Here is a 138,116-nt window from a genome sequence, read left to right as displayed (position 1 = left end):
CCGGGGAAGGGCCTGCCCCGAGCCTGGGTGCGAGCGAGGGACGGATCCTTCCTCCATCCGTTGACTCGCTGCTCAGCTCCCGCCTTAAATGCACCAGGTGATTTTGGGGTTCACTCCCTCCTTCCCGGGGCTCTGTGCCATTCCCCCCGCCCGACCCAAGGGGGCCACATCCCACCCCTGCTCCCCCAAAGCCTCTGCCCACGCCTCTGCTGTAGTTTTGGGCCTGGGGCAGCAGAGCTCCCCCCGGGGGGGCAGGGGGACCCGGGGCACCTGCCCACCCTCCAGTCCCGGACCCCCCCGACCCCGCACTGGCATCACGGCGCGGGGTCACCCCGTTGGCTGGGGGACGGAGGCGCCGGCAGGGCGACCTGTGCCCACCCCCTCTTGCCCGTGGGCTCCGACGACCAAGACACCCCCCAGCTCCCCGGCTCCCCCCGCCGCCATCGCCCAGGCCGCCGGAGAGGGGTGCAACCTGCAAAGCGTGGGGACCCCCCGCCCCAGTGCCCTGCCCCAAGCCCCGTCCCTGTCCCCTGGGGAGGAGAGCGGGAGGGGGACGGAGGGGGTGGCGCGGCGGGGGGCACGGGGAGGTGGTGCCACCCCCAGCAGGAAGCGGCGTCGGTTTGTTATGCAACGTAATTGCAGCCGCTGGGAGCGCCGGGGTGATGCATCGCCAGCGCGCCGCGCCCTCACGCCCGCGGCCGATACTCCCGGCCCCCTGCAATTACCGGCACCGCACGCCTGACGAAACAGCCGGGCCGAGCGTGGCCCTCGCGCCCGCCGGCACCCACCGAGCAGAGCCCGAGGGTGCCGCTCCGCCTGCCCCACGGGGCCCTGAAAGCCGTTTGCCGGCTCCCAGCGATGGCGACGGCTCCATGTGGCGCCAACGGCCAAATCCTCTCCCCACACCCGCAGGCCCAGGTGCGGGGGAACCCCCGAGAGATCCCCGCAGCCGGCGTGGGCAGAGCTAAGGGTTTGTGGGGATGATGCTGTCCTGGCTCCTCCGGAGCCGACCATCACCCCCGGACGCTGCGAAGGAGAAGCCCCGGCCGCTTGCCGTGTGCCCGAAGCCTCTCGGGGCTCTAATTAGCATCCTGCTAATTACACAGCCATGCCTGCTGCCAGCACCTGACCCGCTCCTAAGACGTTCGCCCCAAATAACTGACGTGGAGATACGGCCGTAACCCCGGCGTGACGGCAATTACAGCCCAGAACAGCGTTTAATTGCCACTCTGTTTGTAAGCCCCGGCTGAATCACCGTGCTGGCTCCCTCGGCGTCCCCTCGTGCCGTGGCCACGTCTCCCCTGGGACCCCCGGGGCAGCCAGACAGCCCCCTCGGGGCAGACCCAGCAGGATGAGGAGGGACGTGGGTGCTGGTGGGGTGGCCGCGGTGGCACCCCCCATTCCCCAAATCGCACTGCGATCAGGGGGAAACATCACAAGCGTCACAGCATGGCCCCCCCCGCCGTGCCTCAGTCTCCCCACCGGAGCGCTGGGCTCCTCCTCCTCCCGCCACAAGCCTGCGAGCGTCGGCCACGCTGTGCAAAAGGGGCGTTTATTTAGGTGGAGGTGAACCCCTTCCCCCTGCCCACGGCAGGAGCAGGCAGCAAAACTGCTCCTCGGGGCCAGCAGGCTAGAATAGGGGGCAGGGAAAAAAAAGAAAAAAATTAAAAAAAAAAAAAATAATCTCCAGCCGGCAATTAAAATGTCCCGGCCGTGGTATTTGCTCTCCTCCCACTGTAAATACTTCTTGCCCAACTCCCAGCCCGCTGCCACTGGCCAGCCCTTATGTAAGTGGCACCATGGCACCGGCTGGCCACGGGGCTCAGCCGTGCCAGCGGCGATCGGCCCCCCGTCCAGCGGCTGCGCGTGGCCCCGCGGCTGGAGCCATTCTGTCCCACTGACACACTTTCTGCCCGTGGCCCCACACGCTTGTGTAACGCCGCGGCCGTTAACCCTTCCCGCGGTTGTGGCAGCAGGGATGGAGCCGGGGCTGCACCCTGACCTCCTGCCACCGGGAATGGGGCCTTTGGTGCATTTTGGGGCGATACCTTGAGCTGGGGACACCCATTTGCCACCCTGAGCTGCAGCTCTCTGTGGGGGGCACGGCTCCATCCCTACACAGTCCCCAGAGCCCCAGTCCCCTGCCACCGCCAGACCCGGCTGTGTGCGTCCCCTCCAGCCCAGCACCGCTGGCCCCAAACCGGGCAGGCGGCACCGGTGGATTTGGCAGAGCCAGAGCCGCCCTCCCCGGATCAAGACTCGGCCTTCCTCCCGTGCCGGCACACCCTCCTTTCCATCGCCTCCGCCCCAAGGGCGGGCATCCCTCTTGCACCCCAAAAAAAAGGCAGACCCCATAGGATCCTGCCACGGGGGTCTGTACCCTCCCTCTGTGGCACAGGGGCCACAGGTGGCCCCATCCTCTTCCCCCTCACCCCCCCCTTCCCCTCAGACATATTTTCGCACTGCTGGGGGGGGAACCCCAAAACCCTCAGCACCCGACTGAGCCCCAGGACGTGCTGGGGGATCCCGCTGCTGCCACAGGCTTTTTGGAGCTGCCCGTCCCCAGCCGGCTCGATGGGGCTGGGTGCCCCTGGCCGAGGGGTGAGGACTCCTGGGTGGGAGGTGTTTTGGGGGGCACTGGCAGCTCCCTGCAAAGCCCTCGGCGCAGACACCCCAGAGCAAGCCCACACACCCTTCAACCCATGGGGCTGGGGTCAGGATACAGCCACCCTCTCCCCTGGGCAGGCCACAGGAGCAACGCCCCCCGCCCAGGGCTTGGGTCCCCTTGCTGGGGGTGAGCAGCCCAGCTCTGGGTGTTTCGGAGGTGGGTCCGTGCCCCCATGGCTGTCCCAGCCCCAAATACCCCCTCAGCTGCCGGGGCGAGCACCAGGGCAGGCGGCTTCCCCGGTGCCCTGGCTCATTACCCAGCAAACCCGCTGGGAAAGTAGGTCTGCGCCCCATCCCGCTGCCGCGATCGATGCTGCCGGACGGGCACCTCCGGTAATTAGCAGCAGCCCCGCAGCCCTCCCTCACCTCCCCAGCCCCGGCCAGGGCTCGGGGATGCTCTGATGCTCTGCCACCACCTCCTCTCCCCTCCGGCTCAGCATCGTCCCAGTGGACCCAGAGCAGGGGGAGGAGGATGGGTCCAGGCTGCACGGGGACGCGCAGGGACCCACAGGGACACGCAGGGACTTACGACGTCATCCCGCCTCCCCATCTCTGTCCCAAAACCCCGCTTCACTCCCCCGTTCCCTGTGGCAACCTCCGACCCCGGCGGCCAGTGCTGGTCCCAGAGGCACCCGCTTCCGTAAGCCACTGGGTTTCCCCCGCAGCAGTTAGCCACTGCTGTATTTTGGGGAGGTGGCCATGGGGCAGGGGTGGCGGAGGAGGAATAAATAAGTAAATAAAAGGAGTATCACACCCTTACACCTGCTGTTGGGTTGGCTTTTAAGGAGAAGGAGGAAGGGCAGGAGGTGCTGCAGCACCCCGGGGTCTCCTGGCACCCCGGCATTTCAGCCATCACCGCCGGCAAATCCCATCCCCATCCATGCACCCCGCTACGCTGCGGTTAACCCCGAACGGGCTGGGGCCATGCAAGGCCAGGGCAGTTTGCAGAACGCAGCCGGCACGGCCCCTGCGTGACGTGCAAAGCACCGGCTCCAGGCCACAGGGGCACCGGCAGTGCTGGGGCCGTGCAGGAAACCGATCAGCTCCGTAAGGAAAATTTAAATGACACAACTCTGGCTCTGCACCGGGCTGCGAGGCTGGAGGTGGGAACTGGTTTCTGAATTGATTAGCAGAGATTTCCTGAAAACTTTGGGTCAGAATGAGACTCAGCTGCTCTCCTCCTGGCCCGGGGGGACCCCTGGCCACCTCCACTGGTGGCCACGCGGCCGATGGCTTCGCAGCCACCCTAGCCCCTGGCAAGGGGCCGGTTTTTCCCAGTCCCATGCTGCTGCGTGTGTCCCCACCTTGGAAATCGTAGCGAGCAGGAGCATTCACCCAAAAGGAGCAGCGGGCGGGCGAGCGATGAGGCTCCCCCTTGGCCACCCGGCCTCGGCTGCTCTGGCTCACCGGCTCCCATGCCGCGTGGCACCGCTCCAAGGCCAGCCCCGCGGCGCGGGGACGTGGCCCTTTGCACTTTGGCTGGCGCAGGAGGGTGGCAAAGGTGCGGCGGTGGGGAGGGGGACCTGCCACTGGCCCGGGCTGCGGAAAAACCAGGCTGGGGTGGGACATCCCCCCCCGGCCCAATAGCTAAATCAGGGGGGGGATTATCTCCACGGGGCTAAACAAAGGCAGTGAGAGCGGCTCTGCTCACCACATCCAATAAACCGGGCGCGATTTAGACATTAGCAGCTCTTTAAATAGCCGCTGCCGAGTTCAAAGTTAAACGTGACAGGAGGAGGGACAAGCAGGACACGCAGGGGACGCTGCCAGCACGGCCCGGCCGGGCTGCGGGGTTAACCCGCTGCCACCCGCGGGGACAGGGACAGGTCTCCCCATCGCCGCGCTTTCCCCTCCAGGTTCTGCCACTTCCTGCAGTCATCGGGGTCAAAGATCCGAAATCCTGGCTGGATCCCTCGGGACCCCACGCTGCCAGTGGCCACCTTTCTCCTCCAACTACATTTCTGGGAGGCGGAGGACAACGGCCATCCCCGTCCTGTGATAGCGGGGACAGGCGCAGCCGTCGTGCGGCAAGGCCGATGGGTGCTGGCCATCCTTGCCCGCACCAGCGCGTGCACGCTGCCTAAATGGGCAGGGAAGCTCCTCCTCCGCCCTCTCTGATTTTTCCAATGACAGATCTAGGTCACTAGGACAAGTCGGAAAGGCTGCCGAGCCACTGCACGCTCCTCGCCATGCCGCTTGCAAAACAAGCGAGCAGGAGGGCTGGAAACCCTATAGGATTATACAAGGCAAAGCCTCTCGCCCGGCCCCGGCGCGGGGAAGGACAGGAGCGAGGAGCTGCTGTGGCCCCCGGGGAAAGGGGCAGAGCGGAGGTGGTTTTGGGGAAGAAAACAGAGATCGAATTGATTCGGCGTCACCATGCGGCACTTGGGCTCTGGCGAGAGACGGGGAATCTGCGCTGGGCAGGACTGCGGGAAAAATGCCCGACAGGGGAAAATGATGTGATATCAGGGGGTTTTGGCCCTTAACTAGGGACAATGCACAGTAACTGGGGGGGGGGAGGAAAAAAAATTCTAAAAAAAGGAAAAGTTCACCCAGCTGCTAATTAAGCCCAGCGCCGGCTGTGCAAGCGCTACGTAAGAGCCAGGCAGTGTTATTAATTAGGCAGGCGTTAATGTACTAGTAAAGGTGAAATCCCAGGATGTCACGGGGCGGGAAGGGGATGCGGGGGGCTTGCCTTGCCCGGCCCTGGCCCCGCCATTACACAAGAGTGCGGCGGATGGCAGAGCTGCAGCACCCGTGGCTGCGCCGGAGCGGGAGGAAAACCGATTCGAGGAGCTCGAAGATGTACGTCTCCTGTACATACACCCAAAAATACACCTCAAGACATTCAGCCCCAAAACAGACCCAAAGAGGTGCACAGCACAACTTCAAGCAAGTCCTGGCGGGGGTGAAGGGCTCAGGCACAGCAGGCGATGACGAAAAACTGCTTTAAAGGGGGATAAAAATCCCACGCCGGGGTGTCAGGTCCCAGCTGTGCTCCCAGCAGCTCCGTCAGGAACAGGCACAGGGAGAGCTGGGTCCGGCCGCCACTGCGTCACCATCGCCAGGCCCCAGTGGATTGTCCCAGCGGAGCCTTCCTCCCTCCGTCCTCCTCCTCCCAACCGCCTGCTTTGCGGAGCGGAGGGGTGAAAAGTAGGAATCGCCTTTAAATAACGGATAAAAGCAGGCAGGCGCTGGTGCGACTCACCCCTTCCCTGGATAAGAGGCACCCGAAATTGCGGCTGGTCCCTCGCCTGTCCCCTCAGGAGCCACCCCCCGGCTGTACCGCCTCGGCCCCACATTGCCCCCGAAGCCGCGGGGAGAGGGAAAAGGGGAAAAAAACCCCCACAATAAAATCCAGCCCTGGTGGGAGCAACATATTGAAGAGGAGATTAAGGGGTTTAGTGCGAGGAAAAGCTTAAGAGCGGGTCTAAGCCGGCGTCGGAAAGCGAAGCAAAATAAACAAGAATTTTATTCTTAATGAAAGGGGGAGCTGGAGGAGCCAGACCGACCCGGCAGGGCTGATGCGGGTACCCCCGTGTCCGTGTTCCCCCCGCGGGGCTGATGCGGGTCGTCCCGTGTCCCCCCGCGGGGCCGATGCCGGGTCCCCCCGTGTCCGCGTCCCCGGCTGGGCTGATGCCGCGTTCCCCCCCGTCCCCCACCGGGGACAACTTCTGCCGCTGACTCCCCGCAGCCGGTCGGTGCCCCCAGAACCCCCAGGACTCACCTCGCATCGTGGCCGGCGGCGCTCAGGACCGTGCCGGGGGGCGCATGGGGCGGCACGGGGGTCCCTGCGGCGGGGCGGGGAGCGGCGGCACCGGCGGCACCGGGAGGCACCGGGGGGCACCGGGCGGCACGGGGCGGCTCTGGCACCTGCCCCTCCGCGGCGCCGCTGACCCACTTCTGCCCGAGCATGCGGCCGTTCACATGACAAGCCCGCCCCGCCCCGCCCCCCCAAATCGGTTTCACTTCCAGCCCCACCTCCTGCCCTTCCTCCTTCTCCTCCTCCTCCATCCCCGCCGCCGCTCCCGCCGTGCCGGTGCTCGGCGCTGCACACGGGCGCTGCGCTGGGGGGTGCCCGGCGCCTCCTCGGTGCCGGGGGCTGCTCGACCCCGGGGCGGGAGACACACGGTCCTGGCAGCGGGGTGCTCGGCGCTGCACCCCCGGGTGCTGCCCGCCCATGGGAGGGCCGTGCCGGTGCCCGTCCTGTCCCGGCTCGCCCAGGCACGGGGCCCGCTGCGTGTCCCGCTGAATCACCGCTCCTTGCTTCACCCCGCTCCCCTGCGGCGCCGCTGTCCCCCCGGGGCGCCCCGCTGGGCACTGGGGTGCTTACCCCCAGGCAGGACAGGGTGGGGGGACCCCGAAGAAGAAGACCCCCGAGCAGCCCCAACATGTCCCCGCGCCAGGGTGCAGATGCTGAGGACCAAGGGGACATCTGGCTTTGGGAAGTGCGCGGTGGAGGCAGCAGGGAGCTTTGGAGGTGGCAGCGAGCCATTCCCACCCCGTCCTTCATGCTGCGATGCACACAGAGCGCTTTGGGGCCCCGGGGCTGGATCCCGGATAATGGGGCACTCCAACGTGCTGCCGTAAGAAACGCACAGAAATGCTGGCTCTGGACCACGCCATGAGACCTCGTGGTGCAGTGCCAGAGGTGTCGGCACGGGGCAAAGCCCCATGGATGGGGTTTGCCATGTGACTCTTGCACCAAGTCACCAGAGTCCCCATAGTGCCACATCTCAGGGGTGGAGGTGGGTGGTCCATGTCACGGCCCGGCCAGGGCTCAGGGTGCGAGGGACGCAGTGCTCAGGGGTGCCAAGGGATGTCTGGGTCCTGGTGGCACTGGCCTGGAGACCTGCTGTGTGCAGAGGCAGCATCCACCATGGGCATGGGTATGGCATCCTCCATGGACACGGCATCATCCATTGACACAGCATCCACCACAGCCATGGACATGACACCTGCCATGGGCGCAAGCAAGGCATCAGTCACGGCCACGGGCATGGCATGGGCACGGACACCACATCAGCCATGCGCATGGACGTGGCATCCACCACAGGCAGGGATGCAGCTGCCCCAGCCATCACACATGTGGCATGGCTGCCTCCTCCCCAGACTCCCCCCTGCGCAGGCAGTTGGGCTTTTCAGGGGGCACCATGGGCCCCAAAACCTCCAATTAAACCATTTAAGCATGGCTGAAGGGGGTGATTTCAACCCATGTCCATCCCAAAGCCCAGGCCTGAGCTGGGGGCGCAGGGACGCTGCTGGGCCAGTGGCAGAGGGGCTCTCCGTCCCGCTCCCGGCACTGTCCCCTGCCACGGCGCGGGCTGGTGGCAGCGGCAGATGGACGGCAGGGCTGAGCCACGGTGGCACTTCGTGTGCTCCCACCCGCGTGCAAAGTTACCACTTTGCTCTGCTCCGGCGCGGGAGCGGCTGCGGCCGGGGAGGGGGACGCCGGCGGTTGGGTGGGGGGTGGAGGGGTGTGGGGGCGGAGGCGGCCGAGCCGCCTGCTGCGCTCCAGTGCTGCTGTCTGACATGATTTCGCTGATGGCGATTGGGATTGGGTTTGCTGCTCTCACCGGTCGGATTCGCTCCTTCCTCCCGGCTTTCCTCCCTCCTCCCCGCCGCACTTGCATGGATGGGCACGCAGATGGGATGCGGGGCGATGTCTCGCCTCGATTTTTACAGGCTCTGCTTCCAGCGGGTTTTCTGCAAGTGCAGCTCCAGACAGCTCCTGAAATCCCACCCAGGACACATCCCGACTGGCCCTGCTTGGGGGCAGTCCCCGTGCCGGCCGTCTGCACGGCGCGAGGCTGCTGCCTGTCCCCTGGAGGTCATGGGTGCTGCCCGAAGGAGGTCAGCCTCATTAGCCCCATTTCACAGATGGGGAAACTGAGACTGGGAGCAATGCGGTGACTCTTTGAGGCACGCAGGGTCCGGCCCCAGCGAACTTGCCCCTCCTGAAAGGCGGTCACCGACTTGCCCGGCCCAGCACCGATTGCTGCTGTTGGGACAGTCACGGCTGAATCGCACCAGAGCAAGAGCGAAAATACTCCCTGAGTGCCCCGGCGCAACCCAAAAGTATGAGGTTACATAAGCGGCACCACACCTGCCATGAGCAACATGCCGGACCCACGCACCCGTTCCCCGCCACCGTCTCCTTAACGCTTTGTGCTTAACCTCCAACACCGATGGGCACCGGCGCAGCCCAGGGAAAGTCCCGGGGGAAAAGGAGATGCTGCGGGGCCACCTGAGCCAGAGCGGCCCATGGGGCAGTGGGTGCTGGGTGCTCAGCCCCATGCTTTGAGTGCCACAGGGGTGGAGGTGGAGAGGTTACCCCAGAGCAGGACCCCTTTTATCTTGACCGGGGCCTCCCCCTGCGGCCTTGGCCAGGGTTAGACTGGGGTCCTGGTCCCAGCAAAGCCAGAACCGAGGTGGAGCCAGTTCACCGGTGGTGACAGCGGAGCACCTGGCGTAACATTTGCTCCGGAGAGAGGAGCGGCCTCCCCTCCCCTTGCCCGAGGCTGTTTCGGATGTGGCGGCACTGGAGGTTGCTGAACCTCCCCTAAAAACTGTCTCCCCCTCCACGCACTGTGATGCGGAGCCCAGCGCTGCTCTCCTCGCAGCCGCTCGGTGCAGAGACGCTGACCCCGGCATCGACCGGCGCCGCTCCCAGCGATGGGGAAGCAGCGGGGCCGAAGGGTCCAGAGCTGCCATCCGCAGCCTGGGTGCTGCCAGAGCCAGGCTCGGTGCCGGCGAGCTGCGCCCGCCGGGGCGATGCCGGGGGATGTGCCCGGCGGGGCAGGATCCAGCCCGGCGCAGCTGGCACCAGCAGCCCCGGGCACCGGCGGCGCGGGGAGGAGACGGCCACCGGGAACAGATAAGAAGCAAAAACTCTGCCGCTGCCCGGCCGTTCTCCTTCCCCTCCTCCCCGGCGCAGCCTCGACGCCGACTCTTTGCCGTCAGGGCCAGGACAGACACTGGGGCGCTGCCAGCCCGTGGCCACGTCGAAGCGGCAACTGCAGGCCCAGCTCCGCCAGCAAGACCGTCCCAGTCGGCCCCCGGCTGGCCTGGAGGCGAGTGGGAGTTTGGGATGACACCAACGCCGTAATCGCTGTTTGCTCCCGCTCGTGCCCCACCCAGCCAGAGGGGAACCGCTCCGCCTGCCCAGCCGGCGTCACCCCCGGCACCCGCAGCCCTTAACCCGGCTCTGGAGGCCGCCGAGCCGCGCTGCTGGGGCTGTGCCGGGCTGCCCCACGCTCATCGCGCCCCGGCGCAGCCGGCCCCGGCGGTGGCTGTGCCCGGGGCTCCCCGCCGCGGGCGCTGCCAAGTCGCTTCGCCTCGTCGTGACTCAGTTTCCTGTCGGCAGCGGCTGACCTGCCTGGCAGGGAGCAGGGAGCGGGGTCAACCCGCTCACGGGGGCTGCAGCGAACCTCACCCTCGGGTGCCGGCGTGGGGACATGCCCCTGGCAGACCCCAGACCCAGGGCTGGGGGTGGGTGCCGGCAGCGGGAACGGGGTGGCTGCAGCGGAGCCGCGGCGCTTGCGGCCACCGAGCCTTAACGCGGCCCGCGGCTGCAGGGTTAACGCCACGCAGGACGCCCCACTAAGGGACAGGGACCCCCTGCTCTGTCCTCTCCATGGCGTCGGTGCCACCCTTCCTCCCAGCCCCGCTGCCGAAGCACTCCGGCGGCGCAGGACAAGGGTCCCGCCGCTGCGCCGGACGGGGCTGGTGCCCTCAGACCACGGGGGTGAGACACGGCTTTGCCACCCGCGCCAACCTCCAGCAGCCGGCCAGGCCTGGCACGGCGCTGGGCACGTGGCCCTGCCGAAGCGGTGTGAGTCATGGCCCCGCGGCGCTCGTTACGCAAAGGCTGGCGTGGGCTATGGCGTGGGGCCGCGGCGTGGGGCTGCGGCATGGGGGGCCATGGCGCAGGGTGGGTGCTTCTCGGGCACACCAGGGCAGGTGATGGGTGCAAAGCAGAGCGTGGAGAAGGGGGAAACCGAGGCAGCAGCGGGGTGCACCCCCGAGCCCCGCAGCCCGCGCGGGGCTGTCCCTGTCCCCACCTGGGGCCGGGGGCTGCGTGGGGGCCGGGGGGGGCAGCGGGGCCAGGTGTAACCGGAGCCCCCTGGGCTGGCCTGACCCGCTCACGTAACGCCCGGCCGCTGCTTATGCAATAGCTGCTGCCGCGCAGCTATAAGGGACATCCAACACCGCAGCAATTAGCCGGCCCTTAATCAGCGGCAATGCAGGATAACGAGGCTAATTGGAGCCGTGGCCGGCAGGGCTGCCGGTGGGCCGGGGAAGGGGCATTTGGTCTCACCCTGCACCCCGAGGGGGGCCCCAAGCAATTAGTGGCTGCTGAGCCTTCGTTAGGGGCGGGGGGGGGGGGCATGGCCGCGCTGGATCCCGCTGCGTGCCGGGCAGTGGCTGTGGGTGCCCGTGGGGTGGGACGGAGCATCGCCTCACTGCTTGGCTGGAGTGTGGCATCCCCGTCCCCATCCCCATCCCCGTCCCCATCCCCGTCCCCGCACGCCCGTGGCGCAGCGATGCTCGAAGTAGGTCAGTGGGCCGAGGTGCCGGGCAACCACGGGCGGCCGCAGCATCCGCCCCGGGGGGTTCGCTCCGCGGTTGCTTGGCCTCCATTCCCGGCTGCCCCCACCCTCCGCTGAGCCCATCGCCGCGCTCGCTTCACCGGGCTCCAGAGTCACCAGGGAAGGGGCAAAGGCAGTGTCTCCCGGAGCCGGGCTGCAGAGCCCTGCCACACCTCGTTGCACAAATGATGCCCGAATAACGACGTCTGAAGGAGGGTCCTGGCACCGCCCTGCGCCCGCTCCCTGCTGCCCCGGGGGGCTCAGCCTGCCAGTGTGGGGGTGCAGAGGGGCTCCCTGGGCAGCTCCCCCAGGCACTTGCCCCCGGCTCGGGCAGTGCTGCCTCCACTCGGCACCGGCCCGGGCACCGCACGGCGCTGCCGAATCTCCAGCGTGATAATTAGGAGATAAACAGGGACGAGGAAAGGGGCAGATTTCATATTCCGCCCTGATCCCCCCGAGACAGATAAAAGCGGAGCGGGGGGACGCGAGGGGGCTTTTTTCCCACTTGTTTTTGCTGAATCAAACGTTTTTCCTCCTGCTTAGAAGATTTCCCTGCTCCCCTCCCCCCAACTCCCGCCTTAATGAGGTTTTGCTGTAAAAGTCTCCGAGCCTCCACCGTGGCCTTGAGTTAATCTCCAGGCACCTTCAAAGCCGGGTTGTTCCTGCCCGCCTTGTCCCCCCGCTTCTCCTCCATCTTTTTGAACTTCCCAGACACGAAATTGCCGAGTCTCATGTAATGCCGCTTCTCCCGCAGCTGGTGGCGAGCAAGGGGGGACCCGGAGCAGATGGGGGCACATGGGGGGGGCACATGGTCCCCCGGGCTGGGGCAGGGATGTGGGATGGGGACTCCCTGGGGGTGTCCCTCCAGGCAGAAAAGCAGCCTGCCTTTGGGGGCACTTCCCGAACTGGGGGGAAAAGGGGGTATTTTGGGATTTTTTTTCACACACAAGCTAGAATATTTTGGAAAAATTGCAAAAAAATAGCCCTTGGCTCAGCTGAGATGGTGGCCAGAACCCCTCTTAGTCACTGACAGGGAGGGCTCTGGGGACACCGGGGCATCACCCCAGGGGACAAGCAGAGGACGGGGGGTGCGGGCAGCGCGGGGCTGCAGGGGCTGAGCTGGGAGCAGAGCAGCCGCACGGGTGCCAGGAGCATCCCCCCGCTGGGGCTCGACCGGGGAGGGCTGCGGGGTCCTGGGGCTGGTGGCAGGAGGACGGTGCTGGCCCAGGGCCCCGTCCTGGCCGCCCACGCAGGGCTCTGCCACGGGAACTGGCTGCTTCCCAGGGAAGGGGTTTGGGAGCCGTGTTTGCAGCCTCCAGCCCCGGCTGGCTCCAGCCCCTTGGTCATGTCCCTGCTGCCAGGACAGCACCTGACAGGCTGGGTGCAAGGTGGTCCTCAAAGCACCCATCCATCCCTGAGGGGCTTCTGGGCATCTTCACCCTCCTCATCGCCTGGGTGGGTGCTCAGCCCCGACCGCAGTGGGTCCAAAACCTCAGGGAGGGGAGAAGCAGGAGCTGAGGGCACCTGAGTTGCTCGAGCCTGGGCTGCTGCACCCACACGCCCATGCTCGAGCCATCAGCCACCACTTGGCTTCTTCTTCCTGCCGGCCAGTGGCCCCAGCTGCCCGCTGGACCCGTACCTGGGCATCCCACTCCAGAGCCGATCTGGAGGCTTTAGCGCAAGTTAATCCCAGCAATCCCTTAATTCCAGGGACCGAAATAGGAAAGATCAGTAGGTCAGTGGGAAAAGCTCTTGGCCAAAGTTAACACGTTAATGTGGAGAGAGGGCAAGGGAGAGCGAGCGGCAGGGAGCAGGGAAGAGGAAAGTGACGGGGGATCTGCTCCGGCTTCTCCCCCTGCCCGGGCTCAGGTCACCGGCATCCTGCTGGCGAGCCGTTCCAGGGGTGCCAAGCACGAATGGGAGGAGGAGTCTCAGCAGTTTGGGGTTTTGCTGCGGTTTGGGGAAGGGAGGTTTTTTCCCCTCTCGCCCAAACAACCCAACCCCAGTGCTCGCGTCCCCAAGACGATTTCGCTGTGATTTAAATCCCGGCCTCCAGAGGCGAAAGGTTGCGCATTAGCACGCTGCACCGCTGAGCGTCTCTAATTAGGGCTTGGCAGGCTCCTGCCTCAGCCCCGTAAGCACCTTTTTGGCTGCCGCTCTGGAAAAAGCCGTGCCGGAGGACTTAGCTTTTAATACAGCCAAAGCCCAGGTGAGCCACCCACTGCTGCCCGCACCACCCGCCCTGCACCAAACCGGCCGGTCCCGGCCCCAGCTGTGGGTCCCAGCCCCGCGGGGCTTCACTGGGTGGCCTCAGGCGAGACCACCCCAGCCCTGCGGTGCCGGTGCATCCCGGGGCCTTTCCCCACATCCCCGGCTGCCTTCCCCCAGGGCGGGTGCTTTTGGGCAATAATATCGCAATGGGAGCAGTTTCCTTAAATCCATCTCTGTTACTGCAAGCAGCTTAGGACCAGAAACGCTCTTCCTCTCTGTTCTTTTAATACGATCCTGGCTTAGCAAAGCCCTGGGCTTAGCTGCTGGCCCTGCAGTGCAAGTGAGGAGAGGAGAATTAAATAATATGAAAGCACAAAACAAAGGGCTTTGCTTGATTTAAGCCGCTGGGGGGTGGTCAGGACGGCCCAGCCCTGCCCCGGGGGAGCCGCTGGGGTTCCCTGCCGAGGAGGATGCTCGGCCAGACGATACAGGCTGTGGGCCCTCCAGGATGCCTCGTTTTTGTGGGTCAGTGGGTCAGGGTGTCCCTCCACCGGAGGGAGCCCAGCTTGGAGACACATTCACCCTAAAGGCGCCCCGAACACCTCGCTGTGCTTATTGGTGGCAAATATTCCCATTTTCCAGAGTTTTCCCATCTCGGGCTCTGCTGGAACCAGCAAGTGGCTTCGGGGAACTCAGCGTCCTTTGCAGAGGCAGCATCACACCAAGAAATGGGTCTTACCCACCTTTCCCAGCCCACTCACCGTGCTGGTGCCTGGGACAGCACTTCCCAGCCGCCGGGCAGACCCCGCTCCCCATGCCGTGCCCATGGGCTGGGGGTTATTGCTCATCCTCTGGGTCCTGCCTGGCCGGGCTGGCTCCCATCGCCGGCACCACGGCTCACCTTGGACTCCGCTCCCGGCATGGCCCGGCGGCCAGCTCGGTTGCTGAGGAGACGGGCTGGTTTATTTACCGTTGGGGCTGCGATAAGGAGTGTGAAAGGGGAGGTGAAGCACATGGTGTCCAATGTGCCTGACCGACTTTTCCACCGCCCAGGCATCGTTCAACCTCAGCTGTTAGATTGCAGCGGCGGAGGCGCAGGGAGCGCGGCTGCAAACGCCCCGCTGCTTGCCGGAGCCGCCATGCTGTGAGGGTTTGGGGTGTCCTTGGCTTCCGAACCCCATTTTCTCCGGGCTGGATGGGAACAGAAGAAAAGCATCCTCAGGGCACCACGGGTGCATCACGGCTGGATGCTTTTCCCCAATGGGGACAAAAACTCGCATGAAAGCTCGCTGCAGCGGACTCCTCGTGCCCGTCCTCAGCTGCGGTCCCCGCCGTGGTGCGTTCCCCGCCGGCGCTGGCACAGTGGCCCAGATCTGCCATTCCGCATGGTTTCCCCGGCTCTCCCTGGGGCCGGGCGCCGGCAGGCAGGGCGCTTGCTCGGCACCTCGCGCGGCCGCCTGCTAATCTGACATGACTCTTCCATTAGAGACGAGATGCCGGCAAAGAGCTTTTCGGTGTATGAATTAACTCCTTCTCCCACCCCGGAGCTCCCGGACCTGGAGCATTGGCTCTGTCTCCATCACCCACATGGCCTGGGGTCTGCGGGGTGGGGGGGGTCCCCCCCCGTCATCACCCCCAGCCTGGTGACGGGCTCCCCATGAGACCCGGCTCTGCCCTTGCATCGCCCATCCTCCTCCGCCGAGGGTGCGGGATGACAGCAGAGACCTGGTGCTGTGGTGCTGAAAGGTGCCGGAGCAGGGCTCCGCAGGGCACCCTGGGCTGCAGGAGGAGCCCCAGCCGGGTCACTTCCCTTGCTGATGTCCTCTCCTGCTGTTAATTAGCAGCTCCAATTTAGCCTGATCAGAGCCGCGGCTCCCTGCAAAGGGTCTGTCTTGGTGTTGGCCATCCTCCCCGTGGGGCACCGGGGCTGCTGGCTGGTGGATGGGACACAAAGGGGGAGCCTGAGGAGCTGTGGGCAGGCAGAGGTTTGGGGTGAGCATCCCGGCTGGGGGGTGCTCCCCGAGCGGGGGGACCTGGGAGGTGGCGGGGATCAATGGCTGGGGAACGAGCCCTGGCCAGGAGCCGGCACGTAGCCCCTGGCAAGGGCACGACTGTCCCAGCCCGGAGGTGTCAGCATCTCACATCCAATGTGATGCCGTGGCAGGCGGGCAGCAGCCAGCGGCTTCGTGCTGGCAGCCGGCTCCGGCAGCAGAGGAGCGTGGGGTCAAAACACAGTGCAGGGTCCACCCTCCAGGACCACTCCCTGCCCCAAGGACAGTCACCTTCCTGCTGTCCCTCCTGTCCCTGCTGCCCCGGAGCTGTTCAGGGAGGTGACAGCAGTCTTCGGTCCCCTGCTCCAAGGCCCCAGCATCCTTCCAGAGAGGGGAAGCAAAGCTGATCCTGCCCGGTGCTGGCTCCTGGGGTGCTTAGCCCAGGGGGGGCACCCATGCCTGGCCTCCTCCCACCTCTCCGTTTGTCAGAGAAAATGTCCCCCCCGGGTGAATGCATCCTCCCCGGCAGAGCGGCTGGGGTCTGCCCCTTGGTGGGGGTCAGGATCCCACCTGTATCCTGCTCAGCACTAATCCCACAGTGCCAGGGCCAGATCCTGCTCCTGGCTAGGCTCCAGCCAGGCGGGTTCCCCTGAACACAGCCACAGCTGGAACCATCGTCGGGGCTTGCCCGAAAGCCAGGAGGATGGAGTCAGCTCCTAGAGAAAGGTTTGGCCCTGGGGGTGGCCACGACTCCCTGCAAAAATTCCTGGAGGGGTGGCTCATCCCCAGGGTACAGCGGGGAAACTGAGGCACGGGGCGAGGCAGGGACGTGCACGATGCCGGGGTCTGCCCGGACAGAGACAGGGGCTCTGTCATCCGAGCCACGCGGGTGCTTGACCCCCGTCAGGCTGCAGAGCCCCTGTCCCTACCATGGGTCCTAGGGGCTCTGCTGCCCTCCAGGTCCCCGCCTAAGGGGGCTTCAGTGGCAGCCAGCCCCCCAGCAGCCCCCTCAGCTGCAGGAAAGGGGGCAGGGAGCTGCTTGGGGAGGGTCTCTGGTTAAGGGGGCTAGAGGAGAGGGGGCTGCGCTGGAGCAGCGTGTCCTTGCCATCACCTCCCCCATTGCTGCCATGTCTCGGGATGGCTGTGGGGTCTGGGCACCTCATGCCCACCCCGGGCTGATTCAGTTCAGGTCCGGATCCGGTGCAAAGCCGGCTGCGAGCACCCCGGCTCACGGCGGGGATGCACCGATGGAGAGCTGGATCCAGCCACCCCAGCGGCCGTCACCTCCTGTGCCACCACACGTCCCTGGGGGTCCACGGGGTGGCGGGGGTCCCTTCCAGGGATGTTCCCTCCGGGGATGTCCCCTCCATCGTCACCCCCAGCCTGGTGATGGGCTCCCCGTGGGACCTGGCTCTGCCCTTGCACGTGCGTTGCCCTTGCGTCACCCTTCTGTGGGCAACAGCCCTGCAGTGGCTGGGGAGGACAGGACAGGGGACAGCTGCTCTCCCCACCCCTCCTGGCAGCCCCAGGACAGCCCAGCCCAGGAGGGACAGTCCAGGCCACCCACATTGTGCTTTGTGGCCTGGGGTGGGCGGCATCCACCAAAGGCAGTTTGGGAGGTCATGCCGGAGACCCCCAGCTCCACACTCGGCATCTCCCATTCCCCGCTGGAGCAAACAGATGCCCAGAAGGACACGTCCACTCCTCCCACCCTGAGCCGGGGCTGAAAAGACCCCGAATTATTTTTGTGGGAATCTTTGGCTGCAAATCAGGGTGTCATCACCCTTCTTCCACACTGGACGGCTCAGACTTCTCAGCAGTGTGGGGATGCGGTGGCAGCGGAGGAAACCCTCCCCAAAATCCCGGCGCGGAGCCACCCATGAAATATTCAGGCTGTTCAGTGCGATTCCCGCCTCGCCGTCGAAAGCACCATGAATATTGCAGGTGGACATTAAAGTTTCACAGCTGCCACGCTTCAGTGCAGCCCCGCGGACACCGTTACTGCGGGAAGACCCTCTGCCAGGATGCGTCACGCCTTCGCCAGGCTCCAGCGACCCATTTCCCTTTGGTTTACCCCCAAACCAGGTGGTGGTGATGGGCTTGGTCCTTGAACCACTCCAAGAGCAAACCGACTCGAAGCTCCCTGCTGTGTCTCTGGGAAGGAGCGGCACAGCTCAAGGCAAAGCAGGAGGGTGTGAGGTCCTGCGGGACCAGGGACAAGTAGAGGACGCGGCCACCCCACCCCAAAGCTTGGCTGTGCACCCCACTGCCCCAACGGCAGCGTGGCCTCACTCCTCCGCAGCCGTGAGCAATGCCTGTCCCAGGTGCGGGAAGAGGTTTGCAGCTCCCTGAGCTTCTCAGAGGGTTTCATCCTCCATGTCATGAGCTTTCCAGGTCAGTCCCCCCCAGAAGGGACTGTTCGCTTCTCCTCTGCCCGCTCTCATAACTCTGCTCTTCCCATGTTTATATAACAACGACGTCTCCCATGGACCGGGGAGAGAATCGGCTGGGGAGAAATAATGAGGATAATTCAAGTCATTTGGGAAGATGAGGTTTGCGAGGTGCCCAGCATCTTCCACCTTTTACATGTTGTCTCTAATCATCTGCAATCTCGGATGGCCATTGATGGAGCTCGTTGCTGTGGTGACGGATGAATAGCACTGGGATTGTACCATGCCAAAAAAGTGCTGTCCTATCAAAACAACAACAACAACAAAAATATCATTTTGTTCAGGAAATTAAGCAGTTTGCAACCAAATAGCAGTGTCTGAAAGGGCTCCCGCATCCACTCTTTCCTCCTGGCTCCCGCGGCCGCATTGGGTTTGTCAGGAACATGCCCAGCGCCCTGGAGAGTCCTTTGTATGCGCCAGACAAGGAGAAGGTGGTAATTGCAAGGGGGTTTCTAACCAACTGAGCCTATTAAAAGGATTTTATGGCCCCCCTTTCTTCCCCAGACGTGTGACACGCAGGCAGGGAGCGCGGGGCGCTGGGCCCGGGGCTGGTGCAGCACTAGGTTAATGTGTTAGCTGCGCAGGGCTGGCCCGGAGCAGGGACTGGGCGCTGGGGGAGAGGGAGGTGGGGATGGCTGGTGGACGGGGCAGGGTGCCGGGGCTGCCGTCCTGCTCCTCACCCGAGGAAGGGGCGATGCTCAATGGTGAGAGCCGGCATGGGGCTCCCAAACTGCGGGAAGAGGGTGGCCGGCTGGGCGGGGAGCACAGAGCTCCTGCCATTGTCAGCCTCCCTGGTTTTCCATTTAAGCTCCCTCCCAGGCAACACAACCTGAGCCCAGACGCTCTCCTTCCTTTCCCGCTGCGCTGGGAGCATCTCCTGGGGCCGCTGCTGCTCCCGAGCTGCACCCGTGGGTAGCACAGCCCCTGGGGGACAAGGCTGGGATGGGGGTGATTTGGGGTCTGCTCACCCAGGGGTTGAGCCTGGCTTTCTGTTTGCCTCTGGGGGTGGAGGCATCTGACCCTCCTGATACTGGAAATCGCACACAAAGCTCCTGTAACGTCTCAAGTCCCACACAGCAGGTATTGCCCACGCATAATCCACGTTACCACACCTGGCCCCAGCACACATTTTGAGCCGGGGGTCTTGTACTTGCTGACATCTTTGGTGCTCCCAAATGCCCCGGCCAGCAACAGAATGTAAATAGTGTAATTCAGAGCTGTGTGACTCCGACACTCATTCTGCAAGAGCATAAAAACCCCAAATACCTGCAGGGTAAGGATCCAGCTGGCAGGCTGGGAGAGCCCTGGGGTGTAGCAGGGTTGGACATGGCCCCTGTTTCTTGGGACAGTGGGGAGGAGAAGGGAGAAGGAGGGATGGGTACAAGCAGAGAAAACATTTTACAGAGGACCCCAAGGATGAGAAACGGGCCAAGTTCCCGCAGCTCTGGCTCCTCTTGGGGCGAGAGCCCCTGGCAGAGCTCTGCCAGCTGTCCCCAGAGCCCCCCACCCTCCCGGGGCTCAGCGAGAGCCAGATGGAGGCACATCTTGGCTGCACAGAAAAACGAGGCAGCAAAGCAGGCTGGGGAGATTAACTCCACGGGGAAAACAAGCTCAGCAGATGCTGCCGAGCCGAGGACGCCTGCACGGCTGCGTGTGTGTGTTTGCATGCACATGCATGTACTACAAGCATACATGGGCACGCATGTGCAGACGTTAAATACTTGCGTGCATGCAGATGCGTGTGTTCAGACGAGTTGACAAACCAGTGTCTGGCCTCAGAGGAGCAGGCAGGGTATTGGAAATGTGTCCTCATCCTTTAATTGCGCTGCTTTGATAACAGTGATAATTGGCTAGAAATCGATACTGTTTTGTTCCTGTTTCTCCCATCCTGTCTCCCCGAGCCCTCCCCTCCCTGGATGCCTTGCTGCCTTTAGTGAAGTGACATTTAAATGCTCTGCCATCGTCATTAGATAACCCAGGCGGAAAAGATGCTCAGGAGAAGGCTCGTGCAGCCAGGCAGTGGGCAGAGATGAAGGCAGCTCCCTTCACCGCTGCCGTGGCTCAAGGGCAGATGGAGATGATGCTCCAGCAGTGCATCTCGGCGCTGTGACAGTGACGGGGTGGGTGACAGCAGCGGTTCTGGGGACGAGGGGAGAGCAGGGCAGGGAAGGGACAAATCCAGGCTGCCTCGGCCAGGAGCTCCCTCCGGCTTTGGCTCTGAAGATTGTGCCAGAGCATCACGGGAAAATGTGTATTAATAGCCCTGCTGCTCAGCCTGCCCTGCCCTCCATCCCCCCCTGCCCTCACCCCATGTCATCGTCCCCCCGGCAAGGTGCCCCCCGCTCCCGCTGCCCCAGTCACGGCTGGGATCTCGGAGCCTGCAAAGCCAGGTAGCTCTTGCTCTCCTTGCAACCACCCTCACAGAGCAGCCCCTGTGCTTCAGCCACCCAGCCCGGGCTGCTGAGAACTCTGGCCCCCAAAAAGCCACCCTGACCTCCCCCCCACCCCGCTGGTCTCTGCAAAGCCAAAGGGCCTGGGGAGCAGGATGGCAGCGCTGGGGGACGCACAGAGAGCCCTGGGCAGTCAGGGGCACTCCAGGCTGGTGCTGGTGGCCCCAGGGCCCCTGGTCTGCATTAGCCAAGTGACCCTTGTTAGCTAAGTGACCCTCATTAGCCAAGTGGCCCTCATTAGCCGAGTGGCCCTCATTAGCCGAGTGGCCCTCGTTAGCCAAGTGACCCTCATTAGCCAAGTGGGGCTCCAGTGCCAGAGAGGCACCCGCTCAGCTCTGCAGGACTGACTGGAGTGTGGCGCTGGCAGCGAGCGAGGGATGTCCTGGAGAGTGAAGGGTACGTTGAGGGGAGTGAACGGCTACGGGGGTGCGTGGGTAGCCGTGTGCCCAGCTTTCCGTGGGGGCCTGGTGCCACCTGGTGGCCACGCGGCCGCGGTCACAGTCCCGGGTGCGCGGGTCTCGCCGGCGCCTGCCCCACGGGAGCCCTGCGGCCGGGGTCGCTGCGGTAGCGACCTGCCCAGCCCCGCAGCCGAGTTTAATTCCCACGCCTGCCCACGCAAATAAATCGAAGTGCACCAACAGTTGCCTTTGTGCAGCTAGAGACGGCCCCAAAAGGCGCCCTGAGAGCAGAACCCTGCGTGCGCCTCCGCTGCAAACCAAAGAGAAGCAGAAACCCGCACCGACAGCCTGCCCGGGGCTTAGGGCTAAGGCACAAAGCTTTTTCATAGCCCGCCCTGGGCCAAGCAGACTGTGGGGAGACACCCGAGCAGAGCCTGGCAGTGGCTTCCCAGGGATTTTGCTCCTGGGTGCTTCCCAAGCCCACCGTGGCTGGGCAACAGGCACTTTCTCCTGCAGTGATCTGCCCGGGGCACCCTACGATCGCTAAGTCATGAGAGCAGCGGGGATGCCTGGACCCCGGGCATGGGCACATGGGCGAATCAGCCCCATGACAAGCTGGGTCACACTAACACCTGAGCAAAGCTTTGATTAAAAACAAAAAAAAAATCATCCAGGGCCTGGAGAAGAGCAGCCAGAATGGTTTGCAGCCAGCAAGCCCTTATAGGAGATGCCCCAGTGCATCCCGCCCTCCCTTTCTGTTTGGGATGGCAAGGTTGACCTGTGGGGTCTGCTGTAACACCCTGTAGGTCTTGGGGCTGCAGGGAAACGGTTTGGGGTAAGGCTGACAATGACAGCATGCTCTGGTCAACTAACTCTGTACGGCACCAGAAAAGCACGAGGGGCACCACCACCTGCGGGCTCCCCCCTGCTGGAATCACAGAATGGTTTGGGTTGGAAGGAACCCTTAAAGGCCATCCAGTTCAACCCCCTGCAGTGAGCAGGGACAGCTTCAACCAGATCAGGTTGGTCAGAGCCCCATCCAGCCTGACCTGGAATGTTTCCAGGGATGGGTCATCTACCACCTTTCTGGGCAACCTGGGCCAGTGCTTCACCACCCTCGTTGCAAAAATTTCTTCCTTCTATCTAGTTTAAATCTGCCCTCTTTTAATTGAAAACCATCACCCCTTGTCCTGTTGCTACAGGCCCTGCTAAAAAATCTGTCCCCATCTTTCTTATCAGCCCCTTTCAGGCCTGGCAGCTGCACTAAGGTCTCCCTGGAGCCTTCTCTGCTCCAGGCTGAGCCCCCTCAGCTCTCCCAGCCTGTCCTCCCAGCAGAGCTGTTCCAGCCCTCGGAGCGTTGCTGGGGCCTCCTCTGGCCCCGCTCCAGCAGGTCCATGTCTCTCCTGTGCCGAGGGCTCCAGAGCTGGACGCAGCCCTGCAGGGGGGTCTCCCCAGAGCGGGGCAGAGGGGCAGAATCCCCTCCCTTGCCCTGCTGGCCACGCGGCTTTGGGGGCAGCCCAGGACACATTTGGCCTTCTGGGCTGCGAGGGCACATTGCTGGCTCATGTCCAGCTTTTTGTCCTCCAGGACCCCCAAGTTGTTCTCAGCAGGGCTGCTCTCCATCTCTTCATCCCTCAGCCTGTGCTGATACCGGGGGTTGCCCTGACCCACGTGCAGGACCCTGCACTTGGCCTTGTTGAACCTGGTGAGGTTCACAGGGAGCTTCCTCAAGTTCACATTCCTCGAGCTTCTCTTCAGGTCCTCTGGATGGCATCCCATCCCTCAGGTGTGTCCACCACACCTCTCAGCTATAGGTGGGGTATGGCTAGAGGTGGGTACTCCCAGCCCCTCTCCTATAGCTGGGGTCCAGTCAAGGTGTCACCTCCTACAGCTGGAGAGGAGGATCCCAGCTCCCTCCCCTATAGTCAAGGAGTATCTATGTCCCAGCCCCTATAGCTTGAGGTACAGGCGTCTCACTCCCATTCCTATAGCCTGGGTCTGACTGTGTCCCAGCCCCTAAAGCAGGAGATCCCAGATCCCCTCTCTATAGTGGAGTCTGGCTGTGTCCCGCCCTTTGTACTCACAGTGGAGTCTCAGCCTCCTCAGCTATAGTTGGGGCACACCTATACTCCTGCCCCTATAGCCAGGGGGATCACAGATCCCTCCCCTATAGCCGGGGGGGGTCAGAGCCACTCCCCTATAGCCGGGGCACACCTCTACCCCAGCCCCTGCAGGCAGGCCACTTGGGCCCCGGCTGCAGGCGGCGGCTCCGTCCCGTCCCGCCCGGGCCTGGCCCTCCCCGGGGGAGGGCGCTCGGGGGCCGCGGTCCCGCCGGCAGCGCCCGCCATGTTTCCCGGCAGCCCGCCCTGCCCGTCGCCTGACTGAGTCTCCCGGCGGCCGGCCTGGCCCGGCCCGGCGGCCGCCCGCCTCCGCCGCCGGTGAGTGGGGCCCGGCGGGACCCAGCGCCCCGGCTCGGCCCGGGCCTGCCCGCCGCCGCGCAGGCCGCAAAGCCTCGGCCTCCATTTCCACCGCGGGCGGGGAGCGGGGCGCGGGGCCCGGCCGCGGGGGGCGGGAGGAAGCGCGGGGAGACAGCCCCCTCCGGGCATCGCCGGCTTTCGACCGGGCAGCGGCTGGGGCAGCTGGGCCGGAGGGTGATGGGGTGGGCGGGTGGCCTGTGGCTTTCCCCGGCCAGGCGGTGGGTTACCCGGCTCGCCCTGGCCTGCCCGGGCTCGGGGTGCAGGGGCCGAGCAGCGGGAGAGGGAGCGGTTCGATTTCCCCCGCGGTTCTTCGTTTTAGCCGGTTTTGCGGTGAAGCTGTGTGCCGCTCGGCTCCCGCTGCAGGTGGCCCCGAGGCTGCTGGCTGAGGCTGCTTCCTAAGGGAGAGCTGAACTCGTCCAAAGTCGCAGCAGTCGTCACCTTCTCTCTCCAGGGACGCTCAAAATCAGAAGCAACTCCTGAAAATCTGTCTGTTTGGGGCAGCAGTTACCATCTGGTTACCTCCACAGCCTGACAGGTCTGTTCCCGGAGGGTCTGGTGTGGACGAGGCTCCATTGGCTGCTGACGCCGAAGGAGAGGCCGGTTTGGGCTGGGAAGGACTCCTGGTCTGGTAATGGGAATGCTGGTCTGAGCTCTGCAGGGGAGCCCCAAGCGCAGAGTGGACATTCATATCACCCAGCTGCAAGGAAGAATAAACCAGAGCTGATCCACTCCCATCCCACGGGAGTGTTCCTGCGAGGGTAATTATTTCATGTTCCCATTGTTTTATTCCCTCAGCGGAGCAAGTTTGGTAGGAGCGTGAAAGAAAGTGGCAGAGTTAGCTGTGAAGTGGTGGATACGTTGTGCATTTGCCGTGCTGGGAGAAGGGGGATGCTGCTGGGGACTCCTGGTAGCCACACCACGTTCTTTGCGCCCAAGGTCGAGCCACCTGCGCTGCTGCAGTCCCGCAAACGTCCTCTCCCCTTGTCCTCTGCCAAAGCTGGACCGGCCACAGCCATGTTTGCACACATCCGAATTGGTATTTGTTATTGCTGGGAGTTCCTGGTTATGGTTCTGGTTTAGAGGGGTGCAGTGCAGTTTGGCCGTGTAAATGCTACACCATGTGTGGCTGGAAGGGGCCAGTTCCTGGATCTGGAGGCAATTGTGTGTGAACTAGAGAGAGATTATTAATATTCATTTTAAAAGTAGGTTTCACTGTGTCTGCTGTTTCCCCTGGGAAGGTGTTCCAGAATTGCATTTAGTGCTGGAAAGAAACCTTATTCTTATTTCTAGCCTAACTATGCTAATGTTCCCCTTATCCGCCAGCGTATGTCGGGAAACGCATGAGTATGTCAAAACTGAAAGTCAGTGGGTTCTTTTTGCATCACTTACATCATCTTCCTGAGAACTAAAAAAGTAAAACAAGCTTGAAATTGAAAACAAATGCCGCTCAGCACAAAATGTAACTAATTAGGCTGGATGCTGGCCGTTTGAGTGGCATTCTTTGTTTCGGTGTTTGCAGGAGTCATTAGTCACACTGTGATGGCACTTCTTGTTACTGTTGGAGAGTGGATCGTTCAGGTGGTATGTGTGTATCTTTCGCCAGGAGCTTAGGGAGCCGCATGGTGCGAGGAGGATGTCCCGGGAGCCAGTTCCTGTTGGTGTTTCAGACTCTCTGGGCAGCTCAAGGGCAGCCTCCGGGCATCTGAGCTCTGGATGGCTCAAGGTCCCAAACCTGGATCCTGTGGCTGCTTATGAGCTTTGGGTATCCCTTGCTCAAAGGACTTGGATCACGTTGTTGTGCATGTGCAGGAACTGGACTCTCTCAGGATCCTTTGTGCTCCTTCCTGATCAGCTGCAGTGTACAATGAATGGGCGCTCTGGCCCTAACAGCTGTCTCATTTTTATTCCTGTTTGTAGCTTGGCGCCTTGGAGGAGAGAGGATGGCTCAGGAGACAAACCAAACCCAGGTGCCTCTGTTGTGCACCACAGGCTGTGGATTTTATGGCAGCCCCCGGACCAACGGGATGTGCTCCGTTTGCTATAAGGAGTTTCTACAGAGACAGCAGAGCAGTGATCGGATAAGCCCCCCAGGTAGAGGATTTTTGCCTGACATCTATCTTAAACAGGTGCTTGGATGCAAACTGTGTTAAGCAACTAGGATAGAGCATGGTACTGGTACTGGATACCAGCAGATTTATTCCCTTCTGGAAAATTCATGTCTTTCCCTTTTGTTGTAGACCTGAGCCTCTAAATCAATGACCCAAGCCTTTGAGTGCTTCTGTTCCCTGTAAGGGGGTCAGTTGTTTTCTTCCCAGTCCCAGCTGTTTGTGAAGCCCTGTCCCGGTCAGCACCTTCCAGTAAACTGTAAAATTTCACTTGAGCTAACAGTGGCACAAATTTTTAGCTATTGCCTGCTTGCTGAGTTATGTGCTGACTGCTGGGAACCACGACAGATCCTTGAAATGAAATTTTATTTGTGAGGAATCTGGCCCTTTGGGTTTGCATAATTTTCTCATCTTAACGGTGTTGACAATCAGAAGCAATGAAATAAAAGGTTGGTTTCTTGCAGCTAAACACAGCTGACACATCACCGAGCTGGGAGGCAGCTAGGTGCACAGAAAGGATGCTCTTCCCATCATTAGCAGGATTTTCTTTTGCTGAGAGTTTGTGCAGATGCCCCATGTATCGGCTTTGCAATACCAGTGAGAAACGCCTTCTAGAGGTCTTCTGCAGTTTTGTTCCTGAGTGGCTTTCCTTGAAGCCTTTTCCTTGAATTACCCACCCCAAAATGTATATTTGGAACACAGCCCTTCTAGACAGAGGGTTTTTCTAACAACCCTGACTTAGATCTTTGGCTGACATAAACCAACATGTTTCTGTTGAAGCCAGTTCCTTTCAGCAGATGAGGATCTGGTTCTTAAACCATGGAGAAGTTGCAAAATAACATTGAGTTCAGAGTATATTGGTAATGCAGCATCTTCATTTATACCGATAGGAGAGTATTTATGCCGTTGTGGAGTTTGCTTTGCAATGCTGAGGAAAAGAAGGGGAATCAAAGCATGATGGAGGTGTCATGAGTGACTGAAGTCAGATTTTACCAGATGTTAAAAAAACACACAGTAATGGAAGGCATTCAGCACATAACTCCTGCAAATAAACCCTCATCCCGCTAAAGGGAACTTGCAGGTCCTGAGAAGCTGACCAGAACTCCATACGAGTCCTGCAGCTCTCAGGAAGACGAGCAGCTAATTTCAGAGGGATGTTATGATCCTGATACAAGGAGTCATTCCTGATCTAATGTAAGAATAGTTGCACTGGATCATGGTGACGTCTGTCTAGCTCTGAGGTGGTATCCTCACAGAAACCTATGCACAAATTTGGAGGGGAGAGTATAAGAATAAGGGATTTGGGAGTGATCCCAGCAGGGGTGCACCCTCCCAGCTCCTGGCAGGGAGCAGGAGGTTAAAGCCAGTTGAAAGTGCTCACCCTGCTTTCTCTTTGGTTGTCAAGCACCCAAGGAACTTGCTGACATTTTTAAGAGTTTACTGAGATTCTGATCTTGTTTTGTAGCGCCCAGTGGTCCCAACAGCAGCCCCACGGCTTTAGATTCAATTGCAGGGCAGTGTGCAGAAGGAGACCCCGCGCCTGAGGATGCAAAAGCCAGGTAGGGCTATAGTCTATGGGGTGAGTGGATCTACAGCCATGCTAAAAACCAGCCGTGGGACACAAGGGATAGGCTGTCATCTGGTTTATATGGAAGATTGAGAAGTCCCTGATGATGATGGCTGATGTGTAGAGTCAGGTACCGGGGGGTCGGTAGTAAATTAAAACCTAAGTGACATCCTGGTTCTCTTGGAGCTAGTGCACTTTGTTTGTTACTAGCTGTGTTAAACTGTTGGGTTTCAACTCGGTCCTAAGTGAAAGCACTGGTGATGATCCAGTCTGAAAGCTGCGACAGCAGAATTTAGGGACCTCGGTCATATTTGATGGGAAGGAAGACAGTACTGCACTGAGTTCTGTCATTGCGTTACCATCCTGACTCATAACTCTGTTGCCCTGTCCCTGGAGTTATTTGGATGAGCTGTTGCCTTGGCTTTGAGATATAATTGGGTGGGAAAGGAAACAGATCATCACAGATTCATTCCATTTGTGTCTATAAAGAACTTTGATCCCAAATCTCAAGGGAACTTGGCTTGCTTTACTCCTGAGCTACCTCTGAGTATAATGAAATTAAATTTATGGGCTGAAGATCTTTCCCACATAACTGTTCCTCAAAAGAAAATACTTGTGTTTGCTCTATGGTTGCTTTGTTTGTTTGTTGCAACTGCTCCCAGTGCTCAGACTCCTGTGACCCATCAGATGACGGCCATGAGCATATCCAGAGAAGAAAACAGCAGCGAGACAGAAGAATTCATCAAGACAGAAGAAGCCTCATCAGCATCTTCCTCATCAGGTATGCAGATTGGTTTGGCCTTTGCATGAGTCTGAATGACACTGATCTCGCAAGTCAGTTTGAGCAGCAAGTACAATAATGCCCAACTCCAGGGGACAGTTGTTGCCTCCCGGCAGGAAAAGTACACCTAGCAGGACAGCTAAGGAGAAAACAGTTTGTCTGACTCTGAAACAGGGAGGAGGGAAAATGCTGTGCCTGAGGGCAGGCCAATAGAGATTGCTTTGTGGGCTGAGGGCTGAGTAGCTGCCAGGCCTCGACTCACTGGCAGGAGGATAATCTTCCATGACGCCTATCCTAGTGAATGGCAGAAAGCCCGGAGCGTCCCACAGCCTGCTGCATGGCTGTTGTTGGCTGCAGTTCTCTGCCATCTCTCAAGGGAGGAACGGAGACGGATCAGGTGTAGTCTTGGGAGAGAGGAGGTGTGTTTGTGGCAGTGCCCAGAGGAAGCTGCTGGCCTGGTTGGTGTCATCCTGTGTGATGGGAGGCATACCTGCCCCTCCAGAGGGGAATGTTAACGCTGTCGCTTCGTTTGCAAAGTGGGTACCTTGAAGTGGTAGAAGAGCACGGGTGTCATTGCCCAGCAGGGTACGGCCTCCAGCTGATGAGTTACAGGGTGAGCCGTTGTGTTGCAGCCGAGCCGTAACCAAGTGACACTGCATTGGAGACACCCACCTTTAGTTCATCTGACAGTTTGCTTGCATTGAAAGCTAAAAAACCCCCAAGAGTTGTTGGTTTCTAAAAAAACAGGCTCTAGTCACTGCATATGACTGCATTTCAGATTAGGTAATCCCTTGCCTGCAAGCCCAGAAGACAATTTACAAGAGGCAGGTGAGAGACTATTTGGTGAAAGAGAGGCTTAGAAGAGCCTGCCCCTTTCTTCTGACTGTGCGATTTTTAGAAAGTTGTTCACGGTCAGAGCCACAAAGCTATCTCTGCCTCTGTCTCCTTAGCCTGATTTTCAGAGCGTCCTGCACTGCAGGTGTGTATCTGCTAGCAGTTGGAGCCTCTCTCTCCTGTTGACTTCTCTAACCTGCTTAGGTACGGTAGGAAATCCTGCTAAGCATCAGTGACCTTTAACAATCTGGCTTTCAGAGCTCAGTTTTCCTTTTTGTAGATTAGAGACAGTGATGAGTATCTGTGTAAAGCATTCTGAGACCTACATACGAGGAGCACTTACGTAAGAGTCAGCAAAAATAATTAGTAGTACTTACAAGGGGTTAATTTTTTTTTTCCTGCAAAGATTAACTCTAGGCTCAGCTGTGCAGTTGAGTTACTGTACATCAGCTAAGCCGTAATGACGCATCCAGACACATGCTTAACCTATGGGAAGCACCAAGTAATTCTACTTAGTATTGCCTTTTCTCAGCAGGAGCTAAATGGCATCACGTTACCTTACATATGCCTTAACAAAACTGTAATACCTGCGTGGTGTTTTTGAGCCTCGGACTTATGGATCTTGAATTGCAGAGAAAACATGAGGCTATTTGAGGTGTAGGTCTCTGTGGAACAAAGCAAATCTCACAGAGGTCTCTGGCACAGACCCAGAATCAGTAGGGCCTCAGGCAGCTCCTGTAATAAAACAAATGTGTTGCTTGGTTTATCAAGAAGGGTAGCAAAACTTGCCTCTATTTCAGGTACCCTGCTTGAAATATCCCAGAACACAGCTGAGGGCAAGACAGCTTCAGAAAAACCGAAACACAAGAAGAATCGCTGCTTCACTTGCCGGAAGAAGATAGGGCTAACTGGTAAGACCCTGGCTGTGGGGAAAACTTGCCTGTGGCCTAAGCAGTCTGGTTTCGTAGCCCTGCGAACAGACTTCCTTGCGCTGTGATGCTACCTGGGTTCAGAGGGTTGGCATGGGTCAGTGGTTGGAGGTACCCCCCCAAAAAGTACTTTACCTCTGCAAGATGTGGTGCTGCAGGGGAGGTGGGAGGGCAGCTCTGACCTGCAAACAGTGCTGTCTGAGGAAGTAGCCTGGGGAACCTGCTGCTCACTGTCAGGGTTCCTGCCAGCCCTTGGATGCAGGATTGTGGAACTGGATGGAGTGGTGCCTCTTGGGTTATTTCTGCCACTTGGCAAAAGCTGCTTGTAAAGGCAAGTAAAGTAAAGGCAGTTCTCACTATGGATCTAATTCTGCTCCTATTCAGGTCAGCGGCAAAGCTTTCATCTTTCATAAGAGTGACACGAACTGAGTTAGATCTAAACTGAAAATTCCACTCTTTCATCCCTTTTAATGTTGCTTGACTTGTGCCGTTAGCTTCCTGAGAGCAGGATGGCTCTCAGTGTTCAGCCAGTAAAGCTGAAGAGAGAGAGGTGCTGAGATAGTGTCAGGTGACTGGTATCAATGGGAAACTGCCCCTGGAAAGTGAAGCAATTAACTTGGCGGTGGTTTGTTAATAAAAACATAATTCTCCTAAATTGACTCTGGCATTTAGTGTTTCCCCTCGAAAAATTAACTCTAGAGCTGTGCAGGTCACCCTATTCTAGCGGAGCGCTCACCTCTTTAGTCTCCTCGGTGCATTCAGCAGCCAGGGACTGCACACACACTTCTGCTTTCATTGACATAAGCTGCTTTGGCATGGTCCGGCCCAGGAGGTTTGCCCAGCGCCTGGCACTGTGGAGCCCAAGCTTGCCTGGAGATTTGAGGGCACAGTCATAGAATAAATGTGGGTTTATAAGCGTGAGACTGGGCAGGGTACTCTATGCCTAGCCTTCAGATCTGCAGGGAGGATTGTTTTCCTGGATGAGTGTTTCCTTAAGAGCTTCAAACTGTGAGAAGTTTCCCCTCCTTTAGGAATCAACTTGCAGAGAACTCCTGTGAGTTCAGGGCATTTAGGATAAAATGAGTTTTCTCAAATAGAAGTAAACTGGCACCTTGTAGCAAGGTCTTTACAGCCTGTAGTTGGAAAGACGTGAAAGGATAGTCAACTGCCAGTGCAACAGGGAGCTGATCTGCTGTCCTGCAGCAAACCCCCTCCTTGCTCCATGCCTCAATTTCCCAGCGTGCTCTGATAATAGTAGCATTTCTGAACAACATTGTCTCCAACTGAAGTGACTAAATTATAAATTTTGAAGCCTAAATAGCTTGAAAGTGATCCTATCGAGGTAAAAATTTTGTCGCTTGCTGGCTTACTGCTGGTCGGTCCAGATGCTGCTGCATGACGCCTGGGCAGCCAGGCTGGCTTGGAGGGCTCGACTCCAGCTCAGGCTGCTTGGACAGCCTGGTCTGGATTAGCAATCTGGCACTCTGCAGTCCTCGGTATGTCCCTTGTCCCCAGGGAAGCGTGGACAGCAGCTGCTCTGGGAGCATTTCCCACTGCTGTGACAGCTGGGGCTGCCCTAAGTGCGCGTGCGCTCACGGAAGTGGCTCAGCCAGAGGAAATCAAAGAGGAACCCATGGTCTTCCCCCACACTGAGACTCCCTTTGCCTGTTGGGGACAGTGGCCCCCCTCCCTCGTCTGACCCTCTTTCTGCATTAGTGGAGCTTCCTGGCCTGGCAGGAAAGAGCAGGGGCCCTGCCGCCTTCCTGTCCGCCTGGACGGGGACTAACGTGGCTTTGTCTCTCTGCTCTTCCTCCCTTCAGGCTTCGACTGCCGCTGTGGGAACCTGTTCTGTGCCATTCACCGGTACTCCGACATGCACGCCTGCCCCTACGACTACAAAGCAGAAGCTGCTGAGAAGATCCGTAAGGAGAACCCCATCGTTATTGCTGAGAAGATCCAGAAGTTGTGAAGGGGGCTGAGCAGCTTGAACTGCAGACAGGTGGTCTGGTGCTCCTCCCCTTCCTCCCAGCCTTCCTCTTCCTCCCAGCCCCATTGGTGGTGCGATGTGGACTCCAGCAGAACACACAAACCAGCGCCCGGACACAGAGTCTCCTCGCACCTCTTTGGCAGACGGTGTTCCTTCTCTCCCTTCCTGCCTGTACAACAGCCACAGCTCAGCTGATCCATTCTCGACCAGCTTCCCAAAGGAAAAGGGGCCATCCTGCCCCACTACTCCAGTGCTGAGACCTTTGGACTTGTCTTGGGCCGGGGCGGTTTGCATGGTGCAGGCAGCAGGGCTCTGCCAGGCAGCCTTTCCCTTCAGCCAGCAGCTCCGAGTCCTGCGAACCACCTGGGACTCACGGCTGGAGCCCATGAGCTGCTGCTGGACTTCATTCCCTCTGTCCCTCCATCTCTGTGTGGCGGATGTAAAACCAGGAGCTGGGGAATCCTGGCAGCAAGGCTGCCTTCTCCTCCCCAAGAGGTGTTTGATCTCAGATGCAGAAAAGAGGATTCTGTAGTTTTAACACCCCAAATACCACCCCCTCCCTTTGAGACGCTGTTGTTGAAGCACTGAGGTGCTTAAGCAGCAGAGTACCAGCACAGTAAAGTTATTTTGTGGCTTGAAGCGACATAGACATGCTCCAGCCGCAGGTCAGGACGTTTAGGAAAGTAGCGCTTGCTGCCTTGTGCCTCACGCCACAGGGAGCCAGGCTTGCTGCATCCAGGGACATGGCTGGGCTGCGGGACACCCTTGCACCAGCCTCCTGTGCTTCAACACTCCCTGGGCTGCTTCCCAAGCAAGGTTTGTTGTAACACAGTGGCGCCTGCGCCTCTCTTCTCCCCTCTGCTCCCTGCCTTCTGCCTTACATGATTCTTTCTCATCAGGGTTGTACACAAAGCTCTGATTGCCAAACCTCCACTTCCCTTCCTATCCCTGCACGCAGGTGGACACCAGAGACCCTTCCTCCCCTGTGAGCCTTGCTGAGATTTGGTGAGAGCCTTTCCCCCCTGTTGAGCACATTGGCTTGGGAAGCCCACCCAACTGCCCTGCTTTCCTCCCTCACTGCTTGTCCCCATAGGATGAGAGACAGGGCCAGATCCCCAGGAGACATTCCGAAATCCATGCAGGGGGATCTGAGGCACGGGGAAGGGCGCATAGAGGGCTGCAGTCACGAGGAGGGTCCTGGGGTGCCCAGGGGTGCAGGTAGGGGCTTTCAGAAAAGCCCATGGAGAACTGCGAGGAGAGGCACTTGGAGGGCTCTGGGTCCACTGAAAGACTCATAGAGGTCTCAGGAGCACTGGAAGACTCAGGGAGGGCTCTGGGGTACAAGGGAAGGCAAAAGGAGAGCTTTGGGGTGCACTGAATATGCTCAGAGGACTTGAGCACCCCAAAAGGTACCTGGAAGGCTCTGAGGCGCACGCATGTGTGGAGGTCTCTGGGGTGCAGGGGAAGTCAAATGCTGGGCTCAGTAGCACTGCATAAAAAATGTGGAGGGCTCTGGGACTGTTAGGAAAATGTGGGGCTCAGGTACACGGTGCAAGGCAGGCAATGGCTCCTGGGGTGCACCAAAAGCCACCTCTGCACCACGCAGGGTCTGTGCCTGCTCTCTGGGAACACTAGGAGCGGGGCTGTGGCCGCAGGGCGCGCGGCAGTCTCACAAGCAGAGAAACCCAGATGAGTCCCAGGGGAAAAGCTGTAGCCTCTGCCCCACTTCTGTCCATCCTACGCTTTGGAAGCGTTTCCCTCTGCCTTGGCTCGTACAAGGGTGTCGGAGAGCGGAGCCGCAGGGGCTGAGCTGGCAGCCGGGGGGAATCACAGCATCTCCTTCCAAGTGCCAGTTTCCTCCCTGTTCATGGCACTCCCACCCCAGTGATGGTGGGCTGATCGTTCTGAAAGTTTAGTTTTTCCCATCTGATTTCAGGCAAAGTGGTGTGTGTCCTGTAGCATCATACGGGGTTGCTGGGAGGATTTGGACCTCCAGAATTGATGCAAATCCCCCACCAGCGCAGTGTGGAGGTGAGGCTGGCTCTTGCCAGCTCTTTCCTCAGGATTTTGCTTCTAGGCAATATTGGCGTCATATCCGGAGCACGCGAGTGACAGCACGTTTCAGTGCCGGGATGCACCTGGCTTGTAAGTGCGGCGCCAGCGGTGTGGCTGGGTTTTGCTGTTGAGGTTTTGGCTGAGAACGAGCCGTCACTCTCTGGGGGAAGCTGTGAGAAACTGCAGCCACCCTTTGCCTTGCGTTTGCACAAAGGTCGCAAGCCTCTGGGGAGGGGAAGCAGCGGGAAAGCCCACATGGCAAACGGGCAGCTGCCTGCTTCACCACCTACTGTTTTCCTTTTATTTCCTTCCTCTTCATAAGTGTAAATATTAATACAGTCTAGTTTGCTTGGATGCTGTGTATGTTATGGGCATGGATGCATCACATGCTGGCACCAGCTCAGCTCCGGGCTCTTCTGGGGTGGCTGTGGAGCTCTGTGCCTCCATTTCCCAACAGATAAGAACCAGCTGTGCCAGGTGCGGTTGGGGTTTAGGAGTGCCCCACTCCTGGCACCCGGACACCTCGGTACGCAGGCTGTGTCCTGGGGCTGTGCCCAGCACGCCTGGGCTCTGGGGACCACACTCCCCGGTGGTGGGGGAGCTGCTCTCTGCACCCACGTTTGCAGGCCTGGAGTGGGACCCCACGGTGCTCGTGACCTGGGGGGAGGTTGGGCCCTGGCCTAGGACGCGGGTGGGACCTGGGCCCAAACGCCCCTCCCTGCCCGTGCCCATTTTGGGGTATGCTGGGATGCGTCGGGATTTGAGGGGGAATACCGTGGCCTCGCCGCCCCCGCCCCGCTGCAGCCATGAGCCCCAGGGAAGGCCGCGCCGTTGCCGCGGCAACGAGGGCGGGGCGATGGCATCACTTCCGGGAAGGGGAGGGGAGGGCGGGGCGAGGCGGGCCGCGGTGCAGCGCCGCCCCCGCCTCGGAGGCCCGCAGCGGCTGCCCGTCCCTTCGGCAGCCCCGAGCGCGGGGGGCCCGGCCGGGCCGCGGCGGAGCATGTCCGGGTACGGGGGCATGGGCCTGCCTCGGTGGGGGGCGGGGGTGAGGCACGAGTGGGTACTGGGGGCGTCTGCGGGGATGGGTCCCGCGGCGCGGGGCGGGGGGGGCCGCACAGCGGTCGGTGTATGCGTTTGGGGGCCCGCGCGGGTCAGTGTGCGGGAGGCGGGCGGGCACGCGGTCAGTGAGGGGATTCCGCACCAGTCAGTGTGTGGATGTAGGGAGGCCCACGCAGGTCGGGGGGGGCATAGCGGTCAGTGGGGGAGAGTGTGGGGCCCACAGTGATCGTGGGGGGGTTGCACCGGTCAGTGTGTGTTTGTGGGGGGGTCCCACGGCCCCACAGCGGTCAGTGGGGGGAGTGAGGCCCACAGCAGTCAGTGCGGGGGGCCCACGCCGGTCAGCATGTGTGTGTGGGAGGCCCACAGCAGTCAGTGGGTGGGGGAACCATGCCAGCCAAGTGTGTGTGGAGTGGGGGGTCTCATTCCTGTCAGTGGGGTGGGAACCCACGCTGGTCAGTGGGGGGAGTCCCACACGGGTCACTGTGTGGGGGGGAGTCCAACAGCAGTTAGTGGTGGGGGGCCACGCTGGTCAGAGTGTGGGCCGCTCCCCCTCCCCGCAGCCAGTGGGAGGGGGGTGACCACACCGATCAGTGTGTGGGGTGGGGGGCCCTACGCCTGTCAGTGGAGGAGGAGTCCCACTCAGGTCAGTGTGTTGTGGGGGGGTGTCCCACAGCAGTCAGTCAGTGCGGGGGGTCCGTGCAGATCGGTGTGTGGGACCCCACACACAAGCCAGTGCGGTGTGAGAGGCCCACGCTGGACAGTGCCTGTGGGGCGGGGAAGCCCACGCTGGTGTGTGGGGGGGTACCACTTGGGTCAGTGAGTGGGTGCAGTGTGGATCCCCCACTCTGGCCGTGGGGTGAGTGTTTGAGTGTGTTGGGGGGGGTCAGTGTATGTGTGTGTGTAGCGTGGATCCGGCTCCCATGCCAGGCATGGGGTGAGTGGGTGTGGGGTCAGGGCGGGCGTGTGGTGTGGTCCCCGTGCTGGCAGCGGGGTGAGGGCAGCTGGGCAGACAGGGCTGCCTGCCCGCCGGGGAGCGTGTCCCAGCCGGTGCTGGGGTTTGGCCCAGCATGAGCATGACACACGGCGTGAGCGTGACACACGGCGTGTGCGCCGCTGGCAGCTCCCTACCTCTGCCTGCGTGGACCCACGCCCTGACGTGCCCGTGCAGGTGCGCGGCCGCCAGACACCCTCATCCGCCGCGGGTGCGCGTGGTCCCACCGGCATGCGGGGTGCCCAACCCAGGGAGGGCTGGTGCTGCCGGGTGCGACACCAGCCCCAGCGCCCCTGTGGATGGCCACCGGCCCGAGGGGGACCCATATTCAGCCCTGGCCCCCAAAGCGTGGGGCCTGCAGTGGGGCCGGGGCACGGGGCATCCCTTCACTCCAAATATTTCAGTGTGTTTCAGCGCCGCCTGCCTTCCCCTCCCGCCTGGGCAGGAGGCCTCCCCCCTCCACCCTTTCCTCCCCTTTCCCAGCCCTTCGGAAGCAGATGGAGTGAATTCCTTGGGGTGTGGGCTGGTTTGACATTCCTCAGTGAGAGCCTGTGCCCAAACTTGCAGAAAATAGTTGCTTTTTTTTTTTCTTTTCTTTTTTCCCCCCTCCTCTTTTTCTTCACGAGCTCAGCGCTCCCGCCGCACGCCTGTGCAGCCAGGCCTGTGCCGGTGTCTGGCAGGGGGTTCCTGGAGGGGCTGTGTTCTTTGTACCACCAACAGCACGGCTGTTGTGGAGTGTGTGTGTGTATGTGTGCGATCCTGTGCCCGCCGTGCTCACCTCCTCAGCGTGGGTCTGTGTGTGGGGGCTGCAGTTCGTGGTGTGGGGGTGTGTGGGCTGCGAAGCGTTGGAGGAGGCTTGGTTTTGGGGGCGTGTGTGGTTTTAGTGCGAGCATTGGGGGCTGTGAGCAGCGGGTGTGTGCTGTGTGTGTGTGTGTTAGAGGGGGGGACGGCATGCCCCTCAGCTCGAGGGCGTGCGGTGCATGTTCGCCAGTGTGTGGGTGTGCTGGGGAGGTGCGTGTTTGTCCCCGGCCATGGGTCACGCATGTCTGGGGGGTGTCCATTGCAGAGCCCTCACTGCTGCCTGACCTGCCTGCAGGCCACCGCCGCTGCCTGCAGACAGACGGATGGCGGCCGCCCCAGCCCCGACCAGCACCCCGGCCCGTGGTGGACTGCCAGCGGCAGCCGTGCCGAGGGCCGGCTGAGGACGGGGCCTCTCCGGGCCATCGTCATTCCCGGCCTCTCTCCGATTTGGATCCTCCCTCACTCTGGGAGCGGCTGCCTCTCGCCTCGCCGCCGTCATGAATGGGCTGTCGATCAGCCAACTCTGCTGCCTCTTCTGCTGCCCTCCCTGCCCCAGCCGCATTGCCGCCAAACTGGCCTTCCTGCCTCCGGAGCCCACCTACGCCGTCGTCCCCGAGCCGGAGCCCGTGGGCAGCACCAGCACCGGCTCCCTGCGCGGCGGCGCTGCGGGGCGATGGAAGCTGCACTTGAAGGACCGGGCGGATTTCCAGTACTCCCAGCGGGAGCTGGACAACATCGAGGTGTTCGTCACCAAAAGCAGCCGAGGGAACCGTGTCGGCTGCATGTACGTCCGCTGCGTGCCAGGCGCCAGGTGAGTCACCCATGGACATACCGGCTCGGTGCTGGTGCCGGCGGTTTGACCGTGCTTGATGTTGGGCTGGTGAAGTGCTGGCGGGCACGCTGCCATCCTGCAGCTGAGTGCCACCTCCTTGCCCCAGCCTGGCCCGGCACCTTGCTGAAGGAGCTGGCCCTGCCGCGGGGGTTTGGAGGCGTCCTGCGGGGCGGGTGAGCTCAGCTACCGGGACCGGTCTGGCTTCTGGCTGCAGCTGGGAATGGGGTTAAACAGGGAACGGAGGCAAAGGCGGAGGCTGTAGGGACATAGGGATTCCCCAGGCTGTCCCACAGATGCGCCCCTGACGTCACGCTAGTGACGTAATGCTCCAGTTGTGAACTGAGCGTCTGTGTGAGGCTCTGAGCATCGAGGACGTCTGTGCCAGCCACTTGCCCTGCGTCCCCAGCCCCATGGTGACGCTTGTGGATGGGCAAGTGGGACAGGAGATGCCTGCGGGTCTGCACGTTTAGTCTAATTGTCACGTGTGTTTGATTCCTCGAGGAGAAGAGCGATAGGAGTGGAAGCCAGGAAGGGTTTAGGCACAACCCACTACTGGTCACCCCGTGGGTCCCTAAACTGGGAAGCTGGAAAGGGGCATCCCAGGGTGTGGGATGGAGATCCCCTCCCGGCTGCCAGGCACGAGGGGTTGGCATGGGGATGGGAGGGGACTCAGCAGCTGCTCCCCAAGCTGGTGGCACAGCTTGGGGGTTCAGGTGCAGAGCGAGGCCAGGTCCCAAAGCCTGCAGCACCCAACTGAGCCCCCACTGGTATCCTCCCGGGAGCAGTGTGCCCTCCAAGGAGCGGCGTCCGCAGAGACCTCTGTGCGGGGAATGCAGCCAGGATCTGCCCTCAGCTTGCCAAGGGCTTCGAAGCTGCTGGGTAGGCTTGTGGCGAGGGGAGATGGCTCTTGGGGGCTGGAGAGCTGCGTTACAGGAGGCCACCGCCGGCTGCCCGGTAGGCGTCGCAGGTCCCTGGAGAGAGGAAACCGGCGGCGGAATCGCGCTGCCTGTACATCCACCTGCCCGCACCCTGCCGTGGTGAGGCTTGGCGCTCGCCCTGCTCACAGCCGGCCCACGGCAGTAGCCATTTATGCGCAAGCTATGGGAGTGGAGGGAAGGGCCTGGGCTGGGGGGATCCAGCTTTCCCAAACCCCCTGGGGCATCGGGTCTCACTTGCTGTCTGTCCTCCCAGCAGCTCATCCTGCCACCACTTTCCTGCTGGGGCTTTCTGGGCCATCCAGGCTAGGACATGGAGGCTCAACCTGGTCGCAGACCTCTTGGACCAACTGTGGGGGCTCAGCAGGGAGCAGGTCCTGCTCCCTCCCTCTGGCAGAAGAGAACCAGGCTTCCATCAATGCGCTATTAGTGTTAATTTTTATGATTAACATTGTTTTTCCCCTTATGGTGGAAATTTCTTCTGCCTTGTCACTCCCACAATTCACTTCTCTCCCAGCGTCTGGTGTCTTGCCAGACTTGGGGGAGAAAAAAATCCGCTGTCAGAATTCTTACTCGAGATCCCCATTGGGCGAACAGCCCCAAATCCTGAGCTTTTTACTAAAAATAGACTCAAAAACTTGAACAGAATCATCCTGCTTTGGGCTGCCCATTTCTGCTGGGAGCGAGCCCCTGGCCCTGGGTGGTGAGGAGGGTCTGGGTGTCTCTGGGGTTGGAGTGGGGGTGTGGCGAGGACCTTCCTTGCTGGCCAGAGGGGTGTTGGCCCTTCCTGTCTTGGGGTTTGGCTTTCGGCCTCCGAAGCGGACATCCCAGCTGGCGCTGCCCAGGCCCATCCGTCCCCGAGCTGCTGGTGGGGCTGGACAGCCCAGTGGCACTGTGGCCACATCCCCAGTTAACCCACTGTGCCCGTCTCTCCCCGGTGCTGCAGGTACACGGTGCTCTTCTCGCACGGCAACGCCGTGGACCTGGGGCAGATGAGCAGCTTCTACATCGGGCTGGGCACCCGCATCAACTGCAACATCTTCTCCTACGACTATTCGGGCTACGGCGTGAGCACCGGCAAGCCCTCAGAGAGGAACCTCTACTCTGACATCGACGCTGCATGGCAGGCGCTGCGGACGCGGTGAGCGGGGCACTAGGCAGGGGGAAGGGAGGACATCCAGGAAAACCCTGCAGCCCAGCAGTCTGGGAAACAGGAAATCTTCCAGAGAGGGAACCTGGGCCGCTTGCAACGGGAAGGGGTGGCCGGAAGGCAGCTGCAGGGGGAGCGGGCCAGGGGACCCAGAGGGGCAGGGATGCTGCGGGGTTATGACCTTGCTTGGGGGGGCTGGCGCAAGCTGTGCTCCCCATCTGGCTGCTCCCAGGCTCTCCCCTGGCTTTCCTCAGCCCCAGCGGGCTCAGGGTACAGCCCTGTGATGAGTTCTGCCTTTCCGGCTGCTCCAGGCCTGGCTCGCAGTGTGCCCCTATGCGGCTGCGATCTGGGGTCTGTGAACCCCTCTGTAACCCTGCTCCTGGCAAGGATGAGCCTTGACACCCCCCTACAACTCCGGGGTGCAGGGCAGCTGCTTTGGGCACAGCCACGAGGAGCTGGGGGAATGCTGGGGGGACAGAGCCCCCCAGTCCCACCCCAGGAAGCCTTGCAGGGTGCTGTGGCCAGAGCAGGGTGACCCCCTGGGCTGTATCACCTGGCGATGTGGCTCTGGTGCTTGGGCGTTGACTTGCCCTCTCCTCTCCCAGGTATGGAATCAGCCCGGAGAACATTATTTTATATGGACAAAGCATCGGCACAGTGCCCACGGTTGATCTGGCCTCCCGCTATGAGTGCGCTGCCATTGTGCTCCACTCCCCACTCACCTCTGGCATGAGAGTTGCCTTCCCCGAGACCAAGAAGACCTACTGGTTCGATGCCTTCCCCAAGTGAGTGGCCTGAGGAGAAGGGATGGAGACAGGGCTGAGCTCTGGAGGGGCTGTACCCAGAACCAGCCAGCCTTGGCTACGAAGCCGGGTTGTGGTGAAAACTGTGGACTTGTTTCCCACGATAGGCTTAAACATGCCCATCGCGATCCTCCTGCCTTGCTTTTGGTCCCCTGTGGGGGATTGTAACCTGCCCTGGGGTCACCATGCCCCCTCCTGAGGGCCATCCCACGTCCCCTGGTGGCATCACCTCCTGGCCCTCCTGTCCCAGTGCCTTTGCCTGCCAGCTTTGGGGCTGGGGCCCCTTGTCAGGTATCACAAGCCCCAGAGTCCCCAGGACTGCTCTCTCCCCCAAGGGTAATTTCTTGGGCTTTTTTCTTCTCTCTGCAGAGGGGCAGGGGCACAGAAAGGCAGCGCTCTTGCTTCGCCTCTCCCTTGCAGCCAGTCCAGCGGGGCCTGAGGGACAGTCCCTGAGCTGGAAGCCGTGGCTGGGAGCCACCAGCCCACGCTCTGCATCCCGATGGCCTCGCTTGGCCTTTGGGGCTGGGCTGAGAACAGCTGTGCCTTCCACTCCTCAAAGGCCGGCACGGCTGATCCCAGCGCAGGGAAGGCGGGGGTTCACGCTGTCCCACAGCGGTTTCTGTCAGCCCTGCCTGGGTCCCACGGGTCCATTACCCCTGTCTGGTCCTCATCTGTCACGCCGGGGCTGGATCTTCTGCTGGAGCTCATCCTTGGCAGACGCTCCATGTTCCTGTGCTCTGCTGCGATCAAAGAGCATTTCCTGGTCCCTCTCCCTGAGGGGGTGTGTTTTGGGGGGCAGGAGGAATGGGGGTGCCTTGATCCCTGTACTTACCTCCCTCTCTCTTCTCTTCCCCACCCACCTTGTTGGCAGCATCGAGAAGATATCCAAAATCACCTCTCCCGTCCTCATCATCCACGGCACAGAGGATGAAGTCATCGACTTCTCCCATGGCCTGGCGCTCTTCGAACGCTGCCCCAAGGCTGTGGAGCCGCTGTGGGTGGATGGGGCTGGGCACAATGACATTGAACTCTACAGCCAGTACCTCGAGCGCCTTCGGAAATTCATCTCCCAGGAGCTGGCCAGCCAACGCAACTAGCCGTGGGGTGGGGGGGCGGGCAGGGGGTTTCTGCCTGTTTCTCCAGTTCTGCCAGTGCCCCTCCCCAGTCCCTGCTGCTGGAGGTGCACTGAGTTTGTACAGCCTCAGCTCCGGGCTTAGGAGAGGGCAGGAGGCCCTGGAGCGGATGGTGCGTTTCGTCTTGGGCCCGAGCACAACTCTCCTCCCTCCCAGTGTCAGCCTGGGCGCTGCTGGCACCACCGGCTGGGCTGGCAAGAGATGGCAGCTCCCTCCTTCCCCCATCCCCCGAAAGATGAGAGCCCACCCTCTTGATGGCGAGTCCTCGGCTTCGGACATGTCCTTGTCCCCTCTCCTAAAACAGCGAACTCTTGAATTCCTCCTGGCTGCTCTGCTGCTCTGACTATAGCAATAAGGGGAGCTGATGAGGGGCTGGGGGCCCAGACCCCTCCCTGGTGTCCCTGTGGGGCAGAAAGAGGTGGCAGTTCCTGCTCTTGATGGAGCTTTTGGGGATTGGTGCTGGTGGTGGCGGGGTGCCTGGTCTTCGCCCCGCAGCCGGGGCAGAGTCGTGTCCCCAAGGGGAGTTTGGGGATGCTTGGAGGAGGTGCCCCCCTGCCCCACAGCCCCTCCAGTCTGGCCCCGCTCTGCCTGCTCAGAGCACCCCCTGTGTTCAGGTCACCCCTGGAAACGCTCCTCTGTCCCGCTCGCTCGTGGCGCACTTGGGAAGCGGGGTGAGGAAACCAGGCACCGAATAAAGAGCAGAGGTTTAACGTTTTATCTGTTGTGTGCCCTTTCCCTGGGTACGCCTGGGGCTGCTTCCCTGTGACCCAGCCCGGGGGACTGGCCATGGCCCTGGCGGGTCAGCCCCCTGGCTTTCCCCGCTGGCCGATGCCTCGGCTGAATTGCACTTGGCCAGCACTTGTCAACCTGCCCTGGTGACCGGGCAGCCCCGAGGTGCCGGCGGATGGGGAAAGAGCCATTGCCCCCCTGGGACTGGGCTGCAGTTGTCTGTCACTTCGAATTGGGCCATGGGGACAACAGGAGCTTGTTCCCCCACCAGCCCCTGTCCCGTTTCACCAGGGAATCCCATGGGGTCATGGCGCAGAGGTGGAGGATGGGCTCAGACTCCCAGGAGCTGTGGCATGGGGGGCTCGGGGGTGCCACAGGGATGGCCCCATGGCTGCCAGTGTACCAGGGCCAGCGTTGGGAGGGACACAGTGCGGTCCCCGGTGGGCAGGGTGGCCCTGAGGGGAGCAAAGCTGGTTTTTGACCCGCTCCGCTCCCAGCCATACCCCCGGCCGCACGGGGCCCTCTGCGACCCCCGGTGTGTGCTGGGCACAGAGGCAGGCGTGTGGCGTGGCCCACCCTGCCCTCCTGCCCGTAGATGGGGCACCTTGCCCCGCAGAAAGGCAAACACCTGGGCTTGTGCTTTCTGGGTCAGCGCCCGCACTGAAATCCCCCCGGGAAGAGCTGCTCAAAATGTCCGTGTGTTTTCCTGCCCCCAGGGCACCCCTTGCCCCAACCCAAACAGTAAAACGTGGCTCTGCCCCTTCCCGTGCCCACAGGGACCCTTGCGGGGCTCCCAGGCACCGGTTCCCCCATCCATGTCCCCGTCACCCTCGTGTCCCCTCCTCCCCGGTGCGAGGCTCATGTGAGGAGCGATAATCTCCTTAGGCAGCTCTCAGAGGGGCTCAGGGGCCTCGTGGTGGGGCCTCGCCATGGCCCCGTGCTCGGAGCACTCAAATGCACCTATTGTTTGGGGCTGGGAGCCATGGGGGGCAGAGGCGGGGGGCACGGGACCCCCCTGCTCCCCATGTATCCCTCATGTGCCCCCAGGACCAAACTCAGGGTGCTGCAATGGAGGAGGTGGGACCCTTCCTTGGCGCTGGGGCTCTGCGGGAGCTAGAAGAGGATTTGGGTGTTGGGGATTCTCCCTTTTTTCATGGGGGTTTTGGGGTCCAGGAGCCGGGATGTCCGGCTTCTCCCTGAGCATCCCCCCAGCCTTCCCTTGCCTTCCTGCGTGCAGCTGCCGGGGGATTTTGGAGCCTTTAGGCCACACGTGTGCTGGAAGCCAAAGCCACCGCAGTCGCCCAGCCCAGCTCCCCTCCGGCCCCGGCCCCGATTAGCGGGACTGGAGCAGCCCACGGCGCCCTAATCCCGGCACAGAGATGTTTTGTTTGCACCAAGGGTATTTTTATCCTCTTACTGCTGCCTGTTTCCTGTTGAACTGCGGATGCTTTCGAGCGGCTCTGCATTGCCAGCAGGACGTCTCAGAGCCGGTGGCTGGGTTCGGGAGGATGCCAGGGTGGCTTGCGTTTGTATTTACTGCATCTGAGTTAAAAAAAAAAGGCAAAAGGACAGAAAAGTTCAACTGGATCCCCAAAATTTAGACGCAGCTCGGGTATACGGCATCCCGGTGAGCCGGACATTGCTGGCTGCTGCCGCCATGATGGGGACCCATGGCTGTGAGCCGTCGTTGTAGAGTTCAGGGCTTTTTGGGTCTGGATCCTTCACTGCTCCCGGCCCGAGAGGGCTCAGGCTCTGTCCTGACCTGGGCAGGAGTGGCTGCAGTGAGGAGGGAGGGAGAAGCACTAACCCATAACGTGAGCTGCAGGGTCCCCAAAATGCAGGAGCCAGACCCACCCCTGGGCACAGCGTCCCCCACCAGTGGGGCCAAACTGGCCCATGAGCCACTGGGACGGCACTTCTGTCCCCACTGCTGGTGCCACGGTTTGGAGCACCAGGAGGAGACGGGGAAAGGAAGGGGCTGGGCTGGGGCTGGACCTGGACAGGGTTTGGTGCCTGGAGAGGGACTCTGCCAAAGCCACGGTCTCAGCAGGGCGTGGAGGATGGGAAAGGCAGAGTCAGGCCTCAGAATGTCCCCAGTGTTCCTCCCACAGCCACAGCTGAGAGGGGACAGGGCAGGTGTCCCCCCCGGGTCGTTTGAGGTCCCCAGCCAGAGGGGCTGGGGCAAGGCGGCTCCTGCAGGGAGGCAGGGACATGGCTGCGCTGGGGCGCGTCTGTGCGAGCAACGGCTCCGCAAGGTGACGACGTGCCGGGCATCTCGGGGATTCTGCGGTGACAAGCCCTCGGCAGAGGCACGATGCTGGTGCAGACGCGGCTGTGGCCGAGGCTGGGCATGGGGGACATTGGGCTCACCGGGTGACCGGCCAAGAGGGGTTTAAGTCTCTTTTGGGGCATAAATGAGGCTTTTGATGGCCAGGGCCTGCGTGCCACAGTCATGAGACCCCGTTCACAGGCCGAGTGCAGTCATGGGATCCAGGAAACTGAATTAAAGCATCTTAAGGAGCTTTTTTCTGAGCTCTGCTCTGGTTTTTCACGTGTTTGTCATATGAACAAAGATGGTATAAAAGGGCAGAGGGGAAGGATCCTATCCGTGGTCGGGCTGGGGAGTGGGGAGGGCACCAGCGGAGGGATGCCAGGGTGAGGGGCTCTGCACGGCGCTGGCTACGTAAGATGGAGGGAAGAGGATGGGAAAGGCCAAGGAGAGGAGAGGATGCACTGGCAGCAGCCGACAGCTCTACCCTGCCAGGTGAGTGAGGCAGTGACCTGGGGCCAGTGGGGGCCAGTGGGGACCAGGGACAGTGGTGGGTCTGGGGGAGCAGAGCCCATCTGCCGCCGCTCCTCGAGCGGCATAGATGCTGTGAGCACCCCGGTGTGCCCGCCGCTGCTCCCAGACGCTGGCCCGCACCTCCCTGGCGAGAGATGGCAAGTGTGGCATCATGTCACGGGGAGGAGGGAGCACGGGCTGCAGCAGGGGCACCCACCACCCTGCACTGCCAGCTGGGGGGAATGGGGGTGGTGGGTGCCCAGCGGTCCTCGAGGTCCCCCAGTGCGGGGGGGCAGTCCTGGGAAGGGGGCCTGGGCTCTGTGCGTGGGCAACCGCGGGATGGACCGCGGCTCTGCACTGTGCACATACATGTGTGCACACCTGCACACATATGCGTGCACACACAGGTGCGTGCACCTGCAGATACGCACACCCACATTCTCACTTGCACACAGACATCTGAGCACACGGCGACCTGCGCACGCACACGCGCACACCTGCGCGGGCTCACACACGCAGCCATGTCCCACACGTGTGCACACGCGCAGTCGTGCACACACACGCGCACACCTCAGCACAGGCGTGCACACACGCAGGTGTGGATGTGCGCACACACCTGTGCTGCCCTACGCTGCCCTTTTGGTGCCGCGCTCCTCACCCCCTCGGGTTTGCACACGCAAACCCACGCATTCAGCTACGACCCCCTGCAAAAGCCAGCGCTGTGTGAGTGCATGGCCCTGCTCGCACCCTGCACACCCGCTGCGTCCCAAACTTGGGGGAGAAGCAGCACCGCGGCCGGTGGGTCGCACCAGGGAGGTCCGTGGGCCAGTTGTCACCTCCCACAGACGTGGAGCAGGCTGGGGATCCCCCACCTCCCCCGGGCTCCTGCCCCTTCCCTCCCCTCCTGGCTCACGTCTCTCCTCCGTCCACAGGAGTGCCCAGCCGGAGGAGTGTGGGGCCGCGGCCCCCTGCCCCCTGTGAGCTTCCCTTTGTCATCCTATGCCTGAGCGATGTCTGGAGGCTGGGACGGTGAAGGGAGGTCCACGGGCTGCCACAGCCCTGCCACGACAACGCCTGGACAGCACGCACAGGACCTCAAACCTGGAGATGGGGCCTGTGTCCTGGGGGTCTGGGAGTACCTTTGGGGATCTGGAGCATCCCTCTGGGGGGCTGGAGCATCCCCCTGGGGGGCCAGGAGCACCCTGGGGTGCTGGGATCACTCCTGGGGAGCGGGAGCATCCTACCGGGGCTGGCCGATACCCAGTGGGCTGGGGCTGTGGGCAGCGTGGGATGCTGCGGCCTGGCCACTGCCCCAGGATGCGGATGGGGTTATGGGGTGTCATGGAGCACCCCTGGTCATGGGGAGCTGGGGGGCGAGTGGGATGCTGCAGTGGGGCTGGGGAGGAGCCTCCTATGGGGGACGTGGACCGTGTCAGGATACACGTGGGGCGGTACCAGGATGGAGTACCAGGAGTACTGGTATCACCCTGCACACCTAATAGCCCATCCCTGCCAAGAGACCACCGACGCTGCGTGAGGACGGTTCAGCAGCTCTGGGGAAGCCCCTGTTCTCTCACCGCCCCCCTTCTCTCTCCAACTTCGCAAACTCCTGGCTGGCGCCTCCGTAACTCCCACCGTGAGGAGCGGAAACTCGCCCTGGGAGGCTATTTTTTACAGTGACGCAAAATAACAAGCAGGGACCAGAGGTCTGCAAAGCGGGAGGGTCCTGCCACATCAGCATCTCTGATTTTTTGGGGGTTTTTTTTGGCTCTTTTCCCCCAAAAACTCAACCCAATTCAGCTGGCCGTGGGTTTATTGTGGAGTGGGGACTGGCTCTGGTGAGGCTGGGACCAGCTCCCTGTAGGAGCTGCTTCACCTGCGGCTGTGCCCTAGGCTGGTGGGTGGGGGTAAGGTTTTGGGGACACCCCCTCCATTTCCCCAGTCACCCCCAAGCCCCAGCTGCCCCAGGGCTGGATCTGGCCTCCTGCCGTGGGGAGCAAACCGTGAGCATCCCCCGTGGCAGGTCTGGAGCTGTATTTCTGGGTCACATCCTCCATTCAGTCCCTGCTGTGTCGGGGACACCCAGCACAGTGTGAGGTCTCCCCGGGACAGGGAGCGGGACCCCACTGTCACCCAGCAGCAGTAATGGGCTGCGGTGGGGATGAGTTTGGCCCATATGTGGTGGCACCCCTCTGCCTGGTTCTCTCCAGGGAGGAGAGAGGCAAAAATGCTGATCCTAAGGATGCCCTTGGGAGTGAGGGCTGCGCTGGCGCACGTCCCTCCGGGCTGCCCCTTGTCCCACGCAGGGTCCTGAGATGCTGTGACAACCCCGCCGTGTGCCCGAAACCTGTGCCGAGGTTGTTCCCCTCCGTAACTTAGACTGGGCCATTTGGCCGTTGGATGTGAGCTGTGCCAGGAGGCAGAGTGAGCGTCAGCCGGGTGTCCCAGGGACAAGAGGCTGGGGAAATCCCCTCGTTTCTCCGCAGAGGGGTCGAGAGCTTTTGCAGGGGCAGATGAGGTCGGTCTTGGGGATCCATTAGTTGACCTGGAGGCTGCAGCTGGAGGTTCAGGTCCTTGGCAGGGTTGGAGGGACTCGTTTGGGGTGCAGAGCTGGGGAGCAGAGGGCTAAGATCCACCAGGACAAGTGAATTTGGGGGTCCCTATTCTCAGAGGGGCTGCCTTGGTGAGACCAGGGACACTCAGGACCTTTTCCAGTGCTGCTTACTGGGAGCTGAGTGGGCAACCCAGTTAACCAAGCTGCCCCTTTCCATGTGGGGAAGCAGAAGCGTAGCCAGCTTGTGAGTTGTAAGCATGGAGTGAGAATTATAAGGAAGAGGAATAAAGTTATTCAGCATGACTGTGCGCATGGTATTTCTACATTTCTACCCCTCTCCATTACAGCTGAAGTTATATAAAATAGATTTATGTATATAATAAAAATAAAAGTGCCTTCTTTTCTTTGGGGAAAGAATAGCTTGCTTTTCTAGCACTCGTGGGAGGCAGGGAGCTGGCTGGCAGGAGCGTGGGTGGGGATGCTCAGCATGAGTCCTCCCTGGGTACCTTGTAAAGCACCTTGTGTTGGTGGCATGTCCCTGCTGGAGGAAAGGCTGTTGATTTCCTGGTGTTTCCTGTTTTTTAAAAGCTTTGTATCAATTATTCAGGTTTCCCAGGGCCAGCAGCTGCTCATTCCCAAACCTGGTGCTGGGGCATTGCTCCCCCCATGCGCATTCTCAGCTCCTGGACTCGCTCTCCTGTGATGCCGTGTGGGAGTGTTGGGTAGGGAGGAGGCAGGATCATCACGTTGTTGTGGTGCCATATGTGAAAATAAAGTGGTTTGGGTTTTTTTAAGACTACAATGAAACATGACTTTTGTGATCTTTCTCTTGTCATTCCTTGGGGCCAGGGACGACTCCTCCTTGTGTACCTTTCTCTACATCATCTAGCTGGTTCCTTGCACCGCCTCAGCGCTTTCCACCTTCTCTCCCATCTCTCCTTTCACAAATGATGAGGCTTTCCTGGATCACCCCTTCTCTCTGGGCTGAGTGTCCTTCTGGGGCTTCTGGCTACACTTACTGGGATTTCTCCTCAAAGGGCTTGGTCACTTGCTGTCATCCCAAAACGGCCTCATCTGCTGAAGGTAGAGACTCGCTCCTCTGAAAACTCAAGGTAGGGGCAGCGCCAGGTGATTCCCAGGAGCTGCGGACACCCCTGGCCTGCTTGAACACCCCCAGGGCCAGCCCTGAGTTCCTGCTCTGGCACCGACTTGGCACAGCCGAACGGCTGTTACCCCGTGCCTCAGTTTCCCCACTGTGTGGGGAATGTGGGTGTGACGATTGCTTGGGGAAAGGAGGGAGAGCTGGGCCTTCGTGGCGGGGGGTAGTGCAGAGTTTGCTCCTTCTGCATGGCCTCAGGCGGGTTATTTCTGCCTTAGGTCGCTCTACGGTCGCTCTACCAAAACCTGGCTGGTGTTCTGCTGCTTCCCGGAAGGCTGAGGCTGAGCTGAGGGCGGAGGGCCATGCTGGAGGTGGTGGGTCACAGCGCAAGGAGCCTGGGGCCGTTGCCCTGGCCACAGCAGGAGTGATCTGGCGGTGTCTGGGTGGAGCAGAGGTGGCCCAGCCTGGCAGGAGGCAGCAGGGCTGGGGCCTGCACCCTCCTTCCCCAGCCTGTCCCCCTCGCTCTGCAGCGGTCTGGGGGGCCCTGGCCCAGCAGTGTGCCCCAAACCAGCTGAACCTGGAGACGTTCTCGATGGCATCTCCTACAAACTGGTCATATGCCAGTTGTGGCTCTGGGAGGGCAATGGGTGGCTGACCTCCAGCCCCGGGGGTTTGTCCACCTGCAGCCCCCAGTAGCCGTGGGGGCCCGGGGCTACCCCAGGCCCCTTCCTGCGGGATGGACCCGTGCTCCCAGGCCTGCAGCCGCCAGACCGCAGCCGGGCAGGCCCCCGCAGCCCGAGGGTGGCGGCTGAGGCGAGCGGAGGAGCGCGGCGGCGGCCGGCGGGCCGGGCTCACCTCAGCGCGAGCGCCTCCTTCTGGCCGCCATTTTCCTCACACTCCCGCCGCTTCCCCTCCGCCCCGTCCTCTCCATGAGCCCGGCCCCGCCCCGTGCTCCGCTCAGGCGCGCCGCGGGCAGCCCTGTGCGGGCAGCGGCGTCGCGGGGGCCTCGCCTGCGGGCCTGGCGGTTCCAAGATGGCGGTGGGGCCGGTGCCGGCGGTGTGAGGCGGGAGCGCGTCGCCGCCACCCGCACCCTCCTCTCCCCTCCCCGCGCCCCGGCCCCGCTCCCGCTCCCCGCCCCGCAGCCGGCGGGATGCTGAGATCCACTGGCTACTTCCGCGGCATCGACTGCCCCTTCCTCAGCGCCGGGGGGCCGGGGCTGGGCGGGGGCCCGCCCTGCCGCCGGCCCTACTGCCACTTCCGGCACCCCCCGGTGGCGGCGGCGGCGGCGGCGCGGTGCGGAGTCTCCGGCGGGCCCGGTGCGGGGGTCGCGTTCGGCCACGGCGCAGGTACGGCCCCGGCCCGGCCCGCCGGGTCGCGGTACCTCCTTCCCTTCCCCCGTTTCTCTTCCCCCCCCACCCCGGGGTGTGGCTGTTCCCGGCCCCGCCGCCCCCGGCAGTAAGCGTGTCCTCCCCCGGCAAGGGCAGGCCCGTGCCTTTCCTCCTTCTCACGCCTGCCCACCCTTCGGGGCCTGGATCTGCCTCTGACTCCTCTAAACCCCGCCCTGCTCCCAGGGCTCAGGTATTTGCTCCTCAAGCCCCTCTCGAGTGGGAGGTCCCCACGGGGTCTGTCAGCCTCATCCAGGCGGCTCAGGTCCGTCCCTCTCGCCCCTGAACTGTTGTGTTTGCTTATGCTCAGCCCTGCCCTGGCTCTGGGCCCTTGGTTGTCACCTCCGAAGGGCCTTTTCTGCCCCACCGGGTGAGAGATGGATAGATGGGTGTCTCATCGTTATCAGTCGGATCCCACAGTTGCTGTCTGACACGGGGGTGGTGGGGAGCAGCTTTCCAAAACGTGCAATTGCCTGAGGACAGCCTGTGTCTTGTCACCAGGATGGAGGCTGCAGAAAGGCAGCTCTGTTCTGATCCCTTTCTTTGTCCCTCCAGGCACCCCAGCTCACGTCGCAGTGAGGTGTCAGGGCAGCCTTTCAAACCTCCGCGAAGAATTGCTGTGCCGTCACAACCCTTCAGGAGTTGCATGGGTTTTGGGAGCTGGAGGTGATGCGTTCTCTAGTCAAGTGCTGCGAGGCAGGTCCTGCTGGTGGCGTGTTGTGGGGGGCCTGTGGTGAGCTGGGCCCCCTCATGATGAGGGACTTGAGTAAGGCATGGAGTGCTGCCAGGTTTCTCAAGTGAAGCTTGGCTACAAAAAAGACAGTGAGCTGTTGTTCTCCATTCTTCCAGCAACTCTTGTCATTTTACTTACATTATTTGCTGATCTGCTTATTTTATTTGGAGAGAAAAGCCTTCATTCTTCTCCCTAGAAGAATGCTAATGCTGCTTGCTTTCTTTTTGTTAAAGCTGTTATTTCAGTTAGGTATACTTGCTAGTATGTATGTTCTCTAACAACCTGAAGCAGAAGTTGTCAAAATAAAGCACAACTTGCCATGTTTTTTCTGTGCTTGCCTAATTTTGGGTTATGTACAAGTTTGGGAGATGATTAATTCTTTGTGTCTCCTGGTTATCAGGTCAATTTACCACAACTGTGGTTTAATTTAAAATAAAGGAAGCACATTCAGGGCTGTCACAGGCAGACAGATGCCATATTAGAAAGACAAAGGCTTTTGCCTCTTTCAGTGTTCTTTTGAATTTGAAAAGCTCCCTAGAACCCTTTAGGATGGTCCTCTACATGCTTGATATTATAATTATTTTTCAGTGTACTATTCCAGTTTGTCTTTAAATATCTGTAGAGTGTCAGATTTGGAACTAGTGTTGCTCATTTTGGTCTGCCACCTGAAACAGATGCTGCTGTACTAAATAAAAGCTGGTGCTGGTTTTGATTTTCGAAATGGGGAAGTGAAGGTTTGTCTTTAGTAAAACCTCCTGGTGCACCTGGAAAGCATGTGCAGCTTCTCATACTGGCTGAAAAGTGTTAATGTAAGAACTGATTGTGAATGACAAGAAAGCAATTATCCCAAAATCTGGGGCTTGGGTGTGTTAGTGACCCAGGAGAAAAAGCTTGTGTGTTGGAGAGTGAGAGTAGTTCACTTCCTGTATTATGGCTGTTAGAGAAGCTCTGGCTTTTGAAAAACAAAAGCTATAGCATGGGTTTAGTTTTCCTTGGTGAAGTCTGCCACTTGCAACAGAAGCAGGATCGCAAGGCTTAACTTCCAGCCTGCTGCCTCCCACTTCCCCCAGCCGGCCCAGTGCATGTTCCTGCCCTCTTTCCCAAACTCTTGGCATCTAATGCATGGCATGGCTGTCATAACCAGGGATGTGTAAATTCTGCCTCAGCTTAGTGTTGGACTTCAGCCATTTTTTCTATGTTGATTTCAATTGAGAAATGGAAAATGAGCAATGAACCTGCTGCAAAATGCTGCCTTTTAGAAAGGACTTCAGCAGTGTTGTATAATGTGCCTCATTTCTATAGGAGCAGAAGATGCTTTTGCAGTTATTTTTTAAGCAGTGCTATGGCTTATCTTCATATGAAGGGTTCAGGTTGAAGTGCTCCTGTCTTTTCCTCTGTCTTGTCTGAAGCTTGTCTAGTCTGGAAGGATTTATTTAGGATTTACACTAGAGGGTGTAGTAGTTTAGCTAGCAAGCAGGCAACCATCTTCTTGAAAGCAAGTTCTTGATCCAACATAAGTTGCTCCCTGCCAGTAAGACTGCCTGTCTTGTTTTAAAGTAGCCTTATAACAGTGTGCTTGGGCATATTTGACCTACTTAATCACATCACTCTATAAATAAGCTTTACAAGCATTTTTTGCCAAAGCAGGTGAATATCTGTACCAAGAAGTACAGCACAGGTCTGTGTTTTCTGGGATAGTGCCTAGAAAAAAGCAAAACATCTAAAGAACTGGCCTGCTAAGCATATTGATTTGAGGCTGATATTGACTTTGATGTTTGAGAACTGGCAGTAACCCCAAAACTCTTAGTAGATGTTCTGTAGCCTTGAAAGTAGCTTTTGAAAACTGAGGAGTGGAGCTGGCCTTGCCAGGTCATGGTGGGAGGAGGCTGTGCGTGTGTGCCAGATGGAGAAGAGAGGAATTACTGGGATGTAGCACTGTTCCCCTTTTCTTTGCTGTCCTCACTGTTCCTAACTTCCTGAGGAGCATAGTGTTCAGATGTTTGTTATAGATGGTCCTTATTTTTCATATGGTGCTCTTACGGTCCCAACCACTGGGAGACAGTGGTGAAGAGGCATCCATGCCTGTTAGGAGATCAACAGCAGCAGGAGGACTGAGTTTTCCCCTGTCTGCTGTTTGTATGTGGCAGGCATTCCCTTTTCTTCCCCTCTGAAAGCAGCTCAGTAAATACAAACTTGTCGGATGAGGAGGGAACCAGTGTGATGCGTCTGATCTGTAGGGCACGTTTGAACTGGGTTCTGAAACGCATGATACTTCATGTGGGAAATGTGTTCCAGTGTCTTTACTGCAAGTATCTGCCTGCGTGGTAAAAGAGTGTGGCTACCTGGAGGCTTCTGGAAATTCAGGGCTGGCTGAAAGCTGAGGAAGGTGCTGGGGTGGTAGCATGCACCAATGTGGTATTTCCACGGCAGTGCTGATGGGCTGAGAAATGGGATGTGAGCCTGTGCAGGACTGGGAATCTGGAGATTGCAAATTCTAATCCTGACTTGGATGAAGTGCTTTTTCCATCTACAAAATGACTAACCCCCCCCTGCTTCAGAGCAGGATGAAAAGATTATTGAATGTGTGTGAAGTGCTTTGAAAGCGTGCTGTGTAAGTAGGAGGGAAGAACTGCCTTCAGTCCTAAAAGCGTCTCTTCAAGAGCTGTAGAGGAGAAAAAATAGGTTTGTCTTTAAAGTCTAGGTCCTGAGTATGCTGAAAGATATAAAAGAAGCATAATACATCTCTTCATAAATATCTTAAGGAAACCAGCTCTTTGGTTTGCTGGGTTTGATAGTAGCTGTCAGGAGATGCTTAAGAGGTGTATGTTTTTTGAACCCAGAGCAGAAAGCTGCGTCCAGGTCTGGAGGTCTGTGTTCCTCTTTGTCTGCTCTCATCCTCGTGTTAGTGTGAGATGGGAAGAGCAAGGCTTTCAGCACCCTGCCTGGAAATACTTCATTCTAGAGTGGTGCGTACTGACAGCTGCTCGGCAGTTTTCTGCTGTGGTCCAACGCTTGTGGAGCAGTTTTCTTGCTGTGTGGCTTCTATTTGGGCAAGGCTTTGCAGATTAGGTCTAGATTGCATGTTAAAGGTGACTTGGATGGGTTTGTGTGGTACCATCCAGTGACTAAGTTTTTCATCTCTGTGTGACTTACACTACCCAACCCACAAGTAAGCCGCTGTAACACTGTTTGGCTCCTGTTGGCCCAGGTCAGGTGCAGAGAAATCCTTGGGCTTATGCCCCCAGCTTTAACTTTTGATCCTGTCACTGATGCAGGAAGGCACTTCACCTCTCCCTTCTTCAAAGTCTTCAGCCAAAAAGCGACCACGTGGGATGGCTGTGACTTGTATATAAAAAAGCTGTGCAAAATGATACTTGGTAAAACTTAAAGTGACTCTTTAAATGTTAAAACGCAACTTTAATCGTCACCATAGGATGAAGGCTATCACCATAGGATGAAGGCTGTTGTCTTCTTCACCTGTCAGCACGTTGCTGAGGGGCTGTGCATTAAACTCAGCGGCGTTTGGTGGGAGCAGCCTCTCTGCACTGTCTGGGATTGCCTTTGTATTACATGTTGTAGTGCAGGTTCACGCCATGTGTAGAAAGAATGAAAAAACGTCTTTAACGGATGTGTTTTCCTTCCTGTAGTTGATGTTGTGCAAGATCAGCTTCTTGTAGAAAAGAGCTTTTATTATTGTATTTGCTACAGGGAAACTGAGCAGAAAGGGAACGTTATGAACCACCTTCGGTATTTCCTCACCAAGAGAGGAAATCAGGTAGTTCAGTGTTGGGGGCTCTAGTCCATGAACTGGGGGGGGGGGGCATTGCTAAGACTGCTCTTTTTTTTTTTCCCCCACATTTGTGTTTAGGACAGTAATTACCAAAATGTCATCGGTGGATGTGTTCTTTTTTTAACTGAGTTTTGAAATGAAGAATAGAAAGCCCACTTGACGATAAGGTCAGGTCTTTTCATGTAAATCAATGTCATGGCTTTCCAGTGGTTAGGGATTTCTTGTCATTTAACTAAATTGTCAGTTAGGGCAGTTTTCCTGTGGGTGGGCAGGTGCAGCTGCTTCATGTGTCAGGATTTCAGTGTGGGCTGACAGGGCACTTCCGATTTTTGGTCTTTCTGCAAGTGGTAGTGGGGCTGCGGGGAGACTCGGCCCTGAGCTTGCATGCAGCTCTTCCTCACTCCAGCAACAGACGCGTGAAAAGCAGGAGGTGGGAGCAAATCTCCTCTGTCAAGCCGGAAGGATTTTGAAGGCTAAAGGTGCAGCGACCTGCCTGGACGTTGAAGGAACTAGGGTTGTGCCAGTGTTTGTGAGCTCCCCGGGCTCCTCTCTGACCCCCGCAAAAGCCCTTTGTCTGCTCTTACAGGATTTCTCTCTCCGGTGGGAATATCTTACCTGATATTTAAATGTGCCCTCTGATTCCACACCCCCCCCCCCCACCCCCCCTGCCAGTCAAACACTGCAGTGCTGCCTTAGCACTGGAGAAGCGGAAAGCCCAATTCACTAGTCCAGGGTTTCCCAAATCGCTTTTCCCAGGCTGCCCTGTGCTGGGCGAGGTGGGTTGGAGGTGCCGGGGTGGCGTGTTGCCTCACGTAATATCGGTGGGGCAGCAGCACGGGGCTGCAGGCAGGCCTGCACCAGCAAGGCAGGGCCGGGTTGTCTCCCTGCCCTGCAGCCTCCTTCCCCGCCGGGACTGAGCGTGGGCTGTGGCGCTGGAGAAGCGGGATGGCGTTGGGCTCTGGCTGGGGTGTGTGCCGCTGCGGGGGGCCCGGCGGGATGAGGGGTCACCGTTTGGGAAGCAGCAGTGCTTGCCAACTTGAGTTGCTCACATCAAGTAAAAACCAACATGTACGGTGGGGGAGTGAGGAAAGTACGATGTCAAAAAAATTCCCCCAAGATGATAGTAGCAGCGCTAGGAAAGAAGAAAACTGTCAAAAAGCCCCTGCAGACACTCAAGTAAAACCCAGTCTGACTTGGGAGTAAATGAGGGTGAAGGCGGGACTTTGGGTTGGTAAGTCCTGCCCTAATTATCTCTGCAGCCCAGAAAGTGCCGTGTCAGCACATGGTCAGCGGTATTGTGCCATAAGCCTTTGCCGGAGTGTCTTAGCAGTACCAAGCAGATATTAAAAGCCTGAAGTACAGCATGAACAAATATCTGCAATATTTATTAACCGCGGGGAGCTCAGGTAATTCTTTGAAGCTTTTGACTTGCTGTGGAGTGAACTCATGTTTTTTTGTGTGGGTTGCAGTAGGTGAAGACGCAGCTGTGCGAGAAGTGCCTTCTCCAGAGAGGCTTTCACGTGTTAGCCATTCATTTAATGTGAGACTTTGGTCCTTAGAGTTGCATCTGCCTCTGAAATATATGGACTATGCGAAAAAACTCAGCTCTGCTTTGGAGGTTTATTTGCACAAGGATTTTAATTTCCCTGTGAGATCTAGCCTTTTTATTAAATTGAGGATCTGTGCTGAAAATTGGGGAGTGTGTTGGGTTAGCTGGTTAAAAGAATCTGTGGAGCTGCAGGTGTCTGAGTCGTAAAGGAGCTGCAAAGCATTAATTCCAGCTTTTGAGTTAACTAAAGCCAGACAGGTTTTAAAACCAGTTTAAGTTTTGGTTTTAGCCCTTCAGAAGTCACAGCTGAAGTTTTAAAATGTAATGTAGGTTGAAAGGTGCTTTTCTTTAGTTTTTAACTTTGTTTTTCAAAGTGTCCAGTTGTGACTGCATTAAAATACTGTTGTTTGGGTTTTTTTCTTAAATGGCAATTCTTCACCCGAAATAGTTAAAAAAATAAGACAGGTGTTGAAAAGATAACTTATCTTGAGCAAGCCAGAGAAAGGCTGGAAAATTAAGGGACTGGTGGGTGAGGAGTAGTGTTACTGCTTGTGACCATGCTGGTCAAAGTAAGTTTTCAAGGGGGAGTTGAATAGAGAGAAAAGATGACACCAGAATAACTTGAAGTATTTATTTTTTTCTTCTGCTTCTTTGAAAAGAAGACTTGCTCTACTAATTAAGTTTTGGAGTAGATCCTTAGTTTTACCTAGTACTTATACACGAGATGTGGAAATGTTTTCTGGTCTTTTTCTCGGAAACAGTAAAAATAAGTCTCCGTTAATTTTTTTTTTCCCCAAACAGAATTTCAACTTTTCTTGTATATTGAGGAATAACTTTAAAGCTAAAATGAGAGAGGGAATGGAAAGATCTCCAAAGAATCCAAACACTGAATATCCAGATTAATGTATCATCGATTTTAAAACGGTGAGATGCCTTCTAGCCTGTGTGGTGACAGGCTGTGGGGTCGGGGTAGCAACCTGGGGAGCAGTCATGATGTTTTGGGTGCTAGCCTTTGCTTTCTGCCCCTGTCCTGGCAAATACAGTGTTTCTCACGTTCTTTCCTAGGTTATGGGAGAAATGTGCCAATGGTGTGTTTTCCTCTTATGCAGGAATAAATGTAAGACATTACATTTATCACAGATCTTGACACGCCTCTCATGTTCTTTGCCTATTGCTGTTGTTTTAGCACTGGAGCGGATGGGACTGTAAATCACTGGGGCAATAGAGGAATGTAAATGATGGCTTTTGCATGGGCCACACCATCTTGTTCTGGCTTTTACATTCTCGGATTTAACTAGTGTTGCTGTGTGGAGCAGTGGCAGTTGCAGCTGTCCTCCCAGACTGTCCGTGAGGCTATCAAGAGGATGAAACTACCATAGTTAGTAGGCTTGAGGACCTTTTAGATGCCTCTTCTGCTGTGTCAGAGGCAAAATTGTGTTTCCTTGAATAAAATTAGGAGGTGTGTACTGTTTCCCTGGACGTTGCTGTCTGAGCTGCTTTGAGGGCTGTGCCCTAATGTCCTCCTGTCAAAGCGAGTTTCCTACCCAAGTGAGTCGTTCCCTGATAATGCTGCCTGCTTGGGAGTGACATGGCCACGTTGGAGCTGCTCCCTTGCTGGGCTGAACTCACTTGGGCAGGTCCGTGTCTTCTCTCTGGCCACAGCACCTCAGCAGTCTCAGGTGGCTGAGCTGAGAAAATGGCTTATGGCTTGTACAAGGATGATGTCTGGCTGTTCTTGTCCCTTGGTGTGATCCACTCCTCCTGATGCTGGTTGTGACACTCTCTGGTGAACCCCCTGGTCAACCAGTCAACCCACCAAGATGGTCCTTTTGTGGCACTGAGCACTTAGGTTGGCTGACAACATCTGGTGAAACCGTACCTCAGACTTAAACCACGTTTGTCACAGCAGGTTTAAAAATACCACAGTGTGGTGGATGACTGTTAACACTTTTTTTAGCCTTGCTAATATAGGACTTTCTTTTCTCGTGTTTGCGTCCTTTTTTCCACTCAAGAAATGGCCGTGTTGGTTCATGATGTGCTTTGCCATTGTGGCATCAAATACCCTTCATGGAGTAATAAATGCAAGGCGTTGGGTGCATAGGGAGAGGCCAGCTTGGACTAGACTGGCTGTAATACCTCTCAAATGTTACTTCCCTTATGTTCTTAGACCAGCACAAGGCTATCTATGCTTTTAATACTTAATTTTTAAATACTAAACTTAATTCTTAAAAGAGAAAGAAAGAGTAAAAAAAAAAAAAATCATTAGGACTAGGGTTATATTTAAAGTTGAAGAAACATTTCTCTTAGCTCCTCTTACCTGCCCTCCTAACCCATTTACTCTGGATAATTATTTGAAATGTACTATTTTAAATCTCAGTGTTAATTATTTCCAAATGGTTGGATATTACTGTTGAATTAATTATTGGAAATTTGCTTTGGGTACTCACAAACGAGGTCTGTGTCAAAAACTGCCATTTCTTTTGCGCTGTTTAATTCTGAAGAGTAGCAAAACTCAGCCTGCTGGTAAAGCCTTTTTGAAACATTTTATTCTTGAGAAACCACTCTATCTTCTGTGAAGCATTAAATGAAAAGTTTAAAGTAACTTTCCAATGGTGATAATTTTTCTGTAATCGCAAAGGTTGTCCATTTGCGAAGTACTGGCAGTGTAAACACAGGCAAGCTGTTAAGCTAACAAAGCTGTTCTGATGACGTTAAAATAAAAATGCCTTTTTTTTTTTCTTTTTTCCAAAGAGGTCTCCCGACAGCTTTCACCTTTTGTTGCCAGCTCCAGGTGACCCAAGAAAATGGGTGACTTCAGCAGCCGTGGGTCTTGAAAATGTTCACTGTCTGTTGGCCTGAGTCGGTCCCTTTGCAGCTTGGCCAGCAAACCCTTCTGTTTTGAGATCCTAATTGTCATAAATTCTAAAGTTTCTAATTTTTGCTTCCCTTTTGTTTAGCAGCAGTTGCTGCTGCTTAGCAGCTTTGTTGTATCTAGAGAGAAGGTAGTTGCCATTCATGTCCCACACGTCTGCAAGAACTTGACTCCCTTTCCAAAACCTGCAGGTTTACAACAACCAGTACCCGTCATATGTTCAGGCTTTTCTGTATTTAAAGCATCTGAAGTATGTGTTCTGGTAGGATGCTTGGGGGGAAAAAAAGACATCCTTTTCTCCAGAATGATTCATTGTAAAATAAGTTTTAACATCAAACAGGTGACCTTGTATTCACATTATTCATTTAATGTCAGCTTTTGTTTACTGCCTTCGCCTGTTGCACAAACTAGAAGGACCAGTGTACAGCAAGGAGTTGCTAGCTTATAGAAGCTCTGTAATAAAACAGCTCCACCTCAGACCCGAGGCCTTGTTTCCCAGAATCAGCATGACTGGTTTTTTTTTTTTTTTTCCTTTCTCCTGGTTACAATCAACCTTGTTTTGTTGGGAGAATCTTGTTTTACACTCCTGTATACTCTGTGCTGAAATGGCTGATCTAAGTGCAGTTCATTTTGGTGTATTCTAAAGTAGTTCTAGGTTAAATAAATTGTTCGCTGAGGTCCTTTGTAAATTAATGATGTGTTTTGTATAGCGTTGTTGTTAACCTCACCTTTTTGTGTCTCGGAAGGACAATTTCATATGTCTGAGGTGCAAACTATTTTGATAAATTAATGTATTTTAAAGAGTGTCCTGATAGCAGTTGGGTTCACGATTCTATAAGGAGATGTCATGTCGAGTCTCATCTCGTGGTTCTCAAAGGACAGCATAGACTCTTAATTTTACATCCATTCAGAAAGAGTTCTTTCACTACATGGTGCCTCTCACTCATTTTGCTTCAGCAGAAATGCTGCAGACATCTTCTATATCAGAATAGCAAAACCAGTGTAGTTTATCTTGTGGTAAACTTTCTTTACACCATGAATATTAGTGTTTGAAACAGAGAGGAATAAATGCGAAAGCTGAAGAAGACTCCTTTGAATCTTGTATCCAGGTGGTAAGAAGGGGAGTGTGGGTGTAGCTGGGTGCCTGCCTGCCTGTGTGGGACTAGGTTCAGTCATCCCAGAGATCCTTTCCTATCCTGTGTTCCTGGGAGTATAATTAGGCATCTGAAAAGGTGGTCTGATTTCAGATAGTGTATTTAATTTCTTTGACTTTGGGGACTTGTGTGTGTATGGCTTGCTCGCTCTCTCTATGTGTGTGTGTATAAATAAAATCCCCTTCTGCTTGTGCTTCCACTATATTATCTGCAAATGCATCGTGGCCAAAGGTGACAGTCCTGATTAGTATCACAGAGCCCACTTACACAAGTTTCTTTCATGGAAAAGGTAGCCTTTGATCAGTGGTGCTTGAGTAATCCATCAGGCCTCCTACACACCTACAAAAGAGCTCTTTCATGCTGGTATCTCAAAGCCTGCTGGCATTCTCAGAGATTGTAATGTATTTTTACATCTGGTCATTCCATTGAAAGAAAATGTGGAAATTAGTTTTATACTGTAGATGAACAGCAGAGAATCGGACACCAGGTCAGTGCTCAGGTTGTCTTCCACTTTCTCTGTATCCTGATATATTTAAAATAGCTTGCTTTTCTGCATGGACAAGATATCTTTTGTGTAGTTTGGGTGGGGTTTTTGGGGGTCATAATGTTTTTTGTGTTGTTTGGGGTTTTTTTGGCAAGTCTTTAGGTGCAGATTCTCTGTTCTTGTCTCTGTTTATAGGCCACTTAATACTTATCTCTGCACAAATTACCAGACTTTCATCTGTTCCCCTAACAATGTTTGTGCTAAATTTTAGGTCTCCATTTTGAGTTAGAGGGTAATAGCTCCAGAATTCACTGCACTGGTCTTCTCTACCGCTACGGAGTTGATGTTTTGCAAAGCGGTGAGAAAAGAAGTGGGGGGTATGGAGGAGACTCTGTTCTTTAGTTGTGTTAGCTAAGGCTAATACTTAGACCTTATTATTTTTATATAATATGTACTAGCCTTGATGCTGCTGCTATTTGCATCTAAGTTTGTTCCTGTTTTGGACTTGTTACCTGCATTTCTTCATGGCTTCTTTTTCTAACTAGGCTCTAGATGTCAGTCTGCCTGGTGTACACCATCTGCTGAGATGCTCTGGTTTGCCACCTTCTCCCTCCTGCTCTCCCCCAGGGTGTGAGCTCTGGTGGGCGTCATAACGGGGAAGCGCAAACACTAGTTTTGGAAATGCTCTTTATTGGTTGTAAAGCACTTTGCAATAGGTGGAGGGGGAGCTAGTTATGGAAATATATCGCCTTGTTCCTTTTTCCCCATGAAAAGGTCCTGAGCACAGCTGAAAATGTCCTTTGGAAGATGGTGACATCATACTGTGATTTCTCAGAGTCTCTGCTCAATCAGGAGCTAATTGGTTTGGAAAAAACCTTTGCAAACCCAAGGGAGTAAACAGTGTTTTATGAAAACACTGTCTTTATTTTAACCTAGTCTCTATTACGCTGCTTGCTTGGAGGCTAGTTCTGCCAACTGCTAGACAGGTTCTTTTCTTACTACCAAAAGGAGCTGTTCATTCATGGATCTGCTGAAAACAAAAAAATTCAAGAAAAAACTCAGTCTTGTGAGAATGGTAGAAATTCTTGTGAGAATGGTAGAAATAACTCCTGTAAACACTGTTTACAGCCATTTCTGGCTTTTGTAAGAAATTCTCTCATCCCTGTTGGACCCAAGAGGTTGTTTTTTCCCCCTATCTTTTATCTCTGCTTATTGTTTTGTTCTTCTACACATTAATGTTGGAAAGCCAGTTTTATCACTCTCCTTTTAACGAAGAGCAAAAGGTTCTTTTACTCTGGAATAGCAGCATCCAGAGACACTATGCTAAAATAAGGATTGAAAACTGTTCAAAGTATAAAAGCAGCCATTAACTTCCCTGTAGCTTCTGTTAGCTTTTTAAATGCAGTCATCTTTATTGCTGGGTTCCTCCATGCCATGGTTTAACCCTAGTCACCAACTAAGCGCTAGTCTAACTTTTCAAGGTGAAGTTATTTCCTGCCTGTTCTTTAGCAAGCAGGGTGCCTGTCACTCTGCACATCTGCGCGAATGGTGTCCTTTTCCCTTCCTTTTCACCGTGAGTTGGAAAGGTAGATGGGAGAGTTTGGAACACCATGGCAGAAACTAGGGAGCATTTATGCTTGTGACAGCTGTTTCCATGTTCTTTTCAAGATGAACCTTACAGCATGAGCTTTAACGGACTCTGCAGCTGTAGGTTGTTCCTTGAGCGCGTTGCTTTGGCATGTCTGTATAGTTCCATAGGGTGGACCATTGCTCACCAAAAGGTCACCTGTAGACCTGTGGTTGGAAGAGCCATGTAGCATGGTCAAAGCATGTCTTCTGTTCATAGTCCTAGAAATGCCTATGTAAGAGAGGCCACCTGAGCGACTTGTCAGAAAAATGTTCTGGGTGTTTAATGTTCCTATCTTGATGGTTGTTCTGTATGGTTGGGTTGTGTTGCCTTTGGACCTGTAGTTTTTTCTTGTTCGCAGCGCTCGGTTTGTCAGTCCAAATAAGACTGGCGTTCTTGCAGCTGCCATACTGAGCTTTGAGGAATATTGGAGGCTTTCAGTAGGCTTTGGACATTGGCATTGATAAATGAAAACCTAATCCACAGTTTTCATACTGGAATCCTCTTTCCTCCCTTGCTCACTTCATTGAATTAAGCAGATAATTCTGTGCATACTCAGCTCCTCTTGGTCCTAATACAGTGATTGTTCTTTAGTGCCCCAAAGAATATTTAATTTATAGAGCTTTTTCAAGCACTTTGTTAATAGATCTTTAGTCCTTAAGGCCCAGGAATAGTGTGTAAAATCTAGTCTAGCCACATACCTGCTGCTGGCCAGAGAATGTCACTGGTGGGTTTTGGTATCAAACATCTATTCTGTGGTGACGAGAGCATGGCTTTTGGTAGTGTCTTTCAGTATTGGGTTTTGATGAGAGCAGACCTTAAAAAGACCTTTTTAAAATTTTACTCCAAAGAAAATTTTAGCTAAATTGCTGGCAGTAAATTATTTTTTCCTTCTCTTTTACAGAGCGAGGCTATGATCCCTACAATCCAGAGCTTCCGAGGCCCTCGCTGGAGGCGGAGGATGGTGCTCTGGCTGACATTACAGATGTGACGCCTGGTATTCTGGAGCTGGAGCTGGTCAACAAGGCCATTGAGGCAGTCAAAAACGAAGTTGAGAGAGAGCAGAAAAAGTATGAGGAGCTGCTGGAAACAACAAAGGAGTTCAGTGCTTCAGAGGCCGCCTCTCTCATTTCGAACACACCCGTGTCAGCTGCTGGGACACAAAATGATTCATTTACCTCCTTGGAGTACAATCCAGGTAGCTACAACTTTAATAATAACTCGGACTACAACCCTACTCCTCTCGCTGCTGCTAGCCGGTCAAGTAAATATACTTTGGATACTTCCCGATCTAAAGGTAGCTCACTGGAATATGTTCCCAAGGCTGTAGTACAGAATAAAAAATACAGTAGCACTGTCACTAACAATAAATATGTGATTGATGACTCTAAGCCTTCTACAGACTTGGAATATGACCCACTTTCAAATTACTCAGCCAGGCTTTTGAGCAAAGCCACAACAAAGGAGCCAAAGGGGTCTAAAAGGGGCAGGGTGTCTAGTTATGAGGAATCTTACTCTCCTTCGCGAAAGAAGGTCTGTGAAGTACCTGATGACTATGAAGTGTACGCCAGGTTCTCTTCCTCTGAAGATGAGGCTGATGTGGAATATAAGCCAACTTCTGTTAGTTCACAATCAAAAGCTGGTTCTGAAAGCGAGTCAAACGACGGGTTATCCAACAAAGAGCAGGATGACTTTGCTTCCCAGGATAACAAAGAAACAGCAGTACAATATGGCTTGGAAGACCTTCCAAGTTCACAGAAAAATGTTGCCAAAACCTTATCAGACAAGAATGCAAAAGCAGTGAAATTGTGTTCTGGTAAGAATGACCATGAAATTGAAAATAAAAACAAAGACTCAAAAGACAAAACAAAAAGGAAGAAATCAGATTTTACTAAAACAGCTGGCCTCAATGAGGTTGGTAAGAAGGAGAAAAGTAAAAATACAGAAAAAGACAAAGTGCTCAAGAAAGAAGAAAAAGTAAAAACCAAGAATGAAGAGAAAAACTGCAAAGATAAAAATGTCAAAGTGAAAACTGATGGGAATCTGAAGAAACCTGAAAAACAAAAGTCAGAAAAAGTGGATGGACTTAAGAAAGAAAAATCCAAGTCTGCCAGCAGTAGTTCAGGGAAAAGCAGGAGTGAGGGTGTCATCAAAGGTGCTAGCACAGATAAGCTGGGGAGCAGCAAGAAAGACTCCAAACTGAAAACAGCTGATGTAAAAAATGGTAAGGAAACTTCTGGTCGTAAAAACAAAGAGAAAGGGACCAAGACTCCAGCAGTAGAACGAAAGAAAGAAAAGGTCAGCTCTACAGAAAAAGGAGATCCAAAGAAAGGTCGGAAGCAGCAGAGTTTGAGTCATGTTGACCTGTTTGGCGACGAGAGTGGAGATGATGACGACAAAGGCCGGCCTTTGCCATCCACGTTACTTGACATGAGCTCGGACTCGGATGGTGATGACTGTGGCTCAGATTCTGAGAGTGAAAATGAAGGGACAAAGAAAGTGAAGCGCTCTAAATTGTCAAAGTCATCGTCGTCTTCCTCAACATCTGATGACATTGATTATTCCATCCTTGAGAAAGACTTGGACTTTGAGTCAGATCCAATGGAAGAGTGTCTCAGGATTTTTAATGAATCTACAGATGTGAAAACTGAAGACAAGGGCAGGCTGGGGAAACAGGTAATGCTGGTTTGGGTTGGTTGGTGCTCTCACTTCTAAATGTGAAAGGACTCTGGTTTGGTTTAGTGGTGTTGCTTATTTCAAGTAGCTGAAGAGGGCTACAGAGGGAGACTCTGTATGTTGGAATAATCTCATCCTTGTCATGACTGAGTGCTTTGAAGAGTTTGCATCAGAATTTACCTGCTGGATTGAAAGCTGCTGTGAAATGTAAGGATTCAGTTACCTTTTGTGTGGAAGGCCTTTAGCTTTCAGGGTTATCAGTTACTTCTGTCTCCATCTGGCCTAAGAACCATGGTGGCTTGGATGGCTGGAGAAAAGGCTTCAGAGAATATTGTGGTTTTTTAAAACTAATCCAAGTTTGCTAATCTGGGCAACGCCTTCTTGTAGCAGCATAGTTTAAGGAACATAGTGGCAGGTAGAACCAGGACAATGTGTTGGTGCAAGTAAGTTGATGTAATTGGCACTGGACACTTCAGAGACTCCCCAGATTACTGTTTACTACTTTAAATGCATACTGCAGGTGTTTTATGAGGATCTCTGGATACCTTGTAGGTGGTGCAAATAAGAAACGGAGGGTAAAATTTCTTCAAAATGTACAAGGGGTTTCAGAATAAGGAGGTAAAAAGATAGCATTTCCATAAAAAGGCTTCTGCCAGTGACTGTGGGGTGGTCCCCAGAGGATGCAAGACCCTCGTTTACAGAGGTGAAAACAGAACGGGGCCAACAGATCAATACCTGGCTCTGAGCCTGGTGTCACTGGGAGAATTTTGGGGTTTTTGATCAGGGGTCAGTTTACATGACACCAGGCCTGCTGGCAACAGGTGAGGTATGCCTGTCTCAAAGGCGGAAAAGGATCTTTGCATGGGAGTTAGCAGGGCTCATTGAAAGAGCTTTAAACTAGATTCAAAGGGGCAAAGGGATAAAACCAGGCTCACTAGAGGCAAGCACGCCAATGTTTGAGGGATGGTATGCTGGCAAGGTCCTTTGCAGACCTGTCTTCAGTGGAGGTAGGGGATAGAGATCCATGAGGCAGCAAAGATGCAGGAGTTATTGATATGTTAGAAACCATGGAAGTGTCTGAGAATGGTCATGTAGGAATTAGGGCTTCTCCGCCCAGAAAGGTGGCGGGATCAATAGCCCAACTGAAGTGCATCTACACCAATGTGTGCAGCATGGGCAGCAAACAGGAGGAGCTGGAAGCCATTGTGCAGCAGGAAAACTATGATATAGTTGCAATCATGGAAACATGGTGGGGTGACTTGCACAACTGGAGTGCTGCAATGGATGTCTGTGAAATCTTCAGCAGGGTTAGGCAAAGAAGGAGAGGCAGTAGGGTAGCCCTATATGTTAGGGAGTGTTTTGATTGTCTGGACCTTAATGATGGTGACAATAGGGTTGAGTGTTTATGGGTAAGCATAAGGGGGAAGGCCAACAAGGCAGATACCATGGTAGGAGTCTGTTATGGGCCACCTAACCAGCATGAAGAGGCAGATGAAATATTCTATAGGCAGCTGGGAGAAGTCTCACAATCGCTAGCCCTTGTTCTCGTGGGGGACTTCAACTTAACCAAACATCTGGAAACACAGTACAGCAGAGAGGAAACAGTTTAGGAGGTTGCTGGAGTGTGTGGAAGATAACTTCCTGACACAGCTGGTGAGTGAGCCAGCTAGGGAAGGCACCCCACTGGACCTGTTGTTTGTGAACTGAGAAGGACTTGTGGATGATGTGATGGTTGGAGGCTGTCTTGGGCTTAGCGATCACAAAATGATAAGAGTTTTTGATTCTTAGAGAAGTAAAGAGTGGTGTTAGCAGAACTGCTCCCTTGACTTTGGCCTGTTTAGGGGCCTGGTTGACAGAGTCCCTTGGGAGGCAGTGCTGAAGGGCAGAGGAGTTCAGGAAGGCTGGACTTTCTTCAAGAAGGAAATCTTAAAGGCGCAGGAGCAGGCTGTCCCTATGTGCCGCAAGACAAGCCGGCAGGGAAGAAGACCAGCCTGGATGAGCAGAGAGCTTTGGCTGGAACTCGGGGAAAAAAAGGAGAGTTTATGACTTGTGGAAGAAGGGGAAGGCAACTCAGGAGGACTACAAGGATGTCCTGATGTTATACAGGGAGAAAATTAGAAGGGTCAAAGCCCAGCTAGAACTTAATCTGGCTACTGCTGTAACAGACAATTAAAAATGTTTCTATAAATATATTAGCAACAAAAGGATGGCTAAGGAGAACCTCTGTCCTTTACTGGCTGCAGGGGGAAACATAGTGACAAAGGATGAGGAAAAGGCTGAGGTACTTAATGCTTTCTTTGCCTTAGTCTTTAATAGTAAGACCAGTTGTTCTCTGGGTACCCAGCCCCCTCAGCTGGAAGACAGGGACAGGGAGCAGAATGAGGCCCCCATAATCCAAGGGGAAATGGCTAGTGACTTGCTATACCCTTAGACAGAGTATGTCTATTGGGCTGGATGGGATCCACCCAAGGGTATTGAGGGAGCTGGTAGAAGTGCTCACCAAGCCGCTTTCAATTATTTATCAGCAGTCCTGGCTAACCGGAGAGGTCCTCGTTGAGTGAAAGTTACCAAATGTGATGTCCATCTACCAAAAGGGCCAGAACGAGGATCCAGGGAACTACAGGCCCGTCAGTCAGACCTTGGTGCCAGGGAAGGTTATAGTACAGATCATCTTGAGTGCCATCACGCGGCATGTACAGGGCAACCAGGTGATCAGGCCCAGTCAGCATGGGTTTATGAAAGGCAGGTCCTGCTTGACTAACCTGATCTCCTTCTGTGACAAGGTGAACGGCTCCATGGATGATGGAAAGGCTGTATATGTTGTCTACCTGGACTTTAATAAAGCCTTTGACACCATTTCCCACAGCATTCTTCTGGAGAAACTGGCTGTTCATGGCTTGGACAGATGTACTCTTTGCTGGATAAAAAACTGGCTGGATGTCCAGGCCCAAAGAGTTGTGGTGAATGGAGTTAACTCCAGTTGGCAGCCCATCACAAGTGATATTCCCCAGGGCTCAGTTGTGGCCAGTTCTGTTCAATGTCTTCATCAACAACCTGAATGAGGGGATCAAGTGCATCTGCAAAATCAACTTTGCAAATGACACCAAGTTGGGTGGGAGTGTTGATCTGCTGGAGGGTAGGAAGGCTCTGCAGAGGCATCTGGACAGGCTGGATTGGTGGGCTGAGTCCAACTGTCTGAGGTTCAACAAGGCCAAGTGCTGAGTCCAGCACTTGGGTCACAACAACCCCACACAACACTACAGGCTTGGGGTAGGGTGGCTGGAAACCTGCCCAGTGGGAAAGGACCTGGGGGTGTTGGTCAACAGCCAGCTGAACATGAACCAGCAGTGTGCCCAGGTGGCCAAGGCGGCCAATAGCACCCTGGCTTGTATCGGCAATAGTGTGGCCAGCAGGAGCAAGGAAGTGATGGTGCCTCTGTACTCGGCACTGGTGAGGCCGCACCTCGAATCCTGTGTTCAGTTTTGGGCTCCTCACTACAAGAAGGACGTTGAGGTGCTGGAGCGTGTCCAGAGAAGGGCTACAAAGCTGGTGAGGGGTCTGGAGAACAAGTCTGATGAGGAGTGGCTGAGGGAACTGGGATTGTTCGGTCTGGAGAAAGAGGAGGCTGAGGGGAGACCTTATTGCTCTCTACAGCTACCTGAAAGGGGGTTGTGGCGAGGTGGGTGTTGGTCTCACAAGTGACAAGCGACAGGATGAGAGGAAACGGCCTCAAGTTGCGCCTGGGGAGGTTTAGATTGGATATTAGGAAAAATTTCTTCACCGAAATGGTTGTCAAGCACTGGAGCAGGCTGCCCGGGGAAGTGGTTGAGTCACCATCCCTGGAGGTATTTAAAAGAGGTGTGGGTGTGGTGCCTGGGGACATGGTTTAGTGGTGGACTTGGCAGTGCTAGGTTAACGGTTGAACTTGATGTTCTTGAAGGTCTTTTCCAACTTAAATGATTCTATGATTCTGTAAGTGTAAAAAGCGAGAAAGCAGCTGCTGGCAGTGATCCTCTAACAGCATCTCAGGCAACGAAGTAGGAGCAGGCAAAACTCATCCTTTATCTTCTGACATCTGAGTTTGTCTGGGCAGCAAGAGCAAACCCTCGATCCCGGGAGCAGCTGCCTTCTGCACGAGCGGGATTGTTTGACTTGCTGTCAAACCCAGCATGCCCAGGTTTTCTGGTTGGGATGACTTTGCTTGCGTACAGAGCGAGTGTTCAGGGAATTGGATTGGAAAGAGCTTTAAAAAAGAAAAAGGTGACAAGTTTGGTAACGTTGAGAAAATATTCCAAACTTGTACCTAGTGTTAACCATCTGGCATGTCTGACTGCAGTGCAGAGGTATCAGGTGCCTTCTGTGGGGGGACGGGCAGGGAGTACCAAAGCGCGAGTGTGTCTGTCCAAGGAATTACTGAGTGGCTTCAGCTGCATCTATCCTGCATCCAAAAGATAACAGAGGTACTGGGATGCCATCAGGGCTTTCGGTGTGTTCCAGTTTCAACTCCTTCAAGCAAAGCAAGACTCCCTTTGGGATTATTAATCTGAAGGAAGGGCAGGGCAAGTGCAGCAGGAGCCATGTCACTGCATGGTGGAAAGGCCATTTCTGCCGGTATGATTATTTGTTGACTTTTATTCTAAAAACAGCATCAGAAATTTTTTTATTTTGAGGCTTTTTTTAACTGGGTGGGAGAAGTGGCCATGAACGAAATTCTTCCATTCATGACCATCTGTATGTGGAGGACAAAGTGAGCCGGGATCTGCAGCGTGGGGAGGAGAGCTCATCTTTTGAAAAGAATAGTTAGACTATCAAAGCTTTTTGCTGAACTCTCTGTTGCAGTGATGTCCCCAACCTGTTCAGAGAGAAGTTTGTGTTGCTGACAAGTGAAGACCTTTTTTACACTCATATGAAGTGCCTTGGTAGAAGAAACTGTATAAAGCAGTTCAGTGTAATGATTTTCTTCTGAACTATTAAGCATAACTTGATTTTGCTTTTTTAAAATTCAGCTGTTCTTTCTTCAGTGTTTAGTATAATTCCCAGCCAGGAAAGAGCACTTTATTTTTGACTTTGTTGCTCCGGATTAACCAGTTTAAGTGCAAATAGTTTAAGGGCACACAAGCTGTAGTGGGAAATACTAATCCATTTAAAGCTTTCCAAATACAGGGTGATGCAAAATGAGCTGAATTCAGAAAATGCTGAACCAGGGGCTGCCACTCACTGCAAACAGTTAATTCTGGCATGGAGTGGCAATGTTCAGCTGTCAGCAGCCCCGTGTGTTTCCTTTGCACGTGCTTTACCTTATATCCCTGCACTGAAATTTAATTTCCCCCTGTTTTGGAAAGGGAGGAACAAGCATTGCAGCGGAGAGGTCCTTCTTTGAGAGATGGGTGCTTGTAAGTAGGTACCTGCTTCCCGCTGTGTTTCTGGCGGGTGGGATTGGTCACAGGGAATTTTTTTTGTTTATGGAATAATTTTGTAGATGGAGCCCATGTCTTATGGTCTCAGTAATGTACTAGTTCAGAGAGAAGGTCCATGTGGGCAGTGCGGTACTTTTCGCCCAGGATGGGTCGCTTTGTGAGAGAGTTTATTAGGGATGTGATTGAATTAACAGACTTACCGAGTTCCTAGAGAGCGACATGATTCAGTGTGAAGCGCTCATCCAGAATGCCCTTGTGGTGATGAATCTGAGCTCATCCCCAAACTCAGCCTTCAGCTCTGTCGCTGAATTTCTGGGAGATTGTCAGGCTCATTTCTGCTCAGAGCTTTGCCAGGGGTTGCACTGGAAAACTGAAAGCAAGATTGGCTGGAGAGCAGCTAGAGTTTTGAAAAATAAACTTCTGAAGTGTGTTTTGAATAAATGAACAGCCAAGGCAAATTCAAAGAAGATTTTAAAGTGGTTTCCCCCTCCCCAGGAGCAAGTCAGAGATGTTAGCTCAGAAGTAGCTTTAGCTGGAGAGGTGCTGTTACTTCCTCCTGGGTTTCTGGGTGTACAAGCGTGTGACCTGGGGATTTCACTGCAGCCGTTCTGCAGATCCGGCTGTGGATAAAACGGCAGAGAAACTTTTCCCTCCATGTGGAGTGGGGGTACCGTTGGCTTGGTGTTGGGCAGGTTTTGAGGACCTGCTCTGGCAGCAGGTTATATAAGGGCAGAAATGAGTCAGCTCCCAAGTTCTTACCCCCCCAACCCCCTGCATTTTAAGAATGCCATGAGAGGTGAGCATGTGAGCGGCCGGCAGCAGAAGGGTTCAAGGCTCTCGTGGCAGGTAGGGGCTGTCCTGAATCATGCCTAGTGCACAGCTCATGGAGCGAGCGCTTGGGTGGGAACTGTAATGCTGCTGTCCATTGGCTTCGTTGGTGGCTCTTCTGTTCAAAACAAGGTTTCTTTTAGTAGTTCAGCAGCTGACCACATGTTGTCCTCACCTGCCACCTGCAAGGACTTTCTGTTAACCCGAAAGGAGACTTTTCAGATGTCCTCACTGAGAGGAATCTTCAAGTCTATTCAATTTTGGAAGCTTGTTCTTTTGTTTTCCAGCTATCCAAAGAGGAAGGAAATGAAGACAAGACAGAAGATAATTTAACTACCTTGTTTCCTGGCCAAAAAAGAAGGATCTCTCATCTTGTCAAACAAGGAAATGTAAGTGCAGCTTTTAGAAGCAAAAGTTTAGATTCTTTAAAGTGAGGATTTTCTGTCCTGTTACGACACTGGGAAATTATTGCAGTTCAGGCAATTGCATGTGAGTTGTTTGTGCTGGAATCAGTCTATGTCAGATTTCTTTACTCCCCTTTGTGATTTCTGAAAAACATGGTTAGGCATCTGTTACAAATGGCAGCAAAACTCTCATAAACTTTCATAAAACCAAGGGTCAGCTGTGGAAGAGTAAGTGGATTCTGCACCTTGTAACTCATTGGGATAGACTGAGATGTTACTTTTTCTACAGTATAGCTTCCTTCAATCACTTAGACAAATATTAACTGGACACAAGGCCAGTCTGTGTCTGATGGTACTTTTCTTTGTCTTGTGGACCAAAAAGATAACTGTAGGAGTTTTGTAAGATGTCTAAAACCATAACCTGTTCTGAATCAGACAAGATATCAACGGTATCTTGTTTGATACTTTTCTTTCACAATTGTGAAAATACTTTATCGACAGAGGAGAAGAATAAATAAAAAAAGCCAAGGAAGACATTCTGATTTATTTATTTATTTATTTCTCCCTGGGATTTTAATTCATGTTTTCTCTGAGGTTTTAATATGTTTCCCTCCAGGTGCTGAGCACAGATTAGTCAGTTTTATGTTCCAGCAGGATAAGAGTGGAGACTTACGTGCTGATTTGAGCTGGGTAGTCCCAAATTAATTGTTTTTCCTTTTTTCTGCCTAGAAAAGGTTTCTTTGTTTTTAATAATTTGAAGCCCTGAGGTCAATACAATGCGTTTTATTTAACTACAAGTCTTCAACCAGTTCATGTGTTTTGATAAGGGCCCTTTCTTCCAAAGTGAAGAGATAAGAGACTGAAGCAAATGGGTTGGAAATTCATTAACTCAAATATTTATTGTAAATAGGTGCCTTTTAGACATGTACAAATCTTTAAATACATCTTCTTAATGTGACAGCTGATCCCAAAACGCTTTCCAAAGATGTGAGCCCCAGCACAGCCATTGCATGGGCAAACAGAGCCGATCTGGCGTGCTCAGTGGCAGCTGCCACGAGCACGCACCGGGACACGCGTTCCCTGAAGTTATCTCAGCTCGGTGCTGCTGCCAAGTCTGTTCAGGAGGTGCTGTAAGACCTGAACTGCTGCTTTTACATGCAGAGTTGAGACTCGTGCTTTGCCGTGTCCCTCCAAGTTGAATGTTTGCTCGGTCTTGCTTGTAATTTATAGCTCAAGGACTGAGCAAGCAGAAGGGGCGGGAGCTGAGTTCTAGTTTAGTTGCTGGGGGAAATGGTGGGCCAAAGGAATTGAAGGTGAGGCAGAAAATGAGTCTAATGTCCTGCTTGGAAGTCTGTAATTATAATTTAATGGCTGACTGCACTCAGTTTGGTATCCAGAAGCTGTTGTCGGCATCAGAGACCAGGAATGCAGGAGGTGCCAGCTTGCCCCCAATTTGCGGTGTGAGAAACGCCATGTTGCGCATGGGCTGTGTGAGCGCACCCTTCTCTGAAGAAATTTCAGGAGGGAAGGCCTGTTTCTCAAAGGTTATTAAGTAGTGTGGAGAAGTTTGTACTACTGCTGCTTCTCTTGTACTTCTGCTGCTAGAAATCTTCTCTCTTTGCTGACATCATTTCTGCAACCTAAATTTGGACATCAAAGAAAATGCATGTGTAACTTGTTTGTGCTAGTAACGGCTGAAGCAGTGAAATGCCTCCAGAAGTAGGCAGGGCCAGAGCCTGTTTAAAATTCAGAGCTCAGTTTGTATAATGCCCTAATCACATAAATACATATATATGATAGACTTTTAAGTAGTTACAGGAACTAGAGGCCTGAAAAAAGGCTCGTGAGAGAGATGGGGAGCGGCTGTAATGCAAGGGTAGGTGGCACTGGTTCTTCAGCATGGGAAAGACAGAGAGGGAGAGAGCTGTAATACTCAGCATCATGTAGGAAAGGGGAATGGAGAATAGTTGGTCTCTTTTTCGTTGCAATATAAACTAAAGAAGCATGCAGTAGACAGCACGGGGCTAGATTGATTTTCTAGTGCAAGCCTGTAGAGCTGAGAGTATTGACAGAGTCCAGAAGTGGGCTAGGGCACAGTGCCTATCATGCCATTAAACAAGGAGTTCAAATACCAGCTAGCAATTTAGGAACATGCCAGAGTGCTGAGAGGCCTTGCCAGAGGGCGAATCATTAGTATCATGGGTTTTGGTGGGTGACTGTAAATATTTTGTTCTGGAAGATGGTTGGGATCTTCTCCTTTCAAAAACCTGTGTTTGCTAACAGAGAGGGATTGAGGAAAAGAGACCTTTCTTGGGTGAATGGAAGCCAGAGGGTGGGGATTGAGCAGGCGAGTGTGCTGGCTCTACAACCTTTTTGTCTGTGCAGGCAGAGGTCCCGAGCAAACCTGTAATCCGGCCGTACCGTCCCCCCACTGCTCAGGAGGTCTGTTACCAGAGGATCCAGCTGGCTCAGCAGCAGGCGGCACAGCTGGCTGTGGCCGTTCAAAAGGCCTCTCTTTCTTTGCCAGGAGAAAAGAGGAGGATTGCCCACGTGCCAAATGTAGCTCTTTCCACGGCAGCCAAACAAAGTAAGCCAGCAGTGTTATTTGTGATTGCTGTCCTGTCCTCCCCCCTGTTAAAAGACTCTGCCTTCTGTTTAAATTTCTGCCGAGCAGATGTGAAACTATCAGGACATGTGTAGCATTGGCCATGACTTGAATCTTTGCCGATAGCGACCAGGGAATGTCTTTCCCCTGAAAAATTCCATCCTGTTCTGAAAAGCAACAGACTAGACGTAGAGCCCCATTCCCCCGTCTGTCCCACCCAGCCTCGCTCACTTCAGCCCGTTCTTTTTCTTACTTGGAACGTGTTTGCTCCTCGTTCGCTCTTTCATTCAAGCCTTCAGAGGCTGCACGAACAGGAGGGAAGTACTAATTAATGCTCATCGGTATCCCTTTGTAGTTGGAAGGACTCAGAGCTGACGTGATGGGCAGTTAGTGCATTGTAGCTGACAGGGTTACCTCTTTAAACTCTGCTGACTCAGTTACCCCAAAACAAATAGAACTGAGATGTGTTTCCTGGCAGAAGGTTCCTTCATCCTTGCCTGGAAGGTGGTAAAATTACCCAATTTGTATTGGGTACCTTTGGTGGCTTCCATTTGAAAAAATCACAGCTTGCAGCATGGGTCTTTTATAGTAAGTTCATTCTGGCAACTTGAAGCCCAGCAGTAGGATTTCTACCTGAACATCTTTTCTGTTTCTTGCAGGCCTTGTGGGTAGTAAGACGACTGTTGCTGGCAGGAGTGTCACACCTTCCAATGACTCTGAAGCACCCACCCTTTCTCTGAAGGCTTGCACCTTAGCTGGGATGGCTTCAAAGACTACCAGCACCATCGTGCCAAAAAGGATAGCACATGTTCCCTCCTTACAGGTAAGAGAAATCTGAAATTCTTCTGGTCATTCCCCATTGAGGAACCATGCTGTTCCAAACTTAGCACTCTCTGAAGAGCAGTGTTTTGATTAGGTTGATTAAATGGGTTTGTTTCTTCCTGTGGTTTTCCTCGATAGCGTTGTATAAAAAAATTAAACACTTGAAGGGTAGGAGCTTAAAAAGATAGAAATACTTAAGTGCTGCTTGAATATTGATTGGTCATCTTCAGTTTGAGTCTTCTGTTGTGCTGTCTGGCTAGGTGCATAGCTGTTTGTGTCAGGGACTTGGAGTCTCTCATGTTCAAAAGGCATGGCTGGATTAATGGCCTTCCCAGGCTTTGTGGGCCATACTGAGGAAGGTGGCTATGAATAACATCTCGCAGTGACCTATATAGTTAAAATGCGATCATTTAAACTTCATGCTGCTGTTAATATTTGGGGAAAAATTTTTTTTTTTTTTTCTCCTGGGATACCTGCCCAGCCTTTGGGTACTTCTGCTATGAGTTCCTTAGCAGAGGAGTCTCTCCTTTCCCCGTGAGCACTGGGGAATATGTTACTTGATAAGACAATTCAGAATAGAGCTCCTCACGTAGCAGCGTGTGGATGGCATAAGAAGCTGTTTGCTGGAGTGGATGGCAAGGAATGTGGTTAGTGCCAGGACTTGATTAAAGATACCTTTATTGATGATGCCTTGTGTCAAGATATATCATAACATACTCTGATTATTTCTGTAGAAGTGAAAAGTCATTTTCTTCCTTCCTCACCCCAAAACCCACCATAGTAACATATAACTTGAAGCTGATTAAAAATAAAAGAAACGACTAAAAGGGTAAAATACTGAACAGTGTTACAGGTGTGCTTGAGGGTATCATATTAGAAGTTGAGAAAATTATATATACGTAATGAAAAGGACCCAATCCCCTTGAACAGGGCATCAAAGTGGAAGTCTCATGAGGAAAACAAACACTCTTATTGAGACAGGACCAGTTGCTCCCCTTTGAACATGCTCATGTCTTCTGTAGAGCTGATTGTGTTACAGATTGCAGCAGATGGTTTAGTTTATGGATGTCCTTGGGTGGGATGGAGAAAGACTGCAAAACAATTGCGTGCTTTAGAGGTGAATGTACAGTTTCTTCTCAAAAAAAAAGAGGCAAATTGTGTGATTTGGAGGATAAACTGGTGTTAAATGGAAAACTGCAGTGGTAGGTTGTAACTTGGTCCAATGCCTGAAGAACATGTCATTCAATTTAAGGGGGAAATCCATCATGACTGGCATTAAAAAAAAAAAAAAAAAAAGGAAGAAAAAACCCAATGCAGTAAAGTCGCAGGAATCCCACAGAAAGCGTCATGATTTAGCTGGTGGCCAGCCTGGCAGGAGTGGGCCTCCCATTCTCTCTTCACAGCCAGAGTACCAACAAGAAAACTATGTCTGTCGTGCACTGCAACTGGTGTCACATTCATGTCTGCAGTTCAAAGCGTGGTGCTGGGTACCGTCCTAATCTTGAATCTCTTAATGTAAATGTCATCATTTTCATGGTCTGGAATGCTTGTATTTGTAAATGTAGTGTTGTGGCTAATGCCACCAGCAGTGCTTGGCTGCTGGATGAGTTGCATAATGAAATGTGGTTGGCTTTTGAAGTAGTTCAAATACTGAAGGTGGCACAAAAGCTTCAAGTGGCGTTTTTAGTACGAAAAATGATGCATGTTATGTTTAGCTTTGGACAGCTTTTCAGAAAGGAAGTCATGCCACTATTAATAACATAGCAGGAAATGTGAGAGTCTTAAAGCAGCATACTTCTTAAATCCTGAATAGCCTCTTTCTCTCTCTCTGTCTCATCTTTAGAGCGCCAGCTTACAGAGGCCTGTTATTCCCACAGAATTTGGTGCTAAAGTCCCAACAAACATTCGTCAAAGATATCTCAATCTCTTCATTGATGAGTGCCTGAAATTCTGCTCCTCCTCCCAGGAAGCATTTGACAAGGTCTGTGCTAGTGCTTGCTTCTTGTGAATAAAGTCTGCAGCAGAGAATAACGTGGTTGAGGCCTTCTAAAATTGCAGGAAGCTCAGAAAACTCTCATATCCGTATCTCCTCCTGTAGAGGAGACTGGCATTAAATCATTCCAGACTGGGCAACACAAAGTGTAGTTCCAGTGGGGGTTTCCAGAGGGAAGTCCCATCTTTTCCTGCATTTGGAAAGCATGTGCAATCTTTTTAATAATCCCCGAAGAGGCACTGAGGGGAGTGTGCATTATGGTGAAGCTGGACAAAAGGGCCTTTTGCTCTGGTACAGCAGAAAACACCTCCTGGAATCTAAGTGTTCAGCAGAGGTGAGTATTTGAGATAGATGTAATTGGTAAAACTTGCTGCTTACAAACTGTGAGGCTTGTAAGAAGCCTTCTAGCAGTAGGGAATAATATAGTAGGGTTTCCAAAAGCAGTTGAGAAAGTAATGTGTTTTATTGGAAAACTTAGGCCATTAATGTTCGTCGGGTAAATATGGGACGTTGTGTGGTGTGTTTTGTAACCAAAGCAGATGCCACGAGGATTTCTTTTGTGGGATTTCACCTTCACAGCTCTTTAGGGGGAATGTTCCTGTTGCATCCAAGGAGTGACCATTTGCCAAACTTCCTTTTCTTGCCAGTTAAGATCTTGCACTGCCATCGAAGTGGGGAAAACAGCCTTTCCCAGACAGTTTCAGAACTGCATTTTTAATCTGTCAGGGAAGGTTTCACATGAAAATGCTTCTTCCAGCACTTTGTTTAAAATACGACTTTTTTTTTCCCTCTTGCTCTCCTAAGCAGGCCCCAGAACCAGTATATATTTGTGCCATGTTCCACTATTACTCGATTCCTTGACAGGCAATTTTTTTTTTTTTTTGCTATCATACTTGGATTCGGTATTTTAAGAGCCAAACGTTTATTTTTCTCCAAAAGCAGTAGTCGAAAGAGAGTATGTAGTAATGAATTGCATTGTTTGCAGGCTCTGTCAGAAGAGAAGGTGGCTTATGAACGTAGCACCAGTCGCAACATCTACCTGAATGTGGCAGTGAACACCTTAAAGAAGCTCCGAAGCCTAGTGCCCAATTCCCCGTCCAGTATGAACAGTACGTACCACGTTTGTGGTTTAATAATCGGAGCCCTGCTTGGATTAGAAGTCATGGAGAGGACCTTGTTGAAAAGACAGACCCATTTCTCAGAAGCATTATGCTGAAAGGCAAACAACTCCAGTTAGCTTTTTATAGTCTGGCAAGCTTTAATGGGCCTTCAAGAGGCAAGTCCTGCAATGCTTTGTTGGCTGTCTGAACCTAAATGGAGAGAATGCCACATGGATTTTTTTTTTTTAGCACAAGTTCTTTAAAATGAAAAGCCCCACTAATGGAGTAACTTTCACATGATGCCTTCAAAGTGATAGACTCGTCCATCACCGCAGAAATCTGTTACACACATTAAGCTTCAAGAGAGAAACGAAGAGGGTTAAGACATTTCATTATTGGCTCTCGAGAGGGTACATTAAACAATCAATTTGTGCTGTTCTTGTGAATTTTTTTTTCTTGGTCTCTTCCCTTTTCTCCCCTCTGTCTTCATTACCTTCATGGCCATTAGTCAGAGCGGCTGAACTTGGGAGGCTGGCCTTTAGGAGAGGGCTGCCAGTTAATGATTAGTAAAAAGCACCTATCTGCCATTATCTGATGTGCTGAGCATATTCTAGAGCTCTGAAGCTCCTTTCTAAAGGAAGCTGAAAGATTCAGCGTGGGAGTCTGATCTGCAGGGACCTAACAACAAAGCTGCTCACTGTGGGTGGGTGATCCCACCCTGCAGCACATGACTGGGTCGAGTTGCTTCTGTGCTTAGTCCTCCCTTGCTTTTGGTCAGTAGGAAGGCTTGCTGTGCAGAGTAAGCAGGCAGAGCCACCAGAATTTCCAGAGGAACTGTAAAAATGTCCTTGCTGTCCTTAAAAAAGGTTGCTGTGGGCTGACAGTGCAAACAGAAAGCTCCCCATAGTGCTGGAATGAAAATGCTAGGCCACCACCTTACAGGTGCCAATTTCTGGAGCAGAGCAAGAATTCACGAGGATGCAGTCCTCCTTTTGCCAATGTGTAGTGGCCCAAACTCTAGGACTGAAGTCACTTACTCTTACTCAGCTGGGTACCTGATGTCTGTCCTGTTTCGCTTCTTCCCTCTTCTCGCTGCAGAGACAAGTAACAAGAAAGTGGTGTCCCATGAAGCTGTGCTGGGAGGGAAGCTTGCTGCTAAGACAAGCTTTACTCTAAACCGGTCAGGGAGCTTGAGAGCAGAGGATTTAACAGGTAAGACCCTGCTCCTGCGAGGCTGTAACCTGTAAATTATAGCTGGAGGTATAATGCTGTGACTGGGGAGAGCAGGATCTTGCTGATGCGTGAAGTGCTGTGATTTACCTGCGCGCCAGCGTTATGAGTTATTACCGAACTGCAGTACAGCGCTGCAGAGCCGCTAGGCGAATGGTACGGCACTCTGACCAGCACTGCCTTTGCTTCCCCGCTCTGGGCTGCCAGTTCACTGATGTAGTCCGTGAGGCTTTGATGTGGCATCAGTAACTGTTAAGAGCTGCCTCCTTGTGTTTTGGGTATTACTGACTTTCGGGCTTTTATTTCTGTCTGGAGTTTACTTTAACTTTCTTGCGCTGAAGCAGTACTTTATAATGTGCGTGTCAGATTAAAAGGCAAATTTACAAGTATCTCCATCTGTTCTGCAAGGCTCATTTTCACATTTACGAATGTCACAGTAAGGTCATATCGTAGCCAAAGGGTTGTGCCACAAGCACTATTCCTGTTGGCTCAAATCAGTTATGGGTATTTTGGTTGCCAAGAGATGTAGGCAAATTGTTGAGGAGATCAGAGAAGAGACAGGGAGGCCACGGAGCAGAAGGAATTGACATGGAGAAAGCTTAAAAGGATCTGTATAGCTCAGCTAAGCAACATCAAAGGGTATACAGCAATATTGGAAGGGTTTAACGTAGCAGCGAAAGAACAGATATTGAGCAGAGTGCAAGAAGTTATAATTATTCTGTGAAATGAAACGAGCAGCCTGAAATCAACAGCAGGAAGAAAGCTTCTGATAATGAATTTTTTAGCTAGCTGTGGGTGGCCTTTGAGGGGTATTCTTTGGGCTGAGTTACAAATTATCAGTTAAAGCATTTAAAGCATTAAAATGAGAAAAGTCTCACATTGATAGTGAAAAGGCCTGAAGATGGGCCCTTTGGAGGAATTCTGTTTCAGCTGTTTTCCAGACTTAATGCTGGTTGTTGAAGAGGTTAAAAATCAGCTTGTGCACCAGTGACCAGATTTCTAAAAGTACTGCCCCGACACCTATTTTCCTGTCAATCCTAAACAAAGGCAGTGGATGCAAGTTCAAAGTAGCAGGAGTCCTTGCCAGGAGGCTTGATAAAGCAAAAACCAGAAAGAGAAACAGCCCCTACTTCAGTGATCTGGCTTCAGCATTGTCTTTGTGTGCAGGAGCTGCCTTGTACCGGCGGCTAAAGGAGTATCTCATGACTGAGGAGCAGCTAAAGGAAAATGGTTACCCAATGCCTCACCCAGAGAAGCCCGGTCGCGCTGTCCTCTTCACTGCAGAGGAGAAGAAAACGATTGACTGTAAGCTCTCCTGGCTCTTTCGCTCTGCAAGGTTTGCTAGATACATTACAACTGCAGATGCCTGTCCTGCTTGCAACTGGTTTTTTTGCATAAAGATGTTCTTTGTCTCGGTGTGGAGCCATTTGCTCCTGTTGTGATGAGTCTCCTTGGCTGTGACCTCCGTCTCCACGGGCTAGCCGGTCACAGAGGAGAGGAGTGTGGCTGCAGAACTCTGCTGCCTTTCTAGAGGACGAGTTTCTTCAGCTTGTGTGTCACAAGATGGTTACTTTGGACACAAGGCTTCTAGTCTGTGGCGTGTGGGGCTGTGAGGCTGAGTGAGGCTTCTAATTGCTGCCAGAGGATATGAATTGGTCAGGTTGCCTCCCTGGACAAGCTGCCTTCGGCCACCCCCTGTGAGGGGACGTGTTTTGTACTTGCTCACTTAGTGCAGGTTTTGACTGCAAGTTCATTGCATTAACCTGGAGGCTGCCTGGTCCTGTTGCAAGGGAAGTGGCTGGAGAGAGGCTCCTGTTCAGCCTCTGGTGACACTCCCCTCTTCCAGGGAAAGGATTTTTTGTGTCTGTGTGTATGAACTGCTGTTACGGTGTGATATGGACCGAACCTGGGCCAGGCTGGTTTTGCAGTGGGTCATGCCTTGCTGGTTTGGATTGCACAGTTTTCTGCTTGATCTCCTGACAGCGCTGGGCCAAGTAGTTCCCAAAAGCCCTTTTTGCAGCTGGACAAAATGGTCCCCCGGGTTTTCTCGGGACAGGATGGGGTCATCCTCTGTCTGAATTTTCTGAATGCCTGTAGCAGGTTTTATGCTTTTCAAATGCTGATTAGAGCAGGCTGTGGTGCAGTGGGGATAAAACACATACTTAGGGTGTACTTTGAGGTGCCTTGCCACACTCCTCTGAGCATCTCTTTGGAAAGACCTTGCTAAAGTGTGTTAAGTGCTCATCCGTGTTAACACCTTGTGTCTACATTTGTCTTGTGGTTGCTGAAGCAACCTGTACGAAAGCTCTCTTGCATTAACAGCGTCAAGTATTTGTTAGAGCCCTTTTCTCCAGTTAACCAGCCAGCTCCTTTATATGATTCTGAGATCACGTTCCTGGTTCTGTTTCTGTAGTTTCCTGCAGATGTTGCAGGATCTTAGAATTTGCTCTTAGTTAACTAAAGCTATTGCTAGTCTGTTAATGCTGCGACCATGGTCAGTGGATAAAAATGGTCTAGACTGGTGTTATGCAGAGCTGGGAATGTGCTAGCGGCTTAAATGCTCACACTAGAACTCAGGGAATGGCATGGAGATTAGAAACATGACTGTCAACTCCTTTACTGTAGCTTTTTGCATCTCCCTTCTCTGAATTGTGGTAGTACAAGCAGAGATGAGAGGAGGAAGTCATCTGCAACTGCCCCTTTGATGGGCCAGACTGTGCTGTAAGCGTTGCTGGTTTTTGGTACTGGAGCATCCTTACAGAAAAGCTGTGCCCTGGAAAAACTTAAATGTCATTTGGAAGTGACAAGGCACAGATCCCCTGGAAACCAGGCTTCATTAGCTCTTGTATGCAAAGAATGACTTACTTATCCTGCTTCTGAAAATAACTGTGTTAGAGTACAATGTAATTTGCTGTGGATGAAGAAACAATGCAGCAAATACTGATAGGAACTGTGGTGAAGCTGACATTGTGCACCAAAACCCCTAGGGAGTCTTATGTCTGCCTCTGAGAAGTGTTTGAGGGGCAAATGCTACAGGACTACACTTTCAAAGGGATTGTTGTGTCTTTATGGGAGTTGGAAACAGCATTTGGAATCCTTCTTAACAGAAAAGAAACAGTTGTTTCACTGGTGTTTGGGGCTTGAGTGATTCTGATTTACTTGTGCTTTGGCCAAGTTTAACAGGTGAAGGATTTCTAGTGACTTGACTCTTGCTTCTCTCTTCTCTTAAAGCTTCCTGCAGGATCTGTTGTCGCTGTGGCACTGAGTACATGGTCTCAGCCTCTGGAAACTGCATTCGCAAAGAGGAGTGTGTCCATCACTGGGGGAGGCTACGCAAGCAAAGAGGTACCTCTTCAAAGAGGGCTCAGTCACATGCGAGCTGTGTTCTAGCTCCAAACCCAGAGTCCACCTCGAGTTTGAGTTGCTGTGGAAAATTTTGTGGCTTTTGGGACTTGGCATGCTCACAGGTTGTGACAATTCCTAGTTTTGTCACTGGGTGGCCCTGCTGCTGCTGAAATAGCCTGCAAAGATGAGTAGTGGTATGGTCCTGAAAATGTGGCACTGGGGCTGGAGTAGAGGTTGTTCATCTTCATTTTAAAAAAGTAAAAGAAGAAACAAACCTTCTGGTGCCTTTTGGAAGAATCAGTCTTTTTAGGAGCATCTTGGGAGCACTAGATGTCTGCCACTGCCCAGGAGTTTACTGGTCTTGGTTGAATTCATTTACAGCAAGACACTAACCTAGTTTGAGCTCTGCTGTGGTTTTCCACCAGGGCATCCAGGTGGCTTCTGGAGTTTGTCTGGCTGAGTATGAGAGACTTCAGCTTTTTAGATTGCTGTGTGCGAATCCACACTTATTTTTCTCCTTTGTTTGATGCGTTGTTGCTGTGTTCATCCAGGGTATGTCTGCATGTGAGAGCTAAAGTTTAGGTCTCTGTTAACAGGACTTTTCTTTGTCTCTTATCTCTGCCTTTTTCAGTGCCAGGTGGATGGGAAACTCATTACAGCTGCTGCTCAGGAGCTGTGGGTTCACCAGGCTGCCAGGTTGCTAAAGTAAGTTATTGAGCAACACCTTTTTATTCTCGATGACATTTGTCCTCTGCTTACAGTGGTTATGGCTGTGTAATCATTGCTTAAGTCTTCAGAGGAATGGTGGCTTCCCTTAACAGGGGAAAACAAGTACTTCTTAAATATCTTTTGGTATGCAAAGGTAGGAAAATTCAGTGTTTGGCAGGAAGGAGGAGACTTGGCTGTCTGGAGTGAGGTGGTTTCATTTGTTCTAAGCAAATGCCAGTGGATTAAGCTTCCCAGCAAAAGCTCACGTACAGACTTCTTTAGGGAAACACTGAAGAAGTAAGAAATAGGGGATTTCTTTACAAGGAGCGGTCTCGGGGCCTTGTCAAGAGTGTGCCAAAACCTTTTTCCCAATTTTCCTTTCCCAGGTGCCCATGCTAAGGTAACTTTCTGCTGTAGGCCAAATCTTTTCTTAGTTTTCTGTTTATGGCATGCCCTTTGTTGTATTAAGGGGAGGAACCTTCCCAAGGAGCCTGCTGTAACTCATAAATATTACTTCTCTTGAGGAGCAGGGAAGGTGTCCCAGCACTAGAAAGCAGAATGAAATCTGCTCAGGAATGGTGTTTTGGCCCTTTGATAGAGCTGAGCACTGTTTGGGATACCTTTGCACAGGTGCGCTTTTTTTTTTTTTTTTTTTGTTAGGCAACAGGAGAGTTGGTTTCCCAGCCTGGCATCACTGGTCTTCTCAAACCATTGACTGAAGGCAGTAATCTGTCTTTTTCCTCTCCCTCAGTTCTCTTGGGATTCTCCTTGGCACTTGTTTCAGTGACATTTTTATATCTGGCACCTGCCATGCAGGGAGCATGATGCAGAACCAAGTGAGAGGGAATCTAACCATCCTGGCCTGTATGAGCACTAGTGTGGCCAGCAGGAGCAGGGCAGGGATCGTGCCCCTGTACTCAGCACTGGTGAGGCCGCACCTCAAATCCTGTGTTCAGTGTTGGGCCCCTCACTACAAGAAGGACGTTGAGGTGCTGGAGTGTGTCCAGAGAAGGGCAATGAAGCTGGGGAGGGGTCTGGAGCACAAGTCTGATGAGGAGCGGCTGAGGGAACTGAGGGTGTTTAGCCTGGAGAAGAGGAGGCTGAGGGGACACCTCATTGCGCTCTGTAACTACGTGAAAGGGGGTTGTGGTGAGGTGGGTGTTGGTCTCTTCTCCTAAGTAATAGGATGAGAGGAAATGGCCTCAAGTGGCATGAGGGGATGTTTAGACTAGATATTAGGAAAAATTTCTTTCCTGAGAGAGTGGTCAAGCATTGGAACAGGCTGCCTAGGGAGGTGGTGGAGTCACCGTCACTGGAGGCGTTCAAAAAAACATGTAGACGTGGCACCTGGGGACATGGTTTGGTGGGCGTGGTGGTGTTGGATTGATGGCTGGACTTGATGATCTTAAAGGTCTTTTCCAACCTTAATGATTCTATGATTCTGTAAAAGGGTCATGTCCAGTGGAAGGGGCTCACAGAGCTTATCTGTTATAAGGCAGCATCTTGTCCCACTGTTTGAAAGACATCAAGCGATACAGGGCCAGCAAGGCTGGCTTTTATGTTCTAGAGAGGTGTGTGCCTTTCTTGTTCTGGCCAAAAGCTAGAGCTAGGAAGTCAGTTCTGGGGCAAAATTCAAGGCTTGTCAAAATAGGAAGAACTGTCTGGGCACCCTAAAAGCCTGCCCTGCACAGTCTGAAGCGTGGATGGGATCAAGCAGCTGCTACTTCTTCTATTTCTTTTTCATGTGAAATTAGGATCTCTTTTTAATCGCTGCTCCAAAAAACATCCAGCAGGGAAGCCGGGAGGAATTGATGGGGCTATAAAAACATGACTTCTCTGCATGTTTTTGTGTGGCTGTTGTAGACCATAAAACCTCATGGCCTTTTAAGAAACATGCAATCTCTAATAGCCTCTTACTCAATGAGGCATGCCACCAGTGCTCCAGGGCTCAGGCATCCTTTCGCATCTGCCTCCTAGTTGTTGTGCTGCTACAGATTGCTATGTTCTGGTTTTCTTGGGTTTTTCATCCAAATGAGTGGGTTTCGCAGCATCCTTTGGTAGATCTAAGGTTGGAGTCCAGAGCGGGCTCAGAGTGAGAGTATGCAATCAAGTATTGGAATGTTTGGGCTCCTGGGGAGCGCAGTATCTTTCAGCTTTGAAGGAGGGCATTGAAACCAGCAAGTATTTCTAATAAGAAACTGTTCTAAGTAACTAGATCTGTAGCTGGTTAGAAGATCATGTCTGTGTCTTTTCTCTCTGAATACTTTGAGATGTGCCTGTCTGGATTATGGTGCAGTTAGGCAGCGCGGCAGGAGATGGCAGGATGGAGCTGTGCTCATACCTACTGCTCCTCAGGAGCCGAGGCGTCAGGAGCTGCTGTTCTTTGTGATAACCTGAGTCTGCTTCTTTCTCTGGTCTGAAAAACAGAAGCAACTTTTCTGCCCTCCTGTCGGCAACGAAGAATTGGACAGCTGCAGAACATCAACTTGTGTAGAAAAACACCTTTTTCTTTTTTTTTTTTTTCCTTCACTGCCCAGTTATATCATGTTACAGAGGGAGGGAAGGGATCAAGCTGCAAGAGAGAGAAGTGTCTACTGTCTGTTGGCCTGGTAATCTGCTCTACCCATTTCTTTAGCAAAACAGTTAGATTTATGGGCATAGATGCAGAATGGACAATGTGGCCTCTTGCTCCTAGAAAGCAATGAACCATGCAGCCTTTGAGCAGTGCTGGCTTTGGATACAGCGGGTGATGGGACTCAGTGTTGGCCCAGCTGCCTCGTTAACTTCCAATGATGCAATTCTCTGTACTCTGGGCTGCACCTGCAGTAATAACCTGTGCAGGAAAATATTCAAATCCTTGCTTTGGTTATCCCTCTGCCTGCAGGTTTCAGCTTCAAGTGCCTCAGTTTCTCATCTCTCCAGCCTTTCTAAACCGAGACGAACAAGTACAGTTTGATCCCTTGTAGGGTGAGACCTGCAAGAAGCACGATGGAGGAGGCTGTACGCAGGCTGCTGTGATTGTGCGCACATACTTTAAGACTTAGGGACAGACAAAACTTAAACACAAAACCCCACTGAGGAATCGGGGAGAGACAGCGTCACCTCTGGGTGTGGTGCAGCAGTTTAATTTGACCTAAAACCATGTTAGTCAGCAAAAGGATGGTCACAAGCTCTGCCTTGCCCTCGATTTCATGTTCCTGCTTTCCCACTGGCTCAGTGGTGCAGGTAACCGGAGCAGTGCAGTCATCCAGTTTAAAACTCCCCCTCCAAAGAAGGCTTTCAGGCTGACCGAGTAGGGTGAGATCTGGGGCTGCAGAAGAGAGGAGGCTGGGAGCGCCTGTTGCAGCAGCGACTTAGCCTTGCATTGGCTTAAGCAGCTCGTGAAATCACTCCATGAGATTTCCTGCTAGCTTAGGGAGCTCTTCTGTGCTGGATCTTGTTGATCCTAGAGCTTTAGCTGGGGATAATTAAGAGTGGTTGGAAATTCTATTTGTTGTCTCAAGTACTGGTAGGCAGTAGCTCCTGTTTGTCTGTGAACTGTCTGGTTTTGTAATACAGTGGCTTTTATTTGTATGCACACATTGACATTTTTCTCATACTTCATTACACCTGATGCTAATGCTTGAACAGGGATGCCTGGGATTATAATCCTGCACTTGGGCATGTCTCGGCCATAAACCAAACCAGGAACCATCAGCTCTAGTTAGATCAGTGTGACCCTTTCTGAGTAATTCTACTCTGAATTGAAAGTTGAAATCTACTTGTCCCTGGATGTCTTGAGCTGTCAATATGATGCCACTAGCCCTGATCTGGCTTTGGAATTGGGGTTGCACATGGCTATGTTTGCTATTGCGGTGAACCTCTGAGACTGACTGGTAGGCAAAATTTATTCCTGATTAACTTTTAGAAATAATTAAAAATATATTTTTATTTAAATGGGAGATTCTGTTGAAGTGGACGCTTTGGATTCTTGTTCTCTCCATTAACAATTGTCCTTTTTTTTTTTTTTTTTTTTTCTCTTTAAGCAACATGTCCACGATGGGCGAAAGGAGAGCCTTGATGGCTTTGTGAAGACTTTTGAGAAGTTGCCTACAACTGACGGCTACCCTGGAATCTACGCGTTAGACTGTGAAATGGTGGGTCCCTAATGATAGGGGCAATGCACAAGCAGAATAAAGCTTTTTCAGAAAGGCCCAGGGTGCGATACAAGTGGCTGAAGGAAAGCTCTGTTTCCTTACCGTCATCTTTCCTTTCTGCTGTGGACTCTAAATCATATTAGTCTTGTACATTTATTTTAGCTCTTGTTAATTACTTTTGGCAATATGTGCTTCATTTGGGGACTACATGCACCCTTGAAAAGCTGTAGGTAGCTGGGCGATATTGAGCAGTGTTTGCTGACTGGCTGTGCCACACTAGATGTACCGCATTTGAGGAGCAGCAGCACTTTGGTCAATGGCTCCATTGATACTGTGCTGTGTTTGGCATGCGCTTGCCTTCACGTCTGCTCTGTTGCTTACAGTGCTACACTAAGCAAGGACTGGAGCTGACAAGAGTAACTGTGATCAACTCTGACCTGAAAGTGGTATACGACACCTTCGTCAAACCGGACACCAAGGTGGTGGACTATAACACCAGGTAAGGACAGTCTTCCTTGGGTCAGAGGTCTGTGCTTCAGAATCAGGAACCTGGGGGGGAATGGCTGGGAGCACGTTAACTCCATTGACCACCACTTCCTAATGGCTGAGATGCTTTGGGTCTTGAGGTGTTCCTTTAGTGAAGGAAGCCTTCCTTCCTGCTCTTGCTCTGCAGATTCTCAGGTGTGACAGAAGAAGACCTGGAGAACACTAGTATCACCCTGCGGGATGTCCAAGCCGTCCTACTGAACATGTTCAGTGCAGATACCATATTGATAGGGCACAGCTTGGAAAGCGACTTATTTGCACTAAAGGTAACTTGCATGTCTTGCATTTACATCTCCCTCTGGTTCTTTCCCACCCTAGTGTGTGTTACATGTCTCCTTTAAATTTAGGAGGTGTTTCTTTCCGAGAACCAGGAGGACACGGTAGATCTGTCTTGTCTCTGAGCCAGCAGGAAGCTGTCTGTGGTGGAAGAGCAAGGGTGTGGGTCATGTATGTCACTTGTGGCATCACCCCAGCTTTTAGTGACTGGTGCTGCCCAGGTTGACCTCTGCCACTGGAGATAATTCTCATGATTTCTCTTCTAATGTTAAGATGTCTGTTTTCTCTGAGTGAGGTTCTCTGCCTGGTTTGCTGTGATTTGTGGTGTTACTTTGATCAAGCTATTTTGACCTTTCATCTGTCTTGTTTCCTGGCTGACCTTCATCAGTCTAGCCTGCACATCTCAGCCATCTCTGTCCTGTGAGGGAGGGCTGTCCTCTCCCCTTGCACGCTGAACGTAGATCCCCGGGGACTTGTCCAGGCTCACCAAGGAAGTGTGTGGCAGGCAGGAGCTGAGTCTTTAGTCTACGCTCACAAGCCAGAACTTCCTCCAGCCATTCTTTATCATGCAGCTTCTTTGATGAAGCAGCTGTGGTTGCCAAATCACGGTGGTGGTTTGGAAGCAGGAGGTTTTAATGCCTGCAAAGCGCTTTACCTCTCCATGGCACCCTTTATCCCAGCCTCTCAGAGAGTTCATCATCATCATAAAAAAATTATTTACAGTTTTATCAGCACAAGATGACAGTGTTGGCCTCTTAGAGGCATGATTTTCTCTTAGCATCACAGACACTGCCAAGAGAACGAACCCGAGAGCAATATAGCAGAGCGTGACAGGCAGTGGCATGTCAAGTTGTAATGTCTGAAGGCTGTGGCAGTAAAGTCGACATCTCGCTAATGGCCATGGCAAGCTCCAAATGGTGATAGCATTTCAATTTTTATTTAAAGCTGTATTATCCTGTTTCCTCAGTCTTCCTGATCTACATAAGTAATTATCATTGTGCCTGGGTGGGTGCCAAACTTGACTGCAGTCTAGGAGAGATTATCTATAGTGTTGGCAGTTTTATACTCCAAAGAGTGTAGCAGGTTGTTTCTGTTAAACTGCAGCTGTTCTGAGCCATTTACGAAGCTGGACTATGAAACTATGAATGACAAAGTTACGGATTGTCACGCAGCATTAGCTGGTGCCTAGGAAGAGTCAAGGCAGATGAGGAGACTGGATTATCTGCGTCCTGTCTAAGTCATCCTGTGTCAAGACTTGCAGAGCTTTTGGTCAGACATACAGGTTTATCTCTTCGACTTTGCATTTTACTCCCGTACTCAAGATGTGGGACTGCCTTCATCCACATTGCTTTAGCTCTCACTGAACAGATGTTTTTGGCAACAGAGGATTAATCTTGTCTTAGCCTGAAAGTAAGAAATTAGTATTTTAAAAAAGCCAGCTTACACTATGTTTATGGACTCTGTCAGGTGTGGCCTTCTGGTCCTCCACAGGGCCCCTTGGTGCAGGGCAGGTAGCTTATGGACCTGTTCAGCATCCTCAGTTGCCCCCCAGTATGATGACACTTCATACCCAAAGGAGAGCAAACCTCTCGTCTCTCCTTTGTGCCCAGGTACTTTGACCCGTACCTGGGACTAGCCAGGGCCTCCCTCCCATGCTGTGTAGTTCCTTATGCCCAGAAGTACAAGATCTCTTTGTCCCATTTCATCCTTGCTAAGCTGGTGCTGGTTAATAACTTCCTGTTGACTCATTGCTGACAGACTGGAGGTTTTCAGGTTGGTTTGCACCTTGAAGGTTAGGGCTTTTCTGTAGAAACAGTGATGTACAATGGGTTAGGAACAGTTTTGACTTGCACATCCTTTCCACTACTGTCCGCATCTTGAGAAGCAGTTGAAAGGCTGCTACAAGCTTTGTGAGGTCAACTGGTTCCTCGGCTTAGTTTTTCATTGTGAAAGACACTCTCAGAGGTATACCGGCATCTCCAGGCCAGGATATTAAGGATTGACCTGTCCTGTTGTTTGAGTTATATGAACTGAATCAGCCCTGAATTTCTGCTGCTTTGAATGTGCAGTTAGGCAGGGCTTTCAGGGCAGGTATGTTGGCTGGCAGAGCATTGGGAAGCCTGTGTGCACGCACCCTTCAGAGGGAAGTAATTTTTAATTCAGCCAGAGCCTCTTGCAAGACTGGTTGGGTTGGAGCTTGGTGACAGCAAGGAAGAGAGGCTGACCGGAAGATTGCTTTAGCATGATTAATCCTAAGGAGTGTCCGTCCCTGTAGGAGAGGGAAAATAAGCATGTTTCTTTCCTGCTCCTTCCCCCCAGCTTATCCATGGCACAGTGGTGGATACTGCGATCGTCTTTCCCCACCGGCTGGGTTTGCCCTACAAACGGGCTCTCCGGACGCTGATGGCAGACTACCTCAAGCGCATCATCCAGGACAATGGTGAGACCAAGGAGGAGCTGAGAGTGAGGCTTTTGTGTCCCATCCCACCTGGATGTGGGCTCCTTGGACCTGTTTTCCTCTGCTCTCCCCAAGCCCCATCCTCTTGCTCCTAATCTTTTTTTTTCCTGCATAGTGTCTGGCAGTAGCTGTGAATGGGCCAGCATATGAAGTCTCTGCCGCAGACAGTTTCAGTTTGAACCTTGTTCTGAGGGCCAGCAGCACTTGCTTCTTCCCGCTCTGTGCTAAGTGGGGACCAGAGAAGTGGTGTGAGAGGCCAGAGGTAGCTCTGTCAAGGCAATGTCATGCCCTCCCTTCTCTCTCTGGCAAACTGAAGCATGTTGGAAGCATGGCATGTTCCTTTCTGCCTTCCTTGTAAACATACTGCAGGGGAAGTTGAGGCTCTGATCAGCTACTCCATAGCCTGAGGGCCTACAGACTAGCAGGACTTCAGCCCTTAATTTAAACAAGGGAACAGTGTCAGGCTGAAGTCCAGCAAAAAATGTGTTTAGCGGAAATTCTTCTACTTTGGTTATCTTTGGTTCACGGTGATCACAGATGCTGCTGTGGCAGAGGGCAGTGAGTGGCTGGGCCAGCAGTGTCAGGCAGAACCTAGTCTCAGGAAGCCTTCCTCAGTGCTTTGTGCTGCGAGCAGGCAGCCCCTGCGCAGCAGAGGGGCTGCCTGGGCCGAGGTGGTAACTGCCATCCTTGTCTTTCTGTCCCCAGTGGAAGGGCACGACTCCAGCGAGGATGCCAGAGCTTGCATGGAGCTGATGGTCTGGAAGATCAAAGAAGATGCTAAAGTGAAACGATGACACGTTGTCATCGATGAAACGCGCTTTCTCTCTCTCCTGTTCCTCCTCCACCTCTTTGAAGCAGTGCAATAAATGCTCAGAGTAACACTGTCCACCTGTACGCAGCAGCATGCTACCCCAGACTCCCCATGCACTTGCAGGTATCTATGGGACTTACGGACTGCTGCTGATGCAGCTGAACAGCACCAGCTCACTGCTTGCAGGTCCCTGTGTCCAGATAGTGGCTCTCAGATCCTCTTTACTCCACCTGAGGGATACTCTGTGGTACAATTGCCTTGTAGGCATGGCAAGGTGGTTTTGAGTAGCATAACCAGAGAGAACTTCTTGGTTCCTAGGAGAAGCTTTTAGAGATAGGTTGGATACGTGCAGAAGGATGTTTCTGGTTCAGTTAAAGGTAGATTTTTTTTTTTTCCAAATGTAATTTAAATTGCCTCTGTACTCCAAAGCTGGTAGATTCCCACGATGTTTGGAGATGGGGGGGGAAATGGAAGAAAGTTGGTCAGGAAGCTGTAAAGTGAGTGGATTGCATAGCTGGTGTGTGAATAGCAAGACAGGGGTGGTGAAAGCTGAGGACCAAGCCATCTAGGAGGAGATCCTAGTGCAGTCCCACTGTGCAGTAGAAAGCCAGAGCTTCAAGAGAGGGAGGCTGTCTCTGAGAGCATGTGGTGGGAGCAGCAGGTTGGAGAGGAATGAGATGGGGTCAGGGGAACTACGGCCTGCTGCGACCCAGGTGATCTCTCCAGTGAGGGCTGGCATCCTGGTTCTGCAATCATTGCAAAAGAGGGAAACCACAAGTGTCAGACCTTGCCCAGACCTCAGGGAGCTGTGTGAGTAGTCGTGAGGCAGGGGACGGCGGGGCTGGGACAAAATGGGCTCCCAGAGCCAAGCAGCAGCCTTCCAGGGGAGGAGCTGTGTTGGGTAGGACAGTGGTAAGGGCAGGCATCGTGTCTTTGTGGGTTAGGACATACTGTCCCTCCCCTGCTCCTGAGCTTCATGTCTCCAGTGAGCTTGTATGTAGGGATCAAGGTTTTTGGGGGGATCAAGGTTTTTGGGGGGACCTAGGTGCAGCTAAGTGCACCTAAGGGTGGCCCCTAGCAGTCTGCAGGACTCCCCACCAGTCTGTCCCTGATAGCAGGGACTTGATGCAGCCAAGAGCAAAAGCAATAGGAAAAAATTATTCTTTTAAACTAGTTTACATGTTGGGTGTTTTAAGAAGAGCAAAAGACCCAGTTATTGTCTGTCTGGCGCCCTGGACAAAAGCAACTGTTGGGTGTGTCTCTCTGTCGCACTTGCGGCGACTGGGGCCGGAGCCCAGGCAGACTGGACGGCTCTAGTGGTCCCTCTCTGCCCAGGCTCCCTTGTTGTCAGGGGACAACAGAGCTGATGGAAATGGTCCCTGAGAGATGAGGTCTTTTAGCTGAGGTCCAGGCAGCAGCTTAGCCCCGTTATTAGAGCAGCGACTGCCTCGCCCTTCCCAGGCTGGACTGGCGTCGATTCCCAGCGGTGGCTGGTGTGGCGCCGGCCCCCGCGGCCCTGGCGCAGACTGGCTGTGTCGCTCTGGCGGCAGTGGGGCAGGGGAGTTGCTGGTGGTGGTGGTTCCTGTCAGAGCTGGGTCTTGGCTCACCCCTTTGTACGCCCGCTGGCAGCGCTGGGCTCAGACTTTGGGGACACAGTGTGTGTCCCCCAGCAGGTCCTGCTGACCTGTCCCCACTCCATGCCTGTGGGCTGGAGGGTGCTGGTACGCGCACAAGTCCTGGGAGGCTCTCCCTGTCCCACTGCTGTCCTCAGAGGTGAGGATGTGGCTTCCAGCACCTGACCTCTGCCAGGTTCTCCTGAAGCCACAAGAAGTGGGGACTGGTAAAGGCTTCTGTCACTGCTGAGCGCCTTTGTGTTTCCTCTGGCAGGCAGTGGCATGGGCTCCCAGCCTGTTTGTTACCCCAAATTTTGGGCTGTGCAGCTCCCTGCCACTCCCCAGCGCTCCTTAGGGCACGTTGCATCCAGCTCTCCTTGCAGCCCACCTTGGCCAAGCGTTGCAGCCGTGAGACTTCCACGTGAAGCAGCCTTGGGACACCTTGTCTTGTCCCCCTCGCCCATCACCTGCAGGGAACGATGCTGTTCCTGCCCAGGCCGCGGGAGAGACGGAATAAAGTTTAGTGCTTCCTAAGCAGGGAGGGAATGTTTGTTCCTGCTTCTGCCTCTTTCCCTTGTTTATCCCCCCATTTATCTTCATCCCTGCTGCAGCGACAGACCATGCCTGGAGCACCCGCTGATCTACCGTGCAGCCACGTTAGATTTCGAAGCCAGCTCTTGCCTCAAGGCTTCGCCGTTACTCGACAGGCAGTCCCAGCTCCCTGGCCCTCTCCCGCAGCAGCTGCCTTCCCTGGAAAACCCAGCACATTTCTAATGTGGACCCGGTATGCTGGTGTCCTGCTGGGGAGCTGGTCGCTTGGCTCGATCCCACCGCCTGGGCTTGGGGGAAGGCAGAGCATGGCTGCAGGGTGCATTCCTCCAGGCATGAGTCCTGGCAGGCCAGGGGCCCTTGGTCATTTCCCCTTTTCCCCACAGTTCAGCAGGGACCCCTAAAATGAGGCCTTGGGGCGGGTGCACGAGGTTGCCCATCTTGTGGGATGTTAGTGGGAAAGCAGACCACCTCCACCCGCACTGTCGGTGCGGGTCAGAGCGAGCGTTGGACCCATGGGCTGCCGTTGCCTCCCCCCTGGGCACCGTAACACTGTAAAACCAGAGGTTTGTGGTTGGTAAGAGGTTTTTGGGTTGTACATAACTATTGTAACCTGTAATTTTTTGTAATTGTTTTTAATAAAAGGGTGTTGACTAGATGCACGCTCCTGAGTCTGGGTCTGCTCTGCCTGCGGCCAGATCGGGTAGGGTGGGTGCTGGAGCCATCCCGGAGGCGAGGAGGACCTAGGTGGACTTCCCTGGAGCATCCCTTGAACTTGCAGCCACTGTTCTTTCCTCCGTGTCCTCACAAAGTGGCTCTGCAGCAGAGCCCAGCCTTCCCCCAGCACTCGGCACCAGCTTCGCAGCTCTCAGCGGACCATGCCCCTCCACAGCACATCAGCCTGCCGGAGCGACGAGGGGCTGGAGGAAAGGGGCTGAAAGCCCCTGGGACCACGAGATGAGGTGATGCCCGCAGCGTTGGTGGTGTGGGACGTATCCTTGTGCTGTGCAAACCCTTCTTGCCCCCACGTGGTGCCCTGAGCCTCCGGGCAGCAGCGAGGCAGGTCCCGGCTCCTCTTGCCTCTGTCCCGGAGCTGGGGCAAGAGCCCAGGAGTGCCGGCGCCTGCCTCGGGGTCCTCCCACCGCCTGACCAGGCTCCCCAGGAGAGCCCGTATCAATCTCGCAAATGGGGCAGGAATTAAAGTGCCAAGTGAAGGAGCTGATTCAGCACGGAGGAAGAGGTGAAGGTAAAAAGTTCAAATAAAAAAATAATAGGCTATTAGATGACCTCACTGGCAATGTGTTTTATTTAACGTGCTGGTGATGGCTTGGCGATGGCAGCAGTTACTTAGGATGCTATAAAAGTCGTGGCTGACCTGTGTTCTCAGCCACCTTTATGGGCCTTTGAGGTGCTGGGTGCGCCGAACTCTGTCATCAGCCTCCCGGGCTGCCATCCCTTCCCCTGCGGGGTGGTTGGCCGCCCTCCTCCTGTGATGACCCCCTCTCGCCGGTCACCTGTGCCATGTGGGGGTGCCAGAAGGGGACTGACACCCCGAGGTGACACCAGCCCTCAGCGAATCCCTGCAGTGCCCGAAGCATTTTGCTTTGCTGCTTTTTTGGAGCCTGGAGGGTGGAAGGGACCCTCCAACCCTCCTCTGGGCAAAGGGCTGAAGCAAGGTGGGGCTTTTAGGGTTGCAAGAGCCCTGGTCCCAGGTGAGCACCGGTCACCCAGCCTCAGGTGTGCAGATGGACACGTGGCTGGACAGATGGACACTGGTGCTGCAGGAGCGTGTTCAATAGCTGTCTCAGAGGTTTGAGACCCTCGTTTTTCTCTGGAAGACCTTGTCTCCCAGGGGCGCTGCCGGCGCTGGGGCATCGCCAGCAGAAACGGCAGCGAGGGGCTTTCTTGCTCTCTGAAACCTTTGACCCTTTGGGATGGCTTTGCCTCTGACTCAAAGCGTAGCCCTGGGGTTAGGCACTACCTGTCCCCCCACCGCTGCCTCGGCTTTCGGATGCTGCAGCTGGGTCTGGGGGAGCAAACAAGCAGAGAGAACCCCACAACCCCGGACCCTTGCCTCCTGCAGCCCCCCCTGGGGAGGCTGGACTGGCACAGGCAGCTCCTTTGGGGCAAGCTGAAATTTGGGGAGGTGAAGCAAAGCAGGAAAAAGATCGGGGGAAAAAAAGGCTCCATTTCCACTCCGGTGGGATGAGAGGGATGAGCTCAGAGATGCTGGTGCATTGCAAATCCCCCTGCTTTGTCCCCCCTTGCTGGGGATCTGGCCCCTGGCCCTGCACATCGTGCCCGCATCGATCTGCGGAAACAGCCTCTGGCCCCTGTCCCACTCTAAGCTCTTTACCCGTGAATTGGTGGCACTGGGCTGGCTGTGTCCTTGGAGCTGGCACGGGTACAGTGACCCGCTGGGTCCCTGACAGCACTGTCGGAGCTTGTTTTGACCCATGCAGGGGCAGCAGGGAGAGGGGTCCCTGCCCTGCGCCGGCCTCTGCTGCGCCGGTTGCAGCTCGGCTTTGCACGGCTGCTCCCCCCTGCCACCACTTTGCTTTTCCAAGTAGGGAAGGAATTTCCAAACCCAACGCAAAGCAGCCTTGGCCCTGAACCTGCCTTCTTTGCAAAGGGGGAGAGGTTTTAGGCAGCCCAGGGGGCCAGTTGGGTGTATGGGGTCATTATGTGTCCCTCTTCTGCAGCTGAGACTGGGCAGCTCATCACATGCAACCCTGAGTTTGCAGGTGCTACCAGGGTTTGCACTGGGGCCTGTTTTGTCCTGCTGCATCATCCCCCAGCAAGGGGTATCCGTGGGGCGTCTGCGTGTCACCCCCTGCCACCGAGCCACCCGGGTCAGAGGTGACCGTGGTTGTTGATCCTCTATAAAGCTTTTTACCGCGGTTTGTCCAAACCCTCTGGGAGGGCGAGGGCCAGGGACGAGGCGGGGGGGTGAGTATCTGTCACATGCTACGGGTCCAGCAGCTTGTGTGTGCAGGCAGGAAAGCTCCTTACGTGGTGACAGCGGTGCGGTGAGGGCCTTTGCCACCGTGGATGGGGACAGGGACCTCGTGGCAGCCCCGATGCATCCGCTCCCTCCGCACTCCTCCTCGCTCCAGCCTTTTGCTTGGCTGCCCCGAGCCCAGGCACCTTGGCCGCTCTGGTCCACGTCTCGGTCCCTCCCGGGGCGGCAGCGGAGGATGCCTGTGCCCCTGCCATGGCCCTGGGACCCCCAAACTGCCCTGCAGTGCCGGGGGCCTCCGGGGTGCCTAAATATGGGGGTCCCTGTCCCCAGTCCTAAACCTGCGGCAGGGCGAGGTGGGTGACACCGGGGTCCTCCTGCACCCTCCAGCCACCAGTGAGAGAGGGGAACTGGCCAGACTGGGGCTCAGGGGCTGGCAGTGAGCAAGAAACAGGGTCACCAGCAGTGGCCAGCACTGTCCCCTTCCCATTGCTGTCCCCTGGCCCCGGGTAGCCGGGAGCAGAGGAGGAGGAAGAGGAGGGTGCAGGTGCCGGCAGGAGGCAGGGCGGCTGGTGACTGGTTGTGCAGGTTTTGGGGGTACGGGGGAGAGGTTTTGGGTGTTGGAGGCAGGTGCTGGGTGCCGAGGGCGTCGCGCGGTCCTGCCACCGCCTCCGCGCAGGACAGTGCTCGTCCAGGGGCTCGTGGGAGGCAGCAGCCATGGCCGGAGGCAGCGCTGCCCGTCCACCGTGCCACGACGGCTCCCGAGGTCGCGTCTGCCGGCAGCTGAGCCGGGACCAAAGTTTGGGGCATTAACTGGAGCCTGGGGAGGCGCCGGCTCGAGGCCGGGGGCTGCGCGTGGGGCTGCTCTCAGGCTGGGAAACAGCCCCTGTCCCGCCGGGAAAGGTTTCTAAATTATCATTATTATTTTCTCCGAACAAACGGGGCTTTGTAGCTGCTCGGCCGCTTGGAACGGGGCACCTGGAGCTGCTCGGTCCACGATCGAAGGTAAAAACAGGCTCGAAGGTTTAACTCTTCCGTGCAAGCGCGGGAGGCCGTGCACAGGATCCAGCCGCCGCGGGACAGCCCCCAGCGGGGTCTTCTTGTGCCCCCGGCGAGGGGGACGCGCTGGGACAGTCATCGTGGCGCCCAGCGGAGCGTCCTCCGCCCCGGCAGCGGGCTGCGCGCGGCCTCCCGGCGCTCGCTTAATTGCCCTGCCGGGGGGGGTCAGCTAATTGCAGGGGGCGATTGATTGGTAAAAATGTCATCTTCGCCGGCCGCGGTTGCCAGGGTGACCTCAGCCGTTCTCTGCCGGCGTTATTGGTTCCCGGGTGCCCAAAGCCACCCGCCACGTGTCCCTGCGGGGGGGACGCCGGGGTGGGATGTCGAAATCCCTTTCCTTCCTCCGGATCTGGCCCGCCGCCGCCGGAAGCGGCAAGCGGCTGCGAAAGCCGGGGGGACGCGGAAGTTTGGGGCTGGGGCGCGTCCCCCCCCCATGCCCAAGCGGCTGCTGGCCCTTCCCGGCAGTGCCGGTGCCGCCTTCACCCGAGGGTCTTCGTGGGGCTCTGGCGCTGCGCGTGCCGCCGGCGCAGAGGGAGTGGCCGGGACAGGGCAGCGGGTAGGAGATGGCAGGTGGGGGCCAAAACGCTGAATTTCCCCGCGGACGCTGCTCCAGGGCCAGGCGTCCGCCCCGCGGGAGCGGCCGGGGATCGCCGCAGCGCTGGAGCAGCTGCCGGGGGACCGGGGGAGCGCGAGCACGAGAGGCGGGTGATGGGCTCGGGGCGCGGGAAGAGACAAACTCCGCTCGTATTTGGAGAGAGCGGCTGGTTTAACGTTGACAGCCGTGACCTGGGGCTGAGAAAATGCAAAAGGTCTAACCCAAACGTCCCGGCCTGCCCGCTGTGACCCAGACCTCCCCCTTCCTGCTCAGCCCTCTCAGTGGCCACCAAGTTTTATTGCAAAATGGCACGTGCCGCCCTTCACCAGCTTCGGGTGAGAATTAACAATAACTCGTTAATCATCTGGCTTATCTGACAGCGCCAGCCCCTCGGGCAAGGGCTGGGTCAGGTTTTCCCCTCCCTTTTCAGGAGCTGAGGAGTGGCCCCAGGATGGGGATGCACCCAAATCAGGTCGGGTGCTGGCCGGCGTCACCCTGCGCCCCGTGGGGACACGGGGTACGGGCGCAGCTGCGTCGTTTACGGCCCTCGAACGAGTTATTCATGACTGCACAGTAAATGCTTTATGGACTGTTGGGCCAGCACTTGGCTAATTGCCTCCGGGTTTCTGTGGTTAATTGCAGTGAGCAATTAATCTAATGACGGCTAACACAGGACCACTACAGTGGGTCTCTCTGCGGGCGTGCAGGATGCGTGTGGGTCGGGATGGGAGAGCAGGGAGACACGGGGCTGGCTCTCATCTCGTTAGCTGCAGTCACTAACGAGGCAGCCTCTCTCCTCAGCTGGGTTCGCAGTCCCGGCGCTGTCACCTCGGGGCTGCTCGGAGGCGGCTCGGTTTGTTTGTGCCTTCAGCTTCCTCTTCCTCGGCTGGCCCCTGCTCCCACCTTCCTCGGTCTTCAAGGGTCCTCAGCCCCACCAAGCTGCTGCCAGACCCCAGGGGCTCGGGGCAGGGTACTGAGCGCTCCCCAGTTCAGTCCCGGTGCAGCCCAACACCTCCGCTGCCCAACACCTCTGCTGCCCAAATCTGCCTGCTCTCTGCCTAAACACAGCCCTGGAGATGCTCATGCCCACCCATTGCCCCCAGTTTGGGACCACCTGCCTCTCCCCTGGGACGGTGGCAGGGACACCCTGGCCGTGACGCTGTGTCCCCACCAGATCCCGCGGGAAGAGCTCCTGCAGCAGCGGCTCCGGGTTGTTTGAACCAAGATGATAAATCGGGGCAGGATTTGAGGGGTGCCCGGCTGCCAGCAAGGAGGGGGAGCCCGGGCATGCCCGTCGGTGGGCAGGGAGAGGGAGGCAGGCAGGAGGGGAGGCGGGCAGGGCAGGCGGGTCCCTGCGGAGGCCAGGGCTGGAGGTGTGGCGTGGGCTGTACCCACGGTCCCTGCGTGGGGCAGGACGGGTGGCAGCAGTCCCGCCCGGCGCTGAAGCGGCAGGAGCTCAACGGCCGCCCGGGGCTGTCGGCAGGGCGGCAGGCAGGGCTGCGGGCAGGGCTGCGGGCAGGACCGGAGCAGGTACGGGGACCCAGGGGGGAGCTTGGGATGGCGTCAGGGCAGCAGGTCCCAAGAGCTGCCGTCCTCCTCCTCCTGCTCGCTTTGGGGCACCCGTGGGTGCCCACCGGGAGCTGAGTGGGCAGTGGATGTGGTGGGGGGCTCATTGCCAGCGGGTGGTCCCCCGGGAGCTGCATCTCTCCCTGCGGACCTGGGGAGAAGGGGGGGGCCCCTCTAACAAGGCAGCAGTCGGCCGCGGGGCACCGAGGAGCGTTTCGGGGATGGGGACGGGGGAGCCGCCCTTTCACCTGGAGTCGCATCAAAGCAGGCGGAAAAACAGGGCGAGCGGAGGGAAACTCACAGCCCGGGCACGTCCTCGGAGCTGGGCAAAAAACCCTGAGAGGCTTTAATGAGCCGTGATCCACCCGGCCGGAGCGCGGGGGCGTTTCCGGCGTGACGAGGGCAGGAGGAGGCATGAGCTGGTGCTGCCGCACGCGCCCACCGCCTGCTCATCGCGCGTCCCCGCGCCGGTGTCACCGACGGCTGTCGCGATGGGGCCGAGCCTGGGGTGATGCAGGAGTCGCAGCAGCCGGGGCTTGGCGGCCGGGGGTCCCCGGGGTGGCGGGGCACTGGCTGGGGTCCCCAGGGACTCTGCAGGCAGGTAAACAACAGCAGCGAGCACAAGGCTGGTTACTGCGATGCCCACCAGCCCTGAGCGGGGATGGGGGGGTCAGGCTGGTCCTGTTACACCCTTTTTTTTTGGTCCGGGGGAGAGCAGGAGGGGCAGAAAGGCGACCAGAAGCCCCCGGCCACGGGCGCTGGCTGCGCTGGGTCTGCTGGGCGCTCCCAGGGAACGCAGCACGTCTCTCACTAATTCCTGTACTGAGCAACAGCTCAACGTTTATCCGGAGATTTCGGAAACAAAACCATCACAGAAGCCCCGTAGCAGTGGCTCAGATCAGCGAATGACACAAATCTCCACGTGTTTCACTAACCCAGGCCAAACCCCCGTGGCGCGGTGCCCGCTCCTGCTTAAAACTGGCTTATTTGTGTTCAGCCGTATAAACCACCACTAGCCGAAAACTACGTTTTTAGGGTGAGAAAGTCCCGTTTTGGGTCTTGTTCGCATCCAGCAGCACCGCGGGGCTGCTTTCCAGCCGGAGACCTCAGGGACCAGCGGGACGGGACGTTCCCTGCCGGGCGGGGCGGACCAGCCAGTTCATCCCAGGCGCTGAGTTGGAAGAACATCCTGCGGGTTAATAAATCACTGCTGGTCTAGAGGAGGTGTGGGGCAGCGGTCCGGGGATGTCTTGTGCCTTTGGCCACCGCTGGCCCTTTCTGGCCCCGGGAAGCTCCGGGCCGGGGCGGGCTGGGGTCTGGCCGCCTGCCCGCGCAGCTGGGGCTGGCAGGACGCCCCGGCACCCACGTCCAGCCTGTTCCCACCTACCCAAAGTGCAATTTTTACTTCTAATTATTAAGGCAAGGAGTGAAGTTTGTTGAGAGGCTTATTGGGACTGAAGTTTCTTGGCTACCTCCTTGGAAGTATTTCTCCAGTGCTTTGATTCACTCTTTCCCCCCCCCCTTTTTTTTCCCCTTTCCCCTGCTCCCGGGCTCTGGGAGAGGGCTGTTTTCCCGTCTGCCTTTGCACCACGCTCAGCTCCACGGAGGGCCCCACATCTGCCAACTGCAGGTGCTTAATGAGTTGTATTTCATCCGGCATCGCCCGGGAACACGGGTGCTCTGGAGCCAATGAGTGGCGCGTGGAGGGGGTCATGGTGATCATTACTGGGTGTAATGGGGCTCGGAGATGCCAAGTCCAGCAGGGACGTGGTGGATAAACTTCGGGCCTGATCCTGAGCGCAAAAGGGACGCTCTGAAAGGGTGACTGCAGGCAAAACCGAGGTCTTCCAGTGCACCTCGGGGAGACTCAGGGCAGGGCAGGTTGAGACCCCTTGGTGAAAGCAATCGCACCGTTCGCTGGTTGGGAGGCAGCGAGCTCGAGCGAACATCCTGGCACACATCGCTGTCGGCCTCAACTTTAATATTAATGCTCTGGAGTAAGCAGCGAGGTCAGAGGGTGCTTTCAGCAATGGGTTGGGGCCCCGAGCGGGCATTAATGGCCCCGAGCAGCCTCACCTGGGAACCCTCCCACACCCGCCCATGGCTACAGGGCTCTATTTAAGCTCAGCCCCGGGCCTCAGTCCTAGCCTAAGCTTTATTTTAGGTGGGTCTGTCTCCAGCTTGGCCATATGTCTGTGCCTGGCCATGGACCCAGCCCTCTACACGTGGACTGACTTCCTGGCTTGGTCTTGGACCTGTCTTGCCCCAGTGGACCTGCCCAGCAACCACTGGGCTATGTCTCACCTTGACCTTTGTCACCAGACCTGATCTTGACCTGCGTGTTGACTTCCTGTCTTGAATCTGGACCTATCTCACTGTCACAAGCTTGACTGGAGATCTGGGCTTGAAGTTGACCCTGGCTGCCATCCCTGGCTCTGCCCTGCTTGCCCACGGTTGGGGACTGCAGGATGGTCGGGCTGGTGAGGACCTTGCTGTGCCCAGGCCCAGTGTTGGGGATGGAGTCATGGCAAGGATGGTTACCCCCACCAGTATGAGGCGAGGGGCACTGGCTGGTTTAGAGGGGTGTGAGCAGGTGGCTCAGTTTTCCCCCTTATGGATACCCTGAGGTTCATCTTGTCTCCTGTTGGATGTTCCCTCCAGAAACATGTCCAGGTACCTCCATTTAGCCCGTACCCCTTGGCCCGTTTATGGTCCCTGAGCAGGAGGTACCCCTGCGTGGTCGGGGGAGCCCACCCCTCTGTTAGGAGGAGGCAGGGAAAGGTGCTGGCCAGCAGCAGGAGATGGAGGCCACTTTGGTGTGTGTCCCTTGCCTCTCTGCAACCAGATGCAGCCCAGAATTGGCTGTCTGCTGGGAAAGATGTCCCAAGGTGACAGCGTCACTGGGTCAGGGACACGAGTGGGGTCACAGCAGGGAGGAAGATGGGAGATTTGCATTTCTCTGTGTCAAATCCTTTGCCGCCTTATTTTGCCCCAACAAAGTGGGAACAGCCAGTCTGGGCACCAAGGGGCTTCTGTGCAGGTGGATATGGAAGGAATCTCGTCCCTCCAGGTATCCCTGCTCTTCTTGCTCCCTCTTATCTGTGGGACGAATGGCAGCTGGAGCTGCGGGACGTAGCGTGAGTGTCCCATCACACACAGCAGCTCCCTGCAACCCTTCCTTCCTTCTAAGCCATGCTGTGAAAATGCAGATGGGCCCCGAATGTGCTGGGTTCGTGGGTGTCATTTAGCATCCAAGTAGAGTGACAAATGTGGAGTCCTTAGCGGTAAAGAAGGATGAGCTTGTGGATCGAAGCTTCTTTTTTTTTTTTTGGACAAGCTCTTGGACACAGGGGCCAAGGTGCTGCCCATGTTCTGAGTCTCTTTGCCCTGGGATGAGGTGACAGCTCTGGCATAGCTGGTGGCACCTGAGAGCATCTCAGGGCAGCATTGTACCATGAGAAGCAACAGGGAGAGAAATAAACACTTCGGTGAAAGAATGGAAAAAAAAAAGTGATCAAAGGAGTGAGATAAAAAATAATGGCAGGGACAGACTTCTGTGTGGGATTATTTAATAATGAGGTAATTAATGCTTTATACCTCACTGACTCCTTTCATGTAGGATCACAAAGCGCTTCACAAACATTAATTAATCTTCCCTAACATCCCTGCAGGGAAGGTCACTGAGCTACTGAGCATAAGGGAAATCTTGTCATTGATGAAGGTGGCTGCTCTCTAGGCATGACGGATGCTCGGGTGTGATGACAGGATGGGGAGAGGTTCTCTTCCTTGCTGATGACTTAAAATGATTTCCCATAACTTCCTCAGAGAGAAAAAATGTCTTTGAATTGTCATGGGCAGCTGGGCATGGGTAGAGGTGGGTCTGAAAGATGACCCATGTCAAAGCCATTGAGCATCCCTGAGGACACTGGGAAGGCAGGGATAGACATCCAGGCAACCTCCGGCACCAATGTCCACACAAGGTTTGAGTAAGCGTAAGGCACCTGTGAAGGGCAAATCTGTGACTGTTGGAAAAAAATGCCAGGGTGAAGCGGATTTCAATTCAGATCTGAGCTGTGGCTGGTCCTGCAAAAGGCAGGGCAAAGAACATCAGGTGTCAGAGGGAGAAAGACATTTTCTGATGACAAATATTCAGCCTGATGTCACAGACCTGTGACATTCAGATGGCCACACTGGACTGCACATCAATGTGGGCTTTTACATCTCCGGGCTAGTAAAAGGTCTAAGTTAGTTTGTGGCTCCAGGAAAGACACTCACCCCAAGCTGTGCCCCGAAGAGTATCCCTTGTGCATGATGTCCTGCCCTGGAGAGGTGGAGGGCCCAGCTTTGGGATGTTGGAGCATCCTGGTGGGATCACGCTCTCATTGCTCCGATTGCAGATATCTTTGGTTGTCCTTGTTCCTAGATCCCAGTAGCAGTGCGAGCATGGCTGTGCAAGACCCAGCCTCAGGCTGCCTGCATGGAAAGAAGCAGCTGCCAGGTCAGTGTGTAATGAGTGTGCTTTGGGTTTTTTTCCTTTTTTTTAGACAGCTTATGAGGAAGTTGAACGTGGGGCGGGGTTGTGAGATGGGGAAGAATGGGGTGAAATGGTCTGGAAGGATTGACCATCAGCTGGGGTGCAGGAGTTGGGGAACATGGCTAGGATGTCCGTTGCTTGGTGATATCTTCACTGGGATAGCAAAAATGAAATTAGGAGAGGAACGACCAGCCTTCAGAATAGCAAAGACTGTGCTTGGAGGAGTCAGCCTTTACCTGGCCTGATTATAACCAAAACCTGAGCCCAAACGGTTAGAGCCGAGGCTCAGAGGGGAATGTTTGCAGCAGTCCTACATCTCTGGAAGCTTCTGGCCTCCTGCCCCCTCTGTCCACTCTGTGACCCAGCTGACCCCAAAGATCCAGCTCTGTCCTAGTTGTACCTCCAGCTGCTCTACGTGCACTACGGAATGCCCATCTTGTCAGCAGTGGGTCACCATGAGCCCAGTGGCACCATGACTGGTCCCTGCACCCTTGGAGGCCAGAAGTTGATGGCCAGGGCCTGGTTCTGATCAGAGCTGGTGGATATCCACTTGCTTTTCCAGCTTTCACCTGGGAGGTGAGGGCCAACGACCGAAACTACCACATGCAGTTCAAGAAGAAATTTGCCTTCTGTCTGACCAAGAAGAAATACGCGGTGAGTCAGCCTGGGCCAGTCCTGGGCCACTTCTTTAATCAGCCCCTGATTCCTGAGCTGGTGGTGGCTGGGGATGACATGACAGAGACGCTGCAGAGCGATCTCCAGTAGGGTGGAGTGTCACATACACAATCCCCAATGAAGAGGAAAGGGCTGCTCCCTGCCTGGTGCCCCAGATGCCCTCTGAAGCTGTTAGACAAGGAGCAGAACTGTATGAAGGATACTTTTTAGTGTGATGATTAAACAAAACGAGGTATTTTTTTCCAGCTGAATAATGACTATCTTATTGGTGTATGCTTTAGATGATCAGAAGCAAAATTTTTTTTTTCAATTTTAAGTCATATGGCTCTTTGCTCTAATAAATTTTCTTTTTGTAAATTTTTAAAGGTGTCTCTTATGCCATAAAAAGTTGAGCAGTCCTAAAAAGAGCAGAATGTTTTTGGCATTTTCAAAATACATCCTTGATTTCGCTGTGGCTTTGACCTGCCTTTCTTCGGCAGGGCAATGCCATTAAGACAGCCAAGTACAACATCTTTACCTTCCTGCCGCTGAACCTCTATGAGCAGTTCCACCGAATGGCCAACGTCTACTTCGTCTTTGTCATCCTCTTACAGGTGAGATGGACACCAAGGTAAAAGCAAGAGTGTGTGAAACTGTCTAGCAAAGGAGGGTTGTCTGGTGGTTAGGGTAGGGGACTCTGGTCTAAAATGGTGTCAAGGATGTTGCTTTTCAGTGGTGTTCATTGTCTTCCATGAACTATGAGGGGTTTAACCTATGTTAAGTTTGGTTACTTTAAACTGATCGGACTTGGATGTAAGCTAAGCTCATGTAGACCGCACCTAAACAGAAATCTACCCTCCAGATTCAGTGATCCTCATGCATTTCACACATCCAGTTTAAAAAGATGTGCAAATTAAAAAAAAAACGTTCTGTGTAGACAGAGATGTTGATTTGATTCGTCTTAGACAGGTTCCTGCGATCCTCAGGCGCCGGCTGTGGCAAGGAGCTGGGAGTGAGGGGGATTTAGTCACCTAAAGAGTCCCAAGGTGGGATGAAAGGTGGGTCAGTGGTGTAAAATTCTCCTTCTGTAGACCTTTCCTGACATCTCCACGCTGCCCTGGTACACTCTGCTGTTCCCCCTGAGCTGCCTTCTCACCATCCGGGGTCTACGAGACCTGATTGATGACGTTGTGAGTATGGGTTGGAGCCAAAGGCTGTGAGTGTTGGGCATAGGTCCTATGGGGGATGGTCAGCAGAAAGGGCCCCTTTGCTGTGGGTTGAACTGAAAAGCTTGGGAGTTGCTGTCATTCATCATTCCTGAGGTACCATAAACTCCCTCATGTCCAAAACGTTTTGTATTTTCCCTTGGGAAGGGTGTGACTGGCTGGTTGCTTGCCTTGGGGTCTAGACCCCCATCTCTGTCATCTTTAATATCTTAACCAGTGGCTGTATTCCCAGGTTGGTCCCCAGAAATACCCTGGGGCAATTTTGCCTCTTTATTCATCAGAAAACATCTTCTGATTGCTTCAGAAAGCAGATCTTGTCCTGGGGCTGAGGAGGCAGGTTGTGGCATTGAGAGGGTTGTTTTCACGGGATAAGGAAATCTGGCATGGCCCATCCCTTTCTTTCTGCCTCTTTTTTTCTCTCTGTGCAGGGCCGTCACCAAAGTGACAGAAACATCAACAGCAGACCATGTGAAATCCTGTCTGGAAAGAGGTGAGGGGCTCTGGGAAGCTCTACCCGCGTTTTCCAGGCCTGTGTGGAACGATGGATCATCGGAAGTGCTGAGCAACCCTAAGCATAGCAGCTGAGAAGGGTTTTGGTGGGAATGTCCCTGACTCTGCAAACTCCCATCACCTCCAAAATCCGCTGCAGGTCCAGCTGTTCCCCTGTAGGAATGATCGTATCCCAGTCACAGACAATGGGTCTAAAAAACCGCTAATTTGCTGTGAAATGCTGCGAGGAGGGCTTCCTGGCCACAGAAGTTCCTCCAAGTCTTCCTGTCTAACCCATGGAGTCATAGTCCTGCTAAACACTGGTCCAGGGAAGGACCAACATTTCCCACCTACAGCCTGGGGGCTGGAAGTCCCTGACACTTGTAGGTACGGGGGATATGGATGTGACAAATGGGCCCTGCACCACCCCTGGTGCTCAGCCGTCCTTCGCTCATGCAGATGGTAACATGGCGGGCAGAGGAACCAACAACCTGGAGACCCCCTTCATGCAAGAAGCTGGGACCGACACAGGCTGGTCCAGCGGACAGAAACAGCCGTGGTCTCCATTCTCACTGCTCCGCAAGGATAAAAATTTCCCTCCTAATTCTCCTGCAGCTTCCGCTGGCAGAAGTGGCGCGACATCTGCGTGGGGGACATCGTCCGCCTGCGCAAGGAGAGCTTCGTCCCGGTGAGCGGGGCCCGGAGCTGGCTGCGTGCCGGGGCGGCGGGGGGAGTTTCAGCCGGGAGGGGCTCAGCCAGCTGCTCTTGTCCCCTTTTTGCTCTTCAAGGCTGACATGCTCTTGCTGTGCAGCTCGGAGCCCAGCAGCCTGTGCTACGTGGAGACTGCCGACATCGATGGGTGAGGAGAGGGGCAGGGGACCGCTATTGCCATGGGGGTAGAGCGGCAGAGACAGCCCAGCCAACGGCCAAAGCCGTCAGTCCTGGGGACCCCCCGGCACTGGGGGGTCAGGCACTAGGAGGCATTTGGAGGGCTGCAAGACTAGTGGGAACCATGGGATGGGGGGGATCCTCCAAAAGCTAAACCTACAGACACCCCAGAAATGGGATTTGAGCCCCAAATTTTTAAAATGGGAAGCTAAAATAACTTTTGAGGTTTCCGCAGAGCAGCTGGTGACCTCGGGCATCTTTCTGCATCTCTCAGCTCCCTCCCTCACTGAGGACAGCGGCTGCCTGTCCCTCCCACCTCTGTCTGCAGGATGATTTAATGGCAGGGTCTCCGGGCCAGAGCTTCCTCCCTGCATGAGTGCTCGATGTCTGGCATGATAGGTCCCTATCTCGCTTTTCATTGCCATCACTCATGTAATCACCCGATAATTAATGGCCATCTCTTTCCCATGGGTCTGCAGCAGAGTTAACAGCTCTGTCACCCTTCAGCATTGTTTTATTTTTCCTTCCTTGGCGCTTGTTCGCAGGGAAACGAACCTGAAGTTCAGGCAAGCTCTTCTGGTCACCCACCAGGAGTTGGTGAGCGAGGAGACCATGGCCACCTTTGATGGTGAGTCTCCCGCATGGGCGAGGACGCGGCCGTCCCACTGGGATGGGATCAGTTCAGCCTCGGGAGGTCTCTGTCCCTTCAGGCACCAAGTGCCATCAGCCTAACCTGAGGTTGCGCTTGCTCCTGTCTGCAAGGCTGGCGGGTGGTTCGTGACAAAAGACCTCGGTGGAGGCCCTTCCCCGGCACAGTGGCTCTGTGATGTGTCCATCGGGGTTGTGCACCTTCCCCCTGCCCAGGATCTTCATTTTTCCACTGGAATCAAGTGCTTGGCTCCCAAAACTGAGCTCAGATCCTGGCTTTTATCCCCTTTGGTCCTCCAGAGGATGCAGACTCCCCTCTCGGAGGCTCTGGGGATGAAGGACGTTGTGTTTGTACTTTGCCCAATTTTATAGCCCAGTGTGGTTTCTGGACTGAGCCCTGCAGGGTGGCCCTCCAGCTTAGTCTGACCTTAATTTGAGCCATCTGTACCCCAACTGCATCTGGAGATGCCCTGGCAAAACCTGAATCTCCCCTGAGCAGTCTCCAGCGTCCCTCTTTGAAGGGGACAAGCATGGCGGGAGGGAGAGGAAGGACGCCTCGTTTCCCCCAGAGCCGTTGCCTGAATCCTGCCCTCTGCTCCAGGGAGAGTGACCTGCGAGGAGCCCAACAGCCGCATGCACAGCTTCACCGGCACGCTGGAGTGGAGGGGCGAGACCTACTCGCTTGACAGCGAAAAGGTCTTGCTGCGAGGCTGCAAGCTTCGCAACACCGACGTTTGCTACGGCTTGGTTATCTACGCAGGTGAGTGCCCCAGGTCCCCAGGGATTTCAAGCTGCCCAAGCACTTCTAGCATCAGCAGGTCCCATTCTCAGCTGATGCCGAGTGGCAAGACCTGCTGCTGTGACCAAAAGTGTGTCCCAAGCTTTGCCAGTGTCGGGCTCGCTGGCAGGGAGGTGATATGGTGGTACCAAACATCTGCTTATCCCAGGTGATATCTAGCTGGTTCCGTTTCACTTTGTGGCCTCCTGCACGGGTGGCTTGGTGCAGCTGAGAGCTTGGCCAAGAGTAGCTGTGGGTGGAGGAGTGGGGTAAGATCTGGTGCAAGCAGCACTTCTCCGAGGGTGCAGCTACGGCTTGATTAACGACCCATCAAGGGTCGCAGTACTCTGAAGTCTTCAGCGGTGGGGAGATGTTATGGAGGAAATCAGTACCACTCAACCTCTGGGGGCTGTGGACTTGCCTTTTTACTTCTAAAATGTTTCTCATCCAGGATTTGATTCCAAAGTTATGAGGAACTGTGGAAAGATCAAGCGGAAGAAAACCAAGCTGGACCGCATGATGGACCGGCTGGTGATCATAGTGAGTGTGGGGCAAACACCTCCTGCCCTGGTCCACCGGCCTCCTGGGGTTGCTCACAAGTCTTCTCGTGAGAGGCTGCTTGCTTGGGTGATGCTGATTTTCTTAAGTTTGCAATATTTTGCTCAAAATATCTTGGGCTTAACATGTTATGGGCAAACACCAAGAGATGTTCCCAGGAAGTGGCCATTGCTGGGTCTGGAGCAGTCTGTGTGGTGGTTGTGTTGTTTAAACTCTGGACCCTGGCAGCTTTGAGTCCCCAGCTGTAGAGCAGCCCCTTGGACCAGGGAGTATTCAGGATCTCCAGACTCTCCTGGCCAGCTTTACTCACGCATAACCGTGCGGGTCCGAGGCAGCGGTTTGTGCTGAGGGACCTGCAGGCTGTGGCTCACCACAGAATAGATGGAGGATGGGGGGAAGGAGGAGCCTTTCTTCTGCGGGAAGTAAAGCAGCATGGTCATAACAATGAATTGGATGGCTCTTATTCCAGTTCCTGGTTGTTGTTTGTCATCTCTTCTCAGACCGGCCACTAGCATTCCTCTGTTTGCCGGTAACTTCAGCAGGAAGGCTGCAGGACACCCCTTGTCCAGCGAAATGGTGTCTGAGGCAAATAGGAGGGTGGGAAAGTTGGGGTTTGCTCTGTATGTGTGTGTGTTGTGGATGTGTCAAGCTGAAATACGTGCTGTGATCCTTCATCTCCGCCCAGGATGAGCTCTGAGAACCAGCTTCAGACAAGGACAACTTTCTGCGGGTTTACAGCTAGATGAGACAGTCTGGAAGGGGCAATGGTTGGTCCTAGAAAAGAGTCTGGTGGGCTCTGCGTGATGGGACGTTCTCATCCTGGCTTCCCATCTCAGATCTTCCTGGTGCTGTTGGTCACGTCGCTGTGCCTCGCCGTTGCCTCTGGGTTCTGGGCCAGGATGTTCCAGGAGAAGCACAGCTACCTCTCTGCTCTCTACAAGCACACGACTCCTGCCCAGCAGGCCTTCTTCAACTTCTGGGGCTTCACGATCCTCCTGAGCATCATCATACCCATGTCCATGTATATAACGTAAGAACAACAGAGCTTGCAAGCGATCAGAGATCAGTATCCCTCCCTGCCCTTGGCCATCATCTGGCACCTTGGTTTGCAGCCACAAAATGGGGCTGCACAGAAGATCCAGCTGTGACCCTGAGCAAGTCATTCCCGTATGTTCTCTTAGCCATAAGAGGGTGAGGATGGACGGGGTGTGTATCGTACCAAATGTTGATTACGTGCTTTGAGATCTCAGAGGAAAGCCGGAAAAGAGGTGCAAAGACATGTACTGATGTTGGAAATTGTGGACAGGCTGAGGATGAGACTGATGAAGGTGGTGTATCCCCACTGAGCGGCAGCAGGGTGGGGAAGAGAAGGGCACAGCGTTGTGAGCAGGCAATAATCACAATTTGTGCTGGAAGAAGCGGTTTCCAAACTTTTCATCCCTTCACTGAATCTCCAGATCTGTGAGTTTTGTCATCAAGGGCCAGATTTCCAGAGGGGAACCCTGTTGCCTGGAAGCCAGTGGGCTCTCAGGCTGGTGTGATGAGCCTTCTGGAAACCTGGCCACAAACGTTGAAAACCCTCTTGCTTCCCCCAAGCTCAGAGCAATAGGATCGAGGTGGGCAGTTCCCCTCTGCCCTTTCCTCCTGTGTCAGATCCCCAAGCGCCCCTGGGATGTGAGTAATGCAATCTCCTTCCCCAGCATAAGTTTTCTTCTGCCTGATTCTCTAGGTTTGAATTCATCTATCTGGTGAACAGCTTTTTTATCAACTGGGATCTGGAAATGTATTACGCCGTCAAGGACATTCCAGCAAAAGCCAGAAGCACCAGCCTCAATGATCAGCTTGGCCAAATCGAATATATCTTCTCGGACAAGACTGGCACCTTGACACAAAACATTATGAGCTTCAAGAAATGCTGTATCAATGGGACCATCTATGGTAACTTGTTTGGTGGAAGCAAGTTTTATAGGGACTCATGAGTTAGGTAAACCTTGAATGGGTTCTTTCCACTCCTCCTGGCTTGCTAGGAAGCTTAGGGCATGTGGATTTCTCCTGGCGGTCCAGCGTGTAGACAGAAGATGCTGTAGGAATTCAGCTTGTTCTCATCTCCCATGTTATCAGAGCTTTGAGGGGCCACCACGCCTGTGGTGACGCTGGTTTCATGCTCCCAGTGCATGGAGTCAGGGCACAATTCTGCCCTCCTAAAACAGGTACCTACCTTTCAGGAGTTGTATCATGCCCCAAACGCAGCTGAGATCAGCTAGGTTTTCCCCAATAAAAAAGGGAGCCCAGCACGGCTATGTGGCAAACACATAGTCTGAGTGAGGTGGATCCCACCTGGAATAACTAGTGGATGCTGGCCCAGGTGGCCAGGACAGGGTAGGCAGAGGAGTCATGGGGTGATGGGCCAGTGAAGCCCATGGATTTTTATTTTCTATGAAGGTCTTGGAGGCAAAAAGGAGGTTTTGCTTTTTTCTTTGCATTGTTTTCTGGTGAATCTCCATCTCAGTTTCCAAATCTGAGCACTCTCAGACTTTCAGGTGACCTACGGAGGAGGCAAAGCCATTACCATTCCCCTTATGTTGTTTCTTTACAGTGAATGCATGTAATCGTTCTCTGCTTTTTTTAATTTTTTATGATTCTGCTTGTTTTTCCTCTTAGAAACCTGAGAATTGCCAAGTCCTTCCTCTTCTTACTGCTATACTTACTCGAGCTCTCAGCTGGCTTCTGGGAGCCGTCTCAGTGCTTAATTAGTGAAATTCAGTGAGCGGGGCAGGCTGGAGCTTTAGCATGGAGCTCCTTTTTCCTGAGATAAGTGTCAAGCACTTGAGGCAAATGGACAGTGATAAAAGCAAAGAGGAGGAAAAAAAATCTCGCAAAGTTTTTAAGCAGGAATAAAACCAATTTTCCCCTGCCTGATGGATCGTGTTGCACCTCTGTGATAGCAGCATCGCCGCAATCCCGCCGCCTCCGGCCAACTGCGGAGTCTCCCAGGAAACGCGGGCGAAAGCTAGACCTGAATTTTTAACGTTAAAAACGTGTCAGAAGTCTGAGCAGTCCAAGAGCCAAATAAGTCAAACCTGGATATCCTAACGGAGCCCGGCTCATGACTGACACCGGGCTGATGCTGAAAACCCGTCCCCGCCTTTTTGCCAGCCTTTCGGCCAGCGAAGGCAGCAGTCCCTCTAGAGAAACCGCTACAAGCCCCCGCTAGTGATGCTCCCTGCCAGCTGGCTATTAATTGAATTATTTTTATTTTGGCAGGCACAGGCACAGGCCACGGGAACGACCGGCCACCGGTGCGTAACTCCCCTCTCCCCTGTAGCGCGGGGCCAGGTGCTGCTCCGCTGAGTTATTGATTATTATTAACCACAGCGGTTATTGATTGCACCGGCAGCAGGCCCAGCTTTTTGTTTCGGGGCGCAGCTGGCTTACGCTGGGGCCCCACGCTGTAAGACAGCGGCACGTGTTTCCTTGGGCTGGCGAGTTTGCCGGTCCTCAGCTGCCAGTTAAGGACAGGGGAACCGGGTTTATAAAATAATGCAGTTCTGATTTTTATTTTTTTATTTTATTCCCACCCTTTTTGTACTCACCCCCTTGGCGCAGGCAATGCAGAGCTCGGCTTACGACCAGCCCTGCTCTGGTCTGGTTGCAACCCAGCAGCATCCCCGGTGCCGAGCCCCGTGCTCGGTCTCTCTCTCGGGCACCTGCATCTCGCCTGCGCCTCTTGCAGGGGTCGGGGTTCGCCCGGAGCCACCACGGGGAGAAGAAGTTGGAGTTTCGCGACACAACGCTGCTGGAGGCTGCCCGGAGGGACAGCGACCCCGTGCTGAGGGAGTTCCTGAGGCTGCTGGCCCTCTGCCACACTGTCATGGTGGAGGAGAAGGGCGGTGGGTCGGCCGGAGCGGTTGACGTGCTCAGAGCGGGTTCGAGCCGCCGTTCAAGGCATTGAGGCCGCGATGGCTTTTTCCAAAAAAAGCTCTGCTGTGCAGCGAGCCGGTGGCATGAGAGCCCGCGATGCTTTGTGCCGCTGTCCTAGCGTCACGGATGTGTACGTTTGGGTTTGTTTTAAAGCTGATTAGTTGGAGCAGAAGCACAGGGGAGATAATCCATCCCTGGCTGGACACTTGTCCTGCCTGGGACAATGAGCAGAAGAGACAAGACAAGTAGGACTGAGTTCCCCTAGTGGCTTGGACTTTAGGGTGTCCATAGATAACGTTGGCGTGGGGCAAGAACAGGGTGTTTCAGATGTCCAAGAGTTGCTTGGCTGGGAGTCTCCTTGTCTAACCGCTACTCCTCTTCTGCAGACCAGCTGGTTTATCAGGCAGCTTCGCCGGATGAAGAAGCGCTGGTGCTGGCAGCCAGGAACTTGGGGTATGTCTTTCTGGCCCGCACGCAAGACACCATCACCATCAGTGAGCTGGGGAAGAACAGGACGTACAAAGTGCTGGCCATGCTGGACTTCAACAGCGATCGCAAGAGGATGTCTGTCCTGGGTAAGCGGGAGCGGGTGTCTCAGAGGGCCCCTCCAGGAACACAGAGGGTCCCTTCTGCACTCAGCCGTACAAGGGATGGCACCAGGACGACTGTGATTGACCACAACAGGCCCAGGGGCTCCTAAGGATTGTCCTGGTCATCTCTGTGGTTTGCTCGCCCTGATACCTTGATGAAGGCAGCCGAGAAGGGTTTGAGCAGCCAAGACACAGCAAGTAAATCAGGGGCTCAGAGGAGGTGTGTGAGGAACTGACAGTCCTTGAGGCCTGATCCTGCCTCATGGTGGTGTAGATTTGGGGAAATTCCTGTGCTTTCTATGACCACAAGCAGAAAAGCACCAGAAAAGCAGAAAAGGCACCTCTGCAGTGCCTTCTGCAGCATGGCCATTGCATGGGGACAGCGATGAGTGGGAGTCATCTCTCTGGGTAACTAAGCTGTCCTTCCCCTCTCTCCCAGTGCGAGACCCCCAGGGCGTGATCCGGCTCTATACCAAGGGGGCTGACACGGTCATCCTGGAGAGACTGCAGAGGCGAGGGCCCAACGAGACCTTCACCGAGATGGCGCTGGATGTGAGTCCCACGCCAGCCTGGGGCGGAAAGGGCTGGTCTCCCTGCTGCTGGCTTTGGGCTGGGTGTCCTGGAGTCCCCTGCTGCTCTTTCTCCCTCTGGCTTCAGGATTTTGTTCCTTCTTTCTTCCTTCTGCTCTAGGAGCCTCACCTGCATATGGGACAGGGGCTGAGGGCATCAAATCTACCTTTGGTCTCCTGCATGGACCAGCTGCATTGCAAGGATGCTCACGGGGATGCTGTGGGATGGGGGAGGGATTCAGAGCCCAGGGGGAGACCCTCAGATCCTGGAGTGTCTCAGGTTCTGCCCATGGGAGCATCATGGCTGGCTGGCATGATGCCCTGGTCCACCATGAGAGTCATCCTGGTCAAGGGAAGGGAGACCTGATGTCTCATCTCTGCAGCGCTTTGCAGAGGAGACACTAAGGACTTTATGCCTGGCCAGCAAGGAGGTGAGCGAGGTCGAGTACAGCGAGTGGAGCAGGAGGCACCGTGAGGCTAGTGTCCTGCTGCAGGACCGCGCGCGGGAGCTGGACAAGCTGTACGAGGAGATGGAGCAGAACCTGCAGGTGGGATGAGGCTGGGGTTTAGGAGGAACGGGGCTGTGTTGGTCCCACAGAGGGCAGGAGTGTGGGGTTCAGCTCTCCAGGATGAGGGGGTGAAGTGTCCAACCCAATACCCATCCCCTGGGTGGGAGGGCAGGTGGAGTCCCCCACCAGGGGAGACTTTGTGACATGCCAGTAGACACTGGGTTAGATATCTATCAGGTTGTGTCCATCCACAGGCAAGGACTCCTGGTTGGATCCAGGGGCAATTTGCACGTCTCTATCTTGTCCTGCCCTCATGACAGGGAGGTGATTTGAGACAGCCAGCATGGCTTCACCAAGGGCAAGTCCTGCCTGACCAGCCTAGTGGCCTTCTATGATGGAGTGACCAGATCAGTGGACAAGGGAAGAGCTATGAATGTTGTCTATATCTGGACTTCTGTAAGGCCTTTGACATGTCCCCCCACAACATCCTTCTCTCTAAATTGGAGACAGATGGATTTGTTGGGTGGACTGTTCAGTGGATAAGAAATTGGTTGGATGGTCACATCGAGAGGGTAGTGGTCAATAGCTCAATGTCCAGATGGAGATCGGTGATAAGTGGGGTCCCTCAGGGGTCCGTAGTGGGACCAGTACTCTTCAATATCTTCATCAGTGACATAGACTGTGGGATTGAGGACACCCCCAGCAAGTTCACAGATGACACCAAGCTGAGTGGTGCAGTGGACACACCTGAGGGAAGGGATGCCATCCAGAGGGACCTGGACAAGCTCGAGGAATGGGCCCCTGTGAACCTCACAAGGTTCAACAAGGCCAAGTCTTGCACCTGGGTCAGGGCAACCCCCGGTATCATCCCAGGCTGAGGGATGAAGGGATGGAGAGCAGCCCCATGGAGAAGGACTTGGGGGTACAGGTGGACGAAAAGATGGACATGAGCTGGCAACGTGCCCTCGCAGCCCAGAAGGCCAACCATGTCCTGGGCTGCCCCCAAAGCAGCGTGGCCAGCAGGGCGAGGGAGGGGATTCTGCCCCTCTGCCCCGCTCTGGGGAGACCCCCCTGCAGTGCTGCGTCCAGCTCTGGAGCCCTCGGCACAGGAGAGACATGGACCTGCTGGAGCGGGGCCAGAGGAGGCCCCAGCAACGCTCCGAGGGCTGGAACAGCTCTGCTGGGAGGACAGGCTGGGAGAGCTGGGGGGGCTCAGCCTGGAGCAGAGAAGGCTCCGGGGAGACCTTAGTGCAGCTGCCAGGCCTGAAAGGGGCTTGTGAGAAAGATGAGGACAGATGTTTTAGCAGGGCCTGTAGCGATAGGACAAGGGGTGATGGTTTTCAATTAAAAGAGGGCAGATTTTGACTAGATGGAAGGAAGAAATTTGTCACAGTGAGGGTCATGAAACCCTGGCCCAGGTTGCCCAGAGAGGTGGTAGATGACCCATCCCTGGAAACATTCCAGGTCGAGTTGGACGGGGCTCTGAGCAAGTTGAAGATGTCCCTGCTCACTGCAGGGGAGTTGGACTCGATGACCTTTGAAGGTCCCTTCCAACCCAAACTATTTTATGAGTCTGTGATTCTATGACACCCACTCACCCTCCTTCCAGCTGCTTGGGGCCACGGCCATTGAGGACAAGTTGCAAGATGGAGTCCCTGAGACCATCCAGCTGCTGAAACTAGGCAACATTAAAGTGTGGGTGCTGACGGGAGACAAACAAGGTCAGTGGAGGCAACCCCAGAGCCCACCAACATGTTTCAGCTTCTCCCTGAACCAGGACCAGAGAAGAGATTAGACCCTGGGAGTAGGCAGCAACCAGGTTCTGCTGTTTCTTTTAATATACAGTAGCAGCATGTCCCACAGATCATGTCACTCATGGGGAAACTGAGGCAGGGGAAGCCATCTGCCTGATGGCACAGAGCTGGAGCAGCTCTGCCAGCAGCTGCCACCCACCAAGGGCTGTTGGACCCAAGGGCTGGGAGCTGCCTTGGGATGGGGGGCAGCACCATCGGCCATTGACACCTGCATGTTGCAGAGACCGCAATGAACATTGGCTACGCGTGCAAGCTGCTCACAGACGACATGGAGATCCTCGAGGAGAAGGAGATCAGGTGAGGAATCGTGACCTCCTGGCTCAGGACATTGTTTTGCCCGATGAAGACACCCGAGGGCATAGGGACCTGTGCAGGGTGGGCAGAGCTCGACTCTAGCGGAGATGCTTCTCCTTCTCTGTCCCAGCCCGGATGTCCATGGCCCTCATCTGCTGATGCTTTTCCAGGCCTCCTCAGTCTGTTTCTGCCCCTACAGCATTCTCTTCCATGGCAGGCTTTGACCAGAAAGTGCTTGGGCTTCATCTCCAGCCTCTAAACCACAGGGACAGAGGCTGACTCCTGATGTTAGTGAGCCCTGGGGGCCCCCTCTCTGTCCCCCCCAGTTCCACCACTGGGTTGCAGCCCATCCCTCTGCAGCTGGCTTTGAGATGGCAAAGGCCAACCGTAGGTCTCAGTCGAAGCCAGGCAGAGTGCCCAGCGTCCCCAGCTCAGCTCCAACCACTCCTTCCTCGCACAGCGAGATCCTCGAGGCTTACTGGGTGAGCAACAACAACCTCAGTGGCAGCGGGGAAGCCCTGTGCAGCGTCCGCCTCCCCAGCAGCGCACCGAGGCTTTGCGCCACAAGAAGAGAGCTATCATCATCAGTGGAGACTTCCTGGTACGGTGGCACTTGGATGCTCTTCTCTGCTCTTTGCCTGCGCTGGCAGATCGCTGTTTCTGCCCTGGTGCTATCAAAGTCCTGGGTGGCACCAGCATGTGGAGGACGTGATGCCCCTCTTGCCCAAGGGGTGGGAAAAACCCATTTTGGGATGGGGAATGAAGAGTGGAGAGGGGGACAACCTTGCACCAATCATTTTGTGTTGGGTGGCTTCAACCACGCCTGCCCGACCAGTCTTCTGGGATGATGCAGGCAGGTAATCACATGCTCTTCTGGTCATACTGGGACAAACTTGTCTCATGGTCACAGTGCCTCCTGTGTGATGAGCTTGGAGAAAAGTGGGGTCATTTTTTGTAGCGTCTACAAGATTTAAGAGCATCGTTGAGGAGCTGGGGGCTCTCATGCTATGGGTGAGGTCCCAACTGTGTGTGCTCTCCCCTAAGGACAAAATCCTCCACACGGGAGAGGTGTTGAAGGAGAAGAAGGGGCGGCTGTGGCGGTGGCTGGCTTGCTGCAGGGCTACGGGCTCGCAGGAGCAGGGCAGGCTGGTGGAGAAGGCCTTTGTGGACTTGGCCACCAGCTGCCAGGCGGTGATCTGCTGCAGGGTGACCCCCAAGCAGAAAGCCCTCATCGTGCAGCTGGTGAAGAAGCACAAGAAGGCCATCACGCTGGCCATCGGGGATGGGGCCAATGATGTCAACATGATCAAAAGTGAGGCTCGGGGCAGGGGGGAGCGGGGGTTTTGTCAGGCGCGTCCCACTGGCGAGGAGTGGTGGTGTCCCATCTGCCATGTCCACCACCTCACCTCTCCTTTGAGGTGAGGAGAACCCCCACGCCAGTTCTCCACGTTGCTGTGCCGGGAGGGGAGCGAGAGGCACAGGACCAGCACCAGCTTGGGACAAGAGCAGGGTGGACCACTTGCTTTGGCAGCGGGGATGAACCTTGATGGAACTTCAAGCCCCAACCTGGGCAGCTGGCAGAGACGTCCCTGCCCTGCTCCAGCAGCCCTGACATGGGGCTGTGCCCTTCGCGCGCCCGACCGTGCCTGGCATGTCACTCCCGCAGCCGCGGCACGTGACGGCGGGGGCTTCTTCCCTTTGCCCATCGCTCCTGCATTCACCCTCTGCCCATCAGCCCAGGGGTACCTGGCTCCCCAAAAACCTCACCACCTGCGTTTCATGCCCTCCTGTCTTCTGCAGCTGCTGACATCGGGGTGGGCATCAGCGGGCCGGAGGGCATGCAAGCCGTGCAGTGCAGCGACTACGCCCTGGCGCAGTTCTCTTACCTCCAGCGCCTCCTGCTCGTCCACGGCCGCTGGGCGTATCTGCGCGTCTGCAAGTTCCTCCGCTACTTCTTCTACAAGACCTTTGCCGGCCTCATGGCCCAGGTCTGGTTCGCTTTCCACAGCGGGTTCACAGCTCAGGTGAGGGATGCTGCCGTTAGCAGGGGTCACATCCGTCCTGCGGAAGTTTGCACAGAGGTGCGCACTGTCCAGTTTTGGGGGGCTGCCTGGCTGAGATGCAACTGGTTATCTGCTTTTTACCTGGCTGGATTGGGAAAAGCACCCCGGGGAGATTTGGGATGTCCCTGTGAGCTGCAGCTCAGTCTCGGACAGACGGAGGGAAAGATCCCACCAGCTGGTTTCCTCCTAAATGGGAGCTTTTATCCCACGGGCTGTAAGTGTGACTCGATCACCACTGTGTGGCTCCAGCCCCCATCTCCATCTGCAGCATGGAGATCCCACAGCCCACCGATCGCTGCAGACAATGTCGGGCTGACGCAGAGCCTGGGGGTTTCCAGTCTCTTGGACTCACCCCTGGTGCCTGGGCATCCTTTCTGAGTCATTCCAAAGCACCACTGAGCTCACGGCTGCTTTCTTCTCCCTTCTAGCCTCTGTATGAGGGCTGGTTCCTTGCGCTCTACAACATTTTCTACACCGCCTACCCCGTGCTGTCCGTGGGCCTTCTGGAGCAGGTATGGGCTACCTGGAGGCTGTGTGAAGCCGCCCGGCGGTTGTTGCACCCCATCTGTGTGTCTCTTTGTGCTGGGACATGGTACCAAGCAGCTCAATGGGCACCTGTAGGTCATCACCAGGCCTGGGGTGCCTCTGCTCCCTGCCACCCCAGAGCAAGCGGCTCGGAGGGACTCACTGCAGCTCTCCTGAAGGGTGTGTTGGGTGGGGTGGCCCCATCCAGCTCACCAGTGTGGGTGGGGAGGGTGATGCTTAGCCCCTTGCCGGCAGGACGTGAGTGCCAAGAAGAGCCTGGAGTTCCCTGAGCTCTATGTGATCGGGCAGCAAGACAAGCTCTTCAACTACCGTGTTTTTGGTGTCACCCTCCTGCATGGGGTGAGCACGTCGCTTGCCAGCTTCTACATCGCGCTCTGGGCCTTCGAGGACCACGTCGGCAGCAAGGCTGTTGGTGACTATGAGTCCTTTGCCGTCACAGTGGCCACGTCGGCATTGCTGTCAGTCCTCATGGAGGTGAGCACAGGTCTGCCCTTCCCCATCCTGGCCCTGGGAGTGAAGTTCAGGGACCGCAGCCGGGCTCAGCCCTAACTGACATGATCCCCAGCAGCTTCGTGGATGGGGGACGATCTCCCTTGGGGCAGGGAAGGAATTCGGGATGAATGGCTGTAGGGAAGAGGGTCCCCACAGCCTCTGTGTGCTCTCCTGTGGCCCCTGCAGATCATCCTGGACACCAAGTTCTGGACAGCATTGTCCTTCCTGATGGTCACAGCCAGCCTGCTGCTCTTCTGCCTCTTCTCCTTCCTGACCCAAAGCATTGATGCCTACAGGATAGCCCCTGCCGTCTTCCGCTTCCCAGGTGAGATGCCCTGGGGAACCCCATGCTCCTTCCCTTCCCCGAGCCAGGGGAGCCCAGTCTGCGCTTGGTGCTACGAGCTGTTTCCCACCTTGTAGCTCATCTTTCATCGCCACTTCTCGATCTTGCTGTCTTGATTTTTTACTCCAATTTACTCCACCTCCTCTTTAGACCTCTCAGCACCTATGTGGGTAGGGGCCTGTCCCCCGGCAGTTGTTCCCTCTGTCGTCTCCACCTTCCCTACATCACCCACTGACTTCTTGTGTTGACAGATGCCAGCCAGAATGCCCTGACCGATCCCTACGTCCTGCTCGTGGTCCTGCTGTCCCTGGTGGTGAACACCATCCCCTCACTCACTGTCCGCTTGTACCACACCATCTTGGGCAAAAACACCATCCAGCAGGTGAGGGCTGTGCGGGGGCTAGCATGGGGAGGGGTCTGCCTCCTGCTGGTGTTGGTGTCCAGGGCTGTCCCAGGTGCTGCTGGTGATGGGAAGTGTGATGTTCCCCAAGGAAGCCACTGCCTGGGCTGTAGCGGTGGGACATCACCTCTCCTTGGTGGCACCACTCAGCTGGTGGTTGACTCTCATGATATTGGTGTCTATGTCTGGCTCCAGGGCCCTCTCCCCAAATCGGTTCACGGCCCAACAGGAAGTCTTGAGGCAAGAGACCTGCTCCAGCTCTTGGAGAGGGTCTACTTTTGGCTGCATTAAGGAACTGCCCTCCAGGACTCCCTGGAGTTGCTGCTTAAGGAGGCGCTGGGGTCTGGTGTAGGTCTTGGTACCACCAGCTTTGGTGGAGCTCAGCCTCATCTGGGTTGTGGGTCACACCTTGCCCGTGATACAAAGAAGTCCCAGATGAGAACAGGGGTTGAGATTGTGCTCCAGAGCTCTGAGAGCTTTGACGACCCCCACGAGGGTTCCCATGTTACACATCCCATCCCATCGGCTCAGGTCATGGTGGAGCTGGGAGCAAAACTGCATTTCAGTGGAGGGTGTCCCTGCTCTCCCTGTGTGTCCTTCCTTGGGGTGAGAGCTTGCCTAGGAGGTGGCCACAGCCCTGACTTCCCTGTCTCCTCACAGAAGATCCGCCTGAAGGCCAGGCAGGAGCCAGAACCCTCGGTGGAGCTGCGTGCCCACGTCCCTCGCGGCTCCTTCCACCGCCGCTCCAGCTATGCCTTCTCCCACCAGGAGGGCTACGCCAGCCTCATCACCCGCGGGGACAGCCTGCGCACCAGGGGCACCCGCAGCACCGCCTCGGGTCTCCCGCGCCCAGAGACAACCCCGGATTTGTCCCCTCTCCCCAGCTCCTCGGCGTAGCTGCCCTGGCCGGCACCAACCTCCCACTGTGCTAGGACAGAGGAGGTGCAGTCAAGGTGCGGAACCGGCTGGCTCCCTCATTTTATGGGATTTTACAAATCTAATTTGGATGGTTTTGAAGCATGGGCAGCCCCCGTGGCTGCAGAGGGACCGGCCCGGCCTGGGGGGCTGCGGCTGCGGGCTCCGAGCCCTGGGATGTGCCCCCCCAGCAGCTCCATCTCCCCCACGCAGCGTGGGCACGGGCTTTGCAGGAGCCTTTAAAGCTGCGAAAACCACCAGCCTCTGCCTCCACGCTCGGCCCCGTGCCCCGCGACTCCGGGCTGGCACCCCAGCCCCATTCCGTCTGCTGAGCCCCCCCAGAGCCGGGCTTCCTCCTGCCCGAGGCTGATCCTGCTCCCAACTGGACCCACAAACAGCAACTCTGCTGACCCAGGCTCCTTGTTCCACCTCTGAATTAGTGAAATGCCCTGAAGCAAGACCGGCGGCGGGGCTGGGTGGTGGGTGCAGCCCCTCGCCCCTGCTCACGCCCCTCCCGTGCCGGGGGCCGGGCTGCAAGCTGCTGCGCGAAGACCCTGGTCGTGTTTTCCCACAGCTGCAAGGAGCACCGGGCAGAGGCAGCCGCCCGCCCGCGGCGGGGCCGGGGCTGACACCCGTGGCTTTCACATGCAGCGACCCAACAGATCAGACCTGGGTGGCGTAACTTTAAATTGCCCCCTATTTTCCGGAGGAGGACCTATGTATAGTTGTTTTACCTGCAGGTTTTTCTTCTCCAGCCAAACCAACCCGGCTTCTTGCAGCCTCTCCTTGCTGCTCCCCGCCATCTCCATGTCTCCCATTCCCCCGCCACTGATGTCCCTAATTTTGGGGACAGCTTGTGGCCAGAGGCTGCTTGCTGCAAAGCCCTCAGAAGGACTTTCGCGGGGAGGGCAAAGCATCGGGGTGACACGCCGCACGTCCTGCAGAGCCGCGCTCCGGGGACATCAACAGCGGCTGCTGGAGAAATTGTGTGTGAACAACTGACTGGTGACCGGATCACCCTTTTTATTGTTTTTATTTTTTAATTAAAAGGACTTTAGCTTTTCTCTCCTCTCCTGTAAATCTCTGCTGCGCCACCGAGGGAGAAAGCTGCACAGAAAGGTCCCATGGTCCCTCAGTGTGTGCCACCAGCCGTCTGCTACCTGCCAGCGCTTGTGCCGTGGCAAAATGCACGGCAGGACAAGATATTCGGGTAAAAAGATAAAAAATTAAATCAGCTATGGGGGCTTGGACCTGCCTGCAGCACACACGACTTGATGGGTTTGTTTAACAAGTGCTTTGGCCTCATCTGCACCAAGTTTGGGAGAATTAAAGTGTTTTCTTAGGGCTCTGGCCAGAAGGGCACTGGATGGTGCCAAGAAATAAAAGTATCTGAAGCTTCCTCTGGGAAAGCTCTCACCCCTGCAACTACCAGGTGGAAAACTGGGGGGGGGAGAAACCTTTCCCAGCTGCCTGGTCATGATCCCCAAATCTACCCTCTGATGCTCTTGGGCTGGGTCTAGGGCGAGGAGCTGAGATGCTCCCACAGGAGCAGCCCCCTCCTCCTGCCCGCGCAGCTCCTGGGGCGCGGAGCTGCATCAGGAGGGAACTGGCCCACGAGCATCACCGCGGGACACACACACACGCCAGGGTGAGTGACTAGAAAATAATTTATTGAAGAAACAGAAAGCTGCAGAAATACAACACAGTCATGACCAGTAGAGGATGAACAAATAGAGATTAATTTTTTTTTTTTCTCTTTTAAAACCTGTTGACAGGCTGGAGTTAAGTTTCCTGGTAACTTCCCCTGCATGAGTCATTGCAAAGAGCAAGGAACAAACTCCAGAGCACACAGCACAGTTTGGATAAAGTGCCTGACACATAAGACTTTTTTTTTTTCTTTTTTAACGTTTGTAACTAGCTTAAACAAATATAGTTGCAAGACACAGAGGAGTAACAATTGCATTTCGCTGTAGAGTAAAACCTATCCCATGAGAGTAACAACGAAGCAGCAGCAGCAAAAAAAAAATTTTAAAATCAATTTAATTAAAAGGAAAAAGTGATTTAAAAACTCAGAGGTGCAGCCCTCAGACCGTGTGGGACGAGAGCGAGCGTCGCCTATTGCTATACAGAAAAATGAGCAATGTTTTCTGGAGGTGGCTGGACCAGCAAACCCAAGGCTGTGGGTTCTTCCTGGCCGGGATTAATTCTGTCTGACTTTTTTTCCTTTAGAAACTTAAGGGGGAAACAAACCAAAAAAAACCCTGAATTTTGTTCTTTGCGTTTTTGATTTCCTCTCTTCAAAAACCCCAAAGAAAGAAAGATGTGAGAGGAACCGGATTCTGCACGGCAGCATCTTCAGTTCCAGCCCCCGTGCCGGCCGCCGGCGCTGCCTCAGCTGCGGGTGTCCTCTGAGACAAGGGAAAAGGAGCCACTTCAACGCGGGGGACGCACGGCGGTGATGAGGGCGGCCGGCACGGCGCCGGCAGCCGACCCGGCGCAGCAGCATCGGCGCAGCACCCAAAGCGGGCTGGGGAGAGCGGTGACAAGGAGCAGATCGACTTCCCCACCCAGACTTCAGATGCTCGGGAAAAGGGACGGGTGGTGATTTTTTTTTTTTTTGCAAAGCCGTTTCTCAGCAGGGAAACGTGTGCCAGGGAACCGTCAGCGGAGCCGTCGGCAGAGCAGGAAAACCTTGGCTCCGGCTGTGCCGTAGTGGGGTGACAATGGCTAAAGCCCAGCCGGGCATCCCCGGGAGCCCACGCTCCTCCTGCTCGCCCGGCGGGACGGGGACGGCGCTGCCGCGCTGCTGACGGTGGGTTTTCAAGGCGCAAAAGCCATTGGTGGAAAACTTCCAGCCAAGGCAGAACCAGAGTGCCTGGGCGGCATCAGGGTAATGAAATGACCCAAATCCCTGAAAACTTCCGCAGCTGAAGTAGGACACGGTGGCCAGGCTGAACCAGCAGGCCTTAGGGGGAGATGCTGGGTCCCCTCCTCTTCCTCACCCTCTGACCATCTGGCTCTCCATCACCCTCGGAGGTGCCCCTGGGGCCCCGTTTTTGCTCTTGCTCCCCACAGCACAAAAACACCCTTCGGGCGCAACCCTGGTCGAGAGAATTGTCATTAGGACAGAGCTTGGATTGTCATTACCTGCAGGGGAAAAAAATCTTTGGCATCGTGGCAAAGTTGCTCCTCAAGGCATTTTGGTTGATGTGGGCAGCAGGCATGGCCAGATCCGGTGTGGGGCAGGGCTCAGCGAGTCCTGGTGGGCTAAAAGACAGGGGAGAGCGCTTGGCTCTTGGCTTCTCCAGGGTTTCCCAAGCCACTCGGTTCATGCCCTGTGATGGAACCAGCTGGTCTCTGTAAGGTCCGAGGACTTGGGACTGTGGGTTGCATCCAAGCCTGGTGAGACCTTCTTGCAGTTGGAAATGAGGTCTTGGCCTCCAAGCACTAAAGCTTCTCATGCTGGAAAAGGTCTCATAGGTGGAAATGGGACATGGGAGGGATGCAGAGCTCCCCGGAGGACAGGAGGGTTGGTTAGCAGATGAATGGTGCTGCTGGAATAATCATCTCTTCCTAAAACTCAGGTCCTCAGTCAGTGGGTCCCAGGCCTCCCACCACCACTTGGTACTGAGCATCTCAGTGCTGGCCATGACGGCGGCGAAGGCTGCAGGGACACCGCATCAGATAAGACGTGCAGATTAAAAAAAACGCGTACTTTGCTTTTGGGGGCCACTTTGGCGGGGCTTGAAGAAGCTGAGATCTCTTTCTTCGCAGTGGGCTGAGCTTTGGGGTCACCTCTAGCGAAGGATGTGAAGGATGGAGTGGTGAAGAGGCTGGAGAGGGCTGCGGAACCAGCATTTTAAGGTAAATGCTCTGGTAATGGCGGGGAAGCAGAAAGTAGGTACCACTGCCTCCTCCGGGCCCCCATCACCTTCCTGACCTCCAAAGATGTGACTCCTTACTGCTACTCTCCTCCTGTCTTTAAGCAAAGAGAGAAGGAGGAGCAGGGGGAGGAAGGAGCAGGGGATGCAGCCCTGGTCAGGGTGGGCTCTGGGCATTTGTAGAAAGCTCCCTGGCTGTCTAGGGCAGGCGGGGAGACCTTCCAATGTCCCCTGAGACCTGCCGGTGTGCCGGGGTCCTCCAGGACCTCTTCCACTGGCTGGACTCTTCTTCTTCTTACCCCTTCAACCAGTGCGGGTGCCTCCATGCACGGCAAGAGCTAGGCTGGGTGGCATGGGAAAGCCTGGCAGGGGCACTGGTGCTGGGCAGTGCCTCTGACCCAAACCACATCCTTGGAGAGAAAAATCTCAGAAATGGGTCACTCCAGCCCGTCCCCGGGTCCAGCTGGGCGTTGACGCAGCACCGTCTTCAGCACCTCTTTCCATGCAGGCCATGGGCAGAGGCAGGTCTGTGAGGTCGCCCCAAGGGACAGGGACTTTGGGGAGCGTCACCTGCAAAGGTCTCAGCCCCATGGGGAGGTTTGGGGTGCCCGGGGGCCATTTCCCTTGTCTCAGAGCACAAGAGGAGGCCGCGGCTTTGCCGGCTCAGGTCGTGGCGGCTGATTGTCTCTCCTTCTCTCCTCTGCACTTGGGATTTGACCCACAGAACTGGATAATAAAGCAAAAATATCAACAAAAAAACAAACCCAAAGCACAGCGAGGAGCCGGACCGCATGGCAGCAGGTGGGAGGGGTGGGCACGCACGCCGGGGTCCTGTGCCCCAGATAAACTTACCCTGTTTGTCAGGCACGGGGCCACGCCATGCACCCCATCCTCCCCGGGGGTCCTCCGAGCAGCCCCGCAATTTTCAGGGTGAGAAAAGAAAGAAAAGAGGCAAAGGAAGAAACCGAGGGGATAAACGACGACTCTCCCGTGGTTGCGTGAGTTGGAAAAAAACGTGATCCATGCAGAGAAGTCCTCATCAGCCGAAAACTCGTGGACAAGAAAAGCACAGTTTGTCCCCTCCCGCTCCCACCCCACCACCCCTCCCCGAATAATTATTACATTACTTCAAGAAAGAGTATATTTTTTTCATGCATAAATCAAATTCTCATCTTGTCTTTTTTTTCTTTTTTTTTTGTCTTCTTTAAATTACATTTGAACACAGAACACATATAATAAATACTCTTGTACGACATGACTCAGAGAAAAGTAACACATCTGAACATAAAGGTATCATCATCATTATTAGTTTTTCTTTTTTTCTTTTTTTTTTTAAAAGGACTTGTTTAAATATGAAATCTGTAAACTCCAAGGGTCCTTTTTTTAATCTTTCTCTCTCTCTTTCTCTCTCTCTTTCTCTCTTTTTTTAAATCGTGAAACTATCCAGCTTTCATTTCCTTAACATTCAATATGTCTCCCATTGAACGCATCAAAGAAATAAGAACATGCCGTCTTCTGCAAAATTATAATTTAACAGTATAAAGCTTCAAGTCACAAATTCCAAAAACTAGCTAAGTAATTTTTTTTTTATCACATAAACTATACATTAAATATTTTGAGGTATTTCAGAGAACATTGTCAAAGGCTTGTAAGGTCTGTGCTGGGTGGAAAAGAAGGCTTTCTCCTGCATAGAGAACGTCTTTGGTATCACAAGCCATGTGGGTGTCAGGCAGAAGCGGGGTCGGGCAAGATCTGGCCAAGGCAATAGTGCGGAGGGGGGACGGGTAGGCGATGGGGTCGGGGGTGCTCTGACCTGCTCTGTCAGGTTGCCCAGCGGGATGGAGGACACTGCAGGGGCCCTGGCCGGGCCAGCGGGGTTGGCCCTGGGCAAGTTTGGTCCCACTCAAAAGGAGCCCCCTCAGCCGGAGCCTGAACCAAGTAGGTACAATTCAACTTAAGATTTCCCTAAACTAGACATTCTGGAGATCGCTGTGGAAGAGCATCTTCTCCGGCAGGTCCTCCCGTTGCCTTTTGCTAAAGCCAAGTGGTGGAGTGGAGTGGGCCCGGCTGCGCCCATCTTCCCCAACGAGCCAAAAATGCACCTTTGGGGTCTTGGAATCAGTTCCTGCTGCAAGGTTTCACAGCTCACAGGAACGGTTTGAGGAAAGCCCACAGTGAGGCTTTCCACCGCTCTTGCCTTCGTCTTTCCAGACAGAAATGCCATGAACGCTCCCTGCCCTACCAAAAAGGGAAACCGAAGCCCAAGTCTGAGCTGAGTGAGGAAGAAACACCCCGTGATGAACCCCACGTCTTCACCTTGTGGGTTTCTGTAGGGTCCCAGTGCTGAGCTGGGCTGGCGAAGGACATGGAGCAAAGCCTTTCCCCGGAAGCGATGCCCCACAAGAAGGGACCAGACACCAGGTCCGTCTCCTGGGGCAAGAGGGGCTGGATGGAGGGACCCTGGGGACCACACCAGGTTGGGGGACACAGGGACATCTGAGAGACGGGACACGCTGCGGAACCAGCACCTTTCCCTCAGCGGGCGGCAAGGGGGAAGCTTTCTCTTCAATTAGGACAAGGGTTGCGTCTCTTTCCTTCACCCCAACACCCAAAGACTACAAGAGTTGCCGGAATCCATCCCTTTGGAGAGCTGAGGTAATAGTGAGTCTTTAGGATCAAAGCAGAGGAGCAAAGAAATGGCCACACACCTTTGGTACAAGAAAAAGGCACTCATCTACCACGCTGCCATCCCGGGTTCGCTCGCTTGCCTTCTCCCTCGCTCTCTGGGGACTCAACGGGGCTGAGGGGGGGTCTGGGGGTGGTGAGAGGCTCTTGGCCGGGGTGGGGGATCTCGGCCAGCCCGTCCACGGGGAGCAGGGAAAGTGGCGTTTCCAGCACAGACCAGACAAGGCAACAAAATCTTTGGTATCAGACGTGATTTTCAAATCACAAAAATTGAAAACTCAAGTGAGGTAGCCTTTATTCTCGGGTTCTCACTAGAAATGTCTTTGCATCCTTGAGGGCCTGTGGCATTTACTCTTTTTTTTTCTTTTCTCTTTTTTTTTCTTTTTCTTTCTTTTCCTTTTTTTCCCTTTTTTTTTTTTCTGTGTGTTTTTCACTTCCCAAACCAAGGCCCCCTTCCTGGCTTTTCAGCCCTTGAATACTACTCGATGGGGTTCAGGAATCCACCACCATCGTCACCACGTCACGACAAGACAAGAAGAAACAACATTAGGGGAAAAAATCAGTGGCGGGGGCGGGGTCCTGGGGGGGATGAGATTCGCTTTACCGTTAGTTTTTGGGTTATGGTTGGCAAAATACACTGCGGCACCTGCCCCCTCCCACGCCTTCCCACTCGCCATCCCTCTCTCCCACCCCTCTTTCCAGCAAGAAATTGGTTTAGTTTGGCGTGACCATGTCCAGTCTGACACCCCCAACCCCTCCACTGCCCACCTACCCCAGGAGCTCTTTGGTTAAAGACGTCCTCTAACCCCAGCAGTGACCACGGCTGGTCAGGGCTTTGTGTGCAGGGGCTTTTCTTTCTCTCTTTCCTTCTTTTGTCCTTTTTTTGGGGTGCTTTTTTGGGGTTTTTTTGGTGAACACATATACTTTTTTTTTCCTTTTTTCCTTCTTTTCAACAAGGTGCCTTCCTGTTACACAACAGATCGCTCTCAAAGTAAAGTGAATCGAAGAAACCATAGCACTAGAACACAGATGGTACTATTTTACCCGCATAAATTCAACAGTGTCCCTTTTTTTTTTTTTTTGGTTGATGGTTGGTTTTGGAGGATTTTTTGGTTTTCCCCAAGTGGTGGGGGAAGAAGGGGACCTTGGCTCCCCCTCCATCCCCAAGCCTCTCCCAGCCCTTCCCTGTCCCCAGCGGCATCTCCTGCTCCTCCTGAGGACACCCCAGGCTGGCACAGAGCCCACGGGGTGACTGGGACGAGGGCTGATTGTAAGGGTTTGGCCTCGTGATTGCTTTTTTATATGGCACAAGTCACCATCGAGAGCTCGGAGGAAACGATCGTTTTGAAGCTAGTACCATTGCTCCAGAAATTCGCGTTTTAAGGCAGGTTGTTAATTGGCACAAAAAAAAAAAAATCTGGCGTCTTTTTGGTAAGTTGCCGGTCTTTGCGTTGAGCTTGTTTGTTTGTGGTTTCTGCTGTTATTCCTTTTTTTGGGTTGCTTTTTCTCTTTTGATCTCGTCGGGGAGTTTTCCCCCTTCTCACACCCAGGGCTGGATTTCGCCACCAGATCCCTTGGATTTTTCTTTTCCCACCATACACCGACGTTGGTTCCCAGGAGGGAATTTTTTTTGTTGTCGGGTTTTTGGTTTTGTAATTTCTTTGGTAACAGAGATGAAGAGGGGGGACGGGAGGGGGCAACAGTGTGTGTCGAGGGGTGGATGGGGCGAGACACAAAGCCAACAAATCTGCTTTGTCTGTGTCCATTCCTCAACCGAAAAGTGAAACAGAAATCCAGCGGTGAATGGTGGAGCCAGTCACCAGGAAAGATCAGATCCTTCGCTCCAAGTCTCTCCTTCTGTCTCCTTTCAAACAATTATTATTTTTAAATACCCGATTTCTGTAGCTAAAATGTGCTTCTTTGACCTGCTTGGGTGCCAGGCGACGCGGTGCGGCCACAGTCCCCCTCCGGCCACGGCGTTGGGGGATGCTCGCGTGCATGGAGGTGGGCGGCCACAGCGAGGCGTCTCCTTTGCCATGGAGTTTCTCTGGGAAGGATCCGGGGATGGGTGCTCTCATGGGTAAGGGGGGGGAGGAGGCTGTGGAGTGTGGGTGCTCTTGGGGGTGTCCAGGGGCGGCGGCGGAGGAAGATGCCTGTGGAGGAGACCGGGACCACAGGAATGCCCTCGACCAGGTTTTCAAAACCATCAAGGGAGAGGAAAGGCCGTGTGTCAAGGGCAGAGAGGGTCTGGCTGCCGTGGGGAGCCCCGCTGCGCCTCAGGGGGAAACGTTTCAGCAGCCAGAGACCTGGCAGGAGCCTGGGATCACCCTCCAGGCACACGGGGAGCATTTTCCCTGCTCATCCCCCTTTGAACCACAGAGGGTTTGGCTCTGGTTCGGTGGGGTTGTGCCAGAGCCCAGCCCCATGACTCCACTTGTATGTCCTCCACCTTTACCCCTCCACCATGGGAGCCATAAGGGTGGCTGTGGCAGAGATGGAGGTTGGTGAGGCGGTCAGGGGGTGCCCCTCTCCCCAGAGACCTTGGTGGGCAGATGAGGATAAGGTTCTGCGGTCCCCAAGGACCAGGGATGCTTCCAAACAGAACCTTGCCCTCTCCCTCCATCCCACATCATCCCTCGCTCCACACGGGTTTCCTCCGAGCCCTCCCGGGGACAGAGCTGACCTGGTTGCAAACCCTCTCCCTGCTCCACGAGCTGGGAGGACGTGGCAGCAGGATGTGGCACGAGGCCCACGTCCAGGGGCGATGCCTGGCTGAGGGTTTGGGAGGCTAATGGACTCGCAGCATCCAAAAGCACCCACCCCAGTCGGCTCGGGACATGCATGTGAGTCTGGGGGTGGCTTTGTCATGAGGAGGATGTCTGGGAACGGGTAGGGAGGGATGGAGGACATCATGCTTTGGAGAAAGTGCTTGTAGAAGAAGAGGGGACTCCGGGGTTGGTGCCTGGCTCCTCTTGCCAGCGGTTCATACACCGCCGGCGAGCATTCATGAAGAAGTTGCTGACAGTGTTGAGCTCCAAGCCCAGCTGCTGTGAGATGGTCATCTGCATCTCCTTGGATGGGCGCTTGTTCTCCTTGAAGATGGCGATCAGGGTGCGGCGCTGGAGGTCCGTGAAGACCAGCCGTTGCTTCTTGGGCTGCAGGCTCCTGTCTTTCTGCTGCTCTTGCTCTTTGCGTTTGCAAGCTAGACGTTCAAAAGAGAGAACAGGGCCATTAATTGGTGCTCACCACCCTGGCCTGCTTGCAGGTTGCCTGGCTGCCTCCCAAAACCCAGGCCCTTCCCTCCAGTAAACCTGCCGGCTTGTTGCCCACCACTCCCTAGGCTACCTCCCTCCTCTTCCTTCCTGTGCCTCCTGAGTGTCTGCTGAGATGGGACAACAGTCTCTTTGCGACATCAGTATGAGAAAAGCCTGGGTGAAGCCCATCACCTCTTCAGACGCCCAGGAAAAGCCCAATTCTCAGCATCTCCAGTGGACTAGAGACCAGGGAAACTCCTGGGCTGAATCTGCTCCCACAGCCTGGCTGTTGAGATGTGCTCCATCCCTAAATTTTGGGGGTCATCCATCAGCCTCCCTCCCTTGCTGCACTCTGGCGTGGTCTCCCTCACCTCCTCATCACTTGTGTGGATCTTGCAGGAGGACTCAGGGCACCGGGTGTCTCTTGGCCATCGTGTTCAGCTGCCAGCTCCGAAATGCAGGGAAGAGCCAGGGAGAGGGACGTTGTGAAAAGGCTGGTCTGCAGCCACCACGTCCCACGGCAGACAGCCTGGAAACACCGTTTGTGGTTCCACCTGCCCTGGGAAGGGGTTTTCTTGCCTCCGGAGGCTGGAGAACAGCCTGAGCCACCTGAAGTTCCAGGAAATTCAGCCTCCCCTGTGTGCCTTTGCTACCAGATGCTTCGGCACACATTTCAGATTGAGCCAGCACCGAATTAAAAGCCTTCCCTACAGATTTGGTTTGAGTGGTAGGTCAGGACAGAGGTGCTGTCACACAGGGACGGGCTGCTGGGAGCCAGGAAAGCCCCCCTGACACCACCACGCTGCGTGCAAGGGAGGGAGGGAGGGAGACGAACACGCATCTTTTGCTAAATATATGAATTTTAATTGCAGGAATATCAAGCGTGCTGTTGGTGGAAATGGTGAGAAAAGGTGCCCTTTTCTACGATATATTTCTAGAAAATTATAGAGTAGCTGAGGTTGGTGGAGGTTGCTGGTCTAGTCCCTACTCAAAGCAGGGCCAACCTTGAAGCTGTCGAGGTCAAATCAGGGTGCTCAGGGATTTGGCTGCTGAGGGACTTGGCCAGACATGTGTGGGCACTGCGGGAGCATGAGATGCCTATGGGCAAGGCAGGGCCCGGATTTGGCCCTCCAGGGCTGGGGACACACCGTTTCCTCCAGAAAAGCTCAGAAAACAGTCAGGAAATGGGGCAGTAAAGACTTTCCAAGGAAAGTGCCACTCTTGCCCCAGACAGCAGCAGATTTCAGCCTTTGGACTTTCTTGGTTTGCATCTTCCAAAGGATTTTGCAGGGAGGGCACAGGTCCTTTGAGACTTCTGCTGTCGGGAGGTTACTGGGTGACAGATTTCAACTTGCTTCTATCAGGCACTTCCAGGAGCCTCTTCGACCTGGTGCACAGACCTTGGAGGGGCCAGAGGCCAAGGCCAAATGCCACTGATGCAACAATGGGATGGAGTCTTGGGTCCACGGGACAGGTATTCCCCTCAGGCTAACTACCTGCCTGCTAGACAAGACGCACCTCCACAACCAGGCTGAGTAAAAGGGCAGGCAGCCGTGTAGCCTAGGAGGAACAGGAGGGTGCTTGAAGTCACTTTTTCCTCACTAGAGAACAAGCAAGGTCTTCCTCTAATTTTTCTTCAGCTGACTACAAGTCCTCTTTACATCACTTTGAACTAACAGACAGGATGACATCCACCCCCTCCACCCAAAGCTGGGGACATCTAGAGCTCAGTGAAGCAGGTAATTTATCCAACAGGTTTAGCCTTGTTTCCCTGGCTGCTGGGCTCAGTCCTTGCCTTGTCCCCACGCGGGCGGTAGGAGCCATCGGTTCTCCTCTCACTGAGGCAGGGGACAGAAAGCACCAACCTTGGCACAACCCATCAAAATCAGCCATCCCTGGTAAAGATGGTTAGTGAAGAGCCTTCCCCTCCCCTTCTCCCCCCCAGGCAGGATTGGCTGCAAACCTGTCCTTAGGGACAAGGGACAGTCTGAGCCCCGGTGGTGCCGAGGGACCCTGTCCCAGTGGTACCTTACTCAAACAGCCAGCAGAGAATGGTTTAGCGGAAACCTACCCTATGACCATCAGATGCTTGCAAAAAGAACAAACAAAAAAAGTCTTTATAGAAAATTTGACTTTTTTCCAGACATGAATTTAAAAAAAACAACAAACAAGACCTCCCCAAACTCCCCCCAAAACCACACACACACAAAAAGTCCCCCCCATCATACGTGCACATTCAGAGCAGTGCGACTTTGCCCTGCCGGACCCCTCGCCCACCCGCCGCGTGCCCTCCCAGCATCGCCCCGGCATGCTCGGCTCCGGCCTCATGCCGGTGGCACGGATGGGACCTCGTGTCGCTGATTGGCACCTCATACACTCCCTGTGAGCACAGCTTCCACTCTGCATGGACAGCACTTATGCTAATCTCTACCTTATACGCGCCAGGTACATACAGATGTGTGTAGGTATGTGTAAAGACATCCATACCCAACTGGGACAGGCGGGTTGATGTGCTGACCCAGTTGCAACACTAAGCAAAGCCGCTGGGATCCAGGTTGTCGTCTTGCTCTCCTGCCTTTTGGCACCCATTCCCCCCAGCAGAGCTGGACAGCCAGCCTGAGCCCAGCGTTTTGGCTTTTCAACCTCACATTCCTCCCTCCATTCAATTTTTTGGAGTAATTATTACAAACCAGTTGCCCATTAATAACTCAAAGCTCCGAGTCAAGCACTAACCATCAGGGTCTTTGCCGGTAAAACTGTGATCCAGCATTAAAACCAGTGCCAAGTATTGCTTAGACAGAGGCAACACCATGCTCCGCACCCCTTGATCCCCCCGTTATTTCTGGCCTGCACCGCCGCCGCCAGCCACATCCCACATTTCCTGTTGCTCGTTTGTTTATTTATTAATTTCTTTTTCTGCTGACACAGCCCAACACCCCTCTTCCCCAGTTCAATCTAATTACAGCTCCGCACAACAGAAATCGATAGTGACGCTGGTCAGATCTATTTACAGCGGCCATCAACCCCCCAGCGGAGGATCTTTTTCCTATTCCCCATCCCCCGGGCGCTGCTTTCCCAGGCAGGCTGGCAGTGGCCGTCCCTGTGTCCCCACAGGCGGTGGGAGCCGGGGATGGGGGGCAGCTGGGGGCACAGCTCTGACTCCCACCCAGGTCAGCATAGGGTGAGGGTTTTTCTTTGTGCTTCAAAATTCCTTTTTTCCAAGGTCCAAGCTCCCTCCAGGGTGGCTTGGGCTGGCCACAGTCCATGGGGATGGGGACATGCTTCAGGGTGCTTCCACCCCTGCCTCTGGGTTATCTCCCCAGCAAATGCCCAAATCACAGGGGTTATTCCCTGGCTTCTCCTGCTCCTCCCGGGGCGTAGGAGACCCTGGCAGTACCAGGACAAACAGTGGGAGAGATGGATTGGGGTCCCCCGTGGCCCGGGATGATGCTCCATCAGCCAGGAAGAGGTTGAGCTCACCCACAACGGAGGTCTTCCTCGCCTCTCTCCATCTCTCCCTGGCTCATTTCACAATGCCTGCACCGCCGAGACCGCCACCGCTCAGCCAGGCTTGGCTGCAACCAGCCAGCAAGCGCAGGAGTGACGTGGAGGGTACGCCAGACACCGCGGGACAGGGTGACTGCACGGAGCAACCCTTCCTTCCAGACTCCAGGCAGGCATTTTCAATCCTAGCGGCACTTCGTCCCTAAGGTAGCTGACCTGGCTGCGGAAAAACCACAGGGCGCAAAGGCAAGGAAGAACCTCGTGGGGAAAAGAAGGAGGAAAGACGGCGGAAAGCAGAGGCATCCCACACGCTTCCCCCGGCAGATTTCTCCTGAGGGTTTCTGCCTCCCGGGAGACTTAAGTCAGGGGGAGCACGTTTGCCTTGACTTAACCTTGACAGCTCAAAGCAAAATATCTCCCAAATCATTTCTAAAGGGGCATAATAGAGACAATCAAATAGCTGCTGTTCAGAAGCTGCGATTATGCCTCGCAGTGTGAACTCTGCGAAGCATTTAACTAATACCTGATGGCTTTGCAGGCTTCCGCAGCCTGCCAGACACTGGTTTCTCTATTATACCCACAAACCTCTGTTTTCTCAGCCCCAGCGTGCTCTCCCTCTCCATTCACTTGCAATACAACCTGTAATTTTCTGCCCACTTTGCTTAAGTGCTGGTGATTTGTTGAAATCACAAAAGACAGCCACGGGCTTTCAGAGCCAGCATGCTGGCTGTAAGTGAGGTTAGGGGGAACAAAAAAAACCCCACACCAGCTTTTCTCTTTTTCTCCATCAAATCGGTTCACAGCGGTGCAAGAGGACAGAGAAGCATTTAGGGGCTCAAAGGGAGGTGGAGGAAGAGATGGAGAGGGGGTACCTGATGGGGTCTGCCAGGTCAGGATGGGTTTCTTCGGTGCAGAGGTGGGACGGGCTCTTTCACTGGTGGACACCGGCCCTGAGCAAAGCTGGCTTCTCCTCATGCCTTCAGGATGGGTCTAGCCCCTGGGCTGCCTCAGTTTCCCCCTCTCCTTGAAGGGGCAGAGGGATCTCAACCACTTTCATGGGGGGCAGTGGGGCATACAGCTGTGCAATGGATGTTACTGGTTCAGACCCTGCCCTGATGTTCTGGAAGGTTTCAGGGGCTGCACCTCTGAGCAAACTGGGATGAGCCCAGTGCCTTCCACAGCAGAGCGGTGTCTGATCCTGAGTTGAACTAACCTCACGGCATCTGCACCCCCAAAGCTGGAGCAGAGTCTGGACCAGAGAGCAGGGGATTTCACTTCTAAAACAGAAATCCTTTGGTCCACAGCTGGGCTGGCCGGGATGCTCAAAGCTGGGGCGACTTAGTAACTGTGAGAGATTTGTTTGACCTTTTTTTTTTTTAACATTGTAAGAAAAGAGCCCAAAGAGATTTGTCACAAATAGGCTTCTCCAGCAGAAATTAGGGCCTTCGCTAGCTGGGAAGCTGACAGGAGAGTCAGCAGTGTAGAACGCAGGAAGAAAGAGGGCTCAAAACCCAAACCTCAACTTTCTTTTTGTCTTTTTTTTTTCTTGAAACCCCATTTGATTCTGAAAACTAACAAACACACAGGCAAAGGGGCTGCAGTGTCAATCACACAACTGCAGCACAGAGCCTGCCCCGCGCTGCTCATCCCTGCAGCACAGCAACCCTGCGATCCCCCAGACTTCAGCAGCACGCAATAAAAAACCAAACCACCTTCTGGACTCCAAAAGCTGTGGGGATTTTGCTTGCTGTAGTCGCACAGCATCCAACAGATTTCAACCACACTGTAGTAAAAACTGTCCCATCCTAGAAACCTGCAGGTTTGGAAAACCACGCATCAGAGGCCATCCAGAGCCCGAGAGATGTGGTTAGGAGCTGCAATGTGTCTGCAGAGCTGCAGCCTCACGGTCCTGCTGGGTCAGAGTGACATGGTCGGGCCAGAGCTCCTGGCCCGGCACATGTCCCTGTGCCACATGGCCCTGCCTCAGTGGGGACAGGCTTCCCCGCTGGTGTCCCTGGCAGCTGCTGGAGGATGAGTCCCGAGGCCCAGGGAGAGCCCCTGGTCATTGGTATGCAGCCAGCGCGCTGCAGGGTGAGGCGCTTCCCCAAGCCCAGCAAATCAAATCTTCCTCTGAATGCTGCAAATGAGGAGATGAGATGAGACAAAGCGCTCGCCTCTGCATTGCTGGGTGCATTTGCCTTCCCTTGCGAAGGGTTTTAGTGACTTGTTCCGCGAACAGCTCCAGTCGACCCATACGGGGCTGCGAGGCATCACCAGCCGCCCGCACCAACACCCCCAGCCCGTTCCCCAACAGCCCAGGGGCTTTCAGCACAGCGCAGGTTGGCAGGTGGAAGGAAGGAACTGGAAACAAAAGCACAAGTCCTCGGTCCTCCGTTCGGGTGATGATGGTTCCTTCCAAGAGACGGGTTCAGCTGGGATTGCCGATAGCTGGAGGAGACCAGCAGAATGACCCAAACGTGCAGCAGAGCGGTGATGCCAGCCCCGTGGGACGCCTCGTTTTTCCTCTCCTGCACTTCTCAAGCTTTGTCTGGTTTTTTTATGGTGTGGCATTTTCAGCTTTTCCAGCGCTGAAGGAGATGAGTTTGTCTGGTCTGAGGGTGGGTGAAGGGATGCAAAGAAGCTGTGGTGGCTGCAGGTGTGCTTGGCTCCATCCCTCCACATTTGGCCTATTTTTATTCTTGTCCTTTCCAGCTAAGCTGCCACCAGCCCCACCAGAGACAGCCCTTGGCTGAGCCAGCTGCATCAGACCCCTCTCATGGACACAGAAACAAACAGTTTCAGATTCCTTAAAAATGGGGGTTTGTTGTTAAAAGCATTTCCTTTGTGCAGAGGTTTGATTTTTCACTCACTTTTCCAGAGCCTTTCGTAAAAGGAGACCTGATGCTCCGC

The 138,116-nt window shown here is 54.8% G+C and overlaps 6 protein-coding genes across 6 annotated transcripts in view; 4 read left to right on the top strand and 2 right to left on the bottom strand.

Annotated features, from left to right (window-relative positions):
- The window catches only part of LOC309413693 (nuclear receptor ROR-beta-like), a gene marked incomplete at its 5' end in the record, with an annotated part of 13,071 nt that extends 6,670 nt beyond the window's left edge, over positions 1-6,401 (bottom strand). The window contains one exon of the mRNA XM_082010889.1: positions 6,395-6,401. Coding sequence (XP_081867015.1) covers positions 6,395-6,401 — 7 coding nt within the window. The remainder of the gene's footprint in view (positions 1-6,394) is intronic.
- An 18,774-nt stretch (positions 6,402-25,175) lies between these two features.
- LOC309413897 (AN1-type zinc finger protein 5-like) lies at positions 25,176-31,440 on the top strand (the record flags this gene model as incomplete). Its single annotated transcript, XM_082011127.1, has 5 exons — positions 25,176-25,326; positions 26,806-26,899; positions 27,570-27,688; positions 29,323-29,433; positions 31,272-31,440. The coding sequence occupies 5 exons, from the start codon at positions 25,176-25,178 to the stop codon at positions 31,418-31,420; spliced, it is 624 nt and encodes a 207-aa protein (XP_081867253.1). The 3' UTR covers positions 31,421-31,440.
- A 4,039-nt stretch (positions 31,441-35,479) lies between these two features.
- On the top strand, positions 35,480-41,161 carry ABHD17A (abhydrolase domain containing 17A, depalmitoylase; the record flags this gene model as incomplete). Its single annotated transcript, XM_082011077.1, has 4 exons — positions 35,480-37,155; positions 39,058-39,252; positions 39,867-40,046; positions 40,936-41,161. The coding sequence occupies exons 1-4, from the start codon at positions 36,842-36,844 to the stop codon at positions 41,159-41,161; spliced, it is 915 nt and encodes a 304-aa protein (XP_081867203.1). The 5' UTR covers positions 35,480-36,841.
- An 8,326-nt stretch (positions 41,162-49,487) lies between these two features.
- REXO1 (RNA exonuclease 1 homolog) lies at positions 49,488-91,293 on the top strand (the record flags this gene model as incomplete). The annotated part of the gene is made up of 16 exons (XM_082011046.1): positions 49,488-49,707; positions 62,860-64,631; positions 71,164-71,265; positions 73,666-73,867; positions 74,545-74,708; positions 76,551-76,688; positions 77,686-77,809; positions 78,899-79,012; positions 80,198-80,335; positions 82,262-82,375; positions 83,007-83,080; positions 87,109-87,219; positions 87,603-87,718; positions 87,893-88,031; positions 90,361-90,481; positions 91,205-91,293. The coding sequence occupies exons 1-16, from the start codon at positions 49,512-49,514 to the stop codon at positions 91,291-91,293; spliced, it is 3,714 nt and encodes a 1,237-aa protein (XP_081867172.1). The 5' UTR covers positions 49,488-49,511.
- A 12,801-nt stretch (positions 91,294-104,094) lies between these two features.
- On the top strand, positions 104,095-121,864 carry ATP8B3 (ATPase phospholipid transporting 8B3; the record flags this gene model as incomplete). Its single annotated transcript, XM_082010886.1, has 29 exons — positions 104,095-104,149; positions 104,748-104,839; positions 105,340-105,453; positions 105,931-106,029; positions 106,494-106,555; positions 107,170-107,242; positions 107,343-107,413; positions 107,988-108,070; positions 108,692-108,850; positions 109,320-109,408; positions 110,263-110,456; positions 111,156-111,364; positions 112,691-112,725; positions 113,160-113,316; positions 113,734-113,922; positions 114,377-114,489; positions 114,890-115,054; positions 116,625-116,736; positions 117,051-117,126; positions 117,294-117,354; positions 117,450-117,605; positions 117,665-117,724; positions 118,168-118,435; positions 118,924-119,147; positions 119,615-119,698; positions 119,967-120,206; positions 120,411-120,549; positions 120,819-120,949; positions 121,628-121,864. The coding sequence occupies 29 exons, from the start codon at positions 104,095-104,097 to the stop codon at positions 121,862-121,864; spliced, it is 3,747 nt and encodes a 1,248-aa protein (XP_081867012.1).
- A 9,493-nt stretch (positions 121,865-131,357) lies between these two features.
- Positions 131,358-138,116, bottom strand: part of ONECUT3 (one cut homeobox 3) — a gene marked incomplete at its 3' end in the record, with an annotated part of 22,696 nt that continues 15,937 nt past the window's right edge. Inside the window, 1 exon segment of the mRNA XM_082011065.1 lies at positions 131,358-131,650. Coding sequence (XP_081867191.1) covers positions 131,358-131,650 — 293 coding nt within the window.

The sequence above is a fragment of the Phaethon aethereus genome (assembly GCF_964289735.1).
Source record: "Phaethon aethereus genome assembly, chromosome: 26".
Taxonomy (NCBI): domain Eukaryota; kingdom Metazoa; phylum Chordata; class Aves; order Phaethontiformes; family Phaethontidae; genus Phaethon; species Phaethon aethereus.
The sequence above is the reverse complement of the archived record's forward strand: the minus strand, read 5'-3'. Positions and strand labels throughout refer to the sequence as shown.